At 40.5% G+C, this 144,179-nt stretch overlaps 6 protein-coding genes across 12 annotated transcripts; 4 read left to right on the top strand and 2 right to left on the bottom strand.

Annotated features, from left to right (window-relative positions):
* The first annotated feature begins 69,606 nt into the window (after positions 1–69,606).
* Positions 69,607–109,019, top strand: LOC142377746 (chromodomain Y-like protein 2). 3 transcript variants are annotated; one of them, XM_075462065.1, is made up of 7 exons: positions 69,607–69,888; positions 91,767–92,373; positions 97,836–98,053; positions 103,038–103,210; positions 103,306–103,516; positions 105,811–105,954; positions 106,076–109,019. In XM_075462065.1, the coding sequence occupies exons 1-7, from the start codon at positions 69,865–69,867 to the stop codon at positions 106,232–106,234; spliced, it is 1,536 nt and encodes a 511-aa protein (XP_075318180.1). In that variant the 5' UTR covers positions 69,607–69,864; the 3' UTR covers positions 106,235–109,019. The 3 variants fall into 3 exon arrangements, with proteins under 3 accessions (XP_075318180.1, XP_075318187.1, XP_075318174.1); XM_075462072.1 differs by lacking the exon at positions 69,607–69,888 and adding an exon at positions 82,577–82,644; XM_075462059.1 differs by lacking the exon at positions 69,607–69,888 and adding an exon at positions 85,056–85,274.
* Positions 109,020–109,946: 927 nt separating this feature from the next.
* cmc2 (C-x(9)-C motif containing 2) lies at positions 109,947–112,567 on the bottom strand. Of its 4 annotated transcripts, none has more exons than XM_075462090.1 (5): positions 112,177–112,240; positions 111,704–111,771; positions 111,382–111,452; positions 111,222–111,293; positions 109,947–111,104 (listed from the first exon to the last, which is right to left on the bottom strand). In XM_075462090.1, the coding sequence occupies exons 2-5, from the start codon at positions 111,738–111,740 to the stop codon at positions 111,021–111,023; spliced, it is 264 nt and encodes an 87-aa protein (XP_075318205.1). In that variant the 5' UTR covers positions 111,741–111,771; positions 112,177–112,240; the 3' UTR covers positions 109,947–111,020. The 4 variants fall into 4 exon arrangements, with proteins under 4 accessions (XP_075318205.1, XP_075318198.1, XP_075318222.1 ...); XM_075462083.1 differs by having other exon boundaries at positions 111,963–112,233; XM_075462107.1 differs by lacking the exons at positions 111,704–111,771; positions 112,177–112,240 and adding an exon at positions 112,498–112,567 and having other exon boundaries at positions 111,382–111,498.
* An 859-nt stretch (positions 112,568–113,426) lies between these two features.
* cenpn (centromere protein N) lies at positions 113,427–118,684 on the top strand. 2 transcript variants are annotated; one of them, XM_075471267.1, is made up of 10 exons: positions 113,427–113,747; positions 113,992–114,037; positions 114,914–114,973; positions 115,348–115,421; positions 115,541–115,714; positions 115,816–115,917; positions 116,043–116,097; positions 116,252–116,364; positions 116,451–116,574; positions 116,909–118,684. In XM_075471267.1, the coding sequence occupies exons 1-10, from the start codon at positions 113,577–113,579 to the stop codon at positions 116,956–116,958; spliced, it is 969 nt and encodes a 322-aa protein (XP_075327382.1). In that variant the 5' UTR covers positions 113,427–113,576; the 3' UTR covers positions 116,959–118,684. The 2 variants fall into 2 exon arrangements, with proteins under 2 accessions (XP_075327382.1, XP_075327373.1); XM_075471258.1 differs by having other exon boundaries at positions 116,834–118,684.
* Positions 118,685–118,791: 107 nt separating this feature from the next.
* Positions 118,792–128,625, top strand: atmin (ATM interactor). The gene is made up of 4 exons (XM_075462048.1): positions 118,792–119,138; positions 123,852–123,977; positions 124,616–124,815; positions 124,922–128,625. Exons 1-4 carry the CDS (start codon positions 118,851–118,853, stop codon positions 126,684–126,686), a joined length of 2,379 nt encoding a protein of 792 aa, XP_075318163.1. The 5' UTR covers positions 118,792–118,850; the 3' UTR covers positions 126,687–128,625.
* Positions 128,626–131,785: 3,160 nt separating this feature from the next.
* Positions 131,786–135,868, bottom strand: LOC142377726 (uncharacterized). Its single transcript, XM_075462037.1, has 3 exons — positions 135,712–135,868; positions 134,474–134,698; positions 131,786–132,590 (listed from the first exon to the last, which is right to left on the bottom strand). Exons 2-3 carry the CDS (start codon positions 134,672–134,674, stop codon positions 131,877–131,879), a joined length of 915 nt encoding a protein of 304 aa, XP_075318152.1. The 5' UTR covers positions 134,675–134,698; positions 135,712–135,868; the 3' UTR covers positions 131,786–131,876.
* On the top strand, positions 134,895–140,286 carry LOC142377716 (protein phosphatase 1 regulatory subunit 3E). Its single transcript, XM_075462026.1, has 2 exons — positions 134,895–135,294; positions 135,416–140,286. Exon 2 carries the CDS (start codon positions 135,557–135,559, stop codon positions 136,472–136,474), a length of 918 nt encoding a protein of 305 aa, XP_075318141.1. The 5' UTR covers positions 134,895–135,294; positions 135,416–135,556; the 3' UTR covers positions 136,475–140,286.
* Positions 140,287–144,179: the final 3,893 nt, after the last annotated feature.

Here is a 144,179-nt window from a genome sequence, read left to right as displayed (position 1 = left end):
AGCAGCCAAATGCATCCGTGTCTTTTAACTTTGGTGTCACCATTACACAGGTGTGGAGTTGCTTTCCTGGGACATTTAGGTGTTTTGTGATGGCTGTACTTTGATAATATTTCTTGCTAAGTTTACAGACTTCAGGTAAAATTTGAACTTTGTTTGTACAAATTCTAGTTTAACACTGGATCGACTATATAACCGTCTTTGTCAAAGAATCCTTTATGATTATAACTATTATGTCTAGGTAGTATTTTTTTTCCTTTCTTAATTTCTTTTCGTTATTCTTTACCATTAAAGTGTGACTTATGTCCTTTTTCTGCCAATCACATAAATTTTGTGAAGTCTAAAACAAATCTATTCGTGAGGTCTGTAACCAAGGCAAGCATGCACTAAAAAATTACTTTCACTCGTGTGAAAATTGACGAACTGAAGACAATTCGGTTACTTCAGCGGTTTAAACCAGTCTTTCTAGTTTTTTTGAGTAGAATCCCACACAGCTTCTTAGAAACAACCAACCACCACTGTGAAGGACAAACCACATAATAATGTCCCATTTTCTGTCGATTCATGTCTGTGGGGAAGGAATCACTCCGCTTGTCAGCATGATTGGCCACTCTGCCATTTTGTCAGATTATCTTTGTGCAAATCCTGTTGACTTTTGCAGCTGCTGGAACCTTAGACATAGATAGCGAGTGGCCAGAAAGGTTGTCTTCTGTTATTCCTAATTATGTTCACGATATAGTTGCACAATAACGCATCCATCATTTGTGTTGAAAGAACATAAGTTTCAAGGGTGAAAACAAAAGTGAGCCACACAAAGCTTGGAACGAACTAGAACGCACTGTGCTTGCAACTACTGAAAGGTGATTTGAGGTGCAGTGGCCTGAAAGCAGAGGCTGAAATTTATATTCAATATTGATTAACAAGCACAGCTTAGTAACCGATTTTTGATATACGCAAGTTTCAAATAGAAATATAAATAAGAAATAAACTTATCAAGCAGTTAGATTCAGTTATAAAAATATCCTTTGCATCATTTCGTGACAGGGTTGATAAGTGAGTGTGTGTGCGGTATGTGTGTGTAGTAAGAAAAGCGTGACTACACGTAAAAGGTGAAAAGGGCCACTCAGAATTGCCTGGCAGCTTAAAACAAGCAAGCGAACCACAGAAGTGTAGATAATTATCACAACATCTATAGCATTCAGCAACTCAGCATTTCATTATAATCCACCACATATTTTGTTTAAAGTCACTTTGATTTTGTTTGACTTGAGCAATAGCAGAGCCTGTTAGAGCAGAGTCTATCTGCGTTTGCCTATAACACTGTGCAGCATCTGGCTTTCACATTACATTTGAGGGTTAGGTTTTTAGGGAGCCTCTGAAATGTGTTGGAATTTAATTAAAATATGTGTTATGTTTCGGCAAAACTGGACACTTTCCAAGAATGCATTTCACACACCATAAACACTACAGAAATCTTTTAACATTGCTATAACCTAAAAGGGCACTGCCAAACCTTTTAGATTTGTCGGGCAGCATGTGTTTAAAAGTCTCCGAAAAAATAACAAGCTGTTTTGCATTTGAAAGAAAGAAAAGGAGGCACTAAAATCCTCAGTATTTATGGATCCTGAAGTCAAAAGTTTCCTTTCTGTCTATTTTTTTCGGGTCTGAACATTTCGGAGTTGTGAAAGGGCTTACAGTGAAGGTGCATGGTAATGCATTACTGTAAATAATGACTGCAAAGATTATAATCAACAGAAATGAAAAACACTCTATCATTATCACAGCTTCCACAATTAGGCTTGTGCAGACTGGCAATCATGTTGACGATTGAGGAGTTAAGCCTCAAATCTAACAATATTTTCTTTTCCTTTTTTCCTCATTGGTGATCATTATTAATCGGCACAAGTGATTGCCGCCTCATCCAAAGCCAACTATTTGCGCGCAAGTTTGCAACTCTAGCTCTTTCCTCTATTTCCTTTATGTTGGGTCGCTTCCTGCAAGTGCAATAGGATCAAAGAACCCCATCACTGTCACTATAGGGGTTCAGAGGGAATAGTCAGAAAAGAAGTAAACAAGAAACTGTTCTGCTCCACAGAGGAAAGGGAGTCCCAACTCTTCTTTATACAGGACCCAGACTTCTTTAACATCCTTTCAGCCCACCCTTATATAACATGTTCTACTGCTTATGACAGAGAGGTTCACTTAAGGTGTGGCCTCTGTATAAATCCTGAAAACAAACTGTTGCCAAGCCCCCAAATCTCTGTTAAATAACACTCACCTGTACCAAAGCTCATTTACATTGAAACCAATGTCTGGTTAGCAGCTTGAGCAAAACTACTGCACGATATGGAGAAAGATATGGTTATATAACATTATAAAGAAAAGAAAAAACCTACTTAAAGCTAACAGCAGGAACAGAGATCCCATTCAGGGTATCAACTCCTCCTTATTATTCCTCCTCCAATCTAATCCTGTCAGACAATAAACGACACAAATGCCTCTAACAGGATCATGGTCAGTGAAAATATGTTGGTGCAAAGAGGGATTCAGACATCGTGAGGAAAGTGAGAGAGCTTTGCGAGTTATTTTTTACGGACTTTCAAACATTCAAAGAACGGCATGAGTGGAAGGTCAAGACTTGTTCGGGAGTTTCCCAAACTGTGGATCAGACCTAATTCCTCCTGGTTCATGGCTGAGTTCTGGGATGTGGCTTCAAACAGCAGTGAGTTTATTTAGAGGGTTTATGGAACATTCCTCAGCAGAAGCTGAACAAATAGGTAATAACATTTGTTCCCTGCTTTTGGTTTCAATTAATTATTATCTCATCTTTATGCTCCTTTTTGCATAACGTGTTTTCCAAATGGTTTTAAAATGATCTTCCAATGAGGTAACTGCATGTGCTTTTACTAATAAATAAGTTGCCATTTACCATTAACACTGATCTCACACTCGTTTTCCCATGTTTGCCTTGGCCTGAAACCTGCTCCTTCCCACAAAGTTACGAGGCTCAGAGGAAGGATCTAGATCTGCTGACATCCACGAATACAGGGCAGCCGTCATATTTACACAAAATGGCACAGGGAGGGAAAGACCCCTTAACAGCAGTGAACAAAGGAGATAGACAAAAGGACAGCCCCAATTTTGTCTGTCACTTTGCATTAGAGAAGAAATTACTCCGATAAATGCACATATACACACTTCCACACAGGCCTTCCTTCTAATGGACTATCGCTCTGTGATAAACGGTCCCATGCGTCTGCAGGACCACCTACCCAGCAGGAAAATCAGGTCATGCACCTGGAAATGGTCAGAACCACAAACACTAACGCCATGTGATTAAGGCTGGCTATTACTCAGGACCTTAGCCCAAACCAGAGGCAGACAGAGGTGGAAATAGGGAGCAGTGAGTTATGAGAGAAGGGATGCATTATGCACCTCATCAAAAAGGGAGGATGTATTAACACAAGTAAATCCAACATAAAAACACACCTTATCCCAGAGAACCTCAAACCCAAAAGCCTACTGCAAGCAACAATAAACACAAGATCTAATACCGAGGGGGAAAGGAAACACACTCAAGGCTGCACAAAAATTACTTCATTAGCAGTCTTTTCATGAATTACCACGTTTCTGCACAACCTACTATATGCGACACCGTCAGCTTGGGATGGGTAAGTAAAAGGATACTGCTGTGTTACCAGTTCCAGATTAGTTGGTAGCAAAGTTACGATAAACTCCAAACTGTTCCACAAAAGGTGTTTATGCAATGTAAATTTATTGTAACAATCCACAAATGACGATGAGGGTTCAGGCATCTGACAATTACACTTGACTCAAGTGTGTTTTTTATTTTTCTCTCCGGTCATGGCCAAACTCTGAAGTGTGGGCTTGCTCATAATCCAAATGCACCAAAAAGTTAAAAGGTTGTAGCCTGCCAGAGACTACCTTGAAAAAACAACACTGTGTAACTTTGGAGACTGCCTTATCAAAACAGAAACCAAAACTACGTCTACGGTGCAGCCTCCTGAATCCATTGCTGTCAGGATTTATAAACATAAACATGCCAATGACCTGACCTTGTCATTTTAAGGTAGCACTTGTTATTGTTACAATAACAGGTCTGAAGTCATTATCTGATGACAGACTGGTTGTTTTAAATATCTGAAAACACCCTCACAATGCAAGTCAGTTAGCAGCTTCAGCTATTGAAAAAAAATGACATTTGTCCACCACAAAATGAGGGGAAAACAGAGTCACAAAGTTGCTGCCAAGTTTATTCTGAAAGATCTTGAGCCCTTCTCCAATGGGAGTCATGGTGGTTAAGGTAGGCTGCCTGACAAAATGTTAATAACTGTAAATATGTTGCTAAGAGCCAAGTCATAAGCCCATATTTACAGGTATTGTGCCATCCGTCTTCATAACTGGACACAATCGATAATTCTTTATTGTTTATGATTAATACTTTCAGTAGTAGGGAGACAATGGTGATGTTTGGGTCAATATCCTAATATTAGTGCAGATCTGAGGTTATTTCATTAAAAACAAGTGATGACACAGGGAACTAAAGGTAAGCAGCAAATGTTTCAGAAGTTATGCAAATAAGTTACAAGAATGAAGTACAGCATCCTTCAGTTGTATTGCTCAGACAATTACAGAGCATGAAAAAGAAAAGCTATTCGAGAGCTCAGTCTAAGTTTAATTATTCTAACTTTTGAAACATTTCACTTATTTACATGTCGAGGGCTGCAGGTAATGATTATTGCTTTCATAGACTAATCAAAAATTTAAATATTTTTCTTTTCAATTAATCAAACAATTATCTCTATCCATCTATCCATTTTCTATACCCACTTAATACGAATTAGAGTCGCAGTCCCAGCAGTCATTGGGCGAAAGGCAGGGTACACGCTGGACAGGTCCCCAGTCCATCACAGACAATCATCTCCTGTGACACAATTACGCAGTGACTTTCTTTTTTAATTAAATTTCTCTTTTCAACAATCTTGAACTTTAAATAAGATGAAATACAACTGTAAAGTACCAACAGGGAGTTTTATAGACAGGACTATGGAGTATTTGTAATCGTAGAGCCTGTCTCTCAAACCTGTGGAGGCAGGGCTACTTAAGCTACAAGGATCAACCCTTCACCAAAGGTTCGCCTGTGCGAAAGTTTCTGTAAGCTATTGTGACTTTTTTTTTTTTTTCCTCTGAGCAGGTTGTCCACAAACTTACTGTCCAACATGGTGATTCAAGCTGAACCACACATCCACACAACCAGGCAGTTTGGGTGTTAATGGCAAAAGTGTGCCACTGTAAAAGTGGTGCATTGTATTTATCACAAAAGAAAAAAAGAGGAGCATTGCTGTGAGATGGGACACAGCGCTATAATTGTTCGATGCAGATTATCTTGTTTTCATTATCGTTTGAAGGGCATAATTGAAAATGAAGTTAAAAGTCATAAACAAACTGCCCATGACTTACAAACGTGATTAAAAGCCTTAGCTTTGCCATAGCAGTCATTTAAATTTCTAAACCTAAATGGAGTCCCAGGTGCTGATTCCAACAAACAATGGGACATAACTCACTGTAATAAATACTTTAGCTGCTGTCTCATTGTTGTGAGGTCAGAATGATTTCTTTTTAGGTGTTCGTGCATAGCGGTTGTGATGCTGTGGTAGGCCATTTCTGTTTTTTGAAATCTCTGTTGAAAAAAAATACAAATAAAAAAAAACAGACACTTTGCAAGATTTGTTGGAGATGGATGTAAACAGAGCAATGCGTTGATGTAGGCTACGCAAAATCGTAGATGTAATGATTGAAGCTGCTCCTGCAGCCTGATACCAGTTATGTTATTATATTTTGCTTTAAATTAGAGAGTACTATTGATAGGAGAATCAAGTATTAATACCAATTGGCAATACCTGTACCAATAACATTTCTGATAGAATCCTAGTAGTGCCAACCCCTTCCTTCAGTTTCTTTCTTTGTCAGTCAGTAACCATCAGTAATGGATGTTTGAATTGATTTTGTAATATAGTTTTCATTTAATTTCTTTTCAAAATGGACATTCTCAAAACTCAACTACTGTTATATCAATAAAATGAAATAAAAATACCTTGTTCATTAAAACATCACACACTTTTGACATTCCATGAGCTAAATAACTTGTTGATCAAATCCTGCTCGACAGTGAAAAGAATCATCATTCGAGATTATATTGTAGCACTGTGACTGCACGGTGGTGTGGTGGTTAGCACCGTCGCCTCACAGGTTCCAGGTTCAACTCCCGGCTGGGGCCTTTCTGTTTGAAGTTTGCATGTTTTCCCCATGTATGCATGGGTTCTCTCCGGGTACTCCGGCTTCCTCCCACTGTCCAAAAACATGCATGTTAGGTTAATTGGTGTCTCTAAAATTGTCCTTAGGAGTGACTGTGAGCGTGTATGGTTGTTTGTCTCGTTTGTCTCTGTGTGGCCCTGTGATGGACTGGCGGCCTGTTCAGGGTGTACCCCGCCTCTCGCCCATTGACCGCTGGGATAGGCTCCAGCCCCCCCGCGACCCGACCGACGGATTCAGCGGTATAGAAAATGGATGGATTGTAGCACTAAACGTATTTTCAGCCAGAATTAAGATTGGCAGTAGTAAAAGCGATGATACATTTTTTTCCTGAATTGTAAATTGGCATTTAAGCAAAGGTAATGACGACGCACAAATGCAAACATAGAAGATTCTCATCCGTGTAGCAGACCTCTACCTGCCCAGCCGCTAATTGTGAATGACCCCTGCGTATCCCCTCAGTAAACAGCTGCTTGAATTATGATCATTTGCACATAATTCAGTTTATTCTACAGACCACCAACAGTAATGATCAGTAATAAAGCAAATGAAACATATGACAAATGTATATGCAAAGAATCTGATTAATGACATTCGTCATCCCGGTCAGGGTTTTCAGTTAGGGTTGTGATATCCAGGACATTGCTTTGTTCAAAGACTCATCAAGGTCTAGATTGAGAGAGGGAAGGACTGCTGTTCAGTTTTTGGACACGAGACAAACATCCTCCCGGTTGTTTGCACTGTAAATCACATTATACTCCACAACGCCCTCCAAAAAACCTGCCATCAACCGACACCTCCTGCTGTGACACATTAATTATAACTTCCTGTACACAACCTATCCCAAGCCATGAATACGTAATGCCCCAAAATGAGTCATATTCACATAGCAGGCGCGAAACAGTGAATAAATACAACCTATCCATCACACAGTGCCCAGTGAAAAATTAATGAAAGCCCAGAGACGCAGACAGGAGGGCTGGGCCTCGCCAACGGGAAGTGTGGATATTATTATTCGTGTTTTTTTGTTTTTTTAAAGAAAAATTGTAATAGCCATCACAGTATCTCAAGTATTATGCCATCTAAGATCTGAACACCTGAAAGTGATGGGAAATACATGTTCAAGTCAGAGCAGGGAACAAGCAATTGTTCTTTTAAATTCTGATTTTGTGTCACATCTGCCCAAACAAGGTGCTAATATGGAATACTACGTCTCCTGAAAGCCATTTCCGTCATTTTCTAAGATGGTGAAAAATGCAGCAGAAACTGGCAGGTCATCCGTCTCTGTTGCCCCGGTGGGTGGTGCTGGCTACAGGTTGACTAATGATCCTGTTGAAATGCTTCAGATGTCTGAGTAATGACAAGCTATAAAAGCTAAGCTGACTATAAAGTCAACTAATCTGAAATCTACTGGCTGTTTTCTGGTGTTGAGAGCTTTTCAAGTTTTAGAAAGAAATGTCATAACAGTGTCGGGGGCTGAGGTTAGACAGGGTAGTATGTTGGTAATTATTCAAGAGTCCACTGACAGAGACATAGTCAGTAAAGCAAGAGTAAACTGAATAAAAAACAACAAAAGATAAGAGTAGCTAATTCTGCGAATGTGTTTGATTCAAACAAAAGAAAATATTAATTCAATATCCATTTGTTTTATTTTTTGGGTTAGAAGAAAAGGAAATTGGAAGGAGGCTGACAGAAAGGGGTAAGAAAGACAGTAATAAAGGAACAAGAGGTGTCTTGAGCCTCTTCTACTCCGGAATGCTCCTGCTATTACCCCTCCCCCACCCACCTTTCTGTTATTGCTCCTTCTGCTCCTCGTGTCTGTTAAGTCAGCATGACATTTTATGATGCCTGGATATTAAAACGCAGTTTCTATTATGTGTGAGAGAGAAGTGGAAACAGCCATGCTCGTGCTAGGTAATTAGGGGAAGCAGGCCGAGGGTATATTTATGAATGCAGCGGAAGGCCAGGGGGAGACCAGGGGAATTGGTGTGTAATGTCCTGCTGTCAGTAACAGTTTCCTCTTTAACTCGATACAGAGCACTGTTAAAGGTGGAAATCATTTTGAATCTCATTTATGATCCATGATTCCTCAGAATCATTTGCTTCATTTGTCCTGCATGATAAGCCCAACAGAATAATGCCAAATGCAGCAATGATGAAGGAAGCGCTAAGCTGTTTTAGCAAAGAGGGCCATGGCAGAATAGATTTGATTACACTTGATGAGATGAACACAGAGGACTAACACAGTTAAATGTTTTGTTTACAGTAGTCAACAAGAACTTTATATCAGTTAAGTATAATTCATTTTGTAAAAGAAAAGGTAATATGACAGGATTCTAAATTTGCATCACTTTCCCGCAGCTATATATACAACATGGTCTCGTGGCAAAAATGGAAAAAGGCATGTAACAAACATCTTTTCAGTTGTGCTGATGGACACAAACTGTGCATTTTGTTTTCTTTATACATAGCACAACTGTATTTTAAAATGAAGAGGTCGATGACTTATCCTACATTTGGGGGTATTTAATAATTTAGCGTTGACTGAAGAGGTACTTGGAGCAGACCAATCAGAGCAGATATGGCGTTTCGGAGAGGGGGCTGCCTCCCTCGATTCTGCTTTTACATAAAGTCTGTAAATATACCAAGGTAAATAACAATGCTTTTATAACCATAACTGTCCAATTTGATACCTAAAGTAGGAAGGTGAATGATATGATTTCATTGCTAGCAATATTGATACTGCTTATCAGTCTGCTTCTTTATCAATTCTCTTATTGATTCTTGATCCAGTTTTCTATGAGGTTTCATGTAAACCTCACAGGTTTTCAGCTTAAAAAAAAACTGCATGCTATGTCAAATCCCTATGCAGAAAGTGTGATGGTGTGATATAAGCTGTATGTGGGTCAGTGTTTAAAACTGAGTAAATGAGACAATATTGTTTTTATTTAGACTTGTCAAAGAAGAATGAGCTAAAGGTGCTGATGTTATTGTGAGACAGGATATTTACCATTGGTAAACAGAAGCAGAAGCACTCCAACTGGACATACATAGAGCATCACATATGTAAGACTTCTGGAAGAGAATCCCATGAGTTCAAGCTTATCACTGGTAAGATAATCATTTTGAAGACTTTAGTACGGTGGCCCTGAAATGCAAAACACAACAGCAAAAGAGAAAACACAACGTCAAATCAAAAACACACAACAGCAAAAGAGAAAACACAACGGCAAATCAAAAACACACAACAGCAAAAGAGAAAACACAACGGCAAATCAAAAAACACAACGACATTAACCAAAACGGAAAAGGTAGGTATCCTCGGGCGAAATAAATCGTCGCTGATTGGACTGGTGGTGGTCCGTGCTTTAAACCGGAAAGACTATGGTTTACATGTTTTCAAAATATAAGCGCTGCTAGTGACAACGTACACACTGCTATTACAGTTTTTCCCGATTGCTAAGACACATTTCTTGAAAGCTGCTCTACTTTTCTCTAAACTGTGAACACAAAACCCAATTTTCAAGCTACATTCACAAAACCTCAGACTCTTCTTGCAAAACCAAACTTTCACCTCAAAACAGTTCAATCTGTGCTCAAAACTGAACTATGTTGTCAAATTGTGCCCCGAGTCAATCAAAATGAAAAACACTACTGAGCAGTCACTAAACACAACATAGAAAAATAGAAAACACAATGCTCAGGACATGAAGCTGGAGAAATAAATGTTTATTGTTGATTCTTAATGCATGTTGCAAAACGAAAAAACAGTGCATTTAGCACTTGTACAAAAAGAAAAAAAAAAAAACTGAAATCTTGTGTGCAATAAGCCCATGTAAAAAAAAAAAAAAGTACACAAATATATAAATAAGGGGATCACTCTGCCACAGCATCATGTCTCCGTACTGGGTCAGGCCACAGAACTTCATCAACATCCCAGGCCACATTTTGTCTGGCCAGGCAACGGGGGAAAAAACCCCTGGCATGCCATATCCAGGCTTGGCATGCCTCCACACCCATGTCATGACAGGCAAGTTCCATGGCCTCCAGTAGATTTACCCTGGTGTACGGTTGGCGTTCATACACCTTCCACCGCCATGAGGAGAAGAATTCCTCTATGGGGTTTAGGAAAGGAGAGTACGGTGGAAGGCAAAGATTGAGAAAACCTGGGTTCATATTGAACCACTCTCTAACCTGGAGAGCTCTATGAAAACTAACATTGTCCCAAACAACAACATAGATGGGATGCTCATCCTGCTGCTCTAACAGAGCATCCCGCATGTTATTTAGGACAATGAGGAGCTGGTGAGTGTTGTAAGGCCCCAGGTTGGCATGATGGTAGACAACCCCATTATTGCTGATGGCAGCACATACAGTTTTTTTCAATTGCTAACAAGTGCTTATCCATACGGTGGATACTTTTGCTAAACTCTTAACACAGACTGACACCTACCTAACACAATTGGCCAAATAGTTAATTTTCTTCTCAAAAACACATACTTTTAAATAAACACCAAGTATTCAATTCAAAATAGAATACACCTTTCTCTGCACATACTAATGTTACCAAAACACTGGATATATGACTCAAAATGAAACACTTCTGTCAGAGAATAACACTTGTTTTCACTTCACAAGGTATATGAAGTCAGTCAAAGTACACCAGGGCTCAAAATATTGAGTACTTTTCACATTTAATAACTACATAGACTTATGTTTCAATTTCAAATTTATTTGCATGCAAAACATGCAATCCACTGGTTTACCCCAAATATCTTGGTTGTATTTTGACATGTAAAATTCACATTGAAAAGTAAAAAAATAAAAAGCAAAGAGTTTTACAAACAGTTTATTTTACTGTTGTAGGTATATTTGAAATACACAGAACACAAAGGTTTTGCAGTTTGAAAAAAAAAAAAACACAAAAGAGTAATGCTTCCCAATAAACAAAATACTGCAAAATACAGCAACAAAATACTCAGATAAAGAGGGGAAACCAACAACAACAACAAAAAAGTGTATCTAATCTCTACGGGCATCTGGGTTTGGCCACATGTTTTCATCCACATCGCACCTTATGGCCTCCAAGGCAATGCACCTGGGGTAGAAGCGCTTTGAGTGGCGGATCCAGCCTTGACAATCTTCGACTGAAATGTCGTTACAGCCTGCTTCCATGGCATCTAGAAGGGTCATTTGATCGCGTGGCCGATGGTCAAACACCTTCCACCTCCATGCCGAAAAGAATTCCTCGATTGGATTCAGGAAGGGGGAATATGGTGGAAGGAAGAGGGGTAACAGTCTTGGGTGGTCCCTGAACCAGGCTGTCACCACCTGTGAGTGATGGAAAGCAACGTTGTCCCAAGTGATGACGAAGGTTCTCATGTTGCCATCCTCATCATCTTCTGGAACCAGGCGCTGGTGCAGGTCATTTAGGAATGCCAGGAGGCGCTCTGAGTTATAAGGCCCCACCTGACACCTCTGCAGGAGTACACCTGTATGTGCAATGGCTGCGCACATAGTGATGTTGGCCCCCCTCTGCCCTGGGACATCAACTGTAGCCCGTTTTCCAATGATGTTTCTACCACGGCGACGCTTTTTGGCCGACCTCGTCAACGAAAATGAATTCATGAGGAACCTGGTTGGTCTCCAATTCCATTACTCTCTGAAACAAAGTTCATGCAAATCAAATCATTACTGTATACCATACTGTATAGCAATCTACTGTATTGTTCACAAAGTGCTCAGCAAACAGAACTGGACATAGAAAAGAATATACTTCATACCTGCACATACTGCCTTCGCAGCTCCTTTACTCTATCAGTGTTCCTGTCAAATGGGACAGTATAGAGCTGCTTCATGCTCACTCTGTGTTTTGTCATTGTCCTGGTAATGGTGGTCAGGCTGATGCTGTTGATGTTCTGGAAAACGTCCTGGTCATCAACAATTCTGGCCTGAATTTCACGCAACCTAATTTCATTGTTGGCCACAACCATTGCCACAATGGCCAGCTCTTGCTCGTTGTTGAGGAGTTTTCCTCTTCCCCCAGAGCGAGGAAGGCGTTGCACCCTTTAGAGGGATAATAAAAAACACCAAATTACTATATGATATTACTGTATTTACCATTGAGAATAGAAGCAATCCATGTAAAATCACATGTAAATTCCTACCTGTTGGTTTGCTGGAATACACGAACAATGCTGGCGACTGTTGATCGTGGCAAATTGGGCTGCACCCTGTCACCTGCCTGCCTCAGTGATAAACCATGGTTTATGACATGGTCAATTACAGTGGCACGGATTTCATCAGTCACCACTGTTCTTGCAGCTCTTTGAATGCCTCCACGCATCCGTACGCCTCTACCATGCCCTCTCCTCTGACCTGCTCTTCTTCCTGGGCCTGCAACTCTTACTGGGCCTGCACCTCTCCCTGGGCCCCTCACTCTCAGTCTTCCTCGTCCAGACATTCTCTTTCTACTTCCAAAAACTTCACTCCACAAAGGCCTCCTGTTGTAAGTGTCTAAATTTAAGCCATATGATCAGCTGTGGTTGGTCCCATTTACCCAATAGAAATCAGCTGTCAATTATTAAATTATTTGTCAATCAGCAGAGATGTATTGTTTTTGAAATTATACCATTGCTGAAGGAGGTGCATATATGCTGTATGTGGTTTGGCACATGGTTTTTGCTATTGTGGGATGTTGTGTGTTAACAATTGTAAATAATACAAAAATGATCTATAATTTTGTTAAAAGGCATATATTGTCTGTTATGAAAATGTAAGCATTGTGGAAATGTGTTTACTGACTGCAAATTGTGTGAAAATGTCATGAAATGTTTGAAGGGTATGGCCACAAAAGTGTGATGCATTGGCAATTGTGTGAAGAGTTTTGAAAATGTGTCAAATGGCCGGACGCACGCTTGTCACCTGAACTGAAAAAAAATGAAAAACTGAAAAAAACTGTAACATCAAGAGATAAAGCAGCATGTTAGACGGGATATTTACATCTAAATATTCTTTAATAGCAGCGTGTATGTTGTCACTAGCAGCGCTTTTATTTTGAAAACATGTAAACCATAATCTTTCCGGTTTAAAGCACAGACCACCACCAGTCCAATCAGCGATGATTTATTTCGTCCCAAGGTACCTACCTTTTCCGTTTTGGTTAATGTTGTTGTGTTTTCTCTTTTGCTGTTGTGTTTTCTCTTTTGATGCTGTGTTTTCTCTTTTGATGCTGTGTTTTCTCTTTTGCTGTTGTGTTTTTTGATTTGCCGTTGTGTTTTCTCTTTTGCTGTTGTGTTTTTTGATTTGCCGTTGTGTTTTCTCTTTTGCTGCCGTGTTTTCTCTTTTGCTGTTGTGTTTTTTGATTTGCTGTTGTGTTTTCTCTTTTGCTGTTGTGTTTTTTGATTTGCGGTTGTGATTTTTGATTTGCCGTTGTGTTTTCTCTTTTGCCGTTGTGTTTTTTGATTTGCCGTTGTGTTTTCTCTTTTGCTGTTGTGTTTTTTGATTTGCCGTTGTGTTTTCTCTTTTGCTGTTGTGTTTTTTGATTTGCCGTTGTGTTTTCTCTTTTGCTGCCATGTTTTCTCTTTTGCTGTTGTGTTTTTTAATTTGCCGTTGTGTTTTTTCTTTTGCTGTTGTGTTTTTTTATTTGCGGTTGTGTTTTTTGATTTGCCGTTGTGTTTTTTCTTTTGTTGTTGTGTTTTCTCTTTTGCTGTTGTGTTTTTTGATTTGCCGTTGTGTTTTCTATTTTGCTGTTGGGTTTTTTGATTTGCCGTTGTGTTTTCTATTTTGCTGTTGGGTTTTTTGATTTGCCGTTGTGTTTTCTCTTTTGCTGTTGTGTTTTTTGATTTGCGGTTGTGTTTTTTTATTTGCCGTTGTGTTTTCTCTTTTGCTGTTGTGTTTTTGGATTTGCCGTTGTGTTTTTTGATTTGCTGTTGTGTTTTCTCTTTTGCTGTTGTGTTTTTTGATTTGCTGTTGTGTTTTCTATTTTGCTGTTGTGTTTTTTGATTTGCCGTTGTGTTTTCTCTTTTGCTGTTGTGTTTTTTGATTTGCGGTTGTGTTTTTTGATTTGCCGTTGTGTTTTCTCTTTTGCTGTTGTGTTTTTTGATTTGCCGTTGTGTTTTCTCTTTTGCTGTTGTGTTTTTTGATTTGCTGTTGTGTTTTCTATTTTGCTGTTGTGTTTTTTGATTTGCCGTTGTGTTTTCTCTTTTGCTGTTGTGTTTTTTGATTTGCGGTTGTGTTTTTTGATTTGCCGTTGTGTTTTCTCTTTTGCTGTTGTGTTTTCTCTTTTGCTGTTGTGTTTTTTGATTTGCCGTTGTGTTTTCTATTTTGCTGTTGTGTTTTGCACTTCGGGGCCACCGTATCTTCCTCTCTACCATCACTGACAATATATGCACTCTGTTTATCAGTTTCACTCACTTCACCTGTGTTTTTTTCCCCTCAGCTGCACTCACTCTCCAATCACTCTCACACCCTATTTAGTTTCCAGTCTCCCCTTTCAGTTTGCCGGATCTTTGTCTGTCTACCTGACCTCCACCAGTCCAATCAGCGATGATTTATTTCGTCCCAAGGTACCTACATTTTCCGTTTTGGTTAATGTTGTTGTGTTTTCTCTTTTGCTGTTGTGATTTTTGATTTGCCGTTGTGTTTTCTCTTTTGCCATTGTGTTTTTTGATTTGCCATTGTGTTTTCTCTTTTGCTGTTGTGTTTTTTGATTTGCCGTTGTGTTTTTTGATTTGCTGTTGTGTTTTTTGATTTACCGTTGTGTTTTCTCTTTTGCTGCCGTGTTTTCTCTTTTGCTGTTGTGTTTTTGATTTGCCGTTGTGTTTTCTCTTTTGCCGTTGTGTTTTCTCTTTTGCTGTTGTGTTTTGCACTTCAGGGCCACCGTGTCTTCCTCTCTACCATCACTGACAATATTGTGTCACACCCATGGACTAACGTTTTTAGTTTCATGTTTTAGGTTATGTTTGTGTGTCAGTCCATGTTTAGTTTTTAGTCATGTTTTAGTTTCCCTGCACTCTGTTTATCAGTTTCACTCACTTCACCTGTGTTTTTTTTCCCCTCAGCTGCACTCACTCTCCAATCACTCCCACACCCTATTTAGTTTCCAGTCTCCCCTTTCAGTTTGCCAGATCTTTGTCTATCTACCTGACCTGTTTGCCTTCCATGCATGATTCCTGTTTGTTCCATGTTCCTCGACCCCTCCCAAGTTAAGTATTTATTTTTTGCTATACCAAGAGTTTTTGTTTGTTCTCCAGAGTTACGTTTTTTGAATCCGGCTTTGCCACGTCTTTCGTTTGAACTTTGTTTGTTTTTGCTTTAATAAACCAAGCCTTATTTTTTGAAAAGTCCGCATCCGTGTCCTCCCTCCTCACCCAACTTGACATATTGTTGCATTACTATCAAATCAATTTGTTGTATCATACCCATTCTTGGTGTTAACTTAATTTTACCTTTTGTTGCATGCTGAAATGCTTTCTTTATTAAGCTCAACATAAGGCGTACCATAATATAACCGTGTCTGATTTCATACAGATGAAAAGATTCTGAATTTGGAAAAACTAAAACTTTTAATATCCTCTCCATTCAGATTTTATTAACAGAGATTGCATGGCGGCAGTGGCAACATTTTTCCCAGATAGCCTCAGCAGATACTACACTATAAAACCACAGTGTGTTCTTCTCTGTTGATTTGGTCGGCATATCCGTTTCCGATATTTGCGGGATAACTTTGATCAGATCAGAAATATTATTTCCAAGGAAACCTAAGTTAGAATATAAAGTTCACTTACCCCTACAGGATTACAAATGTTCGTTATTTAACGGATAAAGCAGGAAAAAAGTTCCTGTTGATATAAAACGGAAAGTTCATGTTGATAGGTTTTTAGTTTTTCAATTCTGCACAGTGGTCCATACATGCGTGCAACACACACACAGTGTGAACTGCATCTTTTACTTTGTCTGAAGAGGGAGGCGATCCCGGCCCTGCCCAGTTGTGCTGCATCTTTCCTTTCCCTGTTGAAGAACATTAAACAATATTTTCAGTCAGCCCCTCCAGGCCCCCTGCTCAATAACAGTTTGGGGCTGGGAGAGAAGTGAGTGGAGTTGGTTCAGACACCTCCGAGCCTTGGGGGCTGATCTGGGCTCTCTTCGGAACCACAAACCAGCACAGGTCACACTCAAGTTTGTTGCCTTTCTTTTTCTCTGCAGCTCAGGGACAAAATGAAGCCTTAACCTCGTAATCCACCCAATGTGTCCCCTGGTAGCACTTCTGGATTTAAAGCAAGGAAATTACACTTCAGGCCTGAGAGGTAAGGTGGTAGAGATGTGATTTTGAGCAAAGCTGACAGAAAATGGATATTTAGGTCACAGAGCCACAAGACTGGGGAAAATTTTTAAATTTTTAGATTATGCTTTAAATCACAACATTGTTTCTAGCATTAGTAATTGAAAGGAGCAGTTACTTACTGAAACAAAGCAGACCTACCAGCTGTGTTTACATGTAAATTATTTTATCTTTGATGGTTTAGGTTTTAGAGGTAGAGTTGGCTGTAATGTGACGGCAGTCTCTCTGCCACCTGTCACAGTGCGGCTTTAAGGGAAACATGTTTTGCCATACCTTCTCCAGAGCCGACTCAGACCCTCGAGCCCACTCTGTCTGCTGTACAATCGGCCCTCTGTTCATGACTCGGGGTGGGTCCTCCTTCCACCAATACTTTTGTGAAAACAACCCAATCTCAAACACACTCTCTCTCTCTGGCAAACCCATATGTAAATACACTCTTGGACCCACTTCTAAACCCATCACCCACCACAGTGCAGCAGGACCTATGGGGAACCCAACCCCATTCCTGCCATTTACCATTATATTCCTGCCTGTCTACTTAATTGGTAACACATGTATGGGTGTGCTGGTGTGCTTCACGCAAAGATGCATGTAAATGTAAAGGTATTCTTGCAGAAATGTTGGGTGTGACTGTGTACACAGACTTGAAAAACTTGTAAATGTTGGCAGGATACATGATTCAGGCCATTACATGCCCTCAATCCCGGCCTTGATCTTTGTCCACCACTCACGCATATTTACATAAGCAAACACTGACATATCTAACTCTGCCATCGTCTGGACATTCAGACCAGATTACAAACACAGTCCAAAGAGGTTGGGATGCTTTGTAAAATGTAAATAAAAACTGAATGCAATGATTTGAAAATCTCATAAACCAGTATTTTATTCACAATAGAATAATGAAAACTTAAATCAGTCGTTGAAAGTGAAACATTTTACGATTTCATGAAAAATATTAGCTCATCCCTAATTAGGTGGCAGCAACACATCTCGAAAAGAGTTGGAACAGGACCATCTTTACCAATATGTAGCATTCCCTCTTCTTTTAACAAAAGTCTGAAAACGTCTGGGTTTTTCTTTCCCTAAATCCTGTCCTGTCCGGCATCATGGCAAACAGAATAATGGTCTGAATGCGGAGTTGTGTCAAACACATTTGCTTTGGCGAGAGAACCTTCATGGATATAAAGCTCCCCAGATTAATTCTAATTTATCAATTTATTTTTTTGTTGAAATTCTATATTAATGCCGAACCTGACAGGGGGAATAAAGAAAGGGGCAGTGCGAAGAAAAGAGAAAGGAGACAAAGATACAAAAGGTAGAAAACGCGAACAACAATTAATGAAGACGAAAAACAAAGCAAAACCAGACAACCAGTTTAAAAATAATTGCAATTTTGGACAAATACCTCTTTCTGTGTGAAAATGGTGATTAAAAAACTCTTGTAAAAAATGTACCACCTTTTAAATATAATTTTTTAATACTTTTCATCCACCTGGAAGTTGCAAAATCACTGTTTTTTCCTTGTCACACCCCCAGTTTCAAACTTCAACAATGAAAAAAAAGGTTAAAAGTATCACTTATATGACAATTGTTGATGCATTTGAATTAAGGAATACTAAAATACATAACATATATTATAATATTTGATTTGAGTCCACAGTCAATATTACTTTTTATACAAAATATACCTGTCAGCATTGGCGTCATTTCCACCACAATGCCTACTGTCCCTTTAAAAAAGGTTCTAGTGAAAGATTGTTTAGGTGGTTTCCATGGAAATGTATAGTGACATCAGAGCACATGTTGGACATGGAGGCCAGTTAAATTTCCATCCACAACTGTTGAAGAAAAAGCAAGGTAAATATCGCTTGTTCAGCAAATATATTTATTGTATGTCATTTCCAAACATGCTGTAGTTCCATTGTTGTTTTGAAAAAGATTACAAATTTAACATGAAAGGCATTGTTTTGTGTACATGAACTGCTAGCTATCAATTCAGAGCTAATCAATGAAGCCACCATCAATTTTTTTTTTATCACAGAACTGTTGAAATGTCATTTCCACCACAGTCATTTCCACCACACTTCCCACTGTGGTGGAAATGACAGAACGTGGTGGAAATGACATTTAAGATTATATGAGTGGGATAGATTGTGAAAGTAAATATATTCCTTTAATAGGCTCGAGACCAGGGGTAGGCAATTAGCGGCCCGGGGGCCAAATCTGGCCCGCCATCAATTATATCTGGCCCGCAAGATTAATTTTTTAAATATGATTTTTCAAATATATTTTTCAAACCTCATGTTTTATGAGAGACGCCAGGAGATGCAACATTCAGCCTAATAACAGTGCATAGAAGAAAAAAATGTTTTAAATTTAAAAAAATGAAATGCATTTATGTAAATCCAGAATAGAAAAACATGGCCATGGCCCGTAATACCATTGTCAGAAAAAAAATGGGCCCGGGTCCAAACTTAATTGCCGACCCCTGCTCTAGACTGTTGTACTTTTATACTATATAGGCCTATACTATACATTTTTTTACAATGTCTTTTAATAATATTAGCCTATTTTATTTATTTTATCTTTTAAGATGCCAAAGACAACAAAACAAAGATCCCAAGCCCACAGGGACAAAATAAAGTGAAAACCATGAGCCTCGTAGGTGAAAAGATGACATAATTTGGTATGAAACCATGAATGTCCTAGGCCTTATCCCTGAGCCTGTACCGGTCACTAAAAGGCACAAAGAAATTATTGTGCCTGTTTGGGAGGAAATCCGAGGGGCACTTCGTAAAATGGAGCCCTGAATGGAAACAAAAAAACACACACAGACACACACACACTCACTCACTCGCACGCGTGCGCACACACACACACACACGCACACACACACTGATAAAAAATAGTTCATAACTAAAAATAAGGTTTTTTGCATTTTCAAGAATGAAGGTTAATAGTTCATTGATTTCCTCAGTATTGAATCTCAAACACAGTTCTTATAATATGGCGCGCACACACACACAGTTGTCTATGACACTACACACACTATATAGTTCTTTGAATTTTCAAGTATACAAGTTAAGTGTTCATTGAAGAGAGACTCTCTATTGCCTCTCAAAAAGAAATAATCATTTATTTTAAGTATTCTTGCCAACCCGCCAGTTTTTGGGTTATTTACAGCATGTACTACTGTTACAGTTCTGTTAGAGTTAGAAGATTTTGCCAAAACGCCAGAATTTAGATGTTGGCTTATAGCAACACTGAAGTGAACAGGTGTGGTTGATTTTCACATGGTGTTGTAAATTAAGTTGAATGATTGATGTTTTTTCTAATAAATATATCTATGTTTTCTCTATGTGTTTAGTCATTGTCATTTCCACAACACCTTGTCATTTCCATCACAGCTTGTCATTTTCATCACAGCATATATTTTTCACAAAATTCCCAAAAATTAGTCAGCTCATATTAAAATCATGTTTACATTTATTGATGACTTGCATTACTTTATGTAACAAACCAGATTATTAATTATTTACAAGGACCTACCCAAAGTAATATTGCATTTCACACTGTGAAAAATGTACAGTTCAGCATTTGATACTTAGGACAGTTAAAATAAGGTCATTCAAAAATTAATTATTGTTATAAATAGTAGTAACTGGTACAACTAGTTAAGCTAATGGTCCTAGAAAATTCTAGGATGTTTAAATTATTGCACTGTTTATTTATATGTGTTGAGAAATGGGGAAAAACATAAACAGCAACCATACCAGCCGCAAGTATATGAAAACATAACTGTGGATACTGATGATAAAAACCACAGGACAACACAGCAACTGTAAAATAAGCATATGAGTGAGCGAATGAGTGTGTGAGTGCATGTGTGCAAGCGTGAGTGGGTGCAGAGGGCCGCCGCTGCGTCCCCCTCCAGGGATTAGAAGCAGACAGAAAGGGCCACAAGACCCAGGCAACCAGCAGCCCCCACAGAGCATGGAACCCTGGCAGCCCACCGCAGCCACAACCATGTGCTCACCCAGTAGACAGCAGAGGAAATCTCTAGACAGAGCTCCCATGGCAATAGAGCAAAGGCCCAAGGGAACCAGGGGCGATGGCCCAGCGTACCCGTCAGGCACCAGCTACCTAAGCATGACTTGCGTGCGGGACTCAGGGGCCCATGAGTCTGAGAACCACCCAGCCCCCCAGCATACAATCCGCCTGACGCCCAAGAGGAACAGGCAACCCCAGGCAACCAACCAAAGCAGGCCAGCACCTGCCCCATTGCCCCAGGAAAAGCACCCCATGAACCAGAATGCAGCCACAGGTGGGTGTAGCAGTGAGGAGTGGGAAGATCAGAAGAGCCACTCCACCCCAGAGGGGAAAATTTGAAGGCGGGTCCCCACAACCCAGTTCCCAGCATTTAATCACAACATACACAACCACAACATATTACACAATGGCCTGGGTCGGAGACCCACCACCCCAGGTCCACTCAAGCAGTCCCCCAACAAAGAGAGAACACCCCGAACCAACCACTCACCCCCACCCTGGAAAATGTCTGGGATTTGAGGAGACCAGTTGCTGAACCTTTCGGAGAACAATGTTGTCCCAGTGTTGTCCTATATGGGATTCAAGATGCTCAAAAGTCCTGGGACTTCTTTGTTGTATTTTGTGTTTCATGATGCGCCAAATGTTTTCAACTGGTGAAAGTTCCTCAATGCAGATGGGCTAGTCCAGGACCCGGACTTTTCCGCTATGAAACCATGTCGTTGCAATAGATGCAGTGTGCCGTTTAGCACTATTTTGCTGAAATATGTAAGGCCTTCCTGGAAAAAGACGTCCATGTTACCGACCTGTTGCTAGTAAACCTAATTAGTTGCAACATGATCAAACAGCTATTTCTTTTTGGTACTATTTACTTTTCAGCTTTTTATTTTTTTTTGCTTCAATCCAAACATTTTTAGATTTGTTGCTATCTTCAAATTTTCTAGGGGGTTGTATATCAATTGAGTGTCTACACCTCTGAGTCTCTTTGACACATGTACCATATAAGATAAACTTGTAACATAAACATATAACATAAACTTGTCAGTCACATGTCTGGACAACCATCCATGTCATAACTTTAAAAGTCAAGATGTCAATCTCACTTCATTTGACCTGGTAACATTTTTGTAGGACGTCCAACACGACAGACATGCCTGAACTGAATGCCATTTGTGTATTTATGTAAGCACAAGATTAAGTTTGCAAAGCAAATTTTAAGCAATAGAGAGTGTTGTTCAGTTTTATGGAGGGGCCGCTGTGGTTCAGTGGGAACCAGACGGTCGGTGGCTTGATTTCCAGCACCTTTACAAGTTGAGCCGTCTTTGGGCAAGACAGTGAGCTATACACTTCCCCCAGTAAGCTAATTGGTGTGTACTTGTAGAGAAGAAAATCTGCATACTGTATATAGAGTGCATATACTGAATATAAGTGCAGTATGAGTTTAAAGTGATTTGTAGAACCTAGACATGGTTAAAAAGGTGCTATAAAAGTGCAGACCATAAACCCATTTAGATTTAACATAATGTCACAGCCTAGGGACAAAGACAAAAGAAAAGGAGATACATACTTGAAAATATTTCTATATTTTAAATTTCACTCGTGCTCTCTACATCAATAATACATGTATATCCCACAAAACATTTTGCTGTATTCCAGCACACTTACTGGTAAGTGTTGTTGCATTCTTGGTGAAGGCAATGTCTGACTAAGTTAACAAATTAAAAACCGAAAATAGCATTTGTTTATATTTTTATATACACAGTATATACTGTATATATATATATATATATATATATATATATATATACATATATACATTCCAATGCAACAGCAACTCAACTAGATTACCACTGTTTTAACTTTATCTGCCTATCACTGACATGTGCAGATTATGGGCCGTGCCCTATACGCCCCAGCTAAAGATAACCAGTAGCAAACGCTCGTAATATCAAGCATGTGTCTGACAAGACTATAGCGCCTGAGAAAACTTCAATGCATCACTGTTCTCTCAGGTAATCACATTGTCTCCCATTGTCGTACTTGCAAAGACCTTAACACCTACGCTACAACATGTAGCCATGGGGACAAATGACCCTGTGTGAAAATCCCTTGTACAATCATTGAATGTGATGACACAGGGGATGCTCTTAATGTATAATGATGAATATGTTGTGCCACAGTGACAAGGAAAAGTCTTTGGCTCTGTGTAAGAAGCCCATGAGCCGACATATGGTTCAGTGTATTACAGTCGACATTGACATATTGCAAGTTGAGCTGGAGTGGGGCTTACATCAAGAGGAGGCTCGTCCAAACCACTAACTCTATAGATCATCAGGGACAGAGAGCTCTCCGGCAGTTCCTAAAGTGGGCTCATTCAGACTGAAATGAAAATACAGAGAAACCATACTTCGCTTCTGGAGCACTAGTGCATTTGTGTGTGGTATGAAACTCATACAGGCACAAGAGCATAGACCACACACATGCACACATATATACATAGCTACATGCATGCCAAAATTCACACATGCATAAACACACAAAAACAGCTGCTCACTCAAACACCTAAACAACACCAAATGACAACCACAGACCAAGGAACACAGGGCTACACTGTTACTGCATGCCCCTCCTGTAAACCAGCCTCAACATTTTCCACGGCTGGGTGCAACAGTTAAACATTCTCAGAAGTGATGCGTCTTAGATGAACTGTGGTAAGTGATATAATAATCACACGACTGCACGTACGCCAGAACACTTGCACACATTGCCCCACCAGCTAAATGCCCTATGGGGCGACTCAGCCAAACAAACAGATCTGGTTTCTAATGGCAGAGACGTGTAATGAGGAGTCATGCCAGATGCAACCCATAGCCATTACCACCACCGCTCCACCAGTAAAATCTTCCCAAAGTTGACGTTTCCCACTCACAACAGTATCATTGCTGCTGGAGGCAGAAGTTTTGTTTATACTGACTTTGAGTAAGGCTGTCCATCTCTGATGAGAACACACTGGAGGATTTTGGGTTACAGGAACATCTAAAACTCACATAAAAAATAGATGGAGAGGGGTAAAAAATGGATTACATAAGCTCTCACTGACAGGCAGACACAGACAAAGGCCCAACTGATCATTTCTGGCACCAATGTATCACTCAAGCCATAAACGCACAATGGTACTTCGATTATGAGAGGCTGTGATACACTGGCTTAATTTTGAGACAATAAAGCAGAAGAGCAATTTTGTGAAAGAAAAAAAATATAGCACTCCAACATGTGCTTTTTCATTACAGTTTTGTTACTTACAGGCCACTTTATTGACAACAATTTTGTCCCCATGGACATCACCCATACCTGGTGAAAGAAACGTCTATTATCATCAAATTCCAAACTCAGAGATCTGTTTTTTGCCCTTGCAGAGTGTAAAAGATATTTTTTTTTTATAATATTTCAGCCATATTCATTAGCCACAATCATAAGCCATGGGTGATATTGGTTTTAAGAGGCTGTGAGCACTGAACCAACATTGGATCCATCACTATGAACGTGATCCTGCGAGTTTCCCACAAGAATTGTGAAGAGAAAACAAACTGTTTACTATGCAAATCAGTACACAGTGCATCGCAACTTGCTGCATATGGAGCAGCAGAGCCATCAAAGTAACGGTGCACAACCCTGCACACTGCCAAAACTAACTTCAATGGACATGTGGGGGACATAGCTGTATGGAGCAATGGAAGAAGATGGTTTTGTCTAATGTTTTCTTTTACATTGTGTGGATGTGTGAGCTGGATGCGTACATGCCATCCATCTTTTGTTTTTGTTCTAATTATCATTCGTGAAAATGTGACTTCATTTATATTACAAGGGAGCTCTATAGTTTAAGCTCTGAGCTGTTCCCTATGACCAAGCACGGACAGTTATAGTGTGGGAGAGGAATATGATACACATGTTGCCAACAGTTATCGAATCATACAATCGATCAGAATGCTTTTTTGTATCTGAATATTCAACATACAGTGGCAATGCGTACATGATCAGCAACATGTGCACTTTTCACCTCAATCTAAATAACGCAATATAACTTATTTAAGGAAATATTCCCATTATGATCTTTACATTGGATGCAGATTTTTGTATCTTGATGTGTGAGAGGCGCATTTGAAAAATAGGAACAGAGTTGCAGGAAAGAGTGATCAAGCGTCCGTATGACCCAACAGAACCAAAGAAGTTACAACAGTTTAATACATTTGTTTATGCATGCTGTACTTCGTGCTTGACTTCTATTGATGTTATCCCTGTCGTGTCAACACATCACCGTCTCAGTCGCAACGACTGCTGTTTAAAAACAAAAAAAAGTGAAGCACCGGTCTAAACGGTTATGGGACTGTGTTGATGTCACAATTCGCTTGCACAAACACCAATGCAGCAAGCAAAAAAAATAAAAAATAAAAATCACAGCCCTTGTGCAAGTTGTATCCATCGTGTAGCCAAGAAGCCACTCCTAGCTGTAGGAGTAACCCTAACGGTAACCCAAGAAGCCACTGCGACAACTATGCTACCCTTCCAAGTAATAAAACAAAAATAACCCTACTTACTGGGAACCATATTGAACAGTACAAATGATGAACAATTCATATGGTGGTGTGTTTGTAAAAACTTATAGCTTGTAAGGTTAACAGCGGTAATAAAAAAAAATTATGTATATGAACAGAACCACAACGACCATGCTAGCTAATGTAGCCAATGTTGTTTAGGATAGAAAATAATTTTATTATATATAAAAAAAATAAAAAAAAAAATAAAAAGGTTGGGAACTCGTTTAAATTTCCACATCTCTGAATCTCCACATAAAAAACTGACACATAAAAAAAGATTATAATTATTAAGATAATGAAACATTATAGCAAACAATTACGAGAAAAAAATCTAATATCATTTTAGACTGGAACTAAATCACTAATCACTACTAAGGACTAGCTACTGGTGAATAAAATAAAATAATCTACCCTCTAAATACAATAAAAACATACCATAATCACCAAAGCTTGCTCTGTAATATTGTCATTATATACCAGGGAGATTGTGATGCACATTTACAGACTTAGAGGTTAAAGTGTGTGCATATAAAGCACCAAACAAATAAATATAGTTTGGCCCATCAGTTTCAATATTGACATATTCACAGAATCCTCCACTCCTTTATCTTTCACAGTCTTTTGTGACATTCTTATTTCCTGCCTGATAATAAGCACCTGAATACATAAAAGATGTTACTCAAGTCCTTCCTGTTTATATTAATGTTTTATTTAGTGTTTTGTATTATCATAATCAAAGTTCCAATAAAAATAACAAACCGGAATAAAATATACATATCAAGTGACAGCCTAGTTCCGTAACCTGTCCCACACGGAATCTTGATGTTATGTTAACAAACAAATTAGCATTTAAATGAGTCCTGCATTTTATCCTTCAAGGTTATGTTGTTATGGATATTAAATTAGTGTGTGTGGTATTGCTTGTGTGTGCATGTGTGTAACTGTGTGTGGTCCATAGGCTGCCAACCAACAAGTCCCCCAGAGAGGTGTTAGAACAGGTTAGTTTAGCATTGGTTTGGGAGTGAGCGGGATGGAAATGTCCGCGTTCCAGTGTGTGTGGTTTCAGTCAAGAGAAAGTTATGGTAGTTGAACAGTTTGTCAAAGCAACTGTGTGCCCCGTTTCATTCTGTTTAATGATGAACTCTTTAGACAACAGTTAGTTTACCCTGGCAGACTGGTCTGTCCGTGTGCCGGCCAGCTCAGGTTTGTTATTACATTGGCTGGGCTCCTAAGACAGCAGTAACAGCAGCAAAAGTGTTTGAACTGTTATTGCAGCGGTGCTACACTGTTTAAACAGCAAACAGTCTTTAAAGACAGACAACAGTCGTCAGAGGGTTCAATTGCCAGGGTATAATGTAAATTCCAAAACAGAAACTTTAAGCTGACTTCCATTTAATATCAGCATTGGGAAATGATAAAATCTTCTTACCATGATTTGAACTTGATCAAACTGCACTAGATATGCCAGAGTTTGTTCAGGAGTAATTACTTGCTTTTTAAACCAAGGTGTGATAAGCCCTCAAAAAAAAAAAAAAAAAAAAAAAAACATGTATACATATATGGACTGGTAATCACCTCTGTATAACATCAATGAAGCTGGTAATGCCATAACGTTCAAGTGACTACTGAAGCCGCAGTTTTCTCTCCATTTGTTAAGAGAAAAGCTAGGTTTTTAACTTAAATTTAACTAAAATGCTACTAGCCATGTTTCGGACGCAATCTTTGTAATAGATGCAGCACTTCACACTGACAGTTTTATGGTACAAGGCCTAGAAACCGGGCTAACCAGTCTTTCCCACATGGATACTTTGTCAACTCTTTACTCATTTACTTTTTTGCTCTGGCTCAGAGTTTGATGCTGCCTTAAATTTTGAGCTAGTGTAGCTCTTTAAAATCTTACCAGGGACAGGGACTGGTTCAACAGTTACTCTACCTTAACTGACTGTGTAAGCTCCCAAGGCTGGAGCTTCCAGAGCCAAGATGGAGGATATGTGTTACAGGCAGCACAGCACTTTTAAAAAAGAAAAAACAAGACTTCCCTTCATCTCGAGTTGCAATGGCCAGAACCTTTTCGTTTTGACTGGTTGGTGTCATGTGTCTCTCCCAGAGGGGAATCTACAGATAGCGGCTTCAAAAGCAGACCTATCAGTTCACTCAGAATTTCATCTACGAGCAGAGCCAGTCAGAGGTGAAGACCTGCCCCTTCCTCTGTCTTTAATTAGCTATTACCTTGATATTTCTCTCCCTATGCCTGTGAGTTTGGGGTAAAAAGGACACATATAGAGACAGATATATGTGGAAAAAAAGTAGCCGCACAGAAATTTTGGTCACACATGCGACCAAACTGGTTGCACCCTTGAGCACACATGTCAGAGATAGATTTACCTGACAAAGTCAGCTACATGCTAGGGAACCATCTAATCCACTGCACATTACAAGAAGAGAAATAACAATGTGCTGGGAAGCGGAAACATTGAGCCACACACATCCTGCACAAATTCATATATACAATTTATAATGTGGTGAGCTCACACTTAATCTCTAAGGCAAACTAATCTCCCCTTTAATATAGATGATTCACAAACCTGCTCAAAAACATGTTGCTTTTAATCTACCCCTCGCCGGCTCGGCAGCCATAATAAAATGTGGATTAACTTGTAAGCTGTGATGTGTTTTTTTGTTTTGTTTTTTTATCCCGATTCTTATGCCAGAGCATCTCCTTCTGTCTGCAACAGTGAATATGTATGCAAATACAGCACCTCATAAAGTTTAAAAAAAAAAAAAAAAAAAAAAAAAGAAACACCTTTCCGTGATATTATATGCAGTGAAGCCCACATATTCCAACATGTACACACCCCTCATACTCACACAGCGCAACAAAGATAGTGATGACAATGCAATGTGGGAATACAAGCAACAAGTAAACAAAGACTACTTATTTTCTGTAATATTCTTTCCAGATTTCGACTGTTTAGGGTAACAGACACACAAAATTAATTCTGAACTGTTGCACATGTAAATACGGAGAAAATACTTTACAAACTCTTAAATGTCACAGTGCCGAAGATAAAATAAATAAATAAATAAATCACCTGACATGGGGGAATGCTCGTTGATAGGAGAAAACCCTCTTCATTAGTTTTTTTTTATTTCTTGAAAACTAAAATTGAAAGATATATATATGTGCTTTTATACGCTAATGACCTCTTGCTTAGCTGTCATCTGCAGGGTTTCAAGGAGAGAAGGCAAGAAATAGTAAATCAAGTCATGTTTTCAAGGTTTTTTTCCAGGCAGCCTTGACTTTTTTTTTTGTTTATATAATTTGAAATAGTTTTTTAAGTCCTTGCTGAACTACTAGCATGTCTGTGGTCTATCCACACCCCTTTAATCCATAGGTGGTGTCCTGTGATTTGATACAGCATGCAAAGAGCTCCACTGATTAAGGCCATGTGGGCTTGGATACAGCTGGGCAGACTCCGGCTTATTAATCCATCTGAAACTGTAGCTACACTTCAGATCACTATTCGAAACATTCCAAGACACACTGATCCATCACAGGGATGTCAACCTGGAAACATTCAGACCCCCCAGCAAACCATTTCCTGGAGCCTACCTCCACCCATTGCCCCAGCCAGACATTTATTTATTCAGCATTGCTATCTTGTGCAGTTTAGGTCATTGCACAAATATATTTGGGAATTTGCGGTGCTTGGTTTCAAATGAAAGGTCTGCAGTGGAGTGTATGATACGCTCTTGTGGGTTGGTGACAGGAAATAGAGATTTTCAAATGAAGTGGAATTCACTTGGGTTGTTGTTGTTTCAAAGTCATAAAATTCCGCCTCCGCCCCAGAAACTCATATCCTTCAAGTCCATATTAACAGGCCATATCAAAGCAGAAGTTCTGAAAAGAGTCTTTAGGCTGATGGAAAAACAACCAGAATAAGTTTGGCACAATCACAGAATTATAGCAAGTTGTAATGTAGTTTGCTTCAAACTAACACCTAAGAATGTCATGTGCATTAAAGGCAGGAATGACACAACCAGCTGTTGGGAAAGAAATGTCGAAAACACAGTTTGTTGACAGTCACTGCAATGAGGTACAAATTTGAACCGCTTTTTTTTTTTTTTTTTCCTCCAGTTGGTCTGTTGTTCAAAGGAAGATAAAAGTTTCAGGAATTATCACCACAGTTGATAGAATACAGAAAAATGGGGTTTATTTTCTGGTCAGAAGTGACTCAGACCTTTCTATTCAGTGTGGAAATGCACAGGTTCTTGTCGATGTTGAGGGAAAACAATCGAAAGCTCCTTCTCACTCCCCTGTTTCATCTGATACACTCTCAACCTGTCTCTGCATCTAGAGCCTTATCTCTCTCCCTCCCTCTCTCTGACACACACACACACACACACAGATACTCACACAAAGTACAGGGGACTTGAAAGACCTGTTTCAGGTGTTTGAACTCATCATTACCAACTCCAGCCTGGGGATCTGCTCAACCTGACAGCCTTGTTGATATATTGTAATTGTATGGCCGCAATTGATTGACTGCACCTCACTCAATGTAATATGCATTTGTTGGAGGTTACAGGTAAAGGGAGAGGCAGTAATGACTTCCCTTCTTGTCCTTTGGCAAATGACCCTGTGCAAACTCTGATGGACACTTTACCATATTGAAGGAGGAAAGGATACTTTTGCATTTGACTGTGGGTATTCTGCTTACAAGGCAAAAGAGGGATCTGGTTTCCCATTTAATCAAATTTCAATTATTCCAGCGTAGGGGAGGAAATACTCGTTTTGTAGCAAGCTTTCTCTGTGTTCTTTAAAACCAGTATTTTCCTCCAGCACCTCTAGGTAATTAATCATCCATACATGTTTTAAAACATCAGCGACTCTCCTCCTCTGTTCTCTTAGTCAGTACTTTACCGCTGTTGTCCCAAAGCGTGAGTGATTACCACCAAACTAAATATATAACATATTCCAAAGTGTGGAAAATACACATATGGCGTGGTGTTTGAAACTGCACTTTATTTGAAGCATAAGCGGAAAAGAAAAAAGGAGGCTACACCTTCCAAAGCACAGGTGTAGCTAATGAAGTTATAGAAAAAGAACGGGGAAATTTGCAGCAGTAGGTCAACATTTTTCACTTAAAAATAAAATTTAAAAAAAAAAACGATGTGAGTATTGTGGGCGTCAATTTGCGATGGAGAAAATATCTTGGTTGTATTCTACCAATTGATTTTATTGAGATATTTTTACTTAGTACATTACAGTTGGTATAGGAGGTGAGCTGGGTTGGGTTGGTGGTGGAACTGCGGGTGGGGCATGATACTTATCTGTTTTTTTCTTCCTCTCATGGGCTCAACTTGCTGCCTTCACTTCCCACTTTTCTGAAGCAGACCACTGAAATGTGTGTTCTTGGTTGGCTAATCAGGATAGAGCAGTCTCTCGCAATTCTATTGTGTGAAATGTATCCCAACTCAGAACGCGTAGTTTGTTGCAATACAAGAAAAAAAAAACTTAACCTTAGGTGGCCATGACTGATGTTGTCTCGCTGTGCTGTTGGTGATGAACTTAGTTGCTGCTGGTGTTTGGGAATATTTCAGAAAGCCTCCTTTTATAACAGTTTTTTCCCTTGCATGTACTTGATGATGGCACATACTTGACATCAATTTTCCGTTCTGTTTCTTTTGTTTTGGGTTACCACTGACCACAACGGCTTTGCTGTGGGCTGAGCCATAACACGGGCTCAGAAATAGATCGCGATTGCATTTGCCCCGATCTTGGTCATAAGCGTGTGACATTTTCAGCTAACCGACAATAAAACCCAAAAAAATTCAGTGACCTACCAGCGGACTGAGGAAGGACACTGAGCAAAAATGTAAGAGAGAATGAGTGTAGCTGAAGAGAGCCACAAAAAACGGTTTGAGACTGAAACTGAACTCACGTTATTTTCCCAGACTATCAAAGTGGTTGATAAAAAAGGTGCCACTACGTCAGTGATATGGAAGGGATTTGGATTCCGTAAAATTGATGAAGAACAGATTAATACCCATGTGCAAACTTTGTCGTCCGTTAGTGTCAAAACTGGAAACATGACTGATTTGTTTATTCACCTGAAAAAGTATCACCCCAGCGACTGCGCAGAAAGGATGAAAATGCAGGCCGATGCTAGCCTGATTAACATAGACTTTCAAATCTCTTTGAGATTCTGGTCTGACCAAGACCATAACGAATACGATTCGAAATGGCCTGATCAACCCGCCTCCCTCGGGTTGCTACTGGTTGTGGCCAGAAAAGGCTGTGCCTAAGCTTAAGCCAATCACACCACTCTTTCCTCTGACGTATGATTTAGCTACCAGCGGGGCTAACTGGTAGATTAAACTCTTACCAAAGCCAGTAGGGAGCAAGGCGAAAACGTCTTTCCTGTCAAGAAATGATTCAAGGGCTGTTCTTTGCTCGATTTTTAACGAGAATCTCCCGTCGAACACTTTCATTACAGCATCTACAGCAGTGTCAAAAGCTTGACGCTGCTCCATGTTGATATTGAATGAAGCGCTTCCGTGTACAATCCATGGGTTGAGTGGCAGTTCAACCACGTCACTACCTTGAACACGCCTCTACCCTGGGCCGTTGGCGCTGCTCAAAGTTGATTGCTTCCCGACAAAGTGGGTGGAGTTCCCATTTTTTCGGGAACTCGAATCCACCTGAATGAGCAGTTTGCCTGAGTAAGTGTAGCAGAGCCGAAGGTGTTGCGTCACTGCGAGGGCGGAGCCTGGGTAGGCCGATGCCACTCGATGCACCAGTTCTCACTGCACAAGAGTGTTGGGATCCAGACGTTTATTTGGAATTTGTGATTACAGTTACAGATTTTGGTTTTACATTCATGTGTTTTACATGGTGTCACATAACTCTTTTTTTCCCTCATTTCCTATTCTTTATTGCTACATAAATATTACTCCATTTCTCTTCAAAGACATAAGTCTATGATGCTTTCTGCCCGCTGCAGAGAAGTGATCTCTGCATATTAGTTTGTACACAAGTGCCAAGGTGGAACAAGTCTTTTCATCTGGAAATCAGCCACATTCAAAGCAGAAGGTTGTTTGTGCAGACCAGACCTGAATCTTAAAGTTTATGTTACACTTATAGCATATATATCTGTCATATCATGTCAGTCATGGGCCTGCTCTTTAGTGTCTCATTTTCTTTTAAAATATCGGCTTTTGTAGAGAAGTTTCCCCAAGTGCAAAGAGCACAGTGGGTTCAGTCAAGTCAAATCAGGTCAATTTGATTTATAAAGCACATTTAAAACAACTGCTGTGCTGACCAAAGTACTGTACAAATAATGCCAAGGTTGAAGTCTAGTTTATTTTCTTAAATTTTTCACTTAAAGGTAAAGAGTGACACACAAGTACTATCCATATTAAGATCCCAATGTTAACTTTTTCCTTTTATTTTAATTTCTTTCTTTAAATTAGCAGTGAAAATAGTTTAAAAGCCCTCTTAAAATACAAATCCACAAACAATATTGGTAAGAACAGTAGCACCATTAAGATCTTAATGATGACAAGTCATGATACAGAAAACACTCTCCAAAATGTTTATCTGCAGCTAATCGTACACTGACAGAGTAAGATACGGATTGTACTGTTTGCATGAACTGAAATGCCACTAATTACATCCGAGTGACAAATTTTGCTGAAATTTTGCCGTTGGCTCCATCTCATCCCTCAGTGGATTCATCTATTACTATTACCTGATTATTACCGAAAGCATGTTAAGTGTTTTGTGTCATTACATATACAATTATCTGTGCTCTCATAAACTAGAAATATTTCCCTTTTGTACAAGCAAGTTAGTAAAAGTCATAGGAAAGTAAAACAGGAAGTTAAACCTCTTGAGGGTTCACCAAAGCTATGTTCCTTTCATAGACCAGAAACCCTTCCCATAGCATATTGTATGACATGCACACACACGAATGGAGACACATGGCTCCTTCTCAGTGATACTCACATGATTTGCACACAGAGTTCCTGTGTCTAACCATACCACCATAATTCTTTTGTTTCATTGAGCAAGCTTGTAGAGAAGAGCGGATCTAAATCAAGCTTCTAAAAGCTGCATATGAGTCTGAGATGTTTCCTGGGTTATCTGACAAAGACAGAGGACACAATGAGAGACAGATCGGTTTCACCTCCATCTATTTCTCCTCTTCCTCCCAAAGCTAAGACGTCCCATCTCCCTGCTCAGCCATCCGGAGATACAGGACCTATACCCAGCGCACAACCGGATGATACCAGGCCGATCCTCTCTCTAGAAATAGAGATGGGCTGAAAAAAGCTATTTGCTTACGTCACGTCTTCAAGAGGAGGGAACCTGGGAGGAAGGTAGTGAGCAGATTAACAATCTCTAAAAATAAATGTGAAACGCAGCTTACATTTTGCAACTCCCCTTTTTTATTACTCGTTTGTATGTTTTTCCGGATGGTGCTCTTCATCTCGGCATACCATCCCCACAATGATCAATGTGTGTTGACTTTGTGATAAAGTCTAGCAGTACTGACAATGATCCTTGTTTGATCATTTACATGCATAGAAATATTATTTAGGTGTGGCCCAGTCGCACATTGTCGTTTTAAGGTTCGGTATCCTGCTCGGTTTTATGGGTCTCCGTAGACAGCGGACATTGAGTGCTAATTGGATCTAATGCAAACTATAACACGGATTCCACCGAATCCACTGTCCACCTTGATCACCACAAAACCGTAACGAGTGTTTTGCAAATAACGCAGTGGGGCTGATAAGAGGCCAGGTGGGTAATTGATGTGGTTACTAAGGGGCTAATTTGCATTGTTTATGCATATCAAACTAAACGAGGGGAAAGATATGGATAAATTGGACAGAATCAGGGGGAAATACTCTCAAAAACGACAACAAGAACTCAATTTCTTTTACTTACATGCCCAGATTTCTTTGAGAATACTCTTGAAGAAGATGTTAAACAGGGAGCTGAGTGTAAATAAATGAGCAAAAATAAATAAATAAGCAAAAGCATTTTCAGTATAAATGAGGTCATTGTTTCTGTTGAGCAAAGATTCACAACTTTACATGAGTAGGTTTGAAATCAATTATTTAGTCATTTACAAAATTACAAAAACTGTTTTGGATGCAGCATCGGAGTCTAATACAGATCATGTTAAATACTAGAAAAGTAGCTGCCTAGAAATGCAAGAATAAATCAGCCTATGTGACTTTAACCTTCCTGTTCTCAGCTCAATCAGCCAGTCAGTGATAGATTGTACTCTGAGCTACGTGATGGTTTGGTTCAGGTCATGACCACAGCAGCACAGACACTTTCACTGGCACTTTAATTTGGATTTGTTTAAGAGAAGGTCTTGATACATAGTGCAGTCGCTGTTCTAGTAAGGACATTGGAAAAAGCTGAGGATATTCATCTCTAAGGCAGTCTTCCGATGCTTTACTTCAACAAGGAAAACCAATCTGGTTCTCGTTCATGCACCAATTAGGACGCAACAAAAATAAAAATGAATAAAATTATATTTGGTGCTATACTGTACCAAAACATTAGTATTTCACCAGCTATACACTCCAGTCAGGCTGTCTGTTTTCACAAGTTTACCACACTCATGCCAGTGATGTCTTGATCCCTGTTCAGATCCGAGAGGCATTTTGTTTCTTAACAGGAAACAGGATTTTGGGTTTCCAAACTACTTATTTGTTTATCCATTTTGGTTTAAATGCCTGGTACGTGGCTCTCCTCTGGTTAAGAAGACTTCGTAGTCAGCTAATATGTGGAATTTCTATCATCTATTGGTGTAACTTACATACTTTACCAAAAGTTATCCTTGAGAAATGATTTTTCCTCATTCATTTTCCACCCAACCCCGCTTGGCGTATTTCCACAAAATATATATTTTTTTCTGTTTACAGGGTTCCGTTTGTTGATCGTTTCTCACCGTTTCACTGCTACTCTGCTTGAAAGCTACAATCATATTGCAACTTTACCAAACTCGCATCACTGATGGATGTGGTGAAGTCACCTTGTGCCAACACATCGTAAAGCACACCTCCTTTCTTCACTGCAGCAGGTAGAAAAAGCAAAATAAAAACAAAATAAATAAATGAATAAAAATCACTGACACAGCACACAGTCACAGGCTCGAGTCTGTCAGGGTTAAAAAATACAAAGTAACAGCAGCAGTCATGCTAAGATGTCAGCTAGAGCTACCTCCCAGGTAAGCACACATAGCAGCTGCACTATCATTACAACAGCGTCTGATTGCTTGATACAGTTGTCAAGTGGGTTAGTTATGGAGTAGATAAATATGACTACATCAAATTTCTTTATTAGGATATATTCAAATTTCTTTATTAGGATAAACCCCTTGAGGTGAATCACCTCATTTTCAAGGGGGTCCCAAGAAAACAAATAACAAACAAGTACAACATACAAACAACATTCACACACATACATCGGAAGAAATAACCAAGAAAATACAAACATTCAGCCTAAGCATACAGCACATGGTAATATATTATAGGCAGTTACATTGAATGCATATAATGGGGTAAAGTAAAGTAAAATAAAGTAGCTGTACTATATATACAAAATCATAACAATAAAGACTTAGAAATGGGCAAAAGGTGAGTCATCTCATGAGGAGATGGTGAAATAAGATGTCATCACAAAGTCTGTATCTGTTATTACTGTTTTAACACATCTCATTTGTGCTAATTACCTCCAACAGAGGTTTACAGGTCTCAGCATTACCCAGAGCTGCCACGACAGACCAAATCAAACTCAAGGAACAGCACTTATATGAGAAAACTGGACAGTGTAAATACTGTTTCTTATGTCAAAACTCCAAAAAAATACATAATGGGCTGGCAAAGCTAGAGAGCAGGAGATCAAAAGAAGAGACCAAGATAGATGACAGTACAGAGCATTGGGAAAGAGAAGCTTTCTGTAAATTCCTCTTCTAGTATAAAGGATCACTGAGGCTGCCTTCGCCAGATGCTGATGAGGATCATTAGGCGTGTGGCTAAAGGAAAGGTGCTTATCCAAAGAGGAGAGCTGTGTACCAAGCCCACCATGTCCAGCAATAAGATTCTCTGAGAGTCTTGAGCTAAAAGGAGAGTGCTTAGCCTTCCTTAAGCTAAATAAAACCAAGGTAATTTGTCAGTGTAGCGGCCACTCGACTTGTCACTCTTCACCCTGCCTGTACTCCATTCAACCATTCTTCTTTCTCCGCAATGCCATCAGCCCACACAAGCAAAACAGGAGGCATGAATAGGACAAGCAGTATGACTGAGGTAAGCCAAAAAGGACTCCTACAGCTGGCCTTGTGGTGAAATTAAGATATAGAGTTCGGCACCACTTGAGTGCTGCCATTTGACTTTGAATTATGTTGAATTACGCTGAACTGCAGCAAACGTTCAAATCTATGCATCCCCAATGAAGAGAGCATTTGTCACAAAGCATGACAAGGCAACAAGCCAATCAATATCACTTCCAAAACAAAAGTCCAGCATTGCCCGAGTGTCACAAATCAAAAATATTCTTGAAGAAAAACAAAAAACAAAAAGACTTTGGTCCAGCCTACCTAGGAGGTTCCACTGTCCAATTCAATGTCTTCCTGTATGCCTGAGGTATGTAATTTCAATGCGTCATTCTAAAGACCTAAAAGAGTGATCCCTGCTCCTTCTGTGTATCACTCATGCTGTTCCCCTGTAGCAGATTTTGCCACAAAACACACAAATAGGAGACATATTATTTTCACCAGACTTACACTCTCCAGGGGGCAATCTGTCTGTGTTACAGCAGTGTTAGTCACATGGATAAAGGTGCCGTGCTTCGCTGCTGCAGAGCTTGGCTCCTTTTCTGAAAATGTTTTTTAAGAAAATATGTATCCCTGATGTGGTAAAGTAAATGAATGATTGCAGTGTGTGCCAGTAACTGCCTTTCTTCATAACCAGAGCAATTGTATTGTACTGACATCAGAAAATAGGGGGGGGGGGTTAAAAACCAGCATAGTGGGACATTTTTAAAAAGACAAAATAATCTTGTTACAATGCATTACACAGACTTCTCAAAGCTGCAGGCCTTCGAGATTTTGCCATTTAGACTCTCCAATGTATTGCTTCATGAGCACTTTCACCATAACGACACTTTCTCTTCCACTCTTGTACACTAAAGTTAATTACACAGAAGGACTTCACAATACTCAGGTGCATCTGTCTATAGTCGGCTAAATCCAACCCAATAACCAGCACATTGACTTGTAATGATCTACTCAACGACAGGACTGCACTTAAAAACAGATTTACTTTGCAACACCAGCTCTTCGTTGCTCCTCACATTTGTTTTTTGAGAAATATGTACCGAGTACTAATCCTGAAAACTGATACACCTTCTCGCTTTCTTCCTTTTGCACACCCATAATAAGAAAACAGCGTCAGTGGTGGGCAAACCATTCAGTGCAATAGCCATGTCTAATGGGCTCATAATGCACTGCTGAATGGCTCTATCTGCTGGGGAGAGACAGCTCTCTCAGCAGCCCCTCAGGCCATCGCCTCAGGTCCATTTCAGGGAATATTGTCAAGTGTTTCATAATGGCATGTTTTGATCACTGAGCTATATTGTCACATCTTTTTAGCAGGTAGCTGGCTGGCAGACCATCAGTTTTAGTCATCATTAAAATGAGTCCTGCTCCAAATCATAAGTAGACGGGTTTAGTTTATGTAATCTTGTCACCATTATTGAATAAAAGAATTTAGCAGAGACAGGGTAAACAGACAAGAGACTAAGACACGAACAAATCTCCCTTTTGTGAAGAAATGTTGAATGTGCAGCTCAAAGAGAAACAGTTTGGATAAAAACGGGAAATGTTTTCTTTATTACATTTTATTCTATTCCTTTATTCCTGAATGTTGGTCTCTGAGGACTACTGGCATCGATTGTTGATTTAATGAAAGCGCCTGCTCCTCTTTTCCCCATTCCTCACTCCTCCTCCAGGTCACTCTGCTTAAAATGCCTCCGTTAATCAGATTTCTGTTAAAAGCCGTAAATAGAATCAGAGCTCTTGTGCCAAGACAAAGTCTACAATACTCTGATCTTTATTCTGTCTCTCTGGTTTTTTTTCAACAATTTTCCCAAGTGGTGAAAGTGGATTGGGTGGGTTTCCCTCCGAGGTTCACCTTAGTCAAGCAAGTCCTTCAAACCAGAGAGAGATAATCATCCCACCCTTCGGTTATACCAAAAAATGTTGCCAACAATTTGATGTAAAGAAGTGCATTTATATTTTTACTTCATTTTATATGACTGTCTCTTAATTATTTCTGAGATTTGAATCTTTTCATAAATATAGTTCTGAGGATGTGTAGTCAAGGAAGTATCAATGCATTTAATAGCAAACTTAAATCTGGACACCCCTTATTAAGATACCTTTCCCTGTGAAAGGTTTTGAGTAAATTGAGCATTGGGTGAAAAAAGGAAAGAGGCACCATGCAAAGGTAAACCATTGTAAGTGCTTATCAGATGTAATGTCAAAGCTTTATAAATACTCTGACTCAGACCCCTTTCCAACAATCAGCATCCTCTAAGCAACTTCCTTCATATTTGAAAACTAAAACAACCAATACCCAGGGATTAATGCCGGCTATACAAAGAAAACTGTTTTCTCAGGTTTCTGTTTACTCAGTTTTTGATATAATTAACAAAAGGCAGTGAACAGGAATGGTGGAGGCCACAGTTAGGTAGGCAAGACGGTGTCAACGCCACCTGCTCATATTCCAGGTAAGATAACATTTTCTAGCAATATGAGAAGACATTTAGTCAACCCTGGACTGGTGGTGAATTGTTCTCCTGTTCAGTGACACCTGAACAAATATAACTTTTTTGGGGGGGGGGCTTTTTATGTCTTTAATGATAGGACAGTTGGAGAGAGACAGGAATGCAAGGGGCAGAGAGAGAGGGGAGACATGCAGCAAAGGGCCACTCGGTGGAGGACTCGAACCGGGGCCAGCTGCAGCGAGGACTGTAGCCTCTGTACATGGGGCGGCTGCTTAACCCACTACGCCACCGACCGCACCAAACCAATATTACTTTAAAGGGGGAGTCACCTCAGAAGAAAATTCTTTCAGCATTCTCATCAAAAAATTCAGCAATTAGTAAAGGAACACCTAAACAATCCTGATACACTTTTTGAACAAATCTTGTTTGCAGCTTAAGTTAAAACTGAACTTTTTGGCCACAATGAGGAAGGATATGTTTCCAAAAGAGGGTGAAAACTTGACTGAAAAGAGCATCTCTACAACTTTTAAGCATAAGGATGAAAAAAATAAATCCTGCTTTGGGCTAGTGTCACGTAGGTAAATGTGATGGGGATTCGCTAACCGCTCATACAAATAGAAATGCAATTTGAAATTTAATTGCAAAATATTCCTATATAAAGTTAAGAATGAGACATCCAAGGCTTGGCCTTGGCTTTGAAAACCTTCAGGAACACTTCAATACGCAGCTATTGACTGCAAAATACAAAACATTTTAAATTTGATGTATCTTTTACATTCATTTTCATTATAGCTAACAAGTCATCAACAGAGAAAATCCCTCAAGCTCAGGAGAAGGCTGCCTCAAAACAAAATTTGAAAAAAGAAAATGAAAGAAAGAAAGAATGGACTGATTAGCCCCACCGAGGCGTTTCAACCTCATCTTGACGAGACACTATGAGAAAAAAAAAAAAAAAAAAACTTGACATACTGTCTCAACTGAAATCACTGGGCCTATAGGCTACCGAACTGTTCGATCTTTAAATATCTACCTTCGAAATTTCATACAAAAGGGGATCAGAGTACTGGCTGGGTAGGCAACCTACCTGGTGGGTTCTGCAGCCTCAGTCATCTACCATATGCAGATACTTTGTTATATAGAGAGAATAACTTCAGCCGCGGCCGCTGTATTTGGGCAGGATGGGCAGAGCCCCGCCTGCCACACCCCCAACCTTTCCGAAATAAATAAAATTAAAAAAATTAAAAATAAAATATTTATTTCAACTTCAATCACAGTGGGAATCGTATTACTATTGTGGCTTGTGACGGACTTTGCGAGTAGAATCTGTTTTTATTTTCGCTGAAATATAGCCTACCTCCAGTGTGGCTGCTTAACGTTAGATCTATGGCCACTGGCCAGGGCAGATGCCTGGCTGCCCTCTGCTAAGCCCGGCCCCGCCGAACTCTCGAGCACATTCTACCAATCAGAATCACTGTAGGCCCCTACGTAGCATAATATCATGTAACATTTAGCGCACCTGTATAGATGCTATTGGGGCAGGTGTATGATCTGCCCTGGACATGGAAAGGACTCAAAGGGTTTAAGAAATATATTACTCCGCCCATCTAGCCAGTGGGAACTTCAGTGCCGCCAAATTCCCCTACAAACTTGTTGGATAAAACGGATAACTATGTCGGATTTGATGAAGGATATTGGCTGTTGAATCTGGATTCACGTTTGTGGTAGGTAAAGATTTTACTTTATAGTTGCTATCTTACAAAGTTTAAGTGATTGTGAACGAAGTCTTTGCAAAATGGGAAACTGGGAGTGATTTAATGAAATATCTTAGCTTGATGAGCAAAGCAATGTTGAGACAGTAAACAATGTGTTGACAGCTTCGTACATGTACAGTAGGTTACTTGTCTGCTAGCTTAGGTTTCCCAAGACTATCTAAAAACGTTGTAAGGATCTCCTCCGAGAATCTTTGCTACACACTGTCCCGCCTACTGCTATATTACTCTGCACAACCTCAGGAGCAAGTCAGTCTGATAGTAGGCTACAGTGAGTGAAAGCAGTAATCCGCCGGTGAAGTTTTAACCATGGCTGCTAGCATCGAACCTGTACTCAATAGCGTTGAGTTTCTCTTGGAGAACTCATTTGAAAGACAAGATTTGGGAACAAAATTGGCTATTAAAAACCTCGGCCCCCATAAACCTGATATTAATATAGTTCAGCAAACAATGGATAAGGGTAGGTCTTTCAATGGACGTTTTCCCGTGCGTGGTATGACAAAAAGCCCTGGCTCTCTGGTTGTTCCAATAGGAATAAAATGTTCTGTTTTCCCATGCTTGCTCTTCCAATCGCTTGGCACGGGGGGACAAGGGGATATGTGGAGCACTGTTGGTGTGTGTGACATGAAGCATTTTTCGGAAAAGGTAAAAAAACACGAGTCCAGCAAGGCGCATCTCTTCGCTCATTTTCATGGTTCTTTTGTGTTTGTTGTATGGCAGACTTTTATGCGAGTGCGCACATCCCCCCCTGCGTATGGTTGCATAGACTATTGGCCTATTGCGTATGCTCCATAAAAGCTTGCATTTTGATAACGCAGATCATCTGCATCGCCTATTTTCCAGACCACGAGCCGCTACTGAATAACTTGTTGGGTTAAATAACCTCAGCCAGGTTGCAGAGAACATAAACCATGCTAGTCAGGTGTATAATGCAAACATTCTTTATTGCACTTAAGCACTGAAGACTTAAGTCTTCATACTTTGCCTGCTCATGGTATAGAGGGTCAGCAGGAGTTTATGTCCATTTCAAGTCGCACATTTCTCAAATGATTGACAGCAACCTTTCCAAACCAGTTAAAACGTGTTTGTGTTACATCGATGAAACTCAAAGCAAATTTCACTTACATCGCCTGATGTGCACAGTGCATAAAATATTAAGCTGTGCTGCTTTAATGCTTTATATCATTTAATATCAACAGTAGGCCTTTTATTGGAGGGCTTAAAAACATGTGACCAACTTAAGGAAATATTTTTTTTTTTGTTTAAATAAATCTAAAATAAGTGACTTTTGTCCTTTGCCAGCTGAGTTGTAGGAGACGCATAACTAAGCCAGCAGGTTTTTGGCGTGCAGCCACTTTGGGAATAACAGAAAAAGGCGCTACAGATACGTGAGGATCTTTAACTTACACCTCTGGCAACGAAAAGCTTCTCCTTTCCACGTTTTTTCAGTGAAATAAAAGACTATTGACAAATTACTTTGCGCCATCATTTGGCACCTTTACATGATACTTAAATGAAATTCCTTATTGTACTAGTAAGACTAAAAACTATACTTTTAAAATGCATGTTAACTTGTTAACATGACCAAGATTGTGCAAATTCAAAACTCTAAAAGCCAGAAAAACATAATGCAGTAATGCAGTTGGGGGTTGAATTGCTCCTGCATGTCTACACTCGAATAGACTCAAACTGGTTTAGGCGCTTTGCTTAACAGTTCCCATCTTGAGCTTTGACCCATAACAGAGGACACCAGTGAATGGCAGCAGAAAAAGTCAGTTACGACAAAGAATAGCCACAAGGGTTAACTGTCCAATTCACTGCTTGACATGGTGACAACAATTTGCCACCAGCTAAATTGTTTGCCACTTGTTTTGGTCTGCGAGGTAAAAGGTCAACCAGAGGAAGCGCAATACAAAGCAGTCACATTACCACTTAGCGTCTCGGCGTCAGCATACATTGGCCCATGTGCATATTTATGGGTACAAGGACACTGGTCCAATTTAATGGCTGGTCGAGCTCTAACTGTACCTCAACTCAACTGTAGATGTTTGACTAACATTTCAGAAAGCAACTCTGAGATGGTCAACCAGTCCTCTCCGTCAGTGCTACAACTCACAAACACATTAAAAAAAATAAATAAATAAATGAAAAAACATTTATTTTTCAGTTTTTTCAAACTGGTCTATGAGATTTCTCTTAAAATTTAAAATATCTCCATACACAACTCTTGATAATTGTTTTGCATTTCCACATTTCTCAGTGGACTTAGTTCTGCATCAGCACTTACCGTGACTATTCCATATGGTTTTGTTGTTATCTTTTGTCCTTTCTATTACACAGAAACATAAGTTTAGTATTCCACATGTTTTCAGATTATTATTTTTTTTTTGTATTAAAGGTGGGGTAGGGGTTCTTTTTCTGGAGCATTTTTTTACATATTGCTTGAAATACTCTTCACACCCCCATTGCAACCAATTAATTAAAGGTTTTGACACAAATATGAAAAGTTTTAGTGGCCTCTAGAATGTACAATCTAGGAAAAACACTATCCAATCATACTGAACGGACCGTTAACGATGATTGGATTCTAATGCCGTCTATCAAACTGCAATCTGCTCCTCCCTCCCCCTCCTTCCCCCTGTGCGCGTACCCTTCTTCATGAATGAATTACGCGTCTAGAAGCTTGGCAGGAAGCTAAACTAGAGCCAGCTTGGCTAGCACCTAGCATTATTAAACGTATAGTTAGCATACTAAATACTAAATACGGCAACGATCGATGCTTGCTGTCAGAACAGCACTCGTGCACCTTCGTGCTCGTTCATGTACTCTAGAGGCGTGGCTTCGGGGGGAAAGTGAAGAAAAGGGTTGGGACTTTTTACCTGTGTATTTTCAAAATGCAGCTTCGCTGGACTCAAAATCCAGGATCTCCTACCCTACCTTTAACCTGGTACCAAAGAACAGATTTTTAGCATAGCTACTGCCATCTAAATTCTTAGTCTTATTTTTTTTCTATTTTTTTTTTATTATGAATGCAGTATGCATGTATTTGTGAATGTGAATCATTTCTATATTAGGCCCATTTATTTGATTAATACTTTTATGTGAAAAAGATATGCAAATTGGCAAAAAGGAACAGAAATTAATAAAAAATATTGTTGGCTTACAAAGCTTGATTGGTTCTAGTCTTGGCCAAAGGATCCTTCAAGAGACCTTACTTTTCTTTGTAGCAGATAAGCGGTACTTGGGCTGCCATGAGGGCTAATCATCACTTTGTTCCTGATGAATAGCCAGCCAAAATGATTATGCACTCCACAAAAACTCTTAATTAGCAAATCTCTTCCTCAATCAAGTATCTAAATTACATTTGTACAGTTCAGTGATTACTGACCAAAAGGAGGATTCTTGAGCTGTAAAAGAATAAGCCAGCCCATAAATGGTCCCACTGAATGGGTGACCACTCACTGAATGAATCATGTCCTAATAATTAAATTGTATGGCATACTGAGAGTGTTAACTTTAGTGGATGCACATTGAGCGGTTCTGACTTCTCAAAAGGCTTTTAAAGAAATTAAGTGATTGGCTTGGACAATAATTTCTCTTTTCTGGATCATTGATTGTTCTCTTTTTTTGGCTCCTCCAGACACATTTTGCTCCTCTACTTAAGATTTATATTACAGGACCCTTCCCTTATACCCAATAACTGCAGAACGTCAAGCCTGTAAGAAATGCAAAGGGTTGAGCTTTTATAGTTGTTACTTTTGAAATCGGGTGGTTAACAAAAATTTCCCCCTGAACCATTGATTTTCTGAACCCTTATCCAACCCAGGGGGGCTGGAGCCTATCCCAGCTGTCACTGGGCGAGAGGCAGGATCCCTGCACTTGTATTTCCAACTTTGCAGCTGAGATAAGTTATTCACTCAATAACTGTAATTATCAAAAAACTTAAAAAGCTAGCTATTAATCCATTCTTTTTAAGATGCTGCCATTTAGTAGAAGAGATAACCACTAAAGAACATCCTTCTACCTATAGATCAAGAGTGGACTGTTCGACCCAATGTTTAAATCAATACAATGTACATGGATATAACATAAATTAGGACTAGCTTTTTAGTTACAAGAATTTTATGTCTGAATTCGTCAGGATGACAGAAATCAGAATTTGAGTATATGGATAAAGTATACCTATCTATCAAATTCTGCAAATTTTCACCTTCAATTTCTATGATCTATTTCTGCCAAAGGTATCACTTGTATCCCGCTAATGGCAGTGCTTAACCTTTAAAGTGACAGGCCGATCCAGAAATCTTAATAGTGCCTTTGGAGTATAGATACCTTAGTGCCATCTTCATAGATACAGTTTTCAGAACATTTGTTCATTGCATAAAGAGTGTCAAAACCAGAGAGTTTTCACAAATCACACAGCAATGGCGTTTAGCTTTTGTTTCCCTTTTTTATGGACTAACAATTTGGTGCAATTTCTTGGCATCTAGCTATTAATCAGGTGGGTCCTGAACAGCCTGCAGGATTGTGTGATTTAGGGGGCACAAATCCATCTCCTCTCTTGTCAAGGACCTGGACAGCATTTTTTTCTTTTCCATTTTTTAATCCACATTAGTAACATATCAGCATGCCAATATATTAGGCCAATAATCAAGGTCAAATAGCTCCTTCCTTCTCTCCCTTTCATGCCCATTTACGCTGCCTTTACTCCATCAAGCCTTTGGAACTTGAAAACGGCTTCTACTGCATTTATATGATTTCTTTTTTTCAGCTATCCAAAGGGGGTTTTACTGATATCAAGCTTCATCCTGATCAATAAATAGAAGTGCAAGCAAACATCATTCATCACCTCCAAATCTTCATTCCTGTTGAGTGATAGATCTTCTGTGCAGTCTGTATCCAAAATTACTCATAAAGACTGATTAGGGCCAAATCAGAACCTTCCTCTCCTGAAACCTCAACATATCACCCAAAAACAAAAAAAACAAAAAAAAAAAAAACACCTTTCTGGAGTCAAGTAGCCCTGTGATCGATGAGCATTTCCAAGCACAAGGCCAGGGTATTGTGTGCCATGAAGCTTATTTTATAGGGTCCATGATAGATGTTGTTTAGAGCGATTTAAGCGGCCCTTATGCTGGTGTCAGCATCTGACCCCTCCGCAGTGATAAAGCTATCACAAGGAGAGAGAAGAAGCAGAAGTGAAATACGGAGGGAGGGACATGCGTGCCAGATAAACTCCTGCATACTGGGCACCCATCCAGCTCTGGGAGGGGGAATGCCTTCAGTCTTATCTGTAGGAAAACGTAGGGGTAACAGAAGCAGTGGTTTCAGTGTTATTGCCTGTTAAGTCCACGAACGGTGCAACTTCAAAAACTTTATTCAGATAAATTATTAATCAGAAAGACAACATGGAAGAATAACAAAAGTCAATGTCTAAGCTTGTCAAGTTGGTGTGAGGAGGGAGGACACGGACTTCAAAGGTAAAGGGTGATTTATTTTCCAAAAACAAGGTAACAACAAAAGGCGTGGCTAAGCCGGATTAAAAAAAACAGACTGTGACAAAATACGAAACTAAACATGGCATGAATGGAAAAATAAATAAATACTTAGCTTGCAAAAACGTGGAACTTGGAACATGGGGAAACAAGTCAGGCAGGGTCAGGTATCATGGGTAAGTGTAATAATCTCACAAGGAACAAAAAGGACTGAGAACTTAAATAGTGAGTGAGCGTGATTGGGGACAAGGTGCAGCTGGAGACAATGGACAGGTGAGGGGAATGAACTAATTACCTGAGTGAGGGGAAAAACAATGGCAAAACTAAAAACTCAAAACCAAGACATGAACTGAAAACTAAACATGGACTCAATCTCAAAAACGTGACCTAAAACATGAAACTAAAAACAAGAGTCCATGGGCGTGACAAAGCTGGCAGCACCTTCATTCAGTTTATTATATGGGCGGATGCCACCGCACTGACTGAATCTCGTCGCCGCTCTCATTAATTTCACAAGAATAATTAAGTAGTAACTATTATTCAGACTAAATTCTGTTTTCCTGCCAGAAAGGAAAAATGCTGTCACAAAAAAAGTATTCTTCATCATAGAGGTTACTCTTTTAGGAAGGTATTGCAAACCCAACGGGTCAATAACCGCCACCTCCCCTCCCTTCCCCAACCGTTATATTATAGACACTGCCCCAAATGAGTAGTTGGGGTTGTCATGTGAAATTGAGACCTATTGGTTGTAATCAGGAAATGCGACAGGCCTGTCCCCTCTAAGAGCAGGTCACCTCTACTCCCCCGCCCTCTTCCTGCTCTGGTCTGTTCAGCCTTCATGAGCCCCATGTTTTATTCCCCATTTCTGTCTGCTCACATTGGCCTTGTCATTTTTCATCCTGCTGACTGATTACTGGTTACACTGTTGAGCAGATCTGCACTTACAGCTCCTCGTCCTCTCCGGCTTTATGGCATTATTACGTCTTTATCACCACCATCAATACTCGTGGCCCCATGGTGGGATGTTTCAACACCCAGTTCAAAACAGACACAAAGGCCATAGAATTAGCCCACAAATCCACGATAACATTACAGCATTTATAGGATTTTTTTGTTGGACAGAGAACTGAAACAACAAACCTTCAACTAAGTTTATAATAAATCCAGCATTGTGAACATTTCATTTATAAATCTGTTCTGGCCTGTTTACAACTGTCCGCTGAAGCTTGGAGTCTTTATTTCATTTCTACCAGGCTGCACAAACTAAACTGCAACATCACACCCTGTTATAATAATTTAGTTATCGATTTATCATACAATACATTGACATCAGAACATGAATCATTTTTACTGACTTGATTATTGCCCATTGTGTTAACACGTATAGTTTTTTTACATGAGAGTGTCACCAGAAGAGACACCACTGTCTTCAATGCCATGGTGAGACCGTTTCTGTCACGTTTTGTTGCTTTTTGTTATATTTATTTAGTTCATTACCAAAAAAAACAAACGTTTTCACTTTTTTCATATTGCTATAGCTAACCATTGAGATTAAGGTTTTTTTGCATTTTAAAAGGGTTATACTTGCATTATTATTTCGTGATTATAGAAGCAACAAAATGTTTTTAAAATATAACATCTCGTATATCTCGTCCAACAAACCCAGATTTTGTTTCAGGCCTGGGGTCTCATTTGGGGTATTATGAAGCAGGTTGAACATAACCAGGATTTCTATAGGTGGCCTGGTTCAACTAACCAACAAGAGATATTATTTAGCGCATTTCATGTTAAATGGGTGGAGTTGCCATTAGATTAACAATCGCAGTATTTTTAGCTGCCTGAGGAGCATCACCGAGCTGCTGCAGCCAACCTAAGAAGGAAAGATGGCAGAATGAAAGAAAAAGTGAATGCATAAATGCATAAGCCTTATCAATAAATGAATAAGCCTTAACATTAACGGTGGATCTGAGATTTTATGACTGTGTGTTTACCAAATCAGGGTGCTGCAGGTGTAACCTATTTAGAATTGTGAGAAAATATAAGTTTGATTCTTTCAGATGCAACGCTGGCGGTCTTAAACATTCTATGCAGCAAATAAAGAAAAATCATAAAAGCAAGTGGACTTATTGTAAATGTCTGAGTGAATCCTCTGTCATACAGGCTATAACATGCTAAATTAAACATGTTTTAGTTGTCCAGTGATCTTAATTAGTTTTCAAACATAATATAAGATTCATGTAGATAAGAATATGAATGTAAATACATCATTTGATGCAAGAGCGATCCGAGATGATTTTAGATGGATCAGCTTCTGTTGCTTTATGTTACATAAGCGTTCCCTGTTGATGAGATATTTCCCATAAAGATGCTTTTCAATCAAACACCAGACTCATTTATGTACTTTAGTCGTCAAAGTGACTCCCCCACTGTCCGTGAAGCGCTGTCTTTTTGGAATTTGTCATTTTCTGGGAATAAATTGATTGGGTTGATCTCATATCTCTGTTTCCAGCTGAAGTTGTGAGGGCAAAACCTCCAGACCTGAATCTGAAGTTACCTCACTAAGCCACAACTTCTGCTTAGCAGCGAAGACCTCAGGTGATAACTAGAGAACTTAGTTTGAATGCTGGACTAACAAAGCATTCACACATTAAACTGGATACCACTGGAAAAAAATTGCAGATCCAATAGTTTAGCCCTTTTAACACGTCTGGGTGGTGTAGGTTAGTGACCCAGAGACAACTGAATGTGGAAGGTAAGATATGTTGAATGAGCAAAGAAAGCCCTTCTACGTACTTTTGTAGCGTGTGTAAAAACAAAGTGTAATACTGCCTTGTATTCCTCATTGAAGAAGTAGATTTGTTCCATGAAGAAATTAAATCTTAAATCCAAATCGAAGCAGTTCAATGAGAAGTAGACTCAAAGATAGCAAAAACTCAGAGCAAAAGATGACGGTGTAACAATGAAATGATGGAAGGAGGTTTTCCAGCTTAAACATCCACAATAACACCCTGCTGTACAAAGAAACATGTGAAAGACAGCAAACATTCCTGCCATGGCAAAGCTTCTTCTAAGTTGAGATAGTCTCCTTCTCATTCATCAACGTTACACATAATTGTTACATACAGCATGTTATACCGGAATTTTCATTCAGCGCATGAACATGAAAGTGAACTAAAATTACTCCTGAAAAGTACAAAAAGTGATAAAGGTAACATGATAATTCTAGGTTTCAGTTAGGTTGTAATTATATCTCAGGGGCACTGCCACACTAATTCTGTTTAATGCAAATGTATTTTACTGTGTTTTCTTTTTTCTTTTTTTTTTTTAGCATTTAATTTTCAGCAAAAAATGAATAAGAAGAGCAACACAATTTCGGGGTGCCATATTTGTTGTTAAAAATGTTCACATTCAAAGTTGCGTATTGAAATCCACAAAAAGATGCCTGCCTGGTCCTTATGGATGTCGGAAAGTGTCCTGTGCGCGTGTGTTTGAGTCTGTCTGAGCGCAAAAAAATAGCAAGAACACATGCAGCAACTTGACTAAAATGGCAATTTTTCAACAGGAGAGAAACATAAGCTTCGTCTCACAGCAGACTGCTTTTGGGGTCAGGAGAGCGCTGCATTGGTGGCAATTACTATTGACATCACGCTAATTGTAGCTGAATAATTAATCCTCAGTGTTCTGGAGTACAGGGACCTGAAAAGGTGAGCTGAAAGATGCAGAGTTGAACTCATAGCAGAAAAGCAACTAATTGGAGTCGGGATGATTTTATTTATCAGACCAACGTGGTATTATCTATTCAAATATTTAAAGAGACACACAAGCTACAATTATGTTCTCAAGGGCCCTCAAGAACCCAACATACCAACTGATAACAATTACAATATGACTTCGTAGACCGACCCCCTCCCCCACTGTGATACTGAAACAAACAACACAAACATAATCACAAGATATGCAACAATGAGTTCATTTGATTAAAGCAATATACATATTTATTTACTGTATATGCACAGACAAGAATCTAAACAAGGGGGCGAGGAAAGTGAAACTCGGTGAGCATTTACCATGAGATTTGTGGCACTTGCCTGCCCTCTGTTGGATAACAATTGATGTGTCTTTTCTCTTTTCAGGACAGGAAGCTAACTGATATTGGTTACATTTTGATTTAACATTATGAAGATGATGACACACACCATTAGGATGCTCTATAGGCAGTTGCCTATGTAAAAAGGTTACCTTGAACAATGATTTATTTACACTCCAGTGTTCTTTGACTTGCCCTAAGGCATTAAGAAAAAGCATTTATGTAGGAAAATAATATTCAATATGCCCCCCAAAATGGTTTACTTGGATCACATAAAAGTTTAACACTACTTCAATAAAACCTTCCATTACAAAGTAATTAGTTATATTGCATTTATTCTCAGGGGCCTCCATTAGAAACTGAGCAAGAGACAGTGACTTTTCACGACTTTAAACTTTCTACTATGGATAAAATCAGAGCAAAAATCAAGTTCAGTTCTGAGAGTACAATTATCCAAGATGATTACCGTAGCAACTGAATCAATATTACCAACACTTCACAACAGTGAATGGTGATATGTTTTTGTTCTTGTCGGAGTCTTTAAAACCTCTCTTTTCGTGATCTGAACCAACATTAAAACAGACAAAGCTACACGTTTAAAGTACCAAAGGAAAAATAACTCCCGTCTTTGCTGAGGGTACTGGAGCGATGGCTTCACACAAAGTATGCCAACACTAACACCCTCTGTGAACAACAGGTGAAGTAAACTCATGCAACTGACATTTTTCTCATGCTCTCGGAGTATGGACAGTGCAGGAAATACAGAGCAGCAGCGATTTATTCTGTTCCCCGTTAGCACATGAGTAGCATTTTACCAGTTATTAATTTACCGTGTTAACGTTTTGAGGAGGTAGACCATCATATTTGTAACGTATCCTGTTATACAAACTGGTGCGTGAAAAAAACTACCATCGACTATTCATGGATAGCTGATATTGCCCAACTCCATCGGAATAAAAAAAACAAGACACAGGACATAAAAGGAGAGTAATTGTCCAGTTGTGGAAAAAGAAAAAAAGAAAAAAAACGACACTCTCTTTCAATCTGAGGATTTTTATATCAGTTTGTTTGTACACACATTCAATACATAAAATATTAAAAAAAACTAGGCCAAAATGTAGAAACACTATGTGGAAAAACTAAGTACACTCCACGTTTCAATAGTTTATAAAGCCACCGTCAGCAGCCAAAAAAAACATGAAACGATCCTTTTCTGCACAACGTTATCAGTCTCTCACATCGTTGTGAAAGAACTTTCACCCACATTTATTTACAGGATTGCTTTACTTAATTGAGGTTTGTGGGTATTTGTTTATCCACGGCTCTTTAAAGTCCCACGACAGCATTGAGGTCTGGACTTTGACTGAGCCATTGCAACACCTCGTTTTTTGTTTTTTTTTTAGCCAATCTGTTGTAGATTTTCAGGAGTGTTTGGGATTACCGTCCGACTGCATGACCAATTTCAGCCAGGTTTTCGCTGCCACGCAGAGGGCCTTCCTTCAAACTCTGGAATACTTCGGTACGCAGAGGAGGTCGTGATCAACTCGATGACTGCAAGGTGCCCAGCTCCTGTGGCTGCAGAACAAGAACAAATCATCAACTGTTCTTGACAGTCGATATGAAGTGTTTTTGCTGACGTGCGGCATTTTCATAATACGAGGTGCCAAACAACTCATCTTTGGTTCAGTCTCTCGAAAGAACAGTATTCCAAAAGTGTTGTGGTTTGCAACAAAATGCAACTTTGCAAACCTAACCCGTACTGTCGTGTTCTGTTTCAGGCGAAGACCCTTTCTCCTTGTAACCCTTCCAAATAAGCCAAACTTGTTTAGTCTCCAATTGTACTGTGATTAACTTTAACATTCAACGAGCTAACTCGCGAGACGTAGCCCTGTGGGGGGGGGGGGGGGGGGGGGGGGGGGGGGGTAATTTCTCTGATCATTGCTTGGTCTCACCTTGAGAGGAATCTGCTTGTTTCGCTCTTGTGAATAATGTTTTTCACTACAAAATGAATCACTCCATATTGTTTGGAACTTGTCTTGCAACCCTTTCCAGGTTCCTGGGCAGCAACAACGTCTTCATTAAGATGATAACTGACGTCTTTCCTCCTACGCACCATAACACACCCCTGGATGCTCCTGACCAGCCAAGTCCCCAAAATCTTGGTTTTCCACATACCGCTTCAGCATTTTGGCTTAATGTTGTGAAATACATAATGACACTGTTATTTGTTGTGGTTGTTGTTTATCTTAAGTTGCATTTCTATTTCTTTTTCTCATGAAATAACAAACAACATCTCTATTGTCAATGGTGCTTCTCCTCTCTTCTTGAAGCTTTCATTTAAAAAAACAAAACATTTATTTACGTTTCATTGTATGTCAGGAGGGTATTTCCAAATGAGTTTATTATTACTATTGCATTTTTTAGATTGACTTCAAAAATAAGTGAAAAGAACAAATACATTTCTTCTTCCACATTTAAGAAACAAATCCAAGATTTAAAACTTCAGCTGAACCACATCACTCCTCAAGCGTTACTGAAAAACTATCATTTTTATGAAGCAATGCTGCCATCTACTGACTAACTTCATTTTCAAGTATTATTTAGTGGCAATGTATTTTCAAATAGTGGAATATAAAGTCTTGCAGTGATTACTTTGTGCAAAAGGAAAACAGTAGTCTAAGCCTCATGTCATCTTCCTTCTCTTTTTGATGTTGCTAAGCGGTACCACAGTGAGCTGTGTTACACAATGTTACAACTAAAAAGAGAAAAAAATATGCCGTTTCTGTAAATCTACTGACGTTCAAGACTTTTAAAAGCAAATTATCTCGACTAACAACCACATATTTGTGTTGCACGTCCCATGTCATAAACTGAGATGTGTGACAGTTATAGCAACTTCTTTTAGCCAAACAGACTTTCATAGAATCTATAAATAGACAGAGATGGATGGGTCATTGTAATTATGGTTGCAAATAACCACTTGCTACAAGGCCAAATGCACTGAATTTGTGTAATGACAGATTAATCAAATAAGTCTTCCTGCCGCGGTGGCAGGCAAAAAGGAGGCCTTTGACAAACATCAGGCAGCTAAAAGATGTTGTTACATTCCATCAAAAAGAAAGAAGCAAAATGTTCACTTCCGAAGCGCCTTTACTATGTGTGGAAGGAAGGGCATTTGGCAATTATAAAGGCTCTGAAAATAACTGCTGCCAGTACTGTATTTCATGGGTGTCTTAACCCGATTTAGCTTCCTTTTCTTTTTTTTTTAAACACAGTAACATTCCATTGTCTGGCAGTAGAAATGCAAAGCAGACATAGTGTTGCAGGCAGCAGTTAGTGTGATGTTCAGATGGACTCTCCCTGTTGGCATTTAATGCTAATAAAAGCTTTTGCATAAGTTAATTAAGAAAAGATCTGTTCCCTCACGCCTGCCTTCATTCCTGGGTGTATAGGCTCATACAGAAGCATTTTCTGTCTTTTAAAGCACCTACTCTCAATTTTATCTTTGCAACTCAGGCCCAGTGATCCTCATGCCTCATGCCATCCTCAAGCCAACCATTGCCATTTCTGCTATTCTGGCTCCTCCAAGTCCCCATCCTAGTTGTCAGGGGCATCTCAGCCTTTGTTGACAATCATAACTCCACAACTAGTAACTAGCATTCTAGATCAATTACATCATCACAAACACTGGTTCATAATCATGTTATAAAACATCATCATGAAACAGTTTCCTATTTTATGAGACTGGTTTATGATGATATTTCATTTGAGTAAACAACTAAATTATTTTAATAGGCAACATCAAGTAAAATTATTAACGCCATTATTTACCTTTAAATGATCTTTCTCTGTTGAAATGTATTTGTATGCATTGTAAACTAGATGAGGGCATCAACTGTCACCTCATGCATGCTCATCAAGGTTTGAATCAAAGAGAAGATTCAACGTGATTCGTTGGCTTCCTTAGCAAGGCAACTTCTTCTTAATTGTCAAAGTATGAACTGGACTCATTTTGGGGTTTTATATCATTGGATTATAACTGATTCGCTGATTGATTTACCTGAATTAGACTGTATTTGTGGAGTGCCCTGAGACGTCATTTGTTGTGATTTGGCAGTATATAAATAAAACTGAATTGAATTGAACTTATGTAAACACCAACCAGGGCCGCAGTGTTTATCAAATACATAAAACTAAGTTTAAAAGGAACTTTCTCAGAGCAGAGCTAAAAGCAACCGGTTTTCCATCCCTCACCTCAGACACATCAACAGGCACAGACATGACAAAAAAGGAAATCTTACATGTTCTTCTGTGAAAGAGAGGCAAGGTGGAGCTACATTTTGTAGGAGCACAGGTGGCGAAAGCGGTGAATGGAGAAAGCTTCACCGCTGCAATAACTGACTTGATGTGAGGTGTCTGTGGAGATGACAGGTGGTAGGATAAACTGGCCGCATGAGTGACTGATAAAGCATCAGTGATGACAGGGAAGTCAGGAGGTGTGATCAGCAGCCTGAAAGCAGCAAGCAGTACGGATGTCCTGGTACTGGCACCGCATGGCCCGGCATGGAGTGCTGGCTTTTCAAAGCTTCAATAAAGAATTGCACTGAGGTAAAACAGCAACAACCTCAAGTAAAAAAAACAAAACATGGATGGAAACATGTATGTGTTCGACGATAGTTGCTTGAAAATGCTAAAAGACCAGTGTTTTTCTGAATTGTGGAGTCGGACTATTAAGACAGTTTTTCATAGGTTTTCTGCCCAGGATTTTTATGGGAGATCTAAAAATTACATTTCCATTACACAGGGGATTGTGTCTATAAAGCCATCAAAAAACCGACCCCATGCCTAACAGTGCAACCAGGTACTTCACATCAATTTCCCTGCCTTTTTTGAAAATGAAGATGAGTATTAGAGCTAGGCCAGGGGTCCGCAATCTTTATTATCAAAAGAGCCATTTTATCCCCTCTCCCACAAAATTTAATTCGTATGGAGCCGCAAAATATGTTGTAACACAGACTATAAAGTTTTATTCATAGCTGTACTACATATACAAAAACTTTATCAGTCTTTAACTTTAAGGCAACCATGTCTGACACACAGTTCTTAGTTCTTACATACTGGGGTCAATTAGCTAGATAATCCACAATCCAGTAAGGGTGGGACTCTTTGGGTACCTCACAATTCGTTTACGATACAGGGGCTACGATTCAATTATAAAACGATTATTGATGGGTCTGTAATTTATGTATATAGATGCACTTTTTCACATTTCTTTTTGTCTCACTGAATAAGAATTCATAACTTTCAATTTTGAAAAACAGTGCATTTGTAATAAGAAACAAGAGTTGAATTAATTTCCATTATATTTTATCAAACTAATGGAAATGCGTGCAAACTGGAAAGTTACGTCGGGTGGAATCGAGTTAACCCCTAAATTCCACCAGATGCGTGTGTGTTGCATCTGTGCTCCAGCACGGCAGCGGAATTGATACGTTTCAATTCTAATCAATGACTGTGCTTCCACTGGATCCATCACAGCTGCGGCACTCCAGAGCCTCCGCAGCAGATATAGAAAATAAAAGACAACATGTTCACGGAGGATCATATTTCCCTGCACTACATCTTGAAAACGTCATAACGTGGCTCTTGTCCAGTTCGCTTCCGTCGCCGACATTGTAGAAGCCGAAGTGTTTTCACACGTCTGCTTTTCAATTAGAAGGAGCTGTTCAGATCTCACAGCAAGGTGGGTAGCTGCAGTCAGCCATGTTTGTTTTCCTCTGTGCGGCGTGTCCGCTCCTGGTCCGCTCCCCATAGTGTCCCGGAGTTCTGCTTTTTAGAACAGTCGGTATTACTTTATTTAGATAATCGAAATTTGGAGGTTTGTGAATCGATTCAGAATCGTCCACGTCCGAATAGCGATGCATCTAAGAATCGGAAATTTCTCCCACCCCTACAATCCAGGATGTGAGGTGGAGATCTACCCCAGCGTGCTCCAGCTTGTCCTTCAGCAGAGTCGGCTGAATTGTGTTGAAAGCAGAGGAGAAACCAAAGAACACTATCCTCACAGTGTTCTGAGCCTTCTCATGGTGAGAGAGAGCTCTGTCCTGCAGGTAGATGGAAGCGTCAGCCACCCCAATGTTGGGCTGGTAGGCGAACTGCAGCGAGTACATTGCTGGTTTCATCACAGGGCAGAGCTATGAGCCAGAACCAGCCTCTCCAGAGTCTTCATCAGGTGGGATGTTAGTGCCATCGACCTGTAGCTGCTGAGGTTGTTGGGGTGCCAGGTCTTAGGTACCGGTGCCACACAGGAGGTCTTCCATAGTTGTGGCACTTTCCCCAGCATCAGGCTTCTATTGAAGATGATCCCCATAATCCCGCACAGCTGGTCAGCGCAGGATTTGAGAAGTCTGGAACTGATCCCATCAAGACCTGCCGCCTTCTTCGCCATTATCTTTCTCAGCTCACTTCTCACCTGGGGAGGTGTGAAGGAAAGATTGGAGCAGGGAGATTGTGTGGGCAGTTAAATTAGGGTAGTGGGGGGTGAGTTTGGGACTGAAGGGAGAGAGCTGGAGGTGGTGAACTAAAGGTGCCGATGAGGGGGGTTGCAGCAGGGTTTGCTTGGACAGGGGAGATATGGTGGGCTGGTCAAACCTGTTGAAAGATTCAGATTCAGTTCATTGTCTCACGTCTCATCCCCTACAGCCTGGGAGTCTAGCTCATTGTACCCTGAAAGGCCTCTCCAGATTCAGCTGATGTTGTTCTGCTACAGCTGATCCTCTAGCTTGCTCCTATAGCCGTCCTTCCTTTTTCTGATCTTCTTTCACAGCTCCCTCTGTACAGTCTTTAACTCCTCATTGTTCCCCGATTTGCCCTCTTTTTCTCCTTGAGAAAGGCCTTAATCTCAGGATTGATCCAGGGTGTGTTAGAAAAACACCGTAGTGTAATGTAGTCCATAATTGTGTTGGTCAGACGGTCAATGTTCTCCCCATGACCCTCGTGGACTACTTGCCACACAGTAGACTCAAAAAAGTCTCCTCGGACCATCTCCTCACTGTACGGGGCGCAGCTGGTTGCCTGTGTACTATAGGTTTGTACACAGGCAGGAGATGAATGAGGTTGTGGGGGGCAGGGTGGGGATGAGCAGTAAAATACAGCTATTTGCTGGCTCAGACGTTTCAATACAATTCAATATAATACAATTCCATTCTTTAATAGCCAACATGTCAAATTAATTTCACGTTTTTGCATCTACAACTAGTAATCTAAAGCAACACTAGAGTTTTGAACCTTAAGACCATGCGCTTATTTTTAAGTACACAAATGTTAATATGCACTGAACTGCCCTGGCAAAAATACCGCACTTCACAAGTTTGGGGTCCAGCCAAGCACAACACTGTTTTGATTTACAGTACCACGTAACACACCAGCAACTACATGACAACACACTTTTGCCATGATAAGGTGAAAAAAAGAGAGAGAGAGAAAGACATTCTCTATTACAAATATGGTTAGTGGGAAAAATACACTTAAATTTCTATCTTTTTTTTTTTTTTTTTAATTGTGTCAGATGTAGCAAATACACCCAAGACAACACAATGGCAGGAAATAAGGAAGAAGAGATGAAGTGTAAGAGCAAGAGTAAAAACGAGTAAAAACATTCGATTGGATTTTAATGCTGGAGAGAGCTCAGAGAAGAATCCGGATGACAGACAGATGCAGAGGTAGTTTAAGTATTGCATTGTTGCTTTCAGTAAGTAACAACTGATTAGCCCTGTTGTTCCGTCATGTTTGCTTTCTTTGACTTGAAAGTGAAGTTGCCAGCGCACTGGTTTAAACTCATGAAAAGAAAACAATGATGACCATTTCTCCATCTGCTCTGTGTAGGCTGTAAATCAGAGGAGACTGAAGCTGGGGTTGATTCTTTTAACAAAGCTAATTAAACTTGTTTAGATACTCCAGACATTTACTTCAATGCTCTGAAATACACAACATTACAACAGCAGATTGTTCATCCCCAATTATGTTATTCATCAGAGGTTGACATGTAAGTTATAACCATATCGTTTTCATCTCTGCCTCAAAGATAAAGTCTCAGTTAGCACCTCTGATCTTTGTGAGAGTAACGTGGAAATTTCCTCTCAAGTAAAAACGTTTGTTCATTTTTGGAAAATTTTACACCAAAGTCTTAGAAGTTCGATCCCTTTCGGGATGTTCTCTACTATCTCACAGTACAAGGTAATGTCGTCAATACAATGTGCATTGCATTGCACATGTATTGATTTCACACATACACCATATCAAATAAAAACAAATCAGAAAAAAGCTAACTGTACTGCAGCTAAGCTGTGCATGTACAGGGTTCAGATAAAGGTTTGTTTTTAGGGCCGCAGCATAACAGTCTCAATTGTAGGGGGAGCAAAAAGCAAATAAAACTGCAAAATTCTCAAAAGATGCTGTAAGTGCCTAAATATACATATGATATGTATATGAGCCTTATATGATAGAGTAATATGCATTTTGAAGATATTTGAACTTTGAATAAGTTCGCAAAAAGCTCTCCAGTGTCAAAATTACCAGACTTAATTAAATCTCTGTAGCCTGTAGCTCTGTATTTTGAACATTAAAACACGATTACTAATTCCTGAGCAACCCAAATAATTTCATAATCTCTTGAAGAACCGGTGTGTTGCACTCAAGCTGTTGCATTGGAAGAAGTGCAATATGGGGCCTAATCCACTGGCCACATAAATTCATTTGAATGTCACAAGCTGAAACCGCCAACGTTTCAATCATCACGAATCTACAACCTGTTGCGACCAAATTCATTGCAAAACTCCAAAATATTTATCAGATTGCTCTTACCTCGAGCCAGGTGTTTTCTCTTCCTTGCTTCCATGCAGACGTATCTGGAATCCAGATGAGTTGGTTTGTAAACTGGCTGGTCCAGGATGGTAGTTGCCTTAAAAACAATATCGTTTCCACGCGTCATTTCAGAGTCGTCGTTGTTGTGGACATTTACTTTCTTCACACTCTCAGTGTCTTACCCGTAATTGTCCTCAGCTTTAATATCCTTGGAACACTTGCATTGTAGTTCATTTTTGTTTTGAACAACAATTGTGTGAAACGTGTATGGTGGCGTGTTCCTCGGATCCATGCGCGTCGAGTCTCCATCCTGGCCGCTCCAATATACCAACTGCTGTGCAGGCGCTCTCAATGATCCCAGTTTACAGCAGAATAGAGTACAGCGGTTGGCAGCATCAAAATATCAGCTGTCGTTCTAAATTTCCACAATGCTGCAACGCTTTCTGACATTGCATTGCCTTAACTGCTACAAAGAAATCGTCATTAATGGCATCAGTGTTGTGCTCCTCCAGTTCTTTGAAGGTCAAATTGGTCGCCTAGAAAGAAATTGAATAAAGGCCATGTAAAAGAAACTGTTTGCTGGCTCAGGTGTTAGTTTTGTTACATTAATTCATTTTTGTTTGAGTTTGGTAGTGTATCAAGCTGAACATAATTCAAATATGTTTAACATGTTCTCTCTAAGGACCATAGTTTTTAAACTGTTGGCTTGGCCTTACTTTCTGATTTGGATTCTGTTGTGACATCAGGTTCCAATACATTTTCGTGACAGTGAATGTGTGGCTACACATGACTCTTTGGCACGAAATTGCTGGGGATTTACACTGCTCTGCCTTTGACTTTTGATCCTGCAATTTATCTGATCAAGTTTGCTGTATATGCTGCCATGTATGCTGTGGCCCTGGATAATCCACACTAACTAGATCCAGCTAGGGACACAGGGCTATGACGATTTGAAATAGTGACCACAATCGGACAAAGATATCATGATTTCCGTGTGTGTGTCTTTATTTAACCTGGGAGTCGAGCCTGTTGGGATATAAAATCTCTTTTTTAAGGGAGACCTTTCGACGATCACCATCAAAATAGCAGCTGTACAAACCAACATATTAAAACGCATCATAAAACGTACATATAAAAATTCTAATTAAACTAGGAAAATTACATTTAAAAAATAACCTCTGAAGAAAAGCAACTGCATGTCTACGTCACCGTATTTCTTACAATGTTGTTAAGATTATCAATACACAACAATATCTGAATTTCTAATTTGAGTTCTTTTTGCAGATGATTTGGTGTCCAAGGTGCACAGAGAAAATGCAGTTTTTCCTAACTGTGGTAAAGCTTGGGGTACACGAAGAAGCACCCACTCGACAGAGGGCTGATAACTGCTGAAGCTGAGTCAAATAGGGCAGCAGAGCTGATACACTTCCACATATTAGCCGCATTTGGACAGAGCAGTTCTAAGAACGGTCCTCCTCGAATTTCGTTCTGATAACTGTCCTTCCCCAGCGGAACTTTTTCAGTCTGCACATGAGTCGGGAACAGGTCTGGACTGATGCGACGCAACCGTCTGCGACAGTGACGTGTTACTTTAGCGCCACATTCAACAACAAAACAAAACAAAACAAAACCCGCGAAAAGTAAGGAGAGAAGAAAAAAACACCTCAAAGAAGCTAATATGGAGAGCAGGGAGGCCACCGTGTTCATGGTCTGCATGATGGTGATATTAAAGGTGGGGTAGGGGTTCTTTTTCTGGAGCATTTTTTTTACATATTGCTTGAAATACTCTTCACACCCCCACTGCAACCAATTAATTAAAAGTTTTGACACAAAAATGAAAAGTTTTAGTGGCCTCTAGAACGTACAATCTAGGAAAAACATTATCCAATCATACTGAACGGACCGTTATCGATGATTGGATTCTGATGCGTCTATCAAACTGCAATCTGCTCCTCCCTCCCCCTCCTTCCCCCTGTGCGCGTACCCTTCTTCGTGAACGAATTACGCGTGTCCAGAAGCTTGGAAGGAAGCTAAACTAGAGCCAGCTTGGCTAGCACCTAGCATTATTAAACGTATAGTTAGCATATACTAAATACTAAATACGGCAACGATCGATGCTTGCTATCAGAACAGCGCTCGTGCACCTTCTTGCACCTTTGTGCGCGTTCATGTACTCTAGAGGCGTGGCTTCGGGGGGAAAGTGAAGAAAAGGGTTGGGACTTTTGACCTGTGTATTTTCAAAATGCAGCTTCGCTGGACTCAAAATCCAGGATTTCCTACCCTGCCTTTAATCGTGGACGATCACATCAGGCGTCTAACATCGAGGCTGGAAGAGCACACAGAGAGAGTCAGGATCGAGCGCGGGCCATACTTCTTCGTTTCATGAAGGAAGGAGAGCAGAGCGCCGCAGACAAAGGAGACGACGTGTAAGTTTAACTTATTAAACACACGCAGGTTCTGTCTGTGTCGTATGAGTAAACATTTCAGCCGTGACAGCATGACAAGGGGCGTAGTAGCTACCGACCACCAAACACCTACGTCAGATGTGTTCCTATAGAACCCAGAAAAGACCCAGCCTCGGAGAAGGAGCTTAAATGGTTATAGGAACTGAGGGCCGTGGTCTCTAGTTCCTGTATGTCCGAATGCGGGAAAAAACGGCCCCGTTCCTTAAAAGGTTATAGGAACTGCCAAAGGTTCCTACAGTGCGAATGCGGCTATTGTGGACTTGTTTGCCATAAGTATCTATTGCATAAGGAAGCCATTGTGAGTCTCGGGGTGCTCTGACAGGGTCATTAGGGCGGGCACTGGCCTGCTTTGGCTGATTGTCTGTGGTGGCCCGGTCCTCTCGGGATGTCGGTCAGGGACTGGGTGGTTCTCGAGCTCACGGGTCCGGCACTCAACTCATGCTTGGGTAGCTGGTGCCTGGAAAGGCCGCCCCTGGTTCCTTGGGGCCTTTGCATGGCTGTGGGGGCTCTGCCTAGGGCCTTCCTTTGTTGTCTTCTGAGTGGGCACGTAGCTGTTCCTGTTTGGATTCCATGCTCCATGGGGACTGCTGGTTGTCGGGGTCTGGGGGCCTTTTCTGCCTGCTTCTAATCCCTGGAGAGGATTGGCACTCCATCTGCACCATTATCAAACACAGTTCATGTAAAATCTATATGCTATATAGATTTCACGCACATGTGCACACACACACACATTCACTTACTCACATGCTTATTTTACATTTGCTGTGTTGTCCTGTGGTTTTAATCATCAGTATCTACAGTTATGTTTTCATATTCTCGCTGCTGGTGTTGTGGTTGCTGTTTGTGTTTTTTTCCGTTTGTCTTCCTGCAGGTGTTCCTGTTGGTTCTCCACTGGTTTCCCCACACAGGCCTTAGGATGTTTGCTATTAAGTCTTTCTAGAGATGTAGCAGCTGGTTGTCTGGTTTTGTCTTGCTTTTCTCATACATTTATTGTTGTAGTTGTTGGTGGTGTTCTCTATCTTTCGTGTCTTTGTCTCCTGTTTCTTTTCTTCGGTCTCCCCCTTTCTTTGTTCCAGCTTTAGCGTGAACATATCATTTCAACAAACAAATAAAAATGTATCGTACTTAAGCATCAAGGAGAGCTTTATATCCACAAAGCGTCCCTTGGCAAAGCAAATGTTTTTGGCACAACACGGCATTCAGACCATCCTTCTGCTTGCCGTGATGCTGGACAGGACAGGGTTAATCGAAGATAAAAAGAGAAATCCAATATGAGTTTGTATTTTGATGTCACACTAAATGATACTGAACAATTTTGGCTCAGAATATTTGCAGAAGAAATATTTGGGCCTCTCTTTAGGACAATGTGTAAATGTGCAGGTTCTATTAGACTTTTCTGTAACTCTGAGACTCGAATACAGCAGAGCCATCCATCAAGATAGCATGGGATAGTAATAATATTCAACGAGCTGTGAATCATGAGTTTAATGTAAGTATATTTCCTACTTTTTTAAGCACCCAATCTTCTTGCTTAGTGAGACACATATTTGTAGTTTTGCAGAGGTTGCCTCTGACAAAAACTACAGTATGTTTTAATAGTGTTGAGCAATTATTTATCAATAGAGCTAGAGCTGTTATAGCTATGGATTTAGTAAATGACTGTGTGGTCTTTATGAAAAACTTAGCAGCATGACCCAGAAACCTTAAGTGGTGTTTACTGACTTGAAATAGGTTGGTGGGCTGATTACCAACTGCAAAGGGTGAGTTCTAGAGTAGAACCAAGAAATGCAGCTTTCATATTTTACTTTATAAGCTCATTTCCAAAAGCGTTAGCCGACTCTGTAAAGTGTAAACAAAAAGCTAGATCAATAATTTCCAAATGATATAGATCCGATATTTTTATTGAAAAAAAAAAAAGCACAGACAACGTGTCAAATGTTGAAAGTGAAAAAATGTATTGTTTCAAAAATGTCCTCAGCTGGGGAGCAATACTTAGTGCCATGTTTTTTTCAGACCCTTAGCCCTGTACAAGCAAACATGGAATGTGATCACACTCATATGTCATGAGTTTGACAGTTCAAGGTAAAAAAGAACAGTTTTGTGAATTTTAGTCTAATGTGAACTGGATAAAGTTAAAAGATATCAACTTGTTGAATCAGTGAGAACAATATATAGAAAGTTTTCTCTGAAAATGTGTCATAAACAACACACTTAAACTCCATAGGTCACTTTTTAACAAAAAATAAGATATTCCTTGGTCCTTATTATCTTCAGTTATTCTTTTTTATAGCGTCTTACAATTTTGATAGACGTCTTTCTCTGTAAATTCCACAAAACATAGTCGAGTGGACAAGCAATTCAGAGAACCGAGACTGTAAATTCTGTCAGCACAAAGTTCAGAATATTTATGATTAAAAAGTAATTTGTTTAGTGTTTGACAGCTGAACATACTCATTGATTCACAAACAATATAAACTTTGTCATGTCTGTTCAACACTGGGCCATGTACAACAAAAGGCAGAAAATGGCAACTGGCCCAATACCAATGACTGAGGAAAGCACATCTCTTTGAGCACAGGAAAAGAAAGAGTTCATTTCCCCTTTTCACAGATGTTCTGTGCCTGCATGATCTGCATACCACTCTCAACAGCAGATACAGTTGAATAGAAACATACAAAAGAGTCCAAAATTGTTGGCAAAAATTTTCGCTAAAAGACCACATACAACAGAAGTCAGTATGACTATGTAAAATAGGGCAAGTGGAGTGACTTTGAAGACTACACTGAAAATACAAGCAGCAATTGGAGAACATGCTGTGTGGTTTCAAAGTTAAAAGTGAAAAATAAAAACAGAAGAAGAAAGAAAATCTCATGATCTAACTTTGCAAGATGGAAGAGAGATGATATGAACTAAATGAGTAAAATATGTATCAAGGGAAACTTGGAAGAGGAAGAATATTCCAGCATGGTAATGTTGCAAGAAATACTGCCAAAGTCACCTAAGAAACAAGAAAAAAAGATCAAAACTATGACCTGGGTAATAAACACCTTTATAATATTCCAGAAGAAGAAAGGGGAGCAAGAGCAACATGACACCTCCAGCAAAGAGCAGCTGAAAAAATAACCTACTCTTGTGCAACATGTGTATCCACCATGCTGAGGAGGATTGAGTTGCCGGTGTCATCAAATAACAGCAACAAAATAGACAATTAGTCTTTAATTTGGTATAACTGTTCAACTTCAAATCATGATCTTTTTTCTTTTTTTTTTTAGGTTGGCTGTTGGTAACAGCACAGTTGTGGTTCCTGTTAGTCTTTACAGTTTGTACATGTGTGCTAGGGGTGTGGTGTTCCTCTGCTCCTGATTGCATCAGCCTATACCTGCCTCTTCTTACCTCATCAAGCTTCAGTACTTAAGCTCTGTTTTGTTTTGTTTTTCTTTCTCCCTATATAGTTTCTATCAAGACAAAGACTCAAAGCAGGCCACTTCAGTACAGTTCAATATTTTTCTTTAATCCTTCTAATTCTTTAGGTGCATGTTTTGGATCAATATTCAGTTGGAGGAGACATCATTGACAGTGATGGCTAATGAGAGCCTCTTCACAATCCCCTTTCAGTTCGATTTCACTGTACAAAAACTCAAGGCACACTGTGCTAAAGCTGACCAACATGCTTGAGCCTACTTCCATTCATCTATTTTCTATACATGCTTAATCTGACGCAGGGGGCTGAAGCCTATCCCAGCTGTCATTGGGCAAGAGGCAGGGTACAACCTGCACACGTCGTCAGTCCATCACAGGACCATAGAGACAAACAAGACAAACAACCATCCATCCATCCATGCTCACACTCATTCCAAGGATCAATTTAGAGTCACCAATTAATCTGAAATGCATATCTTCAGGCAGTAGGAGAAAGCAAAAGAGAACAGGGAGAGCATGCAAACTCCACACAGAAAGGCCCTGGACTGAGATTTGAACCTGGAACCCTGTTGTGTTGAGGCTATGGTGCTAACCACCACACCACCATGGAGCCTGAGCTTTGTCCAGTGTGTTCAGATATGCATTTTGGTCAAATTGAGTTTTGTTGTTTTGCTTCTTTTTTTCTTTTTTTTTTTTCTTGTGTCTTTAAAAAAGTGGTGTCATTTCCAATTGAGCCCACTTCTTTATAAAAGTAATGTACTGAGCAAAGAAAACATCGTTGTAGCTATCTTTTTCTTCTTTGTTTGTCAACATGTAGAACTTTAAATATTTTCCTAGGTCCATCCATCCATCCATTTCTTACAATTCAAATTACATTCAGTTATTTTCTCATCTATCTTTTTTAAACTTGTCAGGCAACTCCCCTGATGTTGTGCTCCCAATCGTGTCAGAGGGCTGGTTGACAGCTTCCTTGAAATAGCATTACAAATTACTTAATTATCACCCTTTTATATTTATCACCCTTTTAGGGACATCGTGAAATTTAAGATATAAAGAAAAATGTTATTTAAGAAAAATATCAGCTCTTGCCCAACCGTTTTTCACCCCTATTTATTTTACAGCAAAATGCAGACTTGCAACTTTGCATGACAACACAGCCTTTTAGATTTCAGGAGGAATTTTAGACCATTCTTTCAAACAGAACGGCTTCAGTTCAGCCATGTTATTGGAATTCTTGGTGTGAAGGAGTTATGCTCCTGACGTGATCCCAGTGTCTTCTTGCTGTTTCTGTTTTTCCCTCCTGTCTTATCTTCTGTGGTTCTCTGTGGCCCCTTCTGTGTTTGTGTATTTTGTTCTGCTCAAATGTGGTTGTCGCCACTCCCTCCTGTTCCTGAGCAACCTACTCATCCTTACATTACCTACTCAGCCATATCACATTAACACCTACAGCATATTAACCCCAGCTTCCCAGTCTTCACCAAATTGTTTAGTTACCCGCTGTAGCTAGAAATTCTAAGGAAACTTTCTTATTTTGGCTGGTTCCTTGTGGTTTTACACAGTGACAATCTCTTTTCCTCAGGTTTTCTTTCATACAGCTGCCAGCTTTTCCTTTATTCAGACACACTCTTTACTAAGGCTGTCACTGTGTTTCTCAGTGCTCTCCCTCATCTCCAAGACCCTGCTTGCCCACTCCCTGCTGTCATTCCAAGCTCTACTCCCTGCCTGCACAGCCACTGGTTCACTCACTCCCTGCTGTTCACCCTGCTCAGCCTGACTCCGTCCGCACTCCACTTCTGTGCTCACTCTCCGACACTACATTCACCTCAAAATACATTTGTATTTGCAGAACACTTTTGAACATTTCCTAAACAATTCCTTGCACTAAAATAGATTTTGTTTGGGGATTATCAACAGAACAGCAGTTTGAAGGTTATCTTTATTGGATTAGGGTCGAGCTTCTGACTGGCGTATTCTTGTTCTGTAGCAGATTAGTAGTAGGTTATTGTCCAATTGCACCACCTACAGCTGGTGGATAGCCTCCATAGCTAATCTTTGGAATGCCATGATCAATCCATCCTTCCATTTTCTAAAACCGCTTCGTCCAATTCGGAGTTGCCGGGGGGCTGAAGCCTATCCCAGCTGGCATTGGGCAAAAGGTAGGGTGCATCCTGGATGGGTCACCAGTCCGCTGCAGGGCCAACACAGAGACAAACAAGACAAAAAAAACATGCACACTGAGAATGCCATAATAGACTTGGATATTCATTTTCTATGTGCTGCCCAGGACCAGAGGCAGCAAAACACCACCAATCATCATGCTGTTATTTCATGTTGGTATGCAGTAGCATGTAGTAATGTGTGTTCTCCTCAAGTATTTTAATCTGAGTTTACTTAGTTTAATTTGTACAAAAAAAAATAATTCTCACTTGTGCATTAGAGTATCATTGAGCTCTTTGGCAGCCATGTACACCATGCTCCACCATACTTTGATTTGTGGACAACTTGTCTTACCGCCCAATCGTCAATAAATGAACACTGTGGTCTACTTTGTGACCCTTTCCAGTTAAGTATGATAAACTTTGCTTTTTTTATGCATACAGATAATTGAAAATGGCTGATTTGCACATTTTGTGGTATATTGTGAAACAAGAACACTGTTCTTTTACAATAATTCACGTTTAGCTCAACTGACATCTATCCAGACAAACAGTGCCTGTTTTGTCATTTCCTCTTTGTTCCCACATATCTAAGCTTGGTTTAATTTACAAAACATTTGGTATGACCTGCAACTATTTAAGCCATTCTTATTTCTTTATTCTATTTTTCTATATCAATTATCCAATCCCATTCAAGAACCTATATCTCTACAGCTTCATAAAGTACAAGAACAGACTTCAGTTGCACTGAAAAAAGATGTTCAAGAAGCACACTGTAAAAGATGCCTCAGTGGACAGAATAAATGGTGTCACAGGACCCTGGGAAACCCTGCGAACATACACACACAAACGAGCAGAAACACACTCACATGCGAGCTTCTACACCTGTGAGGACCTTGGCTGCATACATTCCACAGCCTCTGACCCTTAACAGCACACCTAAGGTTAGGGGCAACTGAATAACAGAATACCTCATCGCAACCTTTACACCATACTGAATGTAAACCCGCATTGAGTCTGAAATCAAACCTATCAGACACCTCAGCTTTTTCTTTACCCAAAAGTAGAATGCCCACTATGTGACGTTCCAGCTCACACAACGCTTTCAGTGACTTGTGTCAAATACAATGAAGAATAAAATAGATGCTAAAATCAAGCATACTCGAGTAGTTTCCAGATCTCGGCATCAACAATGTGAAACGGGAAGTATTTATTTGCTCCGAGGCACACAGTAAAATAGTGGAACACCTTGCTGAATCTTTCAAAAGTGGGACTTTTAGACTCAGTTGAAGTTTCAGGTAGTGGCTTTTTAGTTTGTTGTTTTTTTGTGGCCCTACGTGCATAGAGCATGCATAGAGCATGCATAGAGCATACATAGAGCATGCATAGAGCATGCATAGAGCATGCATAGAGCATGCATAGAGCATGCATAGAGCATGTTAGAAAGGAAAGTCCAAATGAAGGGATATTTCCTAACTGCATTTTTCAACTGGATCTTTTTTTTTTTTTTATTTATTTCTACAATGATGATGAATATTTTTGATATGTTTTAAAAGAACACACACCAGTAGGCAACACGTAGAGGGAAATCTTTAATATATTCCTTGAACACATAACTGACAGCGAGTGACTTCTTAACGTTGAGCCACATTTGATATCAAAGTAACAGGTTACCATGATCCCTAACCACATAAGGTGTTTCTATATTGCCGTCCTTTGCAATAAAAGTAAAACATTGAAAATACAGCGACGAGCAGACCAGCTGTGTCTTTGTTGCATGAGATCTTGCTGTCAGGTTCAACATGGTGACCTCAAAATGAAAATAAGATAAACCTAGCCTTTACGTTTGTATCATATTGAGATTTTTTTCTTTTCTTTTCTTTTTTTTGTATTAGTTTTAAGAATTAATAACCAAGATCGGTGTCAGCTGCATGACGCTGCACAGATCATTGCACTAAGATCTTAGTTTTGCTGCTTCGAGTAGGTCATCGTTGCTTCTAGTTCCATGTTACCCCGTGTGAATGCGAAACTCAGGTTAGGTCAGGTGTCTTGCATTGAAGTGGACAGGTAGAGTGAATCTTAGACAGGGATGTGACTCAGTTGGTGTGGGTAAATACAGGACATCTAACACATTATCTCCCGTTGTGTAGTTGGATTGCAACAGAGCTCGGAATAGCTGGGCGCATGCAGACCATCACGCTGAGCATTCTTTAGCCGGGGACTAATTTTCAGTCCTCCACTTGGGTCTGGGTAAACAGCACCGCCCCGAAGGTTGTTTGTTTTAAGTGTGGAACGATCCATCGCACAGCGCCGGGCTCGATTGACACTGTCTGCTGATCTGCTACTGCGGATTGCTCAGAATAACAAGGCTGCTCGCTAATTCCCGTCTATCGGGGCTTTCGCCGAAACGCCGAGAGAGTAGGGTCCAAAAAAATCAAACAGGGCAGGCAAGAACGCCGCGCCGCCGTGATCCGCACCCCAGAATGGCTTCGGGAGACCTTTACGAGGTAAGATAAAAGCACATCCTCGGCAAATGCTCTGCAATATTGACGAATAATGGAATTAGGAAGTAAAAGGAAGGGCGTCACGTATGTAAAAAGCGGTGTCCTAAGCCCTTTAACAGGCGAAACTAACCACCTCTCAAGCTTTTCGCAGACGAGGTTGGTTCATTTGTGCTCGTACTTTAAGTCGCTTCTGGTATACTTTGACATAATTCTTCGCGAGTGTGGCGAATAAGATGTAATTGAGGGGCTGAACTCCTCAGTCTGTCGCCGAGTTGAAAGTCGTGGTAAAGTGACAGCAGCGCGGAGCGGACGGGCATGGTGAATTGCTACAGACGGAGTGATGGGTTTTTGAAGGTGCGCATACATGCCAAAATATATTTAGTCATCACAGCCTTTAGCCTACAGCGGTTTAAGTTTTTTTTTTTTTTAATTCTTATTCTCCTGGCTGATAAGACAACGTTTTATATATTTTATCGAGCAGTGGAAACAAGTCTGCGTGCGTCTGCCATTGGCTGATGCGTGGATTTGTGAAAATGTGACTCCCACTGTGCTGGGTGTAAAAGTTGCCAAAACGGGTGGCAGGAAGGTCACGCTGCCCTCGTGCGCAACATCACTCTGAAAGAACCCGTAGCCTACCAGAAAATCCACGAAGCCTGGTCCCCCACGTCGGCTTTATCGAATCAGCCACTTAAGTTTCATTAGCTTTTTTTTGTTTTTGTTTGTTTTTTTGCTGCCATGGTGTCATATGTTTCAGTTCCGAGAGATGGAGGGGCTTCGAGTGTCTGTGTGGCAAACAAATATGCTTAAGTTGAGGGTGTGTTTCTTTTATTCTATTTTTTTGTTTGTTTTGTCCAGTATATGTCACACACAGTTGTGAACGGGCAACAGAAAAAGTCCATGTCAAAAGAAACTCGAGGTTCTTCTACATGTTAGTGTAGATAACATTATCTGCTCACGGCACTGACAAAAAAAAAAAAAAAAAGCGTGAGTCAAGGAGGACATCAGTTAGAAGACAATAGATTAAATAACTAAGAGAGAGAGGGGGGGGGGGGCATGAATTATTGCCCTTTTTACAGTTAGTTTCTATGGGGTTAAGACTCCCAAACCCTATATTTTTTAATTATTGTTCCTCCTCTTGGTGAGACATTTTAATTTGGAAGACACACATTGCATTTCCACAGTTTTCTCAAGACTGAAATAAATAAGACTTCATCCCCACATCTGTCCCAAAGCCGTTGGCTTTTTATATTTTTAATTGTATTTTCTTTACTTGCCTATTTTCATAATTACTCACGTTTTCATCTCCTATATACTCCATCAGTTGTAATTCTCTTAGGTTGACCTCTCACGGTGATCCGCTACAACTAAGCAATGGAAGACTTTTTGTTCTTTCATGGCACATTCAGCTCATAATTTAGTTATTACTGTTGCTACCAGGGGGACAAAACAGTTCACCTGTTAATCCATGTGTGAATTTTGCTTTGTGTCAGTGACATAGTTCTGAGCGAACTGATACTTTTGTTTTTAGGTGTGAATCCCACACCGAGATTGCTTCTTGCTCTGCACAGACTGCAGGCTTGACATGTTCTTTAACACCGTTCTCACATGGTGACTTGTCTTTGTTGAATTTATGGTTCCTCAAAGATGGAACAAGGGGTAATCCTCAATCAAACAGATGTATCTGTTCGTGAAAACTAGTTTTCCTTGTGATCCAACAGACGGCACTCTGGAATGAGTTTGGCCTGTCGCGCGCCGAGGTAACTTCTCAGTAAAATAAGCTCATGTTGGCAATTTTACGTTCGCTGCGTTGCTATAAAGATGGAGGAAACTAGCACATAAATTGAGAAGCAGTCTGAGATTATATTTGAGGCAATGGTACAGTCACAGACAAAGTGCATTCGTCGACTTTTGTGGAAAAAGAAAAAAAAGAAAGAGAGCAGCTGCCTTACTGTTCAGTGACAACAAATCTGCAAACTTCACTGCTGGTTTGCCACTTGCCAAAGTGAAGCAGCGGAGGTCCCGCGTACCAGCAAGTCTATGTTGGGCAATGTCAGCCACAGCAGGTCCCTTGTCAGAGATGAAATGCCGTCTCTGACAAGGGAAATTACAATAATGAAGTTGTTTTTTTTTCTCGTTCACGAAAATCAAAGCTTTGTTTTAAAAAGAAGAAACTATGAAACGCACACGATGTAATTTGAGCTGCGGCATTCTGCTACCACAGTGGTGCATTTCCCATCTTTCTTTATATTCTGATGTGTTCAGGACATTGTTTTGGGCTTAAACCTCTGGGCAAAGGTTCTTAAGACAGCAGTTGATGGGACGTGGTTTATGAGTCAAACTTGCTTTCTATAGTCTGTGGAGCATTAATTGTCAATAAAACCAAGCCTTCACTGTTACTCTGCTTTTTTGATCTTGTGTCTTTATAGGATATCCTAAAGAGCTGTTCTTTACCCTAATGACCTTTTTAAACATTTTTACACATGCTGTTTAAAATGCCAGTTGCCTGTGTAGCAATTACATGTTCGACCAATTAACACACGCTTATATCTGAACCAATCGCTGTACACCATCTCGCTCTTGGTTTCTCTTTTGTTGGGACACTAAACGACCCTGAGGAAGGTGCCCATCTTTCGCCACAGGCTAAAAACCCATCTCTTCAGGAAACACTACCCAGATCCGCCCTCTTAGGACATCACCTGTTTCGTCCCAGCTTCCTACGCACTTATTTGTTTCCTAAGTTGTCTTTTTTCCCATTTGTCTAGATACCTAACTTGTTGCACTTACTCTAGCACTAGTTATGCTCTTAGCTGTTTGGTTTTGGAAGGAAATGCACTTATGATTTCTTGTGACCTGAAGTTCTTCTGCCCACTGATGTAGATCACACTTATTGTAAGTCGCTTTGGATAAAAGCGTCTGCAAAATGACCGTAATGTAATGACTCGAAAATGATTCATGTGTCCAGCCTCGAGGGTTGAGTGACGTACATTTATTATCCTCACAGAATGGCCCGAGGGGTTCCCTCTGTAGCCGCTGGCTGCCCAAATATTTGGGTATTTGGTGGCTGAACGCACCACCTACGCATTGAAATAATCTCCCACCAGGAAAACAAAATACTGGAAGCTATGAAGCAAAAGAACAACATGGACATTTGTTTTGAGGAGAGACTTCGCAGAAAATCTCTGTTATTCAAACCTGTGCATTATATAAGACTCCCGACATGTCAATGCAAAGGTACCATCGGTACAGCTACCACATAATACTGAAAGGTATTGTAAATGTTCACGTGTGTACATGCCTGCGAAGTCCCGGTTGGTTGGTGTGCGCTGACGCGGAAAGCATGAATTCCCCCGAAGAACGACTACTGTTCTACGTTCCTGCAGCGTGGACACACCCAGATAAAGGGGAGCGGCTCCTCCATCAGTCACAATGGAAGCGTTTATTGGGTCAGGAGTGACGGTGACATCCTCAATAACTAGATACATATAGGATATTGTTTGTCTAGTCAGATTAGTGATGTCCACCTGTCTACCGCTTGCTTGGCTGCTTGTCAGTTAGGATAATTGTTGCCGAATGTCAGTAAACGCGTTTGTCCCTCAGTGAACCTTTTTTCAAACTTCATGTTGGAACGTTAATGTTCAATAACCACCGCGGCCTTCTTAAGGGATGCGCACAGGTTTCATTCCGCACTACGCAATACATCTTTTAGCCCACCACAGAAACCCCTTTGTGTTTATTTCAGTATATCTTTGGAGCTGCGGAGAAGAACTGTAAAACTTTTGCCTGCTATGGATAGGCTGACGGGCTACTTCACTTAGCCAATAGAAATTAGCAGAAAATTTACAGACAAAGATATAAAACTTTGGATATTTGCAAAATACGAAACACGTGTAGAAATACTTAACCCTGCAAAACATCTGGATTCTTATGAGATGATTGCAAGATGATGTGCACGAGAAATCCCATCTAGCCAGGCTCCGAGCTGTCTGTGTGCTGCTGGAAACGGAAAACCAGTAAGCCCCTTATACTGGACAACACTCAACAAGGAAGTTTCGATTATTTGGATCTGGCTGAAGTTTCCTCGTGACTTTGACACATTTGCCGGATGTTTTTGTTTGTTTGTTTGTCTGTTTTTTGTTTTGTCTTTTCTTAAAGTGCCTGCAGTTTTAAAAAAAAAAAAAAAAAAAAAAAAAGGTATCTATGAAGGACTTCCCAGATGGTTCTGTTAAGCACACCATCTGGCATGTCAAGATACAGTAAAACACGAAAGAACTTTAAATCTTTTTAAGTGCTGTCGGAACGGTGTGCGATTAAAGGACAGGGAAGACAAGAAATGTGACGTGCTTTATGTGTCATAAGACTCTTGCGTTTTCATAGCTGAAATTAATTATTTCTAATAAAGACAAAAGCAGGTGACTTTAAACAGCATTGCCGTTTATATGAGACGGGGGATTTACAGATTTCAAATGATTTCTCTGCCAACTTGATGATCTGATAACAAGCCAGCATGTTTTTCGAAAAGAAGAAAAAGATTGTGACATCAATCTTAGGTTTCAAATGTTGTTAAACCAGGGTGTTGGCTATCAACTTTCTTTTCAGTTTTTGTGGAACCCTGGCTGAGGGGGCTGTGAAATGTCAAAGCAGTGCCCACTGGGATGGAGTGAGATCAGCTGAGACCCCAGGTTGGATATTGAAATTCAGTACTCTGCTGTCAATCTTCGAGAATGGGAAAGTGTGAAATATTTGGCTAGTAATTATATGTCCGAATTCAATATTAAATCCCCAAGGCTGTGTTGAGGCTGGGGTTCAGCGTCTGACATCTATTAGAGCAGCGGGTTTTTTTTTTAGGTTTTTTTTTATCCTTTATATTTACGTCTCAAAGCACAAGAAAGGAAAGACTCTGAATCTGAAGACACACCTTTATTAGGATGTGTGCAAAAAGAATCCTTGTATCATCATTTCAGCTTAGTTTAATATCCCCGAGTATTCAACTCAACGTCCTTCTTTGGGGTGTTGATTTGTATACATGAGCCAAATTAGGTATCAGCTGATTAATATTCAACAATAAAGGTTTGTGTAAATTTGGCGACACCCACAGTAATGTTGGCTATCAAGAATTGCCATACCAACTATGACTAAATCTGATTTAAGGCCACAGGAACCTCCAGTTATGGTGGTCTGTTGCTAGTTAACTTAAAACTGTCCTCAGCCACGCAGATGGTGGAAACTGCATTAAAAAAAAAAAAAAGTTGAAATAATGTTAAAACACAACTGAATGAGTTCGTTTAATGAAAAATGGACAGTCCTGTGAGACTTTGTGCCCCTCTGTATGAAGGAGACTATGGACCAGCAGGTACCCCCTGCTGTCACTACAGTGTGTGTCTAGCCCAAAAACAGACATCACAGCCATGTGCCTGGATATGCTGACACATAATTATATAAGAAGTAAATAATGTGCTTGGATACGTGGAGTTATTAATACATGAATGATTTTGGTTTCTATTTAGACTTCGGTAGTTATCTTCTAGGTCAGTAGATCTAAACTGCAATTGGGGGGGCACTTTGAGCCCCTGCACATTCTACAGGCTTTCATTCTGGTTGCACAGCTGTGCGTGGCACACAGGCTAGTTAAAACACGGAAGATAAATCCAGTCTTATGTCATACCCAAAGCTGGATTCGGTGTCAAGGCTTGCAGTGTGCAGTCCATTGACCAAATCATTGCACTCCAGAGAGACCCGTGTCAACAATATTAGATTAAGATTTCATTTAGAAATTCTGAGATGGCCCCAGGATTAATTTTTTTATCTGAATTTGGTGCTTTATGCCATTCTTACACCAAAAGTAGCACGTTTAAACAGATTTTTTTTTTATTAAATACAGGTACAACCTTGAAAACAAGCCAATTTAATCATTTCCCATCGCTGATTGTTACGTATTTAGTAACTGATCTTTTGTTGAGTACCTACCACGGCCTCCCAGGGAAAAAGCCTTTAACTATGATAACATGATCGTTTCTGATAAGCGCGACTCTCTGAGATAATTTGACCAGTTTATTATTTTTGGCTGGTCCATGGATGCCAGCCCTACTCAGTAGGACTGAGAATGAGCTGCCAGCTGTCTTGAAGACCGATAACATCAATAATACTCTTTTTTTTGTTTGTTTGTTATGTTTTGTCCATGAGATGTCGCTGTCACTTTCAGAGCCTCCATATGAGTCAGTTCCAGTTGATAAAGATGTGTTTCTGTGAAAGAAATGTGAGCTGTGCTCACAAATGCAGCCTTAACTATAGCGTCTTCAGTTAACCTGGGTGTTGGGTTCCCGTCGACAATGTTCCAGACAGGAACTGATGAGTACCTGCTTCTGCCGCAGGGTCATTCGATCAGGCGGCTGTAGCATCGATGGATTAATGTCTATGATAGAGAAAAGCACTGCATGACATGTAGTACATACAGTGTGTGAACTGGTGAAGGTGGCTTGTTGTGTAAAAGTTTCTTTGAGCGGTCGGCAGGAATAGTAAAGCACTACACAAACGAGGTCTATTGAAGACTTTTACCGGATTTGAGATCTGTGCGCACAAATCTCTTGTTTTTGCAAACATGCTTGACGATAAAGAAGCTTCTGATTCCATTTGATCTTCAGATGATTTGAATATTGATGGGCACTGACATTTTGGCTTGCTTCTTGACGTGTAGAAAAAATTTGAAAACAAAAGGTTATAGTCTAATGTAGAAGCCAATCAAAGCTGCTCTTGTGGGAGCAGTTGATCTGCAAGCATTTCACTTTCCTGTGTTGTCTATCAACTCAACTCAACTCAACTTTATTTATATAGCCTTTTAACTCAGCTGTGGCTGAAACAAAGTGCTGTACAACACAAAATACAAGGCATAAAACACAAGAACAATGCAAAAACAACAAAAAACGATATAAATATTAAAACAATGAAAACAATAAAACAATAACAGAAACAGAGTCTCATGCTGGGTTAAAAGCCAGGGAACAAAAATGGGTTTTAAGACGAGTTTTAAAAATAGGCAGTGAAGGGGCCTGTCTGATATAAAATGGGAGGTCGTTCCACAATTTTGGACCGGCAGCGGAAAAGGCTCTGTCTCCTCTGAGCTTCCGTTTAGCCCTCGGTACCTCCAGGAGCAGCTGATCAGCTGACCTGAGGCACCGGGTAGGAGCATAAGGGTGGAGCAGCTCAGAGAGGTAAGGCGGGGCGAGTCCATTTAAAGATTTAAAAACAAATAAAAGAATCTTAAAATGGACTCTAAAATGCACAGGCAGCCAGTGGAGGGAGGCTAAAATGGGAGTGATGTGCTCCCTCTTACGTGTTCCAGTTAGGAGGCGAGCGGCAGCATTTTGGACCAACTGGAGACGTGCGAGGGAGGACTGGCTGACTCCAAGATAAAGTGAATTGCAGTAATCCAGCCGAGATGTGATGAAGGCGTGGAATTTAAAATCACTGTCCATCTTAAAACCCAAGTTTGTGACTGTTGGCTTCCTGTATTGCACCAAGGGGCCCAAGTCAACAGGAGGGGATTCGCAAGAGCCACTGGGACCAAACACCATCACTTCTGTCTTCTTCTCATTGAATTTTAAAAAGTTTAAGGACATCCAGGCTTTAATGTCTTCAAGACATAACAGAAGTGGTTTAATAGAGAATCAGAGACAAGGATTCCAGCTTTTTCAAGGGCAGCTACATTTTCTCGGTATTAGAAGGGTTTTCAAGGGCCTCTTCAGGCACCATATCAGACAATATCTGCCAATATGTACCTTTTTTTTCCTTTTTTTTTAAGCTCCGATTGACTTTCATGGTGCCATCTGCTTACAGTTGTTCCCATTTTTGCGTTGATGCATAGTTGCTGTTGGCAAATTGTGAAAAGGCAATCAACCCCAGAAATTTCCTTTGTTTGGGACAACGAGTGTGTGCAAAGCACTGATGTGGTCAATTAAAAACGGCAAATTTTTTTGTGTAGTTTCGTGATATTAATGTGTGGTAATGCCAGTATCCCATGGGACACTATTTGGGAATCATTGTAAAAGAGCATCAAACATTTGCCTCCATTTGGATTGAGCTATTTTCATGGCATGCTTCAAGAAAAAGCATTAGGTGTAGTATGCGTGTAATGTAAAGATTGTAATGTTAAGCAAATGCGACATAATTGAATTATTTTCTTCACCGTTCTTGCTAGTGATGATTACATCACATGTCACATTTTCCCTGTTGTGAATGCTGAAGCCCTGGTTGAAGCCGCATCATGTTTAGCCACCCTAAAATTAGGTAATTTGATATCTATCATGGCCCAAAAGAGGAATCCTAATGACAGACAATTATTTTACAATGATTTTACAATCATATCAATATCTATTTGATTGACTGGTACAAGATTTTGGGCTGCCACCCCGCATGTTTTAGATGTTTCTTTGCTTCCAACACACCTGGCACTAATCGATGGGTCATTAACAGACTTGTGCTGAAATTGAAGATGAGCAAATGAGGATTCGTTGAATTTGAATCTGGTGTGTTGGGGCAGTGAAACATCTTAAACATGCAGGGCAGTGGCCCCAAGAACTGGAGTAGAGGAACACTGCAGTACAGTATATTAAAAAAATGTGAATACATGTGAATCAGATCTTCCTTAAGAGCTTAAGGTCCACAACGCGGCGGCGCGTCTGGTCTTCGATCAGCTGAAGAGAGCACACGTCACCCCTCTGTTCATTGAACTCCACTGGCTACCCTTACCCGCCCGCATCAAATTCAAGTCACTGATGTTAGCCTACAAAGTGCTAAATGGAACGGCTCCCATCTACTTGAATGCTCTCGCAAAGGCTTATGTCACAACTCGGTCACTCCTGTCGTCACAAGACTGTCGTCTAGCAGGGCCTACACCACGCTTAAGACAATCCATACTCTTTTCATGTGTCGTTCCACGATGGTGGAATGACCTAACGAGCGCTACCAGAACAGGCGCGTCTCAGAATATCTTCAAGAAACTCTTGAAGACCCAGCTCTTCAGAGAGCATCTCCTATCCTAGCACTTACCCCTTGCTTCCCTACTCCTTCTACTGCACTTTATCTTTCTGTACTTCCCTCTATGCCTGCACTCTATCACTATACTGTCACCTCTGACAGTGTCTGACTTGTGGTTTCCTTCAATGTAGCTTATTGTTAGCTTTGATATTAGCTGTAATGTTATATATTTTTTCAATTGTAAGTCTCTTTGGACAAAAGCGTCTGCTAAATGCATAAACATAAAGATCTTGCAAGCATGTCGCTGTAAGCATTTAGCTCAAAGCACAGCTGTCTGAAGGCTGTATTGTGGTTCCCCGTTGGTGTCCGTTTGCATAGCTCTCCTCCTAATTCATAGCAGAATTCAACCAATGAGTGGGATGAGGCTATTTAGAATTATGAATCCATCCTTCTATCAAACAGGCTTCCAGTAACGAGGTCTGTCATAAATCCATTAAGCTGTTTGCCCACAATGCTCTCTGCTTTTTCCAGTTCTGCCACATATTTCTAACACTACCACCAAGTAGCAGTGAGTCACTACAACAGGTCTTCAAAGCTCCCGTTGATCACCAGCTTATATTGCAAGACCCTCAGGGCTGAGCGGGTTGCTTACGAGTCCTGTATGTCTATCACTGTTCAGTGTAAAATTGTTGTTTGCAGTGTAGTCAGCCCCCTTGTTAACTTGCACTGGAGCTCTTTTTGATGAAGCGGTGGAAAGCAATAATCTGCTGTCTGCTTTTCTGACCTGTTCACATCCCACCTATTAATTTCAAAGTTTCAGATGTTGTAATTTAGTCAAAGCCAGCAGTATCTCAGATGAGGGGTATACCTGAGATACTGTTGTTGCAGCGAAGCTCTGGGTGCTCGAATGTTGACAGCTTGTATTATGTATTTTTGATGACAAGATGACAGAGTTCACATCACAAAGTTGAAAAAGTAGATTATGTCATTCAAGGGCTCAAGACTAGTCTGGGACAGTCATCGTTTCCCATTTTATTTGTCTATTTTTCCCCTTTTCCTTCTCGATAAACTTTTCTTTCCAATCGCTGTTTAGTTAATGCTCGTGCTCAGAAATGTGCTCTGATGCACATGCAGCCACACCCAAAATTTGTGTCAGCGGTGTATATCAACACCTTTGAAATCTTTAACAGACCTTTCTATATTTTGCCTATAATTTTCCATGGATGATGCTGAAAGGGACTTTAGCCACCGAGGGACAATATGTAAAACACCACATCTTTGCACTAAAATGCTAAACACTGCTAAAGCTCTCTGGTTTGTGTGTGAAACCTCCTCTTTCCTCTGGGTTGTTAAGTGTGATAATAAGTCTGTTAATGACCTCGGAGCATCTGAGAACATGGTGAGCAGGGGCCAGATGCTGAGAACTGTGTGTCGTGTCCTGAATAAAACTGCAGAAATGTGCATATGCATTCTTTTCTCCAGATTTGTAAGGCCTTGCATACAGGCGGTGATCTATTAAAAGCATAGTTTGCACTGCAAATAACTAGCTATGCTAATGGAGGCAACAGTAAAGAAGACACAGTATCACTGTTTATAAAACTAAGATGCTCAGCGGTGAAGCAGAGAAAAAGGAAATCATTTTAATTGGTGATCTTAGTTCAGTCCACCGAATTGAAGACGTAACAAGTGATCAGCTCTGTGATCTCGGAGCAAGCAACCCTGCAGGGGTAGATACAGATGATAAGATCATAAACCAGTGGCTAAAATGAGCATCAGGCTGTGCATCACAGCAGTGCTACAGTGGAAGACTGACGACTCCAGTTTCATCTGCTTTGGGATGAACTCATAGCCTGAGCGGTACGCAGTCTCGCCTGGAGATGATCAGAAGAGACGCCAATGGATCCTGGTTTGTGTGCTGTTTCCTTAAACTGCCCTGTGGAAGCCAATGAGACGACTTGTGCAAGAAAAACAAAAGGATGTTTAATTATTAATTTTCTTTTTAAAGACACATAAAAAAGCCTCCCCTTTATAACACCCAGTTAATGAGCAGCTAAGATGAGAAACAAAATAATTTAAAAAGACGACTAACATAGTGAGGAAGCTCCAGGAGTATATTTGTTGTTTTTTTTGTTTTTTTACAGTAAATTATATGGCCTCCATTTATTTTTTTTTTTTGTTTCATTGCTATCAAACCCATGTACACGTGGTCTGAAGAAGTATGAGGTGCATACATCTCACTACATGCGTGCCAGATCCATGCGCGTTGTTTATGCATCTGGCCCCAAGTATTACTGCAGCTGCAATGAACCCCACAATCGGAAAAATTGCCCAATCATCCATTATTTTTATCTCGACAAATAGTAGACTTTGTCAGGCGTTTTCAGAATTTCACAGACATTAATGTGCATCGGTGACCTTTTCCGATTTAGTTTTGTCTGACTTTCCTGGTTCTGGATTCTGTTTGGGTTTGTTTCACATTGCGTGTTATGGATAAGGATTTGTAAAGTGCTATGTAGGTGAAATATCACTGACGTACTTTTTCTTACTTAATCGGGATCAGACACAGCCTGAAACGTGTACAGACGGATTCTAGAAGTTACTTTCACCATTAAGTACAGGAAAAGGCTTTTTAAGAGTTTGTTTTTAGATACTGCACACCCCCAAAAAAAAATAAAAAATGAAGAAAATGGTTTTCTCCCAGCCTTGGGGGATTGCTATAGAGGCTCAAATTTAGACACAGAATCAATTGATGGGCTGCATAAAAAAGCCAGCATAAGCCACATAAAAATTTATTTTAAAACTGTGAATCATGCAAAGGAGTCTCTGAATAAAAGTATATGGCTGGAAATGAACATAATGGCATAATGGGTCCCTTTAGAGCAGTAATCATTTATCCGCCTTAAATAGAAAATGATGGTACTTGGAGCGTGGGCCTTACTTCAGACACAAGAAATTTTAAACATGGACGCAGAATATTTCAGAACAAACAGAGAGATGGAAAAGATTTTTTCCCAAAAAAATAACTCATTGATGAGACACACAGCACAAGTCGAAACACTATCGACGGCTCATTATTCTTATAACTACCGATTTAACACCTCTCTTTTAGTTAATTTGCTTAAATGGGGGGGCTGGCTGCTAGCATCATTTGAGAGGCTGTCATAGTTTCATTGGACCAAAATGGTGCATAACTTGTTTGGTGGGGTCATCTTTTCTAGGCTGGGGGGGTGCTCGAGGTGCACTCTGATATTTTTTAGTGACAGGCAGAATACACTCTGACAGGCTGTCGATCCATCACAGGGCTCAACCTTTAAAACATTCTCAAAAATACATTTTAGAAAGGATGAATCCTCTAATTTTAGCTTCGTGTTTCTACGAGTACGATATTTGATGTCCTGACAAACGGTCCTTTCACCCGTGTATGTGAGCACAGAGTGCAGTTTCTATTCTAATCTGCGTTTGTTTTGTTTGTTTGTGTTCCTTTTGTCGATGACTTGCAACACTGGTTATGATTCATTTTGCCGGTTTTATTTCAGCCGTCTGTTTCCTGGTCGGATTTAGTGGAATTGTTTGCCCCGCGCCATTTTCCGTGTGGCGGTAATGGTGCACATTTCTCATTCTCTGTAGGCTGAAAAGAAGGTCAAGACTAAGAGGTTACAAAAACAGCCAGGAAAAATACGGGTATGGAGATATAAAGACGACTTTTCACAGGAAAAATGGATTTTGAATCATTGATGGCTTCATGTTGACGGAGCTTTACTGTTTAGACACTGGGTCGTGCTTTCTATGGTGAGTTTCCCCCATTTACTTTACTTCTCTACAGCTTCAAAGCATCATGAGCTTTTAAAACCCCCTCTGGTCTGTGTTCACAAATTTCCCATGTTGTCTTTCACTCTCGTTTTTTCTCTCTCTATCCCCCCTCTGCGCATTAAGTGTGACATTATGTGGCACCACAAGCAGCCTAATCATCTGTTTTTTTTTTTTTTTTTCTTAACACTCCTGCAGCTCAGCCATCAGAGGTTGTTTACTGTTGTTAATGTGTGCAGCGCATTTGCGAGCATGATGAGCATTTATCACCAAAGCTCTACTGGCAACTCTTGATGTCAGGGGCAACCCTTCCAAATATTTTCCATGAGTCCCATGGCCAAAGCCCTGCTACATCTTAATCTCCAATGAGTATTTGTGTTGCACGCTCTCAGCCTCTCTCTTTTCTTTCGCTGTTTGATAGAAAATAGAATGAAAGAAATACACAAACATCGCCTTCAGGGCACGAGTGGTATCAGTTTTCAGCCTGCGAGTTTCATATCTCAGCCCAGCTCTCGTATATTTGATGTGGAGAAGGTTTGCTACATAAAACAACAGTTCTTGCGGTCCTGTATCTTTTTTTTATTCATACAACTCTAGAACTTTGTCGGCTTCTGCAGGTTTTTTTTTTATTATTATTACGGTTATTTCCAGTAGATACGGGAACTTTCTCTTCAGTGAACACTAAAGGCTGATTCATGCTTCAGACGCAAAGCCTCTGACGCTTGGACGCAGAGCCTCTGCGAGCGTCAAAATCTTGACCACTCCCCACGCAGAGGCTCTGCGCTCGTTGTCGTGCACCTCAGAAAAATCCTGACTACGCGACAGACGCACGCAGACCACCAACGGAAGTGTGCAGACAAAAGCGGCTGTGATTGGTCCTCGGTGTGCCTTTCCGGTTGTCTGTGTGGCTTCCTCCTTTGCATTTTCGCCAACTCCAATAAAAGAAGCTGTTCTTCTTCGATGTCGAGCAACTCCAGATCCATATCTTGCATACACTTTTTTTTTTTTTTGAAAGATAAACACTTCCGCCGGCGCCGCCGAAGTTCTCGTCACCGCCCACCGAAATTCTCGCGAGGGGAAACTGCTGTGCGTCCCGAGAAATTCCAGACCGAGGTTGCAGAACCATAACATGAAAAGTGGTTCGCGACCAGAGCAAAGCAACACGTCAAGACGATAGACGCAGAACTATAATCCGCCCTTAACCGAGACGCTTCTATTCTCCTGAATCAGAGAGCCTCTTCACCTGTTCTTCACAAACCTCAGTGTTGAGAAGCCTCTCTCACTTGACAACTTGAGTTGGTCTTTGAACTATTTATTTAACGTTGAAACACAATTGAAGCTTCAGGGCAGCACACTGAATTTATGTGTTTGAAATGTGTAATCAAAACTGTTTTTGGGGTAGATTACCCTGATAGACCTCCGTGGTCACCACAATGTAACCATCTGCAACCTGTCAACATTACGGATGGATGTAAAATCCATCCGTGCATCGCTTGTGCTTGTGTGTTCCTCCTTCTACCACACGGCAGTAGCTTCTGTTCACATGTATTCACTTTAAAACTGGTGTCAGCGAGGTTCATCATAACTCATTTCAGAGTTATCATGGTTATCTGCTGCTTTTTTTTTTTTTCATTGAACATGTTTAATCCTCACACTTCAAATTACATTTGAAGAGAATTCTGCGACTGGGGGTTTGACTTTGCTCGGCAACATAATGACAAAGCGAGAAGTAGACCAATTATCAGACTCATCATCCACTCGTTACAAACCGGTTCTATTATCTGTTTGTTCCCTTGAAAGTTCTGTCTCACTCTTTTGGTAGCTTCACCTTTTAAGGTTTTTTTTGCACTTGAGCTTTTCAGCCCCTCCTCACATCTTTACATCTTCCAGTTTCTTTTGTTCTAAATGACTTTTTTTTTTTTGTGCAAAGTGAAACACGGCGACCGATTAAAGTGACGTAATGGTAGTTCTAGTGGCGCCTGTGTCCAGGTTCTGACAGGAAAGCACTGCCAATTTGCCAACAACAAGCTTCCAACTCGTACAGTGTTGGAAACGCAACACGAAATCAGTGACTGTGTGATCTGCTGCTCCTACAAATCGACTTTCCTGTGCTTGTTGTGATCATTTCTGTCCAGCAGATCATACAAGTCCAACTCTGGACAGGAAGAAAGCAAGAACCACTTTTCAACCATGTGATGAAATGAGGCGACAGTTGTGACACCAGCAACTTTCTGAAGATTTCAGGCTTTGGTGTTAAACTGGTGTTGGTTTAGTTCTGTTCATTCAGTGACATTTGTTCTATCAGTGGCGCACAGTCATTGGAGTACAAGTTGTTCATGTCTACAATTGGGAAAAACCCTGCTGCATACGCTTCCAGATGTCTTCGGTATGATTGATAACGGACGTGCGGTTGGGCTTCTTGTAAGCGCCACATTTTTCTTATCAGTGGGTAGAAAAGGCTGGTTTGAAAGACAGTGTGGAGGCACTAATCGTGGCACGCACAAGGTAGCCCGAAGTCTACCACAGCAAACTGGACCCTAGTCCCCAGCTGGACTGCACAGTGAGGCCTCTGAGACGGCAGCATGTTTCAGAAGTGTGTAAGATGCAGGCAGGTACAGCAGGTACAGCTTAGTGGCTGGAATAAGCGCTCGGGAACATCTGTACTGACACAGACTTGCGTTTTTATATTTCAAATGCACTTATGGAAGCTATTCTCCAACTGCTATTTCTGAAATTGTTTGTACGCGCTCTCTGTTTACACCAACACAGAAGATTGGTCTTTTGTATAAAAAAAAATGTCTAAACAGTCGTTTAGTTAAACATTGCATTCCTCCACAAAGCTTGGGTAGATACTTCCAGTTGGCCTCTGTGATCTGTTCCCCTGTTTTTTTTTTTCTGTCATTTCCTTCTGAACTGTCACACTTGACTGTTGTTCTGCTGAAAGCTGTTTTCTAATTAAGTCAAAGAAGAGGCCAAGGGAAAGGTTTCAAACAAGGTTCAAAATAAGGTTTTTCATTTCTTTGAATAAGAGGCTACCCTTCCTTTATCATGCTGTGAAACATGAACATCTCGTCACCCGGAGATGCCACCTTCACTCCCAATTAGCACGTTGCCAAAATCTGGTTGAATGCAATCAAAGGGAGTTGCAAAGTGACGATCCACACTCTCATTTGATATGTATGTAAGTTGTTATTGTTGATCTTTCAGAAAATCAAACCAATTTGGGTCATTTATTCACCAACAGCTTCCTTTTTAAATGAAAACACACAGTATATATTTTGGAAATACACAAATGATGCCGTTTCCCTTGAGGATGAATAAAGTGTTCTTTCATTTCATTTCATTAATTTACGAAAGAAATGGCCCTTATTTGATTGTTATGACGAAGTATTCAGAAGTTTAATGAGGATTACAGAAAAAGAGACGGATGCATCACACAACATCAACACATGAAGTGCTGCCACACTGTTCGACAAGCTTTTGATGATCTCGGCTGCAACATCGTGTTTGATCAAAATGATTTTTATTTTCATTTTTTTCTGTTGATCTGTTGTGTAATCATTAGGATTATTCTTCATGCTTTGTTTTGGCTGAGATTTGTGTGTGTGCCAAGTGTCACTTGTTACTCTGTAATTATTCAGTTCCTGTTCGTATCATCAAAGTATTTTCTGGCGCTCTCTGCCGGGTCTGATGCAATTGTAAAATGCTCTCTTCGTGCCGCTTTGGCTTCAGAGCACTGATCTTCCGGGTTTCTTCGTGATAGCTGCCTGCAGCTCCTCTGGACTACGCTCCGGTCTCTTATCTGTGCTTCACAGGGAGCTGGAGCTTATCTTGAACTTGACAGATGTCACAAAATGTACCTTTTTCAAGATTTGACACTCCCCTGCAACGTCTCAAAATCTGACTTCAGTGTATTTTAGCTCATCCATTTGATTTCACCCGCACGTGGAAATTGATCCTCAAATTTGTTTCACAGATTTGGTTGGTGTTACTAATATTTGTAAACGCGTACACCGAAACCCAGCCTTGGTCCTGAGACCAAGTCAAGATCAAACCAGGGAAAACCGAATAAATTAAAAAGAAAAAAACAACAAAAAACCAGCAAGTTTATTTTCTTTGTATACAAGCTCTTTTGCATGCGCAGTGAGGTCAAACTGGTTGAGCTCAACACCTGATGCAGTTTCTTTGTAGGCGACGCTTCAGGAACCACACACACACATTTATTGTTGTATAGAGTAACTCCATATTCTTTGTTACATATAGTCACAGTATTCAGTCCACATTGTTGCTCGGAACATATCTGTGTTTAACTGTCTTTTGGTCTGTGCTGGACTGACGGATCTTCTTGTTTGGCGTTTTGCTGGATTTGATGGTAAACGGTCCACATTTTTGTAGCACCCTTTTAACCTTCATCTAGGTTCTACAGAGCACTTTTGTTTCTCGTTTACAAGCAGATGCTCCTACAGCGTGTATCATACACATGCCCTCTATATACAACATGTACCGCGCTTTTCTTCATAATCGCACATAGATGAACATATCGGGGGCGATGTGAGGTTTAGTGTCTTGCCCAAAGACACTTCAATCAATGCGCTGAGGATCAAACTGCCAGTCTTCTTATCACAAGACAATCACTCTATGAGCTGAGCCGCAGCTGCCCCTAATTATAGCCCTTAATTGTCTACTTTGTCCACTATCCATTGTGGAATTAAAGTGACTTTCAGTCAGACTTGGGCTAGAGATTGCTTTCATGCAGCTGCTTTCATGTAGGACTCGCAGAGTCATAGCCACAGCCAAAGGGCTCATTATTAGCAGCTACTTTTATTGGTAGCTATGGACTTCGTTTCTTTTCCCTGAGTTATGTTTCTCATTGGTACGTCTTCCCACTGAATCCTGATTCACCCTCACTCTGCTGCCGTTTGACCATTGTTTGTACAGTAGTCTGGCTTGTAACTTGAGTGGTGACTTGGCCAAAACTCACTGGGGGGGGTTTGTGTAATGTAAGGTAAGCACGAGTACTACAGGTAGGAGACAGCATGTTACAGCCCTAATTGCAAAAGGTTTTGGATGCCATGTAGCGTGTAAATGATAACAGAATGATTTCCATATCTAATAAACGAGCATTTTACTCACGATAGAACATTTAAAAACATATAAAATGCTAAAGGTGAGACATTTATATTTTATTTCATGGAAAGTATTTGCTCATTATGAATTTGGTGGCAGGAATACAACTCAAAAAAGTAAAGACGGGGACATCTAAAAGCTGGAAAAGTACTCAAGAGAAACAGCTGACAACACATCTAGCAGCTAATGAAGTTGATTGGCAGCAGGTCGGTTACGTAATTGGGTGTAAAACTAGCTTTTCTAAGGTAGCTTTACTGGGTAGTGATGGGATTTTCGGCTCTTTTTCGAGATGCGGCTCTAATGGCTCTTCTTACTGTGGAGAGCCGGCTCTTTTGGCTCCCAAACGGCTCCCCATATATATTTTTTATATTTTTACATTATTAATTAATTAATAGTTTAAACCTAATTTTATAACATTTTGTTTCATTATTGACATTGTTAAGCACTTATGATGAGTAAAAATGCTGCATAACAATGTTTTACAAATGAAAGTTTTATTATAACCAATTAAATTATCACAGAATAGCACCACTTCCACCGCGCAAGGAGAGGGAGAGTGAGAGGGGGGAGAGACAGCAAGGCACCGAAGGACAAAAAAAACGACATGGGGAAAAAACTGTCGGCTCTGTGGCACTTGCAGAGCACAAGCGCAATGACAGGGAGGCGGAGAGACAGCGAGATACTGAAAGAAAAAAAACAGCTCCCAAATAGGATCCCAAAACGGCTCCCATTAGCCGCTTTCGGACTGTAGGAACCTTTGGCAGTTCTAATAACCTTTTAATCCGCGGGGCCGTTTTCTCCCGCATTCGGACATACAGGAACTCAGGGCTATCTCCCTTAGTTCCTATAACCATTTCAGCTCCTTCTCCTCAGCTGGGTCTTTTCAGGGTTCTATAGAACACATCTGACGTAGGTGTTTGGTGGTCGGTACCTACGCCCCATGTCATGCTGTCACGGCTGAAATGTTTACTCATACGACACAGACCCAACCGGTGCGTGTTTAATAAGTTAAACTTACACGTTGTCTCATTTGTCTGCAGCGCTCTGCTCTCCTTTCTTACTTCATGAAATGAAAAGTATTGTCTCCTGACTCTCTCTGTGAGCTTTTTCAGCCTCGATATTAGACGCCTGATGTGATCGTCCATGATTAATATCACCATCATGCAGACCATGAACACGGTGGCCTCCCCGCTCTCCATATTAGCTTCTTTGTGGTGTTTTTTTCTTCTCTCCTTACTTTTACCGGGTTTTGTTTTGTTTTGTTGTTGAATGTGGCGCTAAACGGCTAACGTAACACATCACTGACACAGGCGGCTGCGCGCGGCGCATCAGTCCTGACTCATGTGCGAATGCAGACTGAAACAGTTCCGCTGGGGAAGGATAGTTATCAGAACGAAATTCGAGTAGGACAGTTCTGATAACTGCGTTCTTAGAACGGCTCTGTCCGAAAGCGGCTATTGTGGAGCCGGTTCCTGTCAAATAGCCGGCTCTTAGAGCCGGATCGTTCGCGACCGACACATCACTATTACTGGGCAGTTTTAGCCGTCTTCACTGCTCGCCACACTCCATTTGATGATGTTGGTTGCAACATCATGTTTTTCTTCCACTGATCTGAGGTTGAGTCATAGAGGCAACAAGTTCGCCCAAACATGCCCAAAAACCTTTAAAGGGAAGCAACCAGGATTCACTCTAATCAGATGCTCCAACCACCTGAGTTCTGCACTGCAAGATAATTCTCCCAAATGTATTTACAGTACATAATATCCTTATGCTGCGTGTACACCAAGAGCGACCTACGCTACCTGAGCGCCGGAAATCATTATTTCTCTATGGAGGGTGAGCTACCTGCGCTACCAAAGCGGATTCTCCAGTGGCGAAGCTTCCTGAGCGACCAGAGCGGATTCGAGCGATTAAACTCCAGCTAACTTTATGGTAATGAGCTATGACGCGTTTCAGCGAAAACCAATGACAATCCACAGATTGTAGTGGTCCGACAATCCGCGGGGTTCGCGGAAACAGATGTGTAAACTTTAGTTCCTATCCAAACAATAGTCGTTTAATCCTGAGACTGTTGCAATTGCCGTGTCGAGTGCTTCAATACAATAGTGTAGTAACCCCACGTATACTTTTCTCAATTAAGTTTTATTTCGGATTTATTGCGGATTTTATTTCGAATTTAGTTTCTTTTTCACAGCTGCCTCTGCTATTCCTGCTCTTCTCAGGTGTACCTAATGTAGTTTTACATCATTTGTAATGTGATGTATATTTTGTATAACAAATTGTAAATTACAACACGTTTATTCGTGTCCCTGGCCTCACTTTCCTCATTTTTTTTCCGCGGGGGTGCTGCGAATTGAACATTCGCGGAATTGAACATTCTAAATGTGACGTCACGAGCTACCAAAGCTACCAAAGCAAATTCACAAGCGAAGCTACCAGGTAGCGGAGGTCGCTCTTGGTGTACACGCAGCATTACAGTATATAAAAGATTCAGAGACAAATCTGTGTGCAAGGGACACAGCCAAAAATCCGTAGTGGATGCCCGTGATCTTCAAAGAAAGAAACCATATGTGAACCTGATCCAGAAACACCGCCATCTTCTCTGAGCTGAAGCTCATTCGAAACTGACTGAAGCAAAGTTGACAACTGTTCAGTGGTCAGATGACTGAAAATGTGAACTTCTTTTTGGAAATCATGGATGATGCGTCTTCTGGACTAAAGAGAAGAAACACAACCCGACTTGTTATCAGTCCTCGGTTCAAGGCCTACATCTCTGACGGTATGGCGGTGCATTCGAGCCTATGAAACTGTCAACTTGTACATCTGGAAAGGCACAATCAATGCTGAAAGGCAAATACAGATTTTAGAGGAACATATGCTCCTATTTGCGTGACGTCTTTTTCAGGGAAGGGCTTCTATGTGTCAGCAAGACTATTTCAAACCGCATACTACATCTATTACAACAGCACGGCTTCGCAATAGAAGTGTCCGGGTGCTGAACTGCTGTGCCTGCAGTCCAGGTCTTTCACCAACTAAAAGTATCGGATGCTTCATGAAACACAAAATACAACAAAGGAGCTCCAGTACTGTTTAACAGCCAGAATTGTACACCAGACTGAAGAAAGGAACAACATTCCTCTTCCAAATGTCCGGCGATTTGTCTCCTCAGTTTCCAGGCTATTGTTAAAAGAAAGGGGGATGCTGCACCGTGGTAAATGTTGCCTTATCCTTGTCCCATCGAGTTCAAGATGTGCTTCTATTTTTTATGAAATGGTGAAACGTCTCGCGTTCAACATAGACGTTTTCTATGTTCTATTGTTAGTCAAATATTAGTTTCTGGGATTTCCAAATCATTGCACTCTGTTTTAATTTTGAAGTCCAGGTCGTAGAGGATTTGGAACAGAAAAATGTGGCCAGACTTAGAAATATTTTCCTATGCCCAAGTTATGATGGATCCATTTTTATTGAGCCCTGAAAAAAGTGTAAAAAATCTTTAACTCAAACATTTTTAGGTGATTAGAACCAGAATACATCAGTGACCTCCTGACCCAGTATGAACCTTCCAGACCCCTCAGGTCGTCTGGATCCGGTCTTCTATCAGTTCAGAGTCAGAACCAGACATGGAGAAGCTGCATTCAGCTTCTATGCTCCACATGTCTGGAACAAACTCCCAGAAAGCCTCAGATCAGCTGAAACACTCAGTGTATTTAAGTCCAGGTTGAAGACACTCCTATTTTCAGCTGCATTTGAATAAAGCTCCAAATCTGAAGCTTGAGTTTCAAAACATTTTAACTACTGATTTTATCTATTGTTCTTATTTCTTTCTTTTTTGTTTAAAATTTAAATCTTGCTTTTTATTTCTACTGTTTTAATGTATCTGTAAAGCACTTTGAATCACCCTGTAGTTGAATTGTGCTAAGCCTTGCCTTGATTAAGGATATTTTCTTAATGGCTTCCCTTTTGTCTGTGGCCCTCAGGTGGAGCGGATCGTGGACAAGAGGCGGAACAAGAAGGGTAAGTGGGAGTACCTGATTAGGTGGAAAGGTTATGGGAGTAAGGAGGACACTTGGGAACCAGAGCACCACCTACTGCACTGCGAGGAATTCATTGACCATTTCAACAGCCTGAGACAGCACGCGCACAAACGACCCAAGGTCCCAAAAATTCGTGGGGAGCCCCTTATCACCAGTCATTCCTCTGCAACCGAAAATTTCCGAGCTCGGTCTGAGGCCCGTAAGAAGAAGAGGACATGTGGTCCAGCTGTCAGGATGAGAGAAGAAGCTGTTCTGGGTATTGGAAGTGGAGGGTCGGAACCCACTCAGAAACAAAGGAAAATGGGTGTCGGAGCTGGGAAACACGCTTTAGGTGACAGAATGAGCAAAGCCATGACATACAAGGCTCCTCCATCAGGTGGACCTCACTTTGTTCCTCCACTGAGGATTCCTCATAACGGACTCCCAAAAGGAGAGATGGAGCCTCTAATGTACAGGACAGCAGTTAAGTCGCACAGACTGCCTTCAGATAGAGTGGAAGAAGATTTAGGACACAAGGATATCACTGGACCACGGTTCACTACTGAAATAGGTAAGCTGGTGAGAAAGCAGATGAAATGCTTGCTTTATTTTCATAAACCGGATATTGATGTTGTAATCTGATATTTAGCATAATGGACAACTGACTGAAGCATGAACCTGGCAAAACATACTAACTAGGATGATTTGTATTTGTTCTAGCTTGATATAAAATTCAAATCAGATGTTAAATGATTTTCTAATGCAGGCGAGAGCACCACTCCTGGTCCTTCTGTTCAAAAAAGAAAAGAAGAGGACCTCATTCAAAATCCCATTAATCCACCTTTGGAACTTAAAATCAATCACGATACTAAATTCGTCACTTCATTTGTCAATTTATATCTGTTTGCAATGTTTCCTTTTATTCGTCTCACCTCTTTGTCACTTCCTTACATTGATTCTTGTTTAAATCTGATTAAAGATAAAAATCACATCATCACAGAACAGATGTACTTGTCTGCTCATGTTGAGCAATCCCTCACAGTCTTGAAAACATAGCTTTTTAAGGCATTCAATTTTCTTACATCATTTTTTGCAGCAACTACCTCCATTAGCAGCTTTTGAAACGGGTCATACTGCAGGCTCAGACTTAGCCACAACAAAACATGATTTTTTTTTTCTTCTTTTAATTCAGGAGTTTCTAGGTTTCAGGCCAGCGACTGTTGCCTTGACATTTAGCGGTGAAATGAATTGATCGATTTGCATGACCCTCCGTCTACTGTGCTTCAACAGCCTTTTCCACATATGCCTTTTAAAGACGAGGCCGGTGCATCTATATTGCACTTTGCGTCATTTGTGAAAGTACAGAGGTGGAACAGGGAGTTGAAGTCAGTCTAATGTGCCTCAAAGCTGGCAAGGGAGGTAATAACAGAGGCGAAATGATCCCACCGCATATGTGCTGAAAAACATCGATTTGGCTTGATTTGGATCGATTCTGCGACGCCGGTATGATGCGTGTTAGGACACAGCAATGCGGGCCTGAGCCGCTCGTGTTTACCGGGAGGGATTTATGAGGAGAACAGTGGTGTCGGGTTTTTTTTTTTTTGGTGCCGATAAGGCACAACACAGGTGTGAAAAAGGGTACCGCAAACTGGCTGTAGCAGTGAGTCACTGATGATTTTTTTTTTTTTGTGTACAGTGCTCCTTAGAAATTAAATGTCCGCAGAATATTTTGCCACATGCATTGTAGAATATCCAGATTTTTCTTTTTTTACCTGAAACATACAGCATCACTTTTGTGGTGTCCTTCTATTAACACCATTTTGTTTAATTTTCACCAGACCAAGAACATTTGACCGAGTTGTGGAATTTTCTGCAGGTGTCTTGCTCCCACCCTTGGCTTATTTTCCTCTGCTTAGGAGATTGTGCTCCTGCGGTCAGTATTGTACATTGTAATACACCCACTCCTTGGGAGAGTTACAATCGCACTGGGTTTCCATAAGTAGACGGTTTATTTTATCAGAAAGGGACGAACCGTGACGTGTACAGAAAGGCTTATTCCATCTATTCCATCTCTGCAATGCTTCTTTTAAGGTCCCGTAAAGTTGTCAGTATCAAAGAACTGTTCGCACTCACCAGTCTTTCTTGAAACTAGCAGACAGAATCGGACTTTTGATGCTTTTACATGAAGTGAAGATGAGACCACCAAGACCAATCATAGACCAATCTATGAATAGGCAATGCAAAAATCCAGTAATTCCATGGGCCTCACCAACATATCCCGTCCTACTGTAACAATTCCAAAATGGCACATTATCTTAAGGTTTTCAAAGACATACATGTCTAGTTACATGATAGATTGTATTGCTTGTGACAGAGATGCTGTAGCAGATGCACATTATTACCTTGCAGAGTACTTTGGTGTCACGTAGCTTGTAAAAGCTCTTATTGATGTTCTTTAGCGCAGGAGAGCTGATAACACCTATAAATTTAACTCTTGGGTCACAGTCCATGCTCTGAACCACTAAAGTTAATCATTACTTATGTTCTGAACAAGCCATTTTGACTTGTTGAGCAGGTCATCCACAGCAGAACGAAGACTTAATTTTCAATATTTCAGAAAAAAACATAAAGATATACAGGATGGTGTGAGCGTTAGAATTATGTAGGCTTTTTTTTTTCTTTTTGTCTGTAATAGTTGGTAAATAGAGTTCCAGGTACCAGAATCTTAACAGTTACCATACCTCAGACTGTATAAAATGCATGCTCAAGAGCATGTAAGTACAGATGGGTCACAATTTGAAGAATAAATTGTGTTGGTTAGGTGTTGGACCATCAGAGCTGCCAGAGTACCCTCAGTGCTCTTTGGCACTACCTCTATTGTTCTCAGGAACTCTACTGGGGATTCCAAAATTATTCAGAAAGAATATTCCTTCATGTGGTGTTTTCATCATGGCGTTTCACAGACAGCTCTTTCTGGAAAAGTGGTTCACATTGCTTGCACTCTGGTTACTGTGAAGTCCCTCGCATATGATTCACATCATTTTCATGGTTGTCAGATGACTCATTGATCCTTTGTGCCCTATGGATTGGGGGCCATTTCCATCCCGGAAGAGACCTTTCCCAACAGGGCCCCAGATCCCTTTACTGTGGGATCAAGTGCTCAGCTTTCCCCTCAGTTTGTCACCTATCTATTTATTAAGTGCTTACGAGGGGCGCCTGGTTTACTATTGACTATCATTTCCGACCACTATGGTACACGTCATGGGGGACATTCCACGTTCATGTAACTCCTTTGACACATTCTTTTTAACATGATAATTTAACACTGAGACACCGCAGAGAGTAAATATCAGACCTCATATGGTTAATCTTTTTCTTCTTCTTCTATTACTCAGATTATCGTGGCAATTCATAGGCTTTTTCTATGTGGCAAATCTAAGCCAATAGTCAATTTATTTAGTGTTTATCTGTGTTTTTAAAATGTGGTATGCTGGATTTAGCTTGGATATATTCTCATGTCCTCAGAATGCAAACTATACAATGATGGTGAAGGTGGTCAAGGTGGTTTTAAGGGCTTAAAATTAGCCCAGCGCAGGACAGGCATAGGCCTTGCTCTCTCATGCTTGTCGAACGCAGTCTGTAATATCGATAAAACAAGAAATCCATTACAGCGTCTCATAGGGCGCATACAGCATGGTGACCTTTGTAATCAGGACACATTAACGGGTTATTGTGGAAACGAGCTGCCAGCGGATGAGACTTTCCCGTACACAATGACACACTGCCATTTCTGCCCAACACAGACCGACACAAAGCTGTGATGTGGCGCTCACCCGTTAAGTAGAGAGAATGAAATCGCTTTAGTTTGGTGGTCCCAGTGCTGTAATCACGCACAGAATATAAACTCCCAAATGAGAAGAGTAACAGAGACCAACTCTGTAAATTCAGAGCAAAGAACCCCTGCAGAGGTTAAAAATGAGGAATGGTCGAATTATAAAGGATAGAAAGCTCATACAAAGAAAGCATTGGAGCTATGGGCGAAGGACTGGCAAGTTCGGCTTTGTCTGCAACAGATGAACGTATAACCTGTACAGTATAGCTGCAGCCTTGCTTGGAGATGATCAGGAGGGAGGCACAGATGTACAGATGGTGTGTTTTCTTTAACAGTCCTTGGAAGCAGCAGTGTTTGAGCTAATCTTGTGTTTGGAAAATCTGAAGGATGTCCAAATACTCCTTTTCTGTTTAAAGTCTTATTAGTGAGATCCTCAAGAGCCATGTTTATGCGCAGCCATGACACATGGTGGCAGTTAGTTATGCCACCCACAGTTGAATAAGAGTATACCATTTAGATTGGCAATCAGAAACTACATCAGAAAAAAAAAGTCATTCTGAACAAGCTTTGCAACGTTGTGTGTTTTGTTTTGTGCAACACAGACAATGTTTCCACTTCATACAGTATCAGGATGTCATCGCTATAGATGCACGTGTATGCACGGCCTGAAGAATGCACGAGGTGTCCACATTCTCACCGCACATTCTCTCTTTATAAATACCACCTTGCATGAAGGATGAGGTTATATGCATTGTTTATGCCTCTCTCTCCCCTGGAATTATGCAGTATTCATCCAGAAGTCAAAAAAAAAAAGGTGGAGGCTCGTTATATGTAATGTCAAAGTCTCAATTTCTTTTGCTGGACTGATTTCATCATTCTGATTATTGGCTGTAAAAGCATCGCGCCACATTTTGTGTTGAGAAAACTGAGGTTTGCCTGAATCCCTTATGTTGTCGTTTACTCCCACAGCAGGTCGAGATGTTCCAAGATAAGAGACTTGCGTATTGCATAACTTTCTGTTCTTTCCTCTTTCATCCTTCCACCTGTTGAGAGTCCAGAGCCGAGTTTGTGTTTCGGGAGAAATCTTTTTTTTCTTTTCGTTTCAGCTGAATAAAATAACGTGAGAAATAAGACTGAAAAGAATGAGAATAATAATGGGACATAATATATATTTATAGATATGTATTTATGTAGATGTGTATGCGTGTATGTGTGTATATGAAAATACTAACCCTTCTGTAAATTGGGGCTTCTTTATATGAAAAGGTCAGAAAAATGACTTGCTTCTCAAATGAGATCAAAAGGAAACCCAACTGCAGGGAGTTTGAATGTTAATGCAATCAAGCTCAGATTCACTGAACCCCACAGCGGTGGCTCAAATGTAGATGTATATTAGTCTTATTCCTTATCCCAAATGCTGATTTGCCAGTAATTCTAGCAAATTATTAAAAAGGAAAAACTGAAATATTGGCATATACATGGAGGATTTACAGCTCTGCCAGGTTAGATGGCTTCTTCGGAGATGTTCAGTTTGGGTTCTTGTACAGTGGTGTCCCTCCAGTATTGTCTGGTCTGTGTTCTTAAAGAAGGTTTTGTTACACTTTTTTTTTTCCCTGAATCCCCTCACAGAGTATTTTGAGCTCAGCGAGCCTGACCCGTGGGGTCTTTCTCGGTCACCTCTTTCACAAAGGCACACAGAAAAACTTTGCTTTGCGGGAGAGGTGCTTTGAGTTTACTCGCACCTCATGCAGGCCAGACTGGGGCAGCGCATACGATTTGCATCCAGGAGGAAAAACGGCAATTCTCAGATGACCGTCCATGAGACGACACTGTCCAAACTCACATGTCCTGGTTGCACAAGTGGATGCGCACAGCATTTAAACCTCCACCTATACGACCTGCTCTTTTAGATCATTTCTCAGTTTGAAGTGAAAATGAAGTTCTGTGTTTTTTTTTCTCTTAAAATGTGCACATCCCAAAGCTACTTCATGTTTCTATTTAGATGTGGAGGCAGTTCAAGAAGATCTAGTCATTCTAGCTGCTTGATCAAAACATTTTATTTAAGACATTGCCCCACTGCCACAATGCAAAGTCTGACTAAGTTTTAACGTAACATTGCCGATGAATGTCAGTAGTTGTCAATTGTACATAATAACCTTGAAAACAATTGGACCTGTTCTGTCGTCCTTCATCTGTGTCAGGCTCTGCCCTAGCCAACGGAAAGATGCATGTGCACAGCTCGGTAAAGCGGAAGCTGGGTGAGGAGAAAGGTTACGTCTTTGACAAGCGGCTCAGGTACAACGTGCGACAGAACGAGAGCAACTGCCGGTTCCGAGACATCGTCGTCAGGAAGGAGGAGGGCTTCACGCATGTCCTGCTCTCCAGCCAAACGACGGACAACAACGCTCTTACGCCAGAGGTGAGAACAGCAATGTGCACAAGCCTTTTTTCCTTTTCCTTTGCTCTCGTCTGTTTGGCCCTTAAGTTGCTTTTTACTTTTATGAAAATGTATGGAGAGTTGCCGCTTCCAAAAACAGCTTGTTTCAGAAAAGCTGTGGTTATATGTGACAGCTGAAAGGTACGAGAGGCGTCTGTAGGAATCTAACAAGCGGCACTGCTGAAAGAGTGAGTTTCCTTAAAACCTCATCCTCACAAACAAGGTTTCTACAAGTTTAGCTATTGGGATGCAGTACATTTTAATCCAGTGCTATCTGCAGCTGCTGCACACTCACAGAGAAGAGCTTTCTATAATGGCTGGAGAAGAATTTGCATTTATTCTAACTTGACGTAACATTCCAATCAGATATATAATGTATTCCTTATACAGGTGAAAGCACCACTCCTCTTCTGTTGAGTTACAGCTCCTTAAATGTGTGGGCATGCCAGGGAATGTGTTTCTCCTCTTTAAAAGACTGCAGATATGCTTGTGTGTCAACATGCAATGACAGTTGAGGCAGTTTTCTGTTCCACTGCTGTGTTGCGCTCCCACTGCTGCTGCAGATTGACATTTTCCCCAATGCTGCCTAGTTGTAATAATGTAGTTGTCTTTCATGACATGTTCATGTAAGATTAATGAATAAAGATAAATGATATACCCAACTCCAATTCCTCGATCCTAAGAGATGTACTTTCTGAGACTGAGACACAAAACAACAAAAAGTTTTTGCTAAATATTTAATACCTTGCACTCATTAAGCAGCTTCTCACTATTTTTAGAAGCTCTTTTGATTAGGTCATATATACCAGCTGCGTCTTCTCTACGGGCATTCAGGGATGAATAATCTGAGCCGAGCTGTGTTCACTGACTCTTTAGCTGTATGCGCACGGGCTCCTCAGCAGTTTGTTGATCATCTGCCGACGTGATATCATTTAAAGTCCTGCTGTACAATCAACATTGAGCGGCAATATCCTGAATATTAAAGTTGCTCCTTGTGTGTCACAGTGATTAACTCAAAAGAACTGTGTTAACATGTAGTTTTCTACAGGCCATCCTCAGTAAACACTTTAAACTAAGAAAAAAAAAACGAATAAAAGACTTAAACGAGAGGGGGAAGATGTCCACCTGCAGTACCGGGAGTCTCGGATGTAATGGGTCTCAGCTCTGCAGCTGCATGAACTGTGTTGGTTTACTTGTTGAACACGCTTGCCTGCAGGAACGTCCCAGCCTGTGATGGAATGCTCGTGTCCACAATCCAGTCGGCAACAAGCTGGTTAAGCTAGTTACATTTTTCATAGATATACTGAGGAGTCGATTGCTTTCTCCAGCTTCATACCAGCAACGGTTTTTCATCTGTTTAAAAAAAAATAAAAAATATTAAATAATACGAGTCAAATAATAATATGAATGACAGATTCCTTCAAGGTATTTTAGCATCTTCGAGTTTGGCCAGAGATAATGGCATAGATCACAGTCCTCCACCTCTGGCTCATAACTCAAAGCAAACAGGATATCCCTCCACTCAGATGGTAGGCTGTCTCAGAGCTTGCACAGAGGGCTGTTCTAGCTTTGATACATTATTGTAGACAAGGAAGCCCGTACCTCACAGGCACTCGAGCCCTAAACTTTGTCTGCACGTGTGTGTGTGTGTGTGTGTGTGTGTGCTTTCATGTGTGACAGTAAGCCTGTAAGCTGCGGGCTTATCAAACAGCTCGGATAGTGTCTCTTGGTCTTTGAAGCTGCAGGAACAAGAGAGTCTATGGGTGTTCTTCCTGAGGGACTGCAGATGAGGAAAATCTTGGAAAAATATCGCTCTGCATTTTTTCACTACATTAAGTGCGAGTCTCCTGAGCTTTTAACTGGTAATGTTTAGTCACCTTCGTGGCCCAATGTGCTTCCACGTCTTGTCCCGTGCCCTGTTCATCACCAATATCTGAATGTAGTTGGAAACTGCTTCAACTGTGCATCCATAGGATTACATCATTGTGCTTTGATTATTCTAAGACTGTTTAAGGTAAATGTGCATTTAGTGGGATTAAAGCGTTTCTCTGTGGCCACGGGTTTAGAATGTGTAGGAGGGACGTAATGAAGTTGTGGCCACGAGCCACAAGATGGGTTGTTGCGTACTTTGCTCTATGCTGAAGAAGTTCTGTATCACATGAATACTGCCGGGCATGAAGCACTGATGCATTTTATTTTACATCAATTTGTTTGAATCTTAGGATGAGTTACAAGGATTGAGCACGGTGTCATTTCTTTAAAAAAAAAAATTTTAAGTATATTTTTGGGGGGCTTTTTAGGCCTTTAATGGACAGGACAATTGAAGCGAGACAGGAAGTAGGGGGCAAAGAGAGGGAGAATGACACCCAGGAAAGGGCCGTCCGATGCGGGACTCGAACCGGGGCTGACTGCACCAACGACTGTAGCATCTATACATGGGGCGCCTGCACAACCCACTACTCCACCAACCACAGCATTTTGCATTCTTAAATTTTGTAAAGAGATGACACCTTTCCATCTGTTTCATTGTAACCCTAACCATTTAGCATGTCCTTTTAATGTGACCTTTCATAGTGACCTGCTAATTGTAAGCAAAGCCATGAGATGAGGGGAAAGTTGTCCTTTATGCCGTTTGATCTCACGGCTCCTGCTTCAGAGAACAGGAAGGAAGGTTATGTAAGACAGACTTTTTTTTTTTTATGATCCAAATCAGTGGAATTGGGACAGTTACAGTATTTTCCTCTTTCAGTTCTGTTCTTTCAATTTGAAATGATTCTAATCAATATCCAGAAAAGTTGGGAAGTTTTCTAAAATGTTACAGATCTTGAATATTACAAAAAAAAACCTGACAAACTTCACTGTATTTTAAGCATTGAAGCAAATGAAGGTTTAGCCAGCACCCTAAAAAAAAAACAAGTTGGGAGAGATGCAAAGAAAGATGGAGGAATTTCAAGGATATACAATTAACTTCCATTGTGGAAGATTGTACAATGAGCAGATAAACTGGTGGCAGGCAAGGTTTTCAGGATTGGGTATGACAGGAGCATTCACCAAAGTCTACATTCTCCAATGTTGTAAGATGGGTCACAGCCCATTCTTCCTCACTGTTTGTTTCTTTTTTTTGTTAGTCTTATCACATTTGTTTATATTCATCATCAAGATCTCTGCTGACTGTGAGCAAATGTCACTTTGACCGCTGTCTGCCTTCTGTGTGTTTCACAGCGTGAAGCTAGCATCTGTCCATCTCTGCTTTATGTGTGTAAACAGGATTTTTAATTAATGTCACTAAAACAGCACAGTTTGTTCTCACACTCACAGATTCCATCAATACAGAGGACATTCTATTGGAGACATCTCCTATCTCTTAACCCTACCATCACACCTCTAACCTGATCCCACTTGCCTAAACTTCCCAGCTAGACGCAAATATTTAGTGGTAGGAAGATGTGACTGTATGAACAGATTTTATGTAAAACAAGTGCACACACACACACACACACACAGAAGGCCCATCCAGTTCAAACTGGTACCAGATTGTGTGCTTGGTGAGACATGGAGAATCAAGTTCAATTTGAGGTTGAATGGTTAATATGGGTCGGGGGGTGGTAATCTGATTAAAATGTGGCAACAGAGTGTGCTAATTGACTGACTGCAGGCAGTGATGTGGTATTGTGGGTGGGGGCTGGGGTTAGTATTGGTTAACTCTCCCGTCTTGTTCACATGAGACAGCATGAGGCCAAACACTTGCCTTCTTTCTGATTTTTTATTTTTTTTTATTTTTATTTATTTTTTTTTAATTAAAAAAAAAAAAAAAATTCAAACATGCCCATTTCGTTATTTCTAAGTTGAGAGATCATTTTGAACTATCTTATTTGGTTCATAGATGTGATGTACCACAACAGATGTGATGTCTGTTTGTACCACAGCACTGTGTGAACGAGTAGGTGCTGTCTGCAAAGTTAAGGCAGTCTGTCACGGAAATAAGCTGCTCAGCAAGTTGAAATGGAAACATCTCAGATATGAATATTAAAAGGCCTGAAGAAGAGTCTCCACCAGTCTCTCACTTTCTACATGGTCATTGCTGATCACTGACCATTCAGGCTTTTATCTGGAATTGAAACTCAGTTTATTAATGTCAAGCCCGCGAGGATCCAGAATCTACAGTTACTTTTTTTTTTTCTTCACTGCGTTTTCTTATCTGTGAGACAAGAATGTGATTCTCACCTGGGTCCAAGCCATCGATTTCTTTGGCGTTGGGACATTTGTGACACAGCAGCGATTTCTAGTTTGAAAACGTAATCATCCAAAGAGCACCACTAGAGGATTAACCAGTGTGTAGCATGGGAAGGACTAATGCCATCAATCTGTTTTCAAGTTGTGCACTGGTCCAAGTGAAGTGAATTCCACTCAATGAGAAAGCTGACTTTATAAGATGTGTGAAGGTGTGCGAGCAGCGCGTACTGGTCAGAAATATTACCTTCACCTGTGCTGCCAAACGCTGTCACTTCACATGACATTTAAAGACTGAACGCTGTGATCGCGCTGCAGCAGCTGGTAAAACACTTCTGTAAAAACGCAACTTTGTCCTGATTGGTTAAAGGCTTTACTGACACACATGATGACTGATGTGATTTTATACTCAAAACTATAGATCCATCATTTCATTTGTTTCTTCTCCTGAAGGAGATTTAATTTCTTTGCTCTTCTTCCTGGCAGCGCACTTTCTATCCTGTAAAAACAGTCAATTTGCTATTATGTTGCTTCATAAGAAGTTACGTCCTTGAACTTATTTGTTGCTCTAAATAAAACAGACAGAGAAACAGTGTGAGCTCTATAAAAGTGCTGCTTGGGCATTCAGACCACTCCAGACCACCGGAGTCACAAACTAGAGTAACTAATGTGGAACTCATGAAAATGTCTCAATATCATGCAATTAATGCAAGTGATGCTCTCTTTTTTTCCACAGGTCATGAAGGAAGTTTGTCGAGCTTTGGGCAACGCAGCTGCTGATGACAGTAAGTTATTACTGCTCAGCTCTGTGGGGACTATTTTCTGCAGTGGCCTGGAGCCGTCTTACCTGATAGGACGTCTATCCACTGACCGCAGAAAAGAGAGCACCCGCATCGCAGATGCTTTGCGGTAAGAGGAAATCTTTCCACCGTCGACCCCGACTCTTTTATCACGTGCCATTAGTCTCGACAGAGCCTGCAATGATCTCTCTGTGACCCCTTTAGGGACTTTGTGTTGGCATTCATCCACTTCAAGAAACCTATTGTGGCAGCAATTAACGGGCCTGCCATGGGCTTAGGGGCATCCATCCTGCCGCTGTGCGATGTGGTGTGGGCCAGTGAGAGGGCCTGGTTCCAAACGCCATGCGCAGCCCTTCACCTCACCCCCTCTGGATGCTCCTCTTACACCTTCCCACAGATCCTGGGTGTAGCTCTGGTGGGTACCAGGGTTCAGCTTAAAGCCACCTGAACACGATGGCCCAGATGTGTCAAACTTGTGCCAACACACAAAGGCAGAAACATGCATATCCATCCTTTTTGCCAGATTTATAAAACCACTCCCATTTTTAGCCATCAATTGATTAACAGTTCCCTAATTTTGTCATTTACATATCAAAACATTGTTTGCAGCACAACTTAATAGACATGATAATGAAAGCATAAACAAAATGGAATGTAAAACCAAAAGGCTCATCATTGAAGTAGAGAAAAATAGTTCTCGAATCACAAACGGAACTTAAATGACAAGATAGAAAAAGTGACAGAGACCAATTCTTTAAACTGAAATCAAAGGACCCTGCAGAGGTGAAAAAAAAAAAAAAAAAAAAAAGAAAAGGATAGATTATAGATGAGAGAAAACATCAGCTCACAGGAGAGGTCCTCCATAGCCATCTTTAAAGGGATAGTTCGCCTCTTTTGACATGAAGCTGTATGACATCCCATATTAGCAATATCATTTATGAACATTGACTTACCCCCCGCTGCGTCCTGTGAGCCGAGTTTCAGCCTCGTTTTGGCGTTGACGAAGGTAGTCCGGCTAGTTTGCTAGGGTCCCGAAAATAAAGCGTCTTGCTTCTCAAAACAATATGCGTTCAAAAGAGTAATACATTTGCATCACAAAATCGTTGTCCAGGAAAAAGTCAGACCTCACAATCGCTTGGCGCTATTTCTCTCTACCTGTGTATCACTACGGGCTATGTAAACCGTGCAGACCGAAGTGCAGACCCAGCAGTCCGCTTCTTCCGAGCAGTACACACCGTAACAGGTGCGGCTATCGCTAGGTGGCTAAATGCATTGATATGAAGGGAGGCCAAAATAGCGCCAAGCGATTGTGAGGTCTGATTTTTTTCTGGAGGGACAATTTTGTGATGCAAATGTATTAATCTTTTGAACGCATATTGTTTTGAGAAGCAAGACGCTTTATTTTCGGGACCCTAGCAAACTAGCCGGACTACCTTCGACAACGCCAAAACTCAGCTGGAACTCGGCTCACAGGACGCAGCGGGGGGTAAGTCAATGTTCATAAATGATATTGCTAATATGGGATGTCATACAGCTTCATGTCAAAAGAGGCGAACTATCCCTTTAAGCACAATCATCACAGATGGCTGCACTTATTTATAGCTAAACATAACAATGAGAACATTAAGAAATGGCATTTAAAAATTTTTTTTAAGAAACTGCCATACTGAGCAAGCTCCATGAATTTGTCTTTTCTCTTGATTTGGTAAATAGCGTGGCCCCCTTTTCTATTTTTTTCCACACAGCAGCGTTACAATAGGCGCATTCCCACTGTAGGAACCTTTTGCAGTTCCTATAACCTTTTTCCCACATTTGGACATAACCATTTTAGCTCCTTCTCCAAGGCTGGGTCTTTTCTGGGTTCTATAAGAACACACATATGACGTAGGTGTTTGGTGGTTAGTAGCTACGTCCCTTGTCAGATTTCCGCTTCTTCATGTTCCTAATCTGCTCAACGCAAACAGTAGAACAACGGCTCAAATGTTTACTCATATGACACGGACACAACCGGCGCATGTTTAATATGTTAAACGTTAAACACGTCGTCTCCTTTGTCTGCGGCGCTCTCTTTCCTTCCTTCATGAAACAAAAAAGTATCGCCTGCGCTCAATCCTGACTCTCTGTGTGCTCTTCCAGCTGCGATGTTGATGCCCGATGTGATCGTCCACGATTAATATTACCGTCATGCAGACCATGAACACAATAGCTTCTTGGTGGTGTTTTTTTCTTCTCTCCTTACTTTTTGCGGGTTTTGTTTTGTTTTGTTTTGTTTTGTTTTGTTTTGTTTTGTTTTGTTTTGTTTTGTTTTGTTTTGTTTTGTTTTGTTTTGCGAATGCAAAATGAAACAGTTCCCCTGGGGAAGGGTAGTCCATAGAACGGAATTCGATGTGGACCGTTCTTAGAACTGTGTTCTTAGAACTTTATTATCTAAGTGCCTTGAGATGACATTTGTTGTATTTGGCGCTATATAAATAAAAATTAATTGAATTGAATTGAACTGCTCTGCCCGAATACGGCTATTGCTCTAAAAACACACGGTCTGAAAAATGCACACAGTCTTCCTTTATAAGCACCAATTTCTGTTCAGGAAAAGATGCTTGTATGCATTGTTTTCGTGTGTACTCGTCCTTTATTCTGCATCTGTGTTTCCCCAAAGCAAACATTGAGGTTTGCTTGACGAACTGAAACGCGTTTTTCTTTTCGCTGCAGGCGAATGAGATGCTGTTCTGTGGAAGGAAACTCACAGCACAAGAAGCCTGCAGTAGAGGTCTGGTGTCACAGGTCTTCTGGCCCACCACTTTCAACCAAGAGGTGATGCTGCGTGTGAGGGAGATGGCATCGTGCAATGCAGTGGTAGGTCCTAAAGGACACGACCAAGCAACAGGCAAAGCTGTCACTTGAGTATAACCTAATAAGCCTTTTCACCTGTGTGTGTGTGTGTGTGTGTGTGTGTGTGTGTGTGTGTGTTCAAAAGGTTTTAGAAGAGTCAAAATGCTTGATGAGGAGCATCCTCATGCCAGTCCTGGAGGAAGTGAATGAGAAAGAGTGCCAGATGCTGAAGCAGCTGTGGTGTTCAACCAAAGGGCTGGAGGCACTCTTCAGTTACCTGCAGAATAAGACCCATGAAAAGTAACCACCCACACCCAGGAAGTTGAAGCTGGTCCATGTGTGTTGGAGGCCGCCTGTAGGAGAACATCCAGTGCGAGAAAGCTGTGATCTCAAACTGCGCTGTGTTTTCAACCATCAACCACGAGGATTTTCCGTAGTTCTGCTTTCTTACGTCTCTTAAGAACAGAATAAATTCCTCCACGATCGTCTTTTTTTCTTTTCTTTTCTTTTTTTTTTAAACAGGTTTTTATCGGTCTCTCGCTGTCCAGGTGGACATTTTGAGTACTTCAGCAGTCGGACAGCAAAGGGCCACATGTGCATTGCTTCATCAGAATGTATGAATTCATAGTATGCCTGATTGCACATGATGAAGTGATAATATATTAATATATGTTATGTATATTTATTTCAAGTGTGTTTAAAAAAAAAAAAAAAAAGTTGCTCTCTGTACATTAGCTACATTTACAGGATTTTCTTTTCGTGGCTTAATGTCTTGAATTGAAGTGCAAACCAAAGTTTTGCATGAGGACACTGTTGCTTGCTCATGCACAGTCCCACCCCTCTATGGTGCAAAGAAAACCTCCCAGAGATGCTCCGACACGTCGGTTCATCAGATTCAGAGACTGCTCGGAGCAGCTTTTGGGGTTATTGGAAAAAACGATGAAACGACCTGGAAAATTAAAACAAAACCGACGCTTTTTTTTTTTTTTTTTTTTTTCAGCTCGCCATTCATCCCTCTGACTGCAAAAGTCTTTATTCAACAGAAGGGAGTTTTCTTGTGACCTTATCATAGGTATGATCACCATCAAAATGTTCCATTTTAACTCCAGATTAAAGCTGTCTGAGGATTCTGCTGGAACGACTACAACGCAGTGCTCAAATGTCGACATTCTTCTGTCGGAGCGAAGCAGGCAAGGGCTCAGCTTCTCTTTAATCTGTGCCAGTGAAATTTAACATTTGATATTTGACATTGAGGATAGGCAGACTCGTTTTCATTTAAATACAGCAAGAACTGTTTGAGAATCAGGAAATTGGTGAACACTAGAAGCCCAGTCTGGGGCAGGCTTTATAAATACATAATTAGATAAACCTTCAGAGCATATCACACAGGAAGTATAGCAGTACTTTAACCCACTTTGAGCCACACATACAGTCGTAGCCTTACATGCAGTGCTGTGATGGTCTGTATGAAGTAACATGGCTTCCTTTTAGCAGTGCAGTTGGTTGTTCTGTGAAACTTGTGGATGTTAACCTGGTGATCTCGTCGCCGTTCCCTGATGCCTTTTCAGGGGCACGTGAAAAAACGAGATGATGGTAGCGTCATCATCATCAAATGTCTATGAACAACATTGTGGAAATGAAACATTCGTGCCACTGGAGTCAACCTTCTCCTCGTCCGCATGTGATGACTCAAGAATATAAGAAATGTTATATTTTGCTATGTGTATTATATTTAGGGATCTATTTTGTTTTACTGAGATGTAAATGTGTGCAGATCTGTGTATACATAAAAAAAGAGAAAAAAAAAAAAGTTGTTTTGTAAGGTTTGACAGTGAAGAGTTCTCTATAGAAATACATCTGTGTATAGTGTAGACTGCTTTCTGTAACTAACCGCATGTATTATAATGTAAAAAGGTGTTGCCTGTCTGAATACGTTGTATTTCAGGGTGGGTTTTGTACCGGCATTGTAAGAATTGTCAGAACTGTCGCCGTTTATTTTTGTATTTATTTAGATAAGCGTTTGAATGTGCGGTGCCACCAAAATTCCTTTGCTCCAGGGGAACACTCTTCACACTCTTTCTGAATTATAACCCCAGAAACAACATTATAATCACTTTTGTAATTTGACCGTTTTTCCCTTTAATATCTTCAAATGTTTTTCCATGTAAATCATAAGAAGCACGTCAAAGAATTTAATATATATTGTGTTTTACTGAGCTTTATGAACATTTTGAAATGTACCAGACAGCTGTTGCACCGTTATGATGCTCAGTGATTTTCAGTCGTCGGTTTCATTTGTGGTCAAAGACGGGTGAAAAGGGTTGATGGTTTAATGAATTAAGCTTTTTTTGGGACATTTTCTCAATGTGAAACTAAATAACAAACACAGATATAATTTTATCCCAACTTTCAAATCACCATAGAACTGCGATTCTGCTTGCAAAATCTAAATTGTCATGTTGTCCGGTTAGAGAGCAAAAGTGTTGCGACATATCTTGATGACAATCGGTTTTGGGGACTTTTTTTTTTCCTTCTGCATTCTTTCAAACTGTATGGCTCATCTGACTGTAAATAACTGCTAATATCCTCAGTTCCTGCTTTGCAAGAGAGCCCAGCAATGAAGTGAGTAGGATGTTTATGATGCGACTACTGTACAGCATCAATGAATGCAATTCGCTCAGGTCTGCTGAGTGCGAGTCACACTGATCCTCCAAGACGGGGGAGCTTTATGTATTTATTCATTTATTTATTTTGTTGTATGAAATATATCACCTAAGGTAGGGAAAAAAAGCATTTCTTCTGAACTGTTTTTCTTCCCATTTCCGAATGTCTCCGAAGTGATTGATGAAACAACTTCAAGTATATCAAATATATAACTTTAAAAAAAAAATAAAATCAACTTTTTTGTTGCTCCATTATTTATTATAAATGACTAAACTGGTCATTCATCTTTTTAACCACCATCACCATTTCTCACGCTTTTCTTTTCTACATTCCCTAAAAATCCCACTTGGGGTTCCTCAACATTGGAATATCTGTTGAAGAACAATCCGTGTGTTATTATGGTAAATAAACCAAAATCTGCTTTCTCTTCATGTTTTTGAATTGCATTATCCGAGGCCCAAAGTGGGCAATGCTTCTAGTTATTGTTCTATGGCAGTTGTCCTTTGGTTCATTGGTGTGTTACTGCCACCTTGTGCTCTGGAGTTTGGGTTAATTAAAACACCCTTAGCTTTCCTGAAAACCTCATACTGCTCCTGAGAGCCAACAGTAACCTGAACTGTAATCAAAGCATTCTCCCTGAGGTTGCTTCTCATCATGTTTCCCGAGTGCTGTCCTTCCTACATCTCGGCACCACGACATACGTTGCCTCACACAAACCCGTCAGAGGTTTTTCTGACAGTGTTCGGTATTTTAAGTGCACACAGCCACCCAACTCTCGTCTCCCATCTTTTAACATTAATTGGAATTTAATAATGCACATTTTCCCCCAAAATTTCACACCAAAACCTCACATTTGCTGACACTAATGTGCATTTCTGTTTTTTCTTTCTCAAAAAAAAACAAAAAACTGTTCTCACTCATCCATCCTCTCATTCCCGTACAGGTGCTGACCGTTTTTTTTTTTTTTCCCTCCAGTTTTCACTTTTAACAGCGTAAGTCTACATCCGACCGCACGCTGTTCCCTGAATCTGCCACCAGTTAAACCACAGTAAAGCTAATCCTAATAAGAACACTCCTCAAACACAGCATCACCGGCCTGACTGGTGTTATCCCTCTGATACCGCCCACTCTTCCAGCACTCATTGTCTCCTGCATATTAGTCCATGAAGTTGCCAGCAGTATTTCTTCATTCTCTGGCTGTCCGGAGATGTTTATAAACATATAACCACCGTTCTCAGTGCCAGAGTAACTAGGTTTTTGTCTATAGTGGCCTAATAATATCCAAAGCGTACCTAACCTTAAGATTTAGCAGCCCTTCGCTCATTTTTATGTAGTTTTAACTGAAAGAATAATTCACAAAAAACTTTTTTTAATAACAATAATATTACACAAAAACAGTATGAATATTCATATTTGTTTTTTCTGATGATCCCCACACCTGTTGGACATACAAAGCAAAACAAGGATTCTGCAATTAAGTGATACTTTAATTTAAAACAATTCATCTTGAATCAATGTGATTCCCCATTCCAACAAACTCTCAAACAATTACTATATTCACGGGTGTATGCCGATTCTGAGAAACCCATTCCTGTTTTCATGAGCAGTTTTTCAGAGGTACCAGAAGATTCCTGAGGGATCCTGTGAACAGACACTGTGCTGGATGAAAGGCTTCTGCCTACAGCTACAATGACCTCTGATGGGGAGCAGCGGTTTGCTGCTAACAGAATGGGAAAATAACTGACCATAGCCAAGAAGAGCTTTAAATCTGAAGAACGAGAAGCAGCTGTTTTCATGTTCACCTACAAAAGTTTCGTTAACACTGCGAGTTTTAAAAAGTTCAAAACGTGACCCGGAAAGTAGAGAAGCAAGGTTGGAATTGCTGGTATGCGTTCCAAACATTTGAGTAAACTTCTCGCTATTTTTTTTTCTTCTTTCTATTATCAAAAGAATCCTGACAGTAAGTGCGCTGAGAGAGCAAATACCTCTGCTAAGGCACATAGTCCACCTTTAAATGATAGGCAGGTCTTCAACCAAACCCATCAAAACAAATCCGATCCATCTCGACGTGCCAAGAGTGTCTTTTTTGCCAGCTCTCCACTGAGCGTTAGAAAACCCGAAGAGCCAACAATGAGCACTGAAAACATTCCTAAACAAAGCTCAGCTGACCCCCATGGCAGAGGTAATATGCAGCGATGTATAGTAATAATGTAGCCGTGTACACTCATACATGGTTCTCAGACCTTTAAATGCTAAAACAAAGCACACTACAAATTTACAGAGAGACTTAGTTGCACCTTCTCCTCTGTCTTGACATAAAAGCAACAGGGGAGGCCTTTTAAACAATCTCACGCTGAACCTAAAGTCACAAAATTTGACAGCGTTTAACTTGCAGAGCCAGTGATGATGCTACAGTAACACGTTCTTCAGAATTGCTCCTTTGGTCCCTCTTTCAGCTTCTTCTTCATCTCCTGAGCGTGCTGCTTGCTGCGCTCCCGTTTGTCCAGTCTCTATCAAACGACAGGGACCCAAAGGAAGCATTGATTAAAAAAAAACAATCAGACGTAAATGATATGATAACTTGTTAAATCTATTTCACAAAAAGGCAGAAAAGGTAAGCGACAGACCTCTTTCTTGAGGCACTGACGCATGGCACGGTCCACTTCATTGCACTTGCCAAAGAACTTCTGGAAATTGTGCTGATGGGAGACATGAGAGACGATAAGGTTTAGCTGTTCGTGCATTTGTGGAGCTCATGGCAACAAAGGAACATGGAGGGCAACGTACCTGCATGTGGCACTGTCTCAGAAGGGTTATTAGCTCATTACACTCATCTGTGTGCAGGTGAGGCGACAGGTCGGAGTGCATTATGAGTTAAGGGCTTATAAAATCACTGCAGCTGTACTGAAAAACCACAAAAAACAAAAGCACTGAGAGTTCATTTTACATTTATAAAATACCCACAAATAGTTAGACCTCCTCAACACATGGTGACGTTGCATCTTGCTGATTGATGCTCTATAAAAGCATGAGAGAATCCTTCTACTAGTGATTTCAGCACCACTTTGTGTACAGTACATGTCAACATTGTTCGATGTCTAAAGGATACTAACGCCTCCCCATCCCTCTCCTTGCTGCTCTGTCATTGTGATGCTGGAGTTTCCAATGGACACTTACCTGCAGACACAGAACAGAGGACTTTACAACACTGTAACAAAGGCATTATCGTAGCACTGTTTCCCACCTACATTCCCTGTGAGGCTTCATGTAAACCAACAGGGGCTGGAATAAGGTCCGTTTACACGACATAGAACTTTTGTTTTACATACTGATATAAGCTCTTTAATGACAGAAAAAAATTATATTACCAGTGAAAAAGCTGTGTCATCAGAGAGGTTTTCCAACACACCGCGGAGAAATGTCTCGTTAGCAAACTGTTAGGCCTCAACTTACTTAAAGCAGAATCAATAATTCCTCGCAACCAGCAACAAAGCACTTCCCCCCCGTACTATAGGTTGCTCTAATGCCTCGTTAGATTTTACTTAACCTTCTAGTTGTATCACCAACACCAGTGTAACCTACACGAGCATAAGGATCCTGGAGGACATGCTGCTTATTAGAACGCTTGCATAAGTGCTAGCGGCGGTGAATTGAGTGACAAAAGGAAAGAGCGAATCGGCGTGCGCGTTTTTATTTAATCAACCAATAATGTGCGTTCTTTTGATAAGAGGCGGGACTTGTAGTAGCGGAAGTTTACAGGAAATACAAGAAGATTCCTCCTCAGGTGTATCCTTCTTCGTCCGCTTGTTCGTTTCTTTCCCTGTTTTTCCCCCCAGTTTTTTTCTTGACTGTTGCGTAGTTATTAATGCAGTTGTGATATATACTGTACATGTCCTTGCTTACCTTCTTAAGATGCACATAAGCAATGATGGCTCTGTGATCACCATTTCATGTGTCCCTTCCGTACTACGAGGGGGCGGGGTTCCTAACTGCTGTGTTAAATAAGAGACAGTTTCATTATAATTGTCATCAACACTTTTTCTAAATTAAAAAAGAAAAGAAAAATTATCATTTAATTAGTCTGAATTCCATTCATATCTACCACAGTTGGGTCCAAAAATGGCACTTAGACCAGAACAGAACTTTTTAGGAAGACGTTTTCAAACTCGCCCTCAGTGACTATCAGAACTAGTTTGTAAAATGTAAGAAAACAAAAAAAGAGAATTGTATGACCTTGAACCTGTCAAGGGACAAACATTCACCCTATGTAGGAACTGCTCTTAATAGCTGCTGTGTAAAGCACACCAGGATGTACCTTAGAAAGCGTTTCAAGTCGTCTCCCACAGAGAAGATTTAAGAACGTACATAAACATCTTTTTGCTTTATTTCTGTGTGCATCTCTCTACTCACATATAAGCCTATTGCCAAGGTTTGGTTTGGGGAGACAATTTGGATACACTAACATCACTTATTAAAACAGTTTTTTTTCCAAATTAAACAAAAACATAGAATGTTTAAAATCTTCTTAACTGTTTTGTGTTATTAAACCATTTTTGTGATCAATTTAGCAAAGATTTGTAACCGTTACATCACATGGATTGTAGATGGGTGTGCTATAATAGATGGAATGTAATATATAGGTTAATTTAGAATTTATATTGTAATTGTAATTCTTGTTTGTAAGTTAGACCTTTAGAGAAAGTACTAAATAAATTGTTGTGCTGAAAACAGGTCTGAAAGATGTTTTTTCAAAACATATGTAATGCTACTCCAGTACGGCAGAGGGCGCTGAAAAGATGGCGGAAATATTTCTGTTAATATCTGATTGGTTGATTCGTCCCCACTTTAATAGGCGGTTTGTTTGGAATTGCTTGTCTGTGCCGCTGTCTTCCTACAAGCAGGAAGAAAAGGCAACTGATAGGGTAAACTCAAATACTCTTGTTCAGTTCAGCGGCTGGATTTGGATTACTTTATGCGGAAGAATGGATGACTCCACGAAACTGTTGTTGCAACGTCTCATAAGACGAATACCAACTCAAATGCTAAAAGCAACGTTGGAAAAGTGGGGCCGTCTGTCGGCAGCACAGCGTCAATCCATGGATTTTACTCAGTCAAAATGGGCCTTAACAGAAACACTGTTAACCGTTTGCGAGGTGTGTGGTGCTTTTTTTTTCTTCTGTTAGACGATATATAGTGTCATCATTTATGATTCAAACACAGTTTTCTACCATGAGGCAGCCTGGTTGTACGGCATTTACAGGTCTTTTGTTGGAAGTGGGACTGTCTGTAATGTCCACTCGCTGTTAGCCGTTGTATTTAAAACTGAAAATTAGATGGCGTTGCTGTTGGTATTCTGTCTTTTAACATCAGATGTTTCTTGTTTTCTTTTCGTTACAGGAAAATGAATTGACCATGAAACACATCACTGAACTCGAGATGATATGTAAGTTTATTAAAAGTTTGTGACCCGCCGCTTCTTTTGGTTCGATATAACGTAAAAAAAAAACAAAAAAAAAACAATATGCTGACGGTTTTCCACGATTCTTTGAACACGCAGTAGACAGAGCTTCAAGCTTCTTTGCTAGTCGTAATAGTCTTGTTATTGGCTTCCATTATTTAGCTCACTCCAATCAAAAACAGCTGATCCCACACGTCTACAGCTTATTACAAGTCATTGTTAAATCCAAGGAGTATCGGGCTGCAATCTGGCTGCAAGGGAAACTAAATTGTTTATTCTGGTGTCTATCCATGTACTTTATTTCTCAAACGTGGGTCTTTGTTCGTAGCTGCATTGGCTTTTGTTTTTCCTCATTCCTCTTCTGTGTTTTCATGGTGGAAATGAAAATGGAAGCGAAAGAAACCAGAGTGTTTGGACTGAGACTCCTTTGTTGACGTACAGTATGGCTGCACACTGGGCTGCTTCGAAAACTGAGAAACGCCCTCAGTGCAGTGCATGTCATTTGTCAACATGCAGAAAATTGAAATAAAAGAGGATATTCGGAAGTAAAAAATGACTTGTGTTGGCAAGAATGCAAATGCAAGGCCGAAAAATAAGTGTCTCTGTTAAGGTAATCTACTGTATATGTGTCCCTGTGAACAGTGTTGGTTTCTCTGGAAAGAGACCGAGTTGGATGGCACTTCACTTAGACGGGCACTCGCCAACTCACCGAACCTTTTACCAAAGCAAACCTTTGATAAACAGGGGTGTTTTGGCCCATAGTTTTTACCATGGGATGAGGAAAAAATAGAACTGTTAAGGCACAGGGATAGGACACAAAAGTACAACCCTTCTCATGTTGCTTTGGTTTCATTGTTTCAGATGTCATTGAGAATCCAAACCAGGGGATGTGGTACACCTTCCAGCTCATGGACCCTGAGGGTATGTTAGAGCAAGAGTGTACTTCTTGTACCATTAAGGGCTGGAAAAGTGCAGCTTTTTTTTTTGTTTTAAATCAAAGGATGCAGCTTCTGCTGGAAGCAGGTTCTTCTTTAATGAGTCAAATAACCTGATAGAATACAGGTTAAAACTGCTCATTCTAACAGCTCAATTGCATTATTGCGCTGAATTGCTCGTGTCTTGTACGTGATTCCACAGTCTTTTCTTGTCTTGTATGTCAAAGTCTTGGCTCGATTATGAAATGGCCATCAAGGTGGGTTTAAGAGGTTAACTGAAGTACTGAAATATCTGCAGATTTTTTTCCATGAGAATCAATCTGTGTGTTTTAAGTCCGTGTATACATTTCTGCTTTCTAGATGACGCTCACAGTGTGGAGTTGACACAGTTCAAAGAGCAATTTAAATCCCACCTCGGTGAGCTCATAAGAAACGTAAGCCTGACACCTGTTCTGTTTATGTACTGAAGCATCTGCACCTTCGAAAGGAATTGTAAGCGCTTCTGTGTTAGCCATGCAACAATAAGCTGCTTCCCCCTTACGCTCCATTATAGGTGTCGGTCAAAATAAAGAAGCACACGGATGAAGCTGTGTGGATTAGAATCGCATGGGGAGACGGCTTCTCTCGGCCCAACCACCTGAAACCAACTTATGTTGTTCACTATCTTCAGACCCCCTATGTCTTTGTGAGCAGCCTCAAATCGAAGCTGAAGCCTCTGCTATCCCAGGTGAGAAACGAGTCGTGTGTGTGTGTGTGTGTGTGTGTGTGTGTGTGTGTGTGTGTGTGTGTGTGTATCCGTATCCTCTAAGAGATTAGTGTTTGTTGCAGGCCTTAACTCTTTCCACAAGACATCAAGCAATTAAGGATGCTAACCTCAGTGGGCGGAAGCTTACTGCCATCAGAGAACTGCTGATGAGGCAATATCAACAAGTAAGCCTCTTGTGACTGTTGTGGAACGTTCTACCGGTTCAAGTTAGATTTCTGCCCTCCTTTTATTTAAACTTCTCCTTTGTTTTATTTCTTTGTGTTTTTTTTTGTTTTTTTTTTGTCCTCAGGTGTTTCCCACAAAGTATCCCAGCCCTCTTGCAGAGAACAATCAAACTGTATCACGTAAGCTCTGTAAACTATTTGGTAGTTTATAATCTTTTTTTTATTTAAATCTATGATGTCATGTTCTCTTGATAATTGTATCTCGCTTAAATCTGTATTCCTGGTACAGTTCTGTATTATAAATTTGTGCACTTGGCTTCGTTTCCGTGCACAGACCACCAGCAGGTAGAAAAAGAACAAGCCGAGGCTGCTGCAAACAGACATCAGATGGCAGGGGAAGCGTTCGGTGACGGTGCGTTACCTCAGCTACAGTCTGCCGTGTACAAGGTACACTGACTAGATGGAAGAAAGCTGCTAACAGTCACTCAGTCCTGTAGTCATCTGAATTATGTCTGATCTGTATCTTTCTTCAGCTGGAAACAAGATTCAGAGACCCCACCAATAAGACTATGACGGAGAGGGGAGAGCCGTTCAGATGTGTCGTTAAATTTTCAAGCACCAATCTCCTGGAGTCGTTCAGACACTGTGCATCCTCAGGTATCAATAATTCATCAGCCACGTCCATGAAGGATGCGGTTTATACTTTAAGAAGAAATTGTGTTAATTTAGTCCCTAAATGTTTCTTTCTACTGGCAGCTCCATAAATGCCCACAAGGGGGCACACAATCACGCTAGGAAGTGGCAACATAATATCCCTAATGTACTATTCATTGACACCATTGTTTCTGATTACAACTCTTTAACAGTCAGTTCAACTTATTTAAGTATTTTTTTTTTTTTTTTCTTTATTTTGCAGGAATTGCCTCGACCCCCGTCACACCCCTGCTCTCATCTATTCCCCTAAAAGGGCGAAATTACTTTGTCATTACAGATAATGCACCTGGTCCGTCCTCACAAATGAGCCAAACAATGCAGAACTGACCGACCTATGACTAAAGGGCTCCCTGTGGTGCCCGTTCTTACTTCCACCAGCCTCATTCCAGCAATGATTTGTGATTACCTTTCTATCATTGGACTCTTTGTTGATTATGCTTCTGTATAGCTATTAGTTTTAGAAGCCATTGATGCTTGCTTCTTACAGTTGCCCACAGATGTAATGGAGTTGATGGTTGGCAATAATGTGTAAATATGAACATGGAAGGATTTTAAATATTCTCGATAGTTTGTGTGTTTTTATATGCTTCAAAGTGGGTTTTTTTCCTTCTTTTTATTTTTTTTTTTCAACCCAACACGTAAGTTCATCGTACCATAAATGAACTGCATTTGTCATCAATTTGACTAAACTTTGTTGACAAACCGTGTGTTGTAATGTCTGATAATGACATGTTCACTGGAGATGAACATGCCCCTCGGAAGTCGACACCTTCAATGTATGCACTTTGTTTCAACATTTTCAAACTGTCTGCAAACATCTAAAGGATATATTTAAATGTTTTACAACTGTTATGAATAATGATCACAATAAGCCAGAACATACATTTACTGTCAGCATTGTTAGGGACTGTTCTTCTGTCCATGTTAGAAATCGCAAGCTCCCCTTTTTAACACAACTACCCATATCAGCTGGAGGATCAAATTCCAGAGTTCATGCAAAGTGTCAAACCAAATCTTTTAACATTCAGTCGGTTATTTTTCAGGCTGCAGCACTCTGAGGGAGACAAAGGAAGGTGTCTTTGTTCCCTTTAGCCTTTCATAGCTAATCTAGTAGCCGTGGCTGTCTATTCCCTGCGTGAAATGCAGATTGTATGAAATAGTTCACAATATTGATTTGAATATTTTAACAACCGTCATGATATATAATGAGTGTTGTCGTTTCAGATGGACAAGCTACGTAACACTAAAGTTTTGCCAAATTTTCTGTGCTGTAATTTCTTATATATTGGCCACTAAAGAGCAGTGGAATTTTCTATGTAATGAGCTGATATTGACTTGTGTTGTCAGCAAGTACAATGTTTTGTTTCCAACTGAACTAACTTTGCAATGTAACATGAGGCCGAGATGAGGACCCACAGGCAGAGGAATATTACCAAAAACAAAACGGTACCATGCACAATTTTGACCTTGTCCCAAAGATTATCTGAGAAAGTTGGTATTTCAGTGACTTTCTGGATGGGATGAAGCAAATCTTCACACCCGAGGACAAAATAATCATAAGTCTTTCATTACTGCTGCTACTGTGGTGTAATGAAATCACATTCATATTTTTACGTGTTTCTGAATCTGTCTTGCAGATTGTTCTACAAAGTAGCACAATCTCTCATAAGAAGCTGTCATAAAGAAGAAAAAAATTATACATTTCAAGAAATTCAATTTATTAACTTCTAGTGCGTATTTTCATAAGGAAATCTATACAATTACATTGGCAGAATTAGCAATAATTTTAGTGACGTACGTTGATCCTGTAAATAACTTCATAGTGTATAATCTGTATGTTTTTATCATAAATGTAGCAGTGCTTAGCCTCTAAACATCACCTCACTTAGACGTACTTCACAAGTTTAAAGTGTAGCTGGACATTTTACCCGAGTGTGATTTTTATGCGACCATGTGTCGACAGCTAACATTTTATCATTTGAATACATTATCACGATTGTATTTTGCTTGTAACTAAGTAACCCTCGTCTTGTAAATGTATACTAAAATAAAAAAAACAACCTACGTAAAGCTGCGAGACTTTATTTTGATAAGCGGAAGTAAGAAAGTTTTCCCGGATGTGACGCAACGCAGCATTTTGTTTGACTGAGCCTCTCCAGAACGGTGGTCAGGCATGCCTTTCAGTTAAAACTGAGGGACGGAATGCCCCACTTCATCCAATGCTGCTGCAGGGGCTTTCTGCCAAACACAGGATGGACTGTCAACACAGAAACATGGCCGCTTCTGCAACGGGCAAAATGAATAAAAGAGACAACACGACGACGATGGACGGTTTGAAATGCCACGAAGAGTCTCTGTCGCAGTGTCGGGAAATAATAAAACCCACAATCATGGAGTTAGCCAAAGAAGTGAGGACGAACATCCTCTGCACCGTGGAAGGATGTGGCAAGATTCTCCCCAACACACCTGCGTTGAACATGCATCTTGTGAAGTCGCACAGAGTAAAGGTAATCAGTCGTTAAACTTGGTTATCCGTGTGGTTTAAGTGTGAACTTAACCGAAGCGCTAACCTGGCTAGCTGTCAAGCTGACCCTGAAACTGTAGGGAGAAAAAAAAATTAATAGAAAAAAACCGCAAGTCATCCAACTTTGTCTTCGCTAGCACATAGTGATGTAGCAAATAGAGGTTATTAAACGGTGGACGTTTGTTGAAACCTTTCTTAGTTTTTATGTGGTTAACGTTCAGTCGGTGGCTTCACAATTAGCCAGCTGGCTACACTCAAACTAGCCACACGTGCTGTCAATTATCTTTTGATCACGTGATGATTGGTACCAATTGCTCGTTGACGTTTACCTTGACGCTAAAGTATTTTGTATAGTGGCTTGTTAGCTCCGTGCGGGAGTTTATTTGTCCTTGAAATACAACTACACACACACACACACAATATGTTTATTACCAATACTTAAGACAAGATGAGACATAAATTCATTGAGCATCCTAACGACCAGCTTTGTCCAAAATGTAATTGCACAATTGCTCCTAACGCATCACAACAAACCTTCATACGCAGTAGTGGTGGAGCAGTGTGCTTTTTAATGGCCTGCTACTCGTAAAGCAGGGCATACAGAGGTCGGCATAACGCTTGCGCTGCAAGCAGTTGTGTTAACTTTTTATTTTAGAAATGTATCATTTAAACAGATGTCCTCAGAGAATCAGTTGCATTATATTGAACAACGGAACAGACACATACAACATCATCAGCTTGATGGGTTTAATATCTGCCCGTTTTGGGGGGAAAGTTGTCTTATTTGAAGACATTAGAGGCTGAAAAAGTTGGTTGAATTGAATCCATTTTTAAAGTAGAGACAGTTTAAGCTTTTGCCCCAAAGTCTACCTCTGATCCTGGTTCCTCTGTGCTCACTGGACCGGGTTTTTCCGTGGGAGGCTGTAATTCTCTTGTGTCCCGCCCATGAATGAAGTTCTTTGCTGGGGAAAGCTGTCTTTTGTCCTGCTTTAGACTAGCTCTTTGTTTAGAGTGGGCAAATGTGAGAATTTGAATTGGCCCTCAGCAGTCAATGTGGGTGGACTTTTAAAAGCCCAATAGAACCGTTTGTTTTTTACCCAGTAAATCTGAGCTTGTGTCAGGTGTGTTTTCAGCTTCTGATCCTAAAACAGAAATGTTTGGTCAGGGGACTGAGCTCATTTGGAAAAAAAAAAAAAAAAAAGGCTGTTAAACTTTTTTTTTTCTTTCATTTTTATCTGTTATTGTCGTCATTTACAATTCATGTAACATTTTTTTTTTTTTTTTTTTTTTTTTTTTTTTTTTGGAATTGTACAGCCACACTACAGATTGTACCCTTTTTAAGGTGTGCAAAGAGAGGAAAGAAGCACGCAGCAGTGATATTCTTTGAGTCAGAAGGCCCGGACAGATTAATTCACTTTAAAGTGAAATTGCTCTTTGTGGTAATGATATTTTGGTAGTGATAAAGTCCTTAGATACTGGAGGTTCTTATCAATTAACAGCTAACTGCAAATCATGACAGCTAACTGCAAATGTGGGACAATACATCTATTTATATAATGTATACTTTTACATCAGCAGCTTATTTGCCAATTTGACACTGTTCTTGTTTCTTACTGGGTAGCTGTTTTCCTCTCAAGACTTGACATAGCTCAATTGAATTTGTGGACTCAGCTGAGTTTAGACTCCTTTTCATAAGGCTAATGAACTGTTTTTCCTTGGCTCTTAGTTCTCCTTTAATCTCCTGTCTTTTTATACCAAAGAGAAGCAGAATTTAGATTCTTACTCTCACTTATTACTGTATTGTACAGTTTCCCTGCATAACAGAAACGATCTTTCGAATCATAACTCTGGACTAACCCGACTGTGGCAAAAGCACAAAATCTCAGCTTGCTTCCTCAGCTACTGGCTGATGACAGATAATGTCTCGGCATGACTCAGGCTTCAGCCCACGTCCGTATGATGTAAGTGAAGCACTCTGCAGCAAGATATATTGTTTCCAAAATGTGTCTTTTATTTTTCTTTTGCTAACCTTTTCCGATAAAGCAGAGGATGTTTTGTCAGCTGGTCAGCACCCTCTAGTTTTACAGCGGATGGAGGTGACCTTGGCAACTGGAAAGCGACAGTATTAATGGCTGCTTTATGTGATGATGCTGCCTGTTTTCAGTGGGAAATGCCTGAAGCGTTGGTGCTGTTTTATAATGAGAATCATGTTATCTTATCATTCACTGGCCATTGTGTTCTAATCCTACAATGTGCAGACAGCTGAATTAACATGAGAGAGAGGCAGTTTTGTAGCAGTGTGTTTAATCTAAACATGTTTGTGTTCTTCAGTTAAAGGTAGGGTAGGAGATCCTGGATTTTGAGTCCAGCGAAGCTGCATTTTGAAAATACACAGGTCAAAAGTCCCAACCCTTTTCTTCAGAATCCCCCCGAAGCCACGCCTCTAGAGTACATGAACGCACAATGCTTGTTCACGAGCACGAAGGTGCACGAGCGCTGTTCTGACAGCAAGCATCGATCGTTGCCGTATTTAGTATATGCTAACTATACGTTTAATAATGCTAGGTGCTTGCCAAGCTGGCTCTAGTTTAGCTTCCTGCCAAGCTTCGCGTAATTCGTTCACGGAGCAGGGTACGCGCACCGCGGGAAGGAGGGGGAGGGAGGAGCAGATTGCAGTTTGATAGACGCATCAGAATCCAATCATCGTTAACGGTCCGTTCAGTATGATTGGATACTGTTTTTCCTGGATTGTTCGTTCTAGGCTACTAAAACTTTTCATTTTTGTGTCAAAACTTTTAATTAATTGGTTGCAATGGGGGTGTGAAGAGTATTTCAAGCAATATGTAAAAAAAAATGCTCCAGAAAAAGAACCCCTACCCCACCTTTAAGAGTAAAAAAAGATTTCTTAGATAACATACCATTAATTGATATATTATTTAAATGTAGAGCTACCATTTACAACCCTGTTGTCCCAAAGAAACCATTGAAACATCAGGGAGATAACTTGAGTGAAAACGCAGAGTAGTTTTACAAATATGCATAGCAAGTGCTCAAGAATTTTTGTGTGCACAGTTACTGTCTTTAGGGTTATTGCACAGATATTTGTTTATTAAGAAGGTAAGCCTAGGTTCCAGTCTGTTAGCTAAAAATAAACTATATTCCCATATTGATATGTTCATACATGACATATCACAAGTAAAGACAGTCATCAATACTATAGTTGAGGATTTTTTTGCATTGAATCTGCGGTGCAACACCCTCTCCTCAGAAAGGCAAGGTCAGACAGCCTGAATGTCTTACAGACTATTTTGGGGAGCCATTACCAACTAATTCTGACTACTAGCTGGGTGGAGCTCTAGCAAGTTGATGTGTTTTCCTCTGGTTGGCAAACGTAACATATTCTTTTTACGAGTGTCATAGCCTGAAATCAGATTACCTAAGCCTTTGTGCCTCATTCAAAAATGTTGAAATACCAGAGGACACAGGTCTGGAGTTCTCATTTTTTGAGAGAGCCATTTCACAAACATGGCGCATAAACAACTTGGTTTTACAACAAGATTAGTTCTAAAGCGTGTTGCTGTTCCAGCCTGGACTATGAACAAAATGCAACCTTTTGCTCCGTCTAATGTAAAACCCCATGACTCTGGCATTTAGTGAGGGAGAGTTGTCAGCACGGTGAGTTTTGCAGTCTCAGCAGACTTTCAGGAACTACTGAGAGGCCGATGAGTGGGTGGATCTAATTATCATATTCAGAAATTCCAATTAACAGGATGAGGAAGGAGATGGAACAAAACATACCTCATGCCATATTATGGTTATTAGGGTTTTTTTTTCATGGGGAAAAAAAGATGACATTTTCAGGAAAACCGATGAGTTGTAGGGAGATCTGGAACTGCTGGAGTGAGGCTGCAAATAAGAGTGTCAGAGGGAGTAGTTGTACACTTTAATGGCCTCAGGCTTGAACGATTTCCTGTGATGTGGTGGAATGAGTCTCTTGCTGAATGTGCTCCTGTGACTGACCAGCACATCATGGAGCGTGTATGTTCCTTAACTTGGATATCCTCCCTCTCTCAAAAAACAATATAAGAGTCCAATTCTACCACCCCAATGTTGTTGCAGATCAGCTTGTTTATCCTGTCGACATCAACTGCCCAAAACCATAGAGAAAAGCCCTTGCCACCACAGACTGTTAAAACTTCCCGAGCATCATCGGACAGATGCTGAAAGTCCTCGCTCGACTCAGAAAATAGAAACTGCTCTGGCCTTTCTTGTTGAGGGCATTAGTGCTCTTGGCCGAGTCCAGTTTATAGTCTGTGTGCAAGCTAAAATATCTGTAGTCGCCCATTGTCTCCACACTGACTCCGCTAGTGGTAATCCAACCAGTTTTTTGGTCTTTGCCACGTTAAGCACTTAGTACCTTCTTAGCTGTTACATTAAGAAAAAAAATTGTTCACAAAGTAAAATCATGGTTTAACAGCTAAAATCTTTAATGTTTGACACAAGATAAAGATAATTGATTTCTAATGTGATGCTTTGCTATAGAAGCACTACATCGTTTATCATAAATTTACGTAATTTGCACTACTTTTGAACTTGTTGCCATGCTTGATTATGTTACTGTATTCCAAACCTGTTAAATACACATAACTCTGTTCTGTCCTCTTTCTGTACCCTTTGCTGTCAATGGTACCTTCAGGATGGTATTGTCAACCCCACGGTCAGAAAGGATATGAAGGGCTCTCAGAAACTTTACTGCTGTCCCATTGAGGGTTGTCCAAGGGGACCGAACAGACCTTTCTCCCAGTTCTCCCTGGTTAAACAAGTAAGTATTTTCTCCATCAATATGTAGGGGATTTATCTGGTTTGTTCTTGATAAAAGATCTTTCAAATATTTAACCCATTATGCAAAGCTGTGGTATATTGAAGGACTAAAAAAAAATCAATGTACAGTTTGATAATGAGCGTTTAGTTTTGCAAACCATGCTATATTTTCTCTGCTTCTTCCCCGTTAATGATAGAATGGGTTATTGAGAGACAAACTGCGTAAATATAGACTTCTAAAAGATATTCAAAGATATTGTGCTGTTGTGTTTCATGCTCTCTTTTTACCAATACCAGCATTTTTTTTTTCACATATTTGTGTCTTGTGGGTTTTGAGTCTGGGTCTTCGTGGATCAGGCTTGTTGCAGCACATCTGGGGAGTTTGGAGGCCGCGTCAACATCTTGAGCTTTTTCCTCTTCCTTGCCCTGTTCCTGGCATGTTTTTGCGGTGCAGTACATTGCCCAGCTAGGCTGCTTCTGAACAGTTTTTTTTTTTTTTTTGCCATGGGAGTTGTCAGAGGCTCCCCAATAGAAAATTGCTTTCTTTTTAATGAACATGTTTTCTTTTACTTGACCTGTCAATTATTCTAATGTTGTGGCTGAACTATGTCTTTTTTGCTCTTTTACCTGTCATTGTAGCACTACATGAAGATGCATGCTGAGAAGAAACACAAGTGCTCCAAGTGCAACAATGGATACAGCACAGAATGGGACCTGAAGAGACACATAGAAGACTGTGGGAAGACCTACCAGTGTACATGTGGCTGCCCCTATGCCAGCAGAGCTGCTTTGCTGTCACATATCTACAGGACTGGTCATGAAATTCCTTCAGAACACAGGCATGTAAACGCGTAGACCAAACAGGGTTTTATTGAACTGTTGCATTTAGCTGTAGAAGAAAATTAGTTTTGACTTTTTCTCTTTCTCTGTTTTGTGTCTTTTCAGAGTTCCTCCAGTAAAAAAGCGAAAGTTGGAGAAACTGTTAAGTGATACTGAAAAGGTTAAGATTAATGATTCAGCTATTCAGATCATGCCTGCTACTAAAGAACTGACAGAGATGGCTCTGTCTTCTGATTCAGCTATAGACATTCCAGATCCTGTGAACCAGAACTTCAACCCTCATAGAGGCCTTCAGAAGTTGCTCTTACCAAAGCCCAGGATGGCTTTGGTCAGTGTCCCTGTGATGCAGCTGGCCCACCTGCCTGTCCTCCTTCCTTCTACAGAAGGTGGGAGCCTGAGATCTGTTGTTCTTGCAGTCGACAGCCAAGGTTCTGTCAGCACCCTTCAGCTCTTGCCACAAACCACCGGAACAGTGGTACCCCAACTTGATACAAAATGTTTGGCTTTCAAAGATGGCATGCCGACCTCCCGCTCTAGCCAGGGCCCAGTTAGCACAGGGGTTCAGGTCAATCTGGATCAAGTGAGTCCAGATGACTCAGCCAGCAGCATAGCAGGACAACGGGGAAGGAGCACCTCTACCAACATTCAGACTGACAAATCATATTTGTCAAAAATGCCCATTGGGGATGGAATAGGGTTGTGTACTATGGGCGAGTCTTCAGTTTCATCCTGTTCCCAAACAGACATCAGCGTGAGTGCCCAAGTTCTCCTGCCAGTCAGTGTTGAAACCCAGACATTCTTCTCCCGAGCTAAATCCACATCGTCTATCGGAGCTCAGACAGAGAGCCAGTGCCAAATTCCTTGCTCTTCCTCATCCATGCTCCCGTACAAAACAAGTCAGACACAGACATATTTTGCCATGCCACAACTAGAGGAAAAAGCCCAGGACCAGGCTATCATGTGCTCTGACCTCTTTGATAATGAGTGCCTCAGTGTCTCTACCCAAACAGCCCTGGACATAGACACCCTTAGTCCTGCAGGGAGCAATATGTATGAGGACTCAAAGTCAGCAGGTGGTATGTGTTTTGGGGTGCAGACACATGAGCTCAGTGCAAACAACATGGCAGACAACCAGACCCAAACAATGACCCTATTAAATGATCTTGAAAACATTTTCTCTAGCAGCATGTCAGGCCATCAGGTGCTCTCGGAGACCTCAGCAGGCTGTGGGTCGGGTCTCAGCTCTGTCCAGGAGCCACACAACGGAATAGACTTTGACTTTGAAGAATTCCTCAATGCTGTGCACATTCAGACACAAACTGAGGAGAGTGAGCTGGGTGTACTGGGTGGTGACACACCACTGGAATCTCTAGACATTCAGACGCAGACAGACTTCCTTCTTATGGATGAACTGGACCAAGGCGAGGGACCAAGTCGAACCCAAGCTAATGACCTGGAGCTGTTTGACACTCAGACTCAGACTGACCTTAATTTCTTACTAAATGTTGGAAGCAACATGCCCCTGAGCAGCATCCTGCGGCATTCAAGTTTTTCTATTAGCACCGAGTCCTCAGACACAGAAACGCAGACCGATCTTCCTTCACTAGCCGCAGCTCCTTCAGCACAGACGCATGTAGATCAGGGTGAGCATGTAAGGTTGCTGAGCAGCACTGAGACGCAGACTGTGACCAGTCAAGCAGAAGGCCTGGGACACCTCTTCCTGACCAGCAACGAAACACAGACTGTTATGGATGACTTCATGTCAGCAGACCTGGCATGGAATATGGAGTCCCATTTCAGCTCTGTGGAAACGCAGACATGCGAGGAGCTTTGTGCTCTCTTTCAGCACCCTGAGAAACCCAACAGCTGAGATCCTGTTGGTGAAGCTTTCTAAGGCTTTGCAGTGCATCTTTCTGAATTCTGCCTCTTCCTGTGAGAGGAACAGGCCTATGTTGTCCTCTGGCGGGCCAATTGTCATATCAGTAAGAAGTCTGTGAAAATGTTTTTGACCATTCCACTTGGGCTTCATGTCCAAAGCCTTTCCAGGAATATTTATATCTATCCTGACCGCTTTGCTGCACTTTATTAGGTCAGTGGGCATGATTTATCAGCTCCTGCGACAGTTTACATATTTATTTGCACATTAAGTAACATTGTATGCGTCCTGTCTAAAATGCCACATAAGGTGTATGTCAGTGTAACCACTGTGACTAGTTTGTGCTTTTTGGTCTAAGTGGCAGTTCAACACTGACTTAACATTTCATAAATGTTAGATCACTGTTTATAGCTTTTATAAAATTGTGTCAATGATCTGTACAGACTGCAATATTGTACATTTAGTTGTCATGAAAAATTTAGCATAAAGCCTTCACGAGGTCGGCAGCACAAAAACATACACGTCCGCTCTCTCTGCTTTGAGTTGATGGGAAAACACGACCAGCAAGAGCCAACTTTGTTTTCTTTTATTGTATTTTCAACACTAAGCAGGCCGTTGCTTGAATCTATTAACATGCATCTCTCAACTATACAGTTACACATACAGATGTGGCACAAGTAAAAATGAAACGCGTCTTCTTGTCATTTGTTGCACAAATTGCATTGAAATGTTATCGTGAAGTCTGATGTCCCCTTTTTTTTTTTTTTTGAGTCTGGACCTGTAGTCAAAATTAGTTGTCAGTCTTGGCTGTCACCGTCTTTGACTTTTTCATGAGCTGGATGTAAGTGTATACAGTTGAAGCGATGCAGCAGTGTTACTGTGCAGTTTTACAATAGATTAGCACAGTCGCTGTATGTCTTCAGCACCTGATACTTACTAAAACGACTCCTGTCAAATATCAGATTTTGCTTTCGTAACATTTGGGCACAGTATTTCATTTTAATTTATTTTTATTTGGTCTCCTCTCCTTGTGGCTAGATTTAGCTTTTTGTGTGTGTTTTTTATGTTGTTAAAACTGTGTAACCTTGCAGTCAGCACATACAGGTTATGTTGTACACAGAAACATAGATCTACAGGCCTTGTTCATTTTGTTTTGTCGCTGCCTTAATTCCAGATGTTAACCTTAGTTCTGCTACAGACCATTTGCTGCTTTAAAATTATATTAATTCCAGAATATTCCGTTTCTGAACATGAATAAACGTCGGAGTCCTGTCGGACACGCATTCGGTCTTCACAATGCATGAGTAGTGTTTTCATTATGGTTACATGAAGCACTGAAATGTCCCTTGCTGTTTTCTCCATACTTTGTGCGGAGAGATTGATGTTCCGACTCAAGAAAATGCTGGAGATCTTCTGGATCTTCTTGGAGAACATTTCTTTAATTTCATTCATTCGTTTTTATGGACAGGTGGTTTATGCCGTTACAGTTTTAGAAATGCTTGTTGGAACTGAACAGAAAAATTACTGTGCCCCAGTATAACATCCTCTTTTTTTTTTTTTGTTTCCCAGTGTTAAGGTTTTGAACATATCTTAAATTTTAAGATATATTTTAAGGTCTGTCCTTCTAGTTCGTGATTTATTTTTATTTTTTAAAATTCAGATTCGGTGGCATTGCTGCTTCCAACAGGTTTAGTGGTAAAAGGGAATCACCTTGCTTCTAACCGAACTATATGTAGAAGCATCGTTTGTCCTAAGTGTCAGTAACCGTGCTTTACTTTCTTCCTCTAAGGGAGTGCATGCGTGTAGTTTTCCAGCACTGAATATTTGTTTTAGCAGAATTAAGAGTTTTTGTTTCCTATATAGAGTTAATGGATAGCTTGATTAATTGTTGAAGCTACACTACAGAAGTTGTTAATAAAAATGCTGGAATGACTGTTGTGCTCTTTGTCACTTATTTAAAACCCTAGGAGAAACACCCCATCCCGATCAATGTGCAAAAGAGAAATGGTTCATTCACTCGCATCAGTTTATTTTTGTGGTACGAGTTCAGCACAGTGGAAGAAATTGGGTGAACAAACGTGGTGTCTTCTTTGATGTTCACCCTCTTTGTTTTGTTTTTTGTTTGTTTTTTAGAAAAAAATTTGCTAAAATTAGATGCTTAGAGCAAAGAGAAATTTGATGAATATTGCACATAAAGAATGCAGACACTAAATACTGCTTTTAATGAAATAAAGGAACATTGTCCCCTTAATCTACATGCACATTGATGAAAAACATTTTTTCTGATTAACAGTGTAACTCTGGAAAATTCCCCGACAATCCAGACAACACAATCCTTGCGGTTTTAACAGAATTGAGATAATCTGGCTGGTTTTTGGAATCCAAAGTGACCCGTGGTAAGTTTTCAGATTTCAAGATAATACTGCAATGACGATCTTTGATCTTTGTATGACCTAGTTTAAATATGCGTTCTCCATTAGATGTGTAACCGCTGATATCAAAGCTGTATTGAAGTGGGCTGAAGTACTGAATTCCCAACCCTTCAAAATAAAAAAGGTACAGACTGATACAATAGCACAGCAACTGCATTGTTGCTAGGTAACAGGAAGAGCTGCAAAAGCACTTGTGGGAAGAGGCCAGAACTAAATAAAGGTCAGTACAAAATGATGTCTGATAAATTCATATTTTAGTGTTTTGTTCACTTGTCTGTTGGAAATGTTATCGTGATCTGTGACTTAACATTTTGAAATTCCTCTTGAAGGAAAACTTTGTGGACAAAAGACCGAGCATCTCTTTGTACATTTTTGTGGATAGCAAATCGAGTAAATGATGAATGCACTTTTTACCCACAGGCAAAAGGCTTGAAATTCTATTCTTTAGCACTCTTCAGTATTGTTAGTACTTAGATGCACCCCCTTTGTCACATTTCAGATAATAATTTGTAGTCTGCAAGAGTCTTTCTGTTCTGGCTTGCGGGATGCTCTTTCATTTGTCCTGCAAAAGGCTTAGAGTTCTGTGGAATTCTTTGGCTCTCTACCATGCACTCCTTCTTTTAAGGTCTACTCAGAGATTTTCAGTGAGGTTTTTCTATTAAGAGAGTGAGGCCTGTGGTTAAACCATTGGGTTGTGGCTCTTGATGTTCATTGTGGATTTTTTTTGTTTGTTTGTTTTAGGTGAATTAAGGATGCAGCAGTAGCGATCCTCTCGTCATCATTTTCATTTCTGCAATTCAGTCCTGATCGCTATTCCTCCCTTTAACAGTGGCCTGTTCCCTCCTCTTACTGCCACATAATGATTCATGTTAGCATCATCCCTGTGCCTAATAGTTGAAGAGATGATCTTTTTTGTGAAATTCTCCACCCTTTTTCCTACAAAAATACCTTTGTTCATTCAGGCCAAAAATATAATTTAAAGGGATAGTTCGCCTCTTTTGACATGAAGCTGTATGACATCCCATATTAGCAATATCATTTATTAAATACCTTTGTATCACTACGGGCTGTGTAAACTGTGCAGACCGAGCAGTCCCCTGTTTCCGAGCAGTAAACACCGTAACAGGTGCGGCTGTCGGCAGGTGGCTGTATACGCAGTGTTAAGAGAGAAAATGGCGCCAAGCGATTGTGAGGTCTGACTTTTTCTGTTGAACGATTTTGTGATGCAAATGTATTACTCTTTTGAACACATATTGTTTTGAGAAGCAAAACGCTTTATTTTTGTGGCCCCAGCCAACACCAAAACGAGGCTGGAACTCGGCTCACAGTACGCAGCAGGAAAGATTTTCTGAAGATGACTTTTCAGTTTGTTCTGGTGTTACTTCCCGCTTAAACAGTTTAAGTTAAAGTTAAACAGCTTAAACCTGCCCTGAAAAGTCTTGAAAATCTTCCTGGGAGTCTTTAAAAGACGAATAGGGTTACTGATTTTACTTTCTAGTTATCTTATGGACGGTTGCCACCCTCCTCGGGTCTTCCAAACCTCAAGTTTTAACCTCTCTTGTTCCTTTTTGGCTGTCATTTCGCAATTACAGAGAAAAACATAGGAAGCAGCTGAAAATGTATGTATCTATGTAAACACTTTGCTGTCTTCTCTGTTCAGCTTTGTGTGAATCACTTGTTGCAATGCTCAGTGGAACATGGAGGCTGATTGGTGACAGCTAAGTTTAAAGGGTCATAGTATTTATAAAGTTTTTTAAAATTCCCAACATTGTCTGTGAACAAGTTTTGGCTTGACCCTGCTAATCAATGCCTGGGGCCTCAGTAGAAGTTATTTGAGAGCTCAATTTTTTTGGGATTCCCAAGCTTCAATGTGGCATCCCATTCCTTGTTTCACCCTGAAATTGTTCAAAGCTCGTACAGTGATTTTTTTTTTTTTTTTTTTTTTTTTTTTTTTTTTTTTTTTTTTTTTTTTTTAAATGTTCACAAGAATGTTTTAGCATTAACTTTCATCCTTCTGAAACCAGTTTATCTTAATTCGCAGTATATTTTGCATGCCATCCCACAGACCGCTGTAGCATTTCTTTGAAGAACAGCAGTCGGTAATATTTAAAAGTGGAGCATCGGCTTACTACTCATCAGACACCTGGTGGGTCTCTGATTGCACGCTTCATGGAGTATAAAAACAGTGTTGTAGTAATAGAGAAATCAGCTGCAACCAACGGAAAAGATCAGCGAGTAGCGGTAAGAAGGGACGGATAAAGCTGTGTGTATACAGTCCTGAGATTCTAATGAGACATTGGGCTGCACGGTGGTGTGGTGGTTAGCACTGTCGCCTCACAGCAAGAAGGTTCCAGGTTCAACACCCAGCTGGGGCCTTTCTGTGTGGAGTTTGCATGTTCTCCCCGTGTATGCGTGGGTTCTCTCCGGGTACTCCGGCTTCCTCCCACTGTCCAAAAAAAAATCATGCATGTTAGGTTGAACACCTGCTGGTGGTGGTCGGAGGGGCCGATGGCGCCGGTGCTTGGCAGCCTCGCCTCCGTCAGTGTGCCCCAGGGCAGCTGTGGCTACAACACAGTAGTCTGCCACCATCAGCATAGCACTTTGAGATTCCGTATGAAATGAAAAGTGCTTTACAAATGTAATTGATTATTATTTTATTATTACATTAATTTATTGAATGTTATTATCATTCATTTTAAGCAGTTGTCTCAGAGGCCTCATAGAGCTAGATAGCACTTAGTTGTTGTGTTATTTAATGTAAGAGGCTCTTGTCCATCAAAGGTTGGGCGGCGTCAGGTTTGGGAGACGCAAGTACTTGAGACTTCTTGGGAACAGGGGCACAAAAAGCAGGGAACAAAAATGGCTTATCCTGACATGTCTGGTAAACCGAGGTCAGGGCGGCAGAGTTGGTGTCAAGGTCTGAGTTTCGAGTGTCCATTCTTGTCCCTTTAGTTCCACTCCCTCCATGACATCTCACTTTGGGATTCAGCTGTGATGACTGGTGCTTGATAGGTGGCAAAAATGTGAAGTTTTTAATGGGAACCATGGTGTTGTTGAGCTTATAGCTGGGCTTCTGAGGCTTAGTGAGCCTGTTCTCCAACACTGAGTATTTTGAGGACAGATGGTGAGGCTGCAAAGAGGTGTGTCTGAGTGTCCCCTCCCCATCTATCTTTTCATCATGGAATAAATGTGTCCTGTTTTTCTGGGTGGCATTCAGGACGGCAAAATCGGTTTGACCCCAGGATCCTGTCTGCTGGTTTGGTGACGCAGATTTCTTAAAGTTGCGCAGGCCTGCGTGAGACTCACAGGGCTGCTCACTAAAGCTGGCTGAGCTGTTTGCACCGGCGGGTAACGGGTTAACGGACAGAGGGGTCAGATTGTCGGCTTTCTTTTGTTTTGGTTTCCTGTGGTTCTTCTGAATCATAAGTATGCCGCTCAGTGGAGCAGCTCTCGCCCAACCACAAACCTGTTGCAAAAAAAAAAAAAAGAAAAGCCAAGTCAGAATCCTGCACCAATCATCTGGAAGCATTAGAAGCACAAGTGTGACTGATGTCATGCGGGGTGAAGACTGGGTAAGCCAGGAGCAACATGATGCTAATGGTCAATGCAATGGTCTCCTTTCTTGCCATTTTCCATCTAAACGGTCTGATCCCAGCTCTTTAAAACACTTGTATTTTCTGTTATGTTGATTCTCCCTTCAGGCTGACAACCTGCCTCCACCCCATCTTCCTGATACAATATATTTCACAAGGAATTTCTGCGTCCTCCTCATCTCATCCCCACCAGCATCTAGACTCTTGAGGGTTCCTACTATCAACTAGCCTGACTACGTCATACTCACGATTCTAGTCAGAATGTGAGTCTGATACTGCTCAATAGAGATTTGGGTATGGGGCGTGTTTCAACCGAACCACGAGAAAAAATGCCTCTTCGCTCAAGTGGATAGACCTACAACCAATCAGAGCAACGTAGTATGTGACGTAGATTAAGCGACACACACTTGTTGTAGGAAGGACGGCAAAAACATCTTTTCTATCGATAAAAGCCTTTATCGCGTTCCTCTGTTCGTCTTTCAAAATGAAAACAATGTGGAGATCCTATAGAACAGACTCGATGGCAGAATCTACACGCCCTAGCTCTCCAGCGGCAGCCGTGTTCAGCTCTTTAGTGACGTAGTCGATAATGTCCCTGTTGATCATCTGTCCATCATCGTATAAAGCCCGCCCTGGCAATCTGATTGGTCCGACCAATTCTTGGTCGGGCATAATGATTTCCCAACTGAGCAGAGCCAGACCGAACTTCCCGACCAAAACTTTTATGGGCGGGGCTAAGTTCGGCTGGCACCCAGGCTAACTATCAACTTCCTTTGATGTATCACTCCATTGTAGGGATGACATGAACAGAGTCTAATCACCAAAACTTCTTGAAACAGAAGACCTGTTTCCACTTATTTTCAAATCCAGTTTGTGTGTATTTTTCCATACCTCAGCATTTTTTCTCTCTGTTGTCCTCCCTTAAGAACGCCACGTGGACCATTTCGGATGAGGCTACTACATCCAACAGCATAAATTTATCATAATAAATCATCATTTGATTTATGATGGCTCTTCATCATAAATCAAATGAAGAGACAGATTCATCTCTCGGGTCCTGTATCAGGTCTTTGCAGTATTCTTTTGCTATTTTGCCTTTTCTTCTTTTTTCCTCCACTTTCCAGTTTCATCAAAGTTTTTGGCTGGAAGCTCATTGGGAATCGCCTTGTGCAAACATACTATTTAATGTCTGTCAAATTGGGTTATCTTTGGGATTTTTTTCTTCGACGCAATCAAAGAAAAGGAGACAAATAATGTATCTTTGTCTTTGGGCTACTACTAACAAAGAGCCTAAAGATGCATGTAAAATGTGCTATTTATTAATTTGTTAATTATGTTAAGACACACCACAGGCTCATCAATGGAATTATATCTTTTTCTTTGTGCATGAATGGCTCACAAGTTAGTTTGAAGTCTGCTCAACAAACATGAAAACACATTGGTCTGAAAATGCTCAGGTACAAGGACTGGAAGGAAAATGAGTGACAAATCAGCCACTGTTGAAGGAAAAACTTTAAAAGGCATTCAGAAAGCCTGACGAGCGGTTGCTCAAGATCACTTCAAGAGACTGAAAGGATGTCTGTATAAAGAAAAATTAGGACTGGTGCAAGACTTTTGCACTCTACTGTGTTTTATCTATAACTCTGCAACTTAGTTTAAAACTTTATATTAGGTAGCACTATCCTTGCCTCAGAATGTGCTGCTGGTTTAAATAAAGGCATGTAAAGATTGGCTTGCATTCAGAAGATTCACTTACAGCGTCTTCCCTTCTAGAGTAACTAACGTACTCATATGGCTCACGTTCTCTCATGGAGTTCTCCTCACTGATATCTAGGAGGGCATCAACATGTCTCCTTTCTGGTCTCCTGAGAGGCTGCGACACCATGTCCGCTTTCGCCCAAAGCTCCTCGCCTTCTCCATTAACAGGTGTCTGAACATCTTCTTGCTGGGTCACCATGTTGTAGTTAGTTCGCGATGAACTCTGCAAAAGTACATCAGACACATGCCAAATTTGCCATCCGTAACAAGCCTTTCAAACGGATACATTTAAGTAAGAGACAGCCGTTGTCATGGTAACTAAAGGTTCCGCAGGGAATATGTGATGTAGGTGAAGGGGAGGGCCGCACGCGCCTGTGCTGCTCGCAACCAGAGTCTGCTGCATGCCGTCTTATATGTCATACATTAAATATGAAGTTACAGGGTGTCCCCGACATCACGTGAATGACACCGTGATTGCATGACGTAGCCTAACCGAGAATAAAGATTTTGCTCATATCTGCCTGTGCCATTGGAAAGCGTCCGTTAAACACGTTATTCTTGTTTAATAGCATAATACTGACGGAGTTCAACAATGTGGCTCTGGAATATTTGTTATTCTGTCCTGCAGGCGTTCGAGGGTTTTTATAATGTCACAGCGTGGAAAGAGGAAGACAGTCAGCTTCTCACTTCAGAAGGAGGAAACCATTTCTGGTTAAATGCAACGTTCACAGCTGCACGTAGGCGGCGGTGAGCCACAGTGGGCGTAAAACGCGAGAGGCAGCACGACGCACGGTCAGTTCTATAAATGCAAACAAAGACGTAAGTAGCCCAATCTTTCCCCTTTCGTTTTTCACGTAATGGTGTGTTCAAGGTGACGCAATTTCAAGAGCAAAGCTTGTTGTGTGCGGCCCAACACTAACAGTTTGGTTTATTGGTGCAGAGCTGCAGAGAGTCAGCTTTTGACGCAGCCGGAGCACCTATCCGCGGGAGGGACACTGCCACCTGACGGCTTCATCGCTTGACTCGCCGGTATTTTTCCTCACGAACACTGGGCTCTGCAGTGCAGGCACTGTGGTGTTTTATGGAAGCAGACTCTGAGCATCCTGTCGCGGTCATGCTGCCCCCAAAGAGCTGCCTTCCGAGGAACTACAGCTGCATCGCCGGACTGTTTGGGAGCCTGAGCGCGGCAAACCCGAGGCTTGACGATACGGAAGATTTTGACATGATGAACGGCACCTGTGAGCCTATCGATAACCAAGTGGTGGACGAAAGGCCACGGGGCAGAGAGATTTTCCTGAAGCCACAGCAGAGCCCGAACCTTCGTCGGAGGTGCAAATCGCTGCCTACGCCCACGGAGAGAGCAAAGTTGGAGGTCGCCCGCAGCAGAAGTCCAACAAGTCAGAAAAAAGTCAGATTTGCCGACTCCCTGGGCCTGGAGCTTATTTCAGTGAAGCATTTCAATGACACGGATGACCCAGAGGTGCCGGAGCGCATACTGGCGAAATTGCCCAAAGATCCCCTTCATCATTTAGACACAAAATTCCCCCGGGCTCCTTCACAGTCTGTGTTCATGGAATTGCAGTTCACAAACCCAGGCACGCTGCACGACTTCGAGCAGAAAGTCAGAGAGGTGAGAGTCCTGTTGGAGACTGTGGAGGCGGACGCGTTCAACCTCTCCGGGTTTGTGCGTGTGCTGAATCTGGCTTTCGAGAAAAGCGTCTCTTTGCGCTATTCTCTTAACAACTGGATAACATTCATGGACAGTTTGGCCATCTACGTCCCCGACTCAGGCGACGGTGTCACTGATAAGTTCCGCTTCAAGATTGTTATGCCCACCTACCTTGACAACGGAAGCACATTGCAATTTGCAATTAAGTACTGTGTGGGTGGCCAGGAGTTCTGGGACAATAATAATGGGAACAACTACAAAGTGCGACATCACCGTTTCAATATGTCTCCACCTCGGGAATGGGAAAATGGTTGGATTCACTTCATCTGAGTGTCGTCGCCTATTAAGCGGCGCATTCCGGCCGTATTATGCGCGCAATAGATCCCGACTACCTTATTTCTGACCGAAGCCTGTTAAATATCTGGACCATGGTCGCCATTGTCAGTTTACACTGGTGCTTTGAGAGAAAATATTGTCCCGTGACACCAAAACCGTTGCCCTGATGTGATAATACACTTGGTGTATGAGCCTGATGGGGGTGCCAGTGGGGGGGATGTTGTATGATATGTCGCCTTGATGTCAGGGCTCGGAGCAGCTTGGTGCCCTTTGAGAGGGCATCCTCACATCCTTATATAACGTGCCACGGAAAAACGGGCCGGGCAATGCCGGCTTGAGCCTACACGACTCGTTTCAGGAGAGGCTGTCCAATTCATTTTATGGCATGTTATTTCTAACATAATCACTTTGTTTTGCATGTGTGCAAACATATTGAGTTAATGGGAAACAACGCATCGTTGCTTATCATGCTCCTTCAGTCTAAGGTCGAAACACAGGCTTTCTGAGACAGACATGCACATTAAATGCCTTATTCTAAGCTATGATGTAGGAAACTATAAGTATGCAATATTTTCTCCAGTGGAATAGAATAAACACATTAGATCGTCATAATCGTTAACCCCTACGTTTTTATACGATCCAAGGAAAGCATAGTTTGTTAATTACCTACCTTTATGCCATAAATCTGCAGATATCCCACAATCCTTCCACATTTTCTGCTTCATTAATATCTATAGAAACAGTTGAGGTATTTTTCATGTTCACATTTACAAGTCAGCACCATGTAACCAAAGTCAAAAGATACTTTATTTATATATATATATATATATTTAGATATGTACAACAAAATATAAAAAATGACAGTTCAGTGTCCCTGAATCTTAAGGGTTGTCCTTTCAATTCTTTATAAGGAATGGGTTACATGCTCATTCTGCATTGAGGTTCAGTCGTTTCTGCTGAAAGTGCTCCTCCAAAATGGCCATTGTTCCCCTGAGGGAAGTATATTTATTAGCTGTTTAAAGGGTTCATTTTACCTCACATTTCTTGTGGGCTTTCTCTTCTTCAGGTATATCGTAATAGAACAGATGCTATTTACACAGTTATTTTTACATTCAAACAAAAGTGTATTATTTTCACATGCACAGATTTGAAACAACGCTTGTTAAATATCTAAGGTACTTCACTGCACTGTGTAACTGTTTTCCACAAAGGTCTGTTGATGACGTAGCTGTGACAGCTGATTACGTTTAACTGGCTTCTGCTGCTGCAAAGGTACTCGATCATCATCGCAGTCGAGTGCTGCTCCTTAAACTCCACACAAATGACCAAAAAGGTTTAAGCAACCCCACTGGCTGAAAATGACCTTCACGAAATACAAACTGTCTTCATTCATTTCATTGTCACATTTTGGCCATCGAGTGATATTTTACACCCAAAGCTGTCGAGAAAACGTATAGTCTTTTCATCCATATGCTTTTGATTGATTCGATGTTGGTCCTTCAAATCCATTTTTGTACTTGAAAACAGATTGATTTTTTTTTTTTTTTTTTTTTTTTTTTTTTTTTTTTTTTTCCACTCGTATGTTAATATTGGTGTTTGTGCACGAGGCAAAAGTTGGGACTCCAGAAACTAGAAGACCAAGAGGCAGCATGCTTTTATCTCCAGTGCTCTGACTGTAATCTGAACATTATCTTGGCCTTTGTTTACATCACCGCGGCCTCAGAGGGGAGATTTCTATTTCATAAGGTCAGTGTGTGGATGAAGGCTATTCCTGTAACCACTTAGTTTTTGGAGCAGTTCCACTGTGAATATAACAATACTGTTTGATTTTTTTTTTTTATCATTTTTTTTAAAAACAACACAAGGGTAAAGGTGATGATTAGTCTTGATGAGGTGAGAGGTGACATGGATAATATAACTTAGCTTTGTGAGGTGCAGGACTGCATTTGTTTCATCTCTGTCAGGCCACGGCAGAGCTGCAATGTTACATTGTCAAATAATTGGGTGTTCACATATTGTTTGCCTATGTGTATGCTTTGTTCAAGTATTCATGCAGTGTAATATCAAATAGCTGTTATTATAAAGGATGAGGTTACTTATGTAGGTACAGAGGGATGCATAATAGAACCAATAGAAAGGATTTTTTATTTTATGGAAAGGTCACTTGCCACAAATGACCTTGTGATGATCTCTGTTCTCCTCTACAGGTGCCTAATTGATGTAGGCTTTTAAAAAGTGTCAAAGAACCACAGCTTAATCACAATGTGACTTGGAAATGATAAATATCATTTTAAGGAGACGAAGTTTGGTTTTAGAACTCGGTTTTAGCTCTGACTCCAACAGTGCTGTTGTTGTTGGTGCACCCGAACAATAAAGACTATGAAGGGCCTGTGCTCTCATGACATTTTCACATCAGTGTATACATAACAGTTTGTATCACAACTCACGGATATATACGTATGTAAATGTGTCAATGTTTCATCTTGAATGTCTTCCTATTACTGTTCAATGTCATGTGTATTTTAAAGCTTTGGAAAGCAGTAGTGATAGGTGTGAATGGTTACAGTTTGTCTGTCTTATGATCCTGTAAAGTTCAGTCTTCAGAAAAAAAAAAACCTTGTGAGGCTAATGTTAGAAATAGAAAGATTACAAGCGGTGATATTTAGTCTCAAAGTGTTTTACTTGATAATTAGATGTGTAAATTTTTTTTTTCCTTGATGTGCCAGTATTTTGTTTTCCAGCCCATGTGCACATTTAATGGTGTACACTGCCTTACTAAACAGCAAGTTCACTTAGGCACATGTAAGAGAGGTGGGAAGTGACAAGTGCTTCTTTGTTGAGGAATAATGTGATTGTAGAACATGTGAACTCTGGATGATTTTGAGGGACATATCAGGGAGAAATATCAACGTGAGACTGGCGTTTTTTTTTTTTTTTTTGCATGAGTAACTTATGATTGTAGCTGATACTGAGCAGACCCAGTCAAAGCACGTCTAATGCAGAGAGAGGAAGGACAGAGGTGTGACTTATAAATGACCGCTTCTGCTGTTGATTGCTTCTACACAAAATATTTTCCAGTCTTTGGCACATTGTAGTACTTTAGTCTCTCCGTATGGAAAGCTAATCTGTCTAATTTATAACCATTTAATGGCACATTCTCTAGTGAGATTATTTTTCTGTAATTATTATGCAACCCTTTTTGTTTTATAACATCTGCACTGTGAGCTATTCTGTGTCCCTTTGTTGCTGTGATTTTTAGCCATATTTTGCACGTACACTTAAAACATACCTTTTTTTTTTTTTTTTTTTTAAATGTGTAGCTTTTACTGTAACCTGTATTTTTGTTTAAAAAAAAAAAAGAAAATAAACAACAATTATTAATAAAAGCTTTTGTGATGGAAACCAAACATTCTGCTCTTTAAATCACCATAATATCACCATAACATAATGCAATCCCCCAAATGAACCATTCAATATTACTGTGACAATTGCATCGTGTGGCTGCAGTGCTGTGCATGTGTGCATTCCCAAGGTGTCCTACTACTTGATCAGTCAAGCATCTCATTTTTATATATATCAGCTCTTTGCCCCCATAAAACGGCTCACTGCAGTGTGCTACAGCCTCCGCCATTGTAGGCCTGCCTGAGGACATGCCACTGAATTGATTGCTGCCTGACACTGCTCCTCTGCCGTTTACGTGGGTGGGATTGGAGCTTGAAGCAGGATAAGGTTCAGCTATTGCTGGGCAAAATCAAACTAAGAAGGTAATAGAAGAGCATTCAAATCCTATTAAAAATGTGAAGTGGATATCATATTTTCTTTCTGGTTGTGAATTGTTTACATGCCTCAAGTATAAACTCAATTATCTAAAGGTACAAAATATGTAGGTCTTCTTCAATAGATGGAGTTAATTCTGATGCATGTAGTTTTCCCATAATTGACTGTTTTATTACCTCTATATAGGTGTCTGCATAGACAACAGAAGGTAGCCAGTGGGTTGCCAGATTTGTTGTTTTAAAGCCCCACACCAGCAGTTTGTAATGCCTTAAAAGAAAAAATCTGTTTTCCTGAAAAACATTTTTTTGGATGTTTTTTGACATGAAAAAGCTCACTACTGAAATACTGCATAAGTCATGACTATGAATATGTTAATGTGGCCCCACACACATATCTCACCAATTCTGTAAAGTCTCTTCTCATTGTGCAAAACGAGCTCCGCTAGTCTCATTGTTTTGATCAATCAGCAATGTGAAGTAGTCTATCTCAAGGGTCAAGAAAAGTGGAAGGTAGGCAGACTCGGCAGGCCTTTAAACTTCTTTGAGGTGAGCAGTTTATTTCCAGTTCTCTCCAGTACACACTTAGGAAAATCTCCCAGCATAGAAAAGACGAAGCAGCGAAACACCTTCAGAATTTATTACCTCTTAAGTACCCTGGAGCACAAAATCCAACTGTCTATAAACAATCGAATCCACTCCTGTTCCGTTTTATACTTTATCATTCCCAAAAGGTAAACCTACCCAGTAACCCTGTATCAAACAAATCCAACATTTCTAATAAACTAAATCAAAACTCACATACTAACCAAACAACTTGAATATCAACTTTTCATTAGAACTAAATCAGTTCTAATGCATTACATCAAAATAAGCCAAACATAAAAAATAAAGAAAAGTACAAAAGGAAAACCCGTTAAACTTGGTTTTAGTACCTAATGAGTACCTAATAGTGATGGCAAACTAAAGCAAAATGAAAAATTTTTTAAAAAGGATTAATGGATATGGTAAATGTAAGGGACGAGTGGTGAACCGATGAAATCTCACCCACTTTGTCACAAGCAATGGAAGAATGATGATCAGGGTTCCAAAGTCTATCATACCGACTGAGAGACTTTTGGACTTCTCACAACTTCACCTGCTTGTACTCAATTTTCAGCAGGATGATTGCACGGCCGTCACGGTCTCACTGACTGGGTCATAGCTGTCTCTCTTAAGTTTTATTTTTCTATTGTGTTGTCTCTCGATCTAAATCTTGATAAATAATTCCTGCACCGACCAGCATGTCTGCTCGTACGCCCGGCTTATTATTTTCTTTCCTATGAAATTATTGGTTGGAGCGGCTTCAGTCTTCATAAAGCTAAAATGATGCTGGCTGCATCGAGCTGTCACATTAACACAGCACCATAACCATTTAAAAGGTCACTCCAGGCATGGTGAACTCACTTTCTGCAGCTTTCTTCCTAAGCAGTAGGCAATCACCACTGAGAAAATGGTTCCGTGACACTGCAGGGAGAGTTTTTAAAGAAGCCATGTAAGTCCAGTATACATAGTTACAAACGTAACTACACCTCTGAGTGCATTTTGTTATTTTTTAAATATCTACTATAGTTGCATCTTTTTGGGTTTTGATTTGTTTTAGAGCTGATACCTATACAGATGGAGCTGCTTAAACACTGTTCCATGCTGCTTTTTCTGTTTTTTCACATGCACTCCTTGTGCAGCAAGTGTCAGGTTACCAAAAATTGAGAGGTGATCAACTGGCTAAAATGACACTGAGGCACCAGCAGTTTTGAAATATCCCCACCTAACTTGTGTGAACCTCTGCTCATAGCTTGCAAATGTCTCATTGTAACACATAAAACGCACCTAATGGACATGTTAACAAGGTCAGAAACTTAGTTTTTATTAGAGAGGGACTCAAATTCTAATCGGAGAGGAAATGTGAAAGCTTATGATCATTTTAAAAGATCTGCATATCTCAGGATCACATCATATGATTATCACTGATATGGTGCTGTTTGCATCTGTCACTTGTTCTGCAATTTAGGCTGTAAAGTACTTTATAAAATACTAACTACAGTCAAATACAGTCTGAAAATAACATCCATTTCTCTTTAAATGGTTATCAACATGCAACAAACTCATTATCATGACACTGGCTGCACTTAAGTGATGAAAAGTAAAGTCACATTCTGGATGTTGTTCATTTGAAAACTTATCCAGTATGTCAAGTATAATTAAATTAAAGCTTTGTGAGTGAGTTTGTGTGGCCCACATTCAAAGGAAGCTGAGTCAAATTTTGTTCACTTTGGAGTAGTGTATAAAGCTTTCTGACAGTTTGAAACTGCTCTGCGTCTGGACCATGTATTTGAAACACAAGAACGTGGTTTTGTAACCATTCAGTGTAAATCCATATGGCTAGTCAATGAAAACCTGCTGTAAGACTCTAATTTAATTCTGGTGATTTGAGCCACTCAGCTGCTTGCTCCATGTGCAAAATTGTATAATTCCCCAGAATACAGATTGAGAAAGATTCATTTCATGCCAATGAGAAGTGAGGCAGGAAATTAAGACATGCATAGTGTGATCAGACTGCGCTGTGAATCATTCGGCTCCAACCAATTCATTTGACTGTCTGGAAGATGCATTAGATATATTAACATCAGCCAATCATTCCATGGCAAAGTTGACTTTTGTCGTGTTGGAAACGTTTGCAATCACAAAAAAAAAAAAAAAAACTCACAGCATGTGTATGAGCAAAGTCCATGGCTGTCTGTGCAACTGTGGTAATCAAGCAACGTTGTCTGTACTGTGAAACAACAGCTGCTTACGTAACTGCTGTGTTCATGCTGCTGCTCTAATTATTCTCCCCCCCCAGGCTTCTGGCATTATTAGACTGTGATCACAGACCCATGGCCATTTTTATCCGCCTGCACAGCTTCTCTCACCTCTTCCAAAGTGTCCCTCTGCTCCCTTAAGCGGGTGCGTGTCAGTGGCTGTAATTTAAGTTTCATGGTTTCCGTTTAGATTATTTATGTGAGACATTCAGACGAATGTTGTGCCAAGAGATGCTGAGACAGCAGCAGCAGCAGCAGCAAACATGGCTGCAGAATAGGCTCGGCCCATAACATCATCTCAGTTTGCACAGGATCTGAATAATTGATTCGGGAAATGATCTTTTACCACTATGGAAAAATAATTATGCTGTTTGTAAGCTGCCGTGTTGGTTTCCATAAAACCTAATGAAAAAATGAATCGCATGTCGCCACATATAAATGCACTTAAATTCACTCAGAAGGAGGTTAAAAAAAAACAGGTATGACAGGAGTCTGACTCAATCTTAATCAAGCTGACTGCTTTCTCACCATCCCTTCCTTTCTCAAAATTTCCCCCCACTTCCCCAAACTCAAAAAGATTTGTTTGTGATAAAAAGAGATGGCTTGTTTCTCCACACACCATATTTGGACACAGTTAAGGAACTAAGATAGAAATAGTTTCCCAGCAAAACAATGGCCTTGTGCCACAGTTGCATACCTCACTTCAAATATACTTACATGAGTTATAAAGCAGCTGCCTCCACAGAAGAATGGCCTGACCCCTGTTTATTTACAGCTGCAAGTAACTAACTAGAATGATGTGAAATGACTTAATGTTGTAGAAAACTGCACAGACTGCAATGCCACTTCTGCTTGACTTCATCCGTGCATTGTACTCAAGAAACAGGATAGAGCACCTGCCAAAGGACACATATAGATTGGAGGAGCCATTGTCTGAACAACCTTTGTAATCTAGCAAACTTTATGTTGGTAGATGACAGATTGTGCTTTATTGACTTAGGATTCCATTTTTGTGGATGTGTGTTGGTGGTAATCATTACTAGAATTGTTGCAAGACAGAGGCACCCTGTGCTTTTTAAAGGAATA

This window comes from Odontesthes bonariensis, chromosome 1 (assembly GCF_027942865.1).
Source record: "Odontesthes bonariensis isolate fOdoBon6 chromosome 1, fOdoBon6.hap1, whole genome shotgun sequence".
NCBI lineage: Eukaryota > Metazoa > Chordata > Actinopteri > Atheriniformes > Atherinopsidae > Odontesthes > Odontesthes bonariensis.
Note: the sequence above shows the minus strand (reverse complement) of the source record. Positions and strands in the feature narration are given on the sequence as shown.

Bases quoted from the DNA above. Each gene is read 5' to 3' on its own strand.
- LOC142377726 (XM_075462037.1), bottom strand. From the start codon at position 134,674: ATGGTGACCCAGCAAGAAGATGTTCAGACACCTGTTAATGGAGAAGGC. The intron at 132,591-134,473 runs GTAAGTGAATCT...TTTTTGCAACAG, and splicing joins ACTCTAGAAGGGAAGACGCT to GTTTGTGGTTGGGCGAGAGC.
- cenpn (XM_075471258.1), top strand. From the start codon at position 113,577: ATGGATGACTCCACGAAACTGTTGTTGCAACGTCTCATAAGACGAATA. The intron at 115,422-115,540 runs GTAAGCCTGACA...GCTCCATTATAG, and splicing joins TCGGTGAGCTCATAAGAAAC to GTGTCGGTCAAAATAAAGAA. The intron at 116,365-116,450 runs GTACACTGACTA...ATCTTTCTTCAG, and splicing joins TACAGTCTGCCGTGTACAAG to CTGGAAACAAGATTCAGAGA.
- atmin (XM_075462048.1), top strand. From the start codon at position 118,851: ATGCTGCTGCAGGGGCTTTCTGCCAAACACAGGATGGACTGTCAACAC. The intron at 119,139-123,851 runs GTAATCAGTCGT...TGGTACCTTCAG, and splicing joins TGAAGTCGCACAGAGTAAAG to GATGGTATTGTCAACCCCAC. The intron at 123,978-124,615 runs GTAAGTATTTTC...CTGTCATTGTAG, and splicing joins AGTTCTCCCTGGTTAAACAA to CACTACATGAAGATGCATGC.
- LOC142377716 (XM_075462026.1), top strand. From the start codon at position 135,557: ATGGAAGCAGACTCTGAGCATCCTGTCGCGGTCATGCTGCCCCCAAAG.
- LOC142377746 (XM_075462059.1), top strand. From the start codon at position 85,245: ATGTTTCAGAAGTGTGTAAGATGCAGGCAG. The intron at 92,374-97,835 runs GTAAGCTGGTGA...CATCTGTGTCAG, and splicing joins ACGGTTCACTACTGAAATAG to GCTCTGCCCTAGCCAACGGA. The intron at 103,211-103,305 runs GTAAGAGGAAAT...TGACCCCTTTAG, and splicing joins CGCATCGCAGATGCTTTGCG to GGACTTTGTGTTGGCATTCA.
- cmc2 (XM_075462090.1), bottom strand. From the start codon at position 111,740: ATGACAGAGCAGCAAGGAGAGGGATGGGGAGGCGTTA. The intron at 111,453-111,703 runs GTATCCTTTAGA...TAATGCACTCCG, and splicing joins AGAGGGATGGGGAGGCGTTA to ACCTGTCGCCTCACCTGCAC. The intron at 111,294-111,381 runs GTACGTTGCCCT...GTCTCCCATCAG, and splicing joins TGAGACAGTGCCACATGCAG to CACAATTTCCAGAAGTTCTT.